The following is a 144,179-nucleotide window of genomic DNA, read 5'->3' as shown; positions in this document are numbered from 1 at the left end:
CATTGGATTTTATTTTATGAATTAGCCCTTATGACCCTCAGAAGGACACATGATGATTTATAATTTGACTGACTTTATTTGTCTCCTGAGATTACATCATGAGGTGAAAAATAGAGTAGGAACTCCCAACAGAAGAAAAGCCAATGTCTTCCTTATATTTATTTACCAGCATATTTCTCAATATAGAGTCAATCAAGGAAGCTTGGATAGATAAACTGCAATGGTTCCAGAAGGCAGCTCACCATTACCTTCTCAAGGGCAACTCGGGACTGGCAATGAATGTTGGCTCAGCCAATGACACCCATGTTCTGTAAGTCAACAAAAAAGATTTCTAAAATGCCTGACCTTCCTTCCTCTCTTCCTTCCTTTCTCCACTGTGAAAGACTTCACCTGACCTAGATTCCTTTGGAGGTTTCCGACCTAAAGATAAATCCGTCTCTTGTCTTCATCATCTGTGGTGAACGTTGAGCTCCATGTTATTAGTTTCCAACCTGAATCAAGTCCATCATCTTGGAATGTTTTTAATCAAAGGCACATTGATCATGTAAACCTATCTCTCCTGGACCTCGTTCAGCTTCTTCAAGTGGCGAGACAGCACTCATCCTCAAACTCCTTACCCCTCAGTGCTTCGGGTACCATCCTAATACCACCTTCCCCAGGGCAATTAGGAATAGGCTATGAGTTCTGACTAATAATATGATATCTCGATGCAGTGAAAGAATAAAAAAAATGAAGACTTCAGTTCCACCTGAAATTTCACTTGTTAACCAAGCAGCAACAAATCCAGTTTAACTGCTGCAACTTGTGTTCAATGAACTGATCCACGGTAAATTCCACTGATTCAACATTCATAGCATAGAGTTACACTTGAAGGAATCAAAGGTCAGAGAATTAGTATTATGACCCACTTGGCCTAGCTTTAATACTAAATTTCTTTTAGGAAAGGCGTACCTAGAATGATAAAGTGTGACCACAAAGTATTTGAGAAACCTAGGAGTAGATCTGTAAAGAAAACACAGACACACTCACAAAAAAAACTCTGAAAAATGTCCAGAAGACATTTTTTTAATGGATTATACGTGAACCAAAAATAATCATACAAGCATGTAGTACAGGAAGAAATTGAAATTTGTATGGTGTTAATAGTCATGACTTGGCACACTTCTGCAGTTTCACTGTTAAACAGGATATTTTCACAATTTTTAAAAATGAAACTCACCAGGAGCTTGTTACAGTAAATTCATCACTCCCTAAGAATATCCTGTTTCACAATCTGTTAGCACATAAGGAAGGCTTGATTAAAAGTGCAAAATTCTACAGGAGATGTTATAAAAACCCCATGGCACTAACCATGGAAAAAAGGAGAGTTCACCCTGTGCCCAATCATCATTCCTCTCTCAGCCAAAGCCTTCAAATTATTCAGTCATTTCTTCTTTGCTCTTTATGGGATTTCACAAAAGTCCTTCTTTCTGGAATTCAACCCCTCCACTGGTCCTCAAACCTCAAAGATCCTCCTAAAGATTTCCTCTTTGGTAAGTCTTTGGAGACTCTTTCAAGATCTCTCTCTTTTTGGTTCTTCTCTTTTGCCTTTGTGAAGCCCTTTTTAAAAATGTATTCTTTCTTTCTTCTGAAGAAGGGTCACTGGACCCGAAACGTATACTCTGCTTTCTTTCCACAAATTCGGCAAACCTAAGGAGATTTTCCAACAATTTCCTTTTTCTTTCTGATTTCCAGCATCCACAGTTCTGTGTTTTTTTTTTGTTCAATGTTTAATTTGCTGCCACATCTCCTCCAGGGTTTCCACCTTGAAAAAATTCTGCTCCTCTCTCTGATTCCTGTTGCAATCTTTTATTCTTGTTCACCATCATTATATTCATTGCCACTCCTGGTACTTGACAATGTATTTGCCAAAACTCACATTCCTCAGTGACTGCCTCCAGCTTAGATGCACTCCACGTGGGTCCCAATTCAAGTTTCATCTTTTGTGTTTGAATCCATCCAGGGAATCTAAATGATGTACCATTCTGAAGAAAGGTTACGGGACCTCAAAGGTTAACTCTGCTTTCTGTCCACAGATGCTGCCAGACCTATTGAGTTTTCCCAGCATTTTTTGCTTTGTTTTTTTCTGATCTCCAGCATCCACAGACCTTTTCTTTTATTTTTTTCTGGGGATTTGGATGTCACCGACTTGGGTTGAGCAACTGGACTTTTTGAAGAACAGCAAGTGTTTGTTTGGAGGTAAATGCAGCAGTAAGGCCCTACCAATAACAACAACTTATATTCATGTAGTATCTTGAACTTCAAAACGTCCAATATTCCTCCAAATTCCCCTCCAAATCACATACGTATTAACTTGGACATAATCCTTTATTGCAACTCAATCAAATCATGGAATTCTAATCAAACAGATGCAGTTTGGGAGAAAGTGTTGGGCTTATGGTGCTGAAGATCACGTCAGAATTGAATTTCCTCACCACTGGCTTCTTTCAAACCGTAACTACGGACTTGTGTGACATCTCCCACAGCGTTATGGTGCAATCATGGATGACCATTATAGGAAGCACATCAATCTGTCAGGTTCACCACGGATTTAGAGAGCCAAGACCTTCAAACCATTAGTTTTGTACCCATGCTGGGTTCCCTCAGGTCCAAGGGGCTGTTAACTGCACATGTGTGGTACTCAGTGCTACACAGCTTCATCTAGCCCGATTCACTCAGCCGATTGCACTCGATCAATCTCTAACTAGTTTGTGATTGCAGGCAGCAATCCTTACAAGCGTGCACCTGCTATCCAGGGACCTTCACAACATTTACAAATGTTGGCAGAACTCCCAGATTCTGTGAGGAATGCACCCCCATATTATGTCCAGCTGAGTTCGTGGATGACAAGGGATACTCCCAGAAGGCATTGCTAATGACCCTCGTGCATAACGATCAGACTGATGCATAACTGTAGCCCATGCATCGTATAGGACAGTCACTGAACTGAACTATTCTAGATGTGCTTCCAATGCCTGCAGTGTTCAGTCCAGTACTTGCCAGAGTGTGTCACCAGGATGCAGGTTATTTGCTGTGCCCTTTTCAATCAAGCTCAACAATGGCATTAAAATTTGGCAAATGAAGCAACTGCGTTTGTCCTCAGACCAGCAAGAAGGGGAGTCTGACAGATGCTCAGCGAAGTGCTGCAGAGGCAACAATGAAGGAGTGAGATGTGGCAGACAGGCCCAAGAGAAACAGGTCATGGCTAGATTTGAGACTGAATGACTTCTTACAAACATATGTGGACACTTAGAGCTATGAGTCAACTGGAGCTGAGATGCATTCCTCGCCCGAAGGGAATGTTTCATTTCTTACGTTTAGACATTATGCTGCTTTGCTTGGCATTCAGTGAAAGTTATTTTTCTTTACCTTTACTCCAATGACCTCAGTGTCTGGGCCAGAAAAGTAATGGGGAATTATGCAGGAACACATGGTACCGCACATCCATTCCTCAAACGTCACTGGGGCAACAGGCACATCTACTGCAGATATTTGAAAGGCTTATACAATGCTGAGTGACTCGTCAAATTCATGCACCTAAGCGAGAGTCATCTTTGTTGAGACCATGCTCCTGTCAGAAGGTAGTAAACAGTAGCAGCCTCTGTGTTCCAGGCACAGTGCCACATGTTATAGTTCAGACCAGACCCCCTCAACACATTTCAAGAAAGTAGCCCATCCCCCAGATTTGTTCATTTTTATAAGCAGATGCAATGCAGATATTCCAGGAGGGATGCAACTGGTCAAACCACATAGTTTTAAACAAAACAGAATTTATTTACAAGATTGCTGAATGAAACACAAACAGAAGCGAACAGAATACTAAATAACTTAACCTCTCCGAAAACCCAATAGGTCATCTCAACTTAATGCTGCTGTTCCAAATACTCACAACCATCCCCATAAACACCCCTTCACACAAAAGGTAAAATCTAACACAAGGTCTCACAGGGGAGATGTCAGAGAGAGAGAGAGAGACGAGGATCAGTATGGACCTGCCTCTTTGGCTCCAGCAGCTTTAAAACTGCCTTCAGCGAATAGCCAGACCAACCCAAACCAGAGAAATGCTGAACTGGGAGAACTGACCACTCCCCTTTCATTGTACAAGTGTCCTTTTTAATCGTAAAAGCCTTTGTCTGATGCATAATCTGTTAGCGATAATCAAACTGGTCCTAAAACCTTTCCAATCCCAGACTTTTGGGAGTCTGTGTGTTTTATGAACTCTCTGAAAAAAAAATGAGAAAGTGAGGACTGCAAATGCTGGAGATCAGTCAAAAACTGTAATGCTGGAAAAGCACAGCAGGTCAGGCAGCATCCAAGGAGCAGAAGAGTTGACATTTTGGGCATAAGCCCTTCATCAGGACTAAGCTCATTCCTGATGAAGAGTTATGTTCGAAACGTCGACTGTCCTGGTCTTAGGATGTTGCCTGACCAGCTGTGCTTTTCCAACACCACACGTTCTGTCTCTTAAAACTAAAGCCAAGGACATCATAACCTTGTTAAAGGAGCATCATCATCACACACATGTGAGTACTTACGATGATCACAGGCATTCAGGGTTGACTAGAGCAGAAATCTAAACATTCAGAAAGCTTGTCTGATATTAAGAAGTCACATTCAAGTGGTACAATGTGCTTTATCTGTGCACAGGGCTCGGTTCCACAAAACTTCGACACCTGATGATTTCAATGTTCTTTCATCTTCCTTCTCCTGTGGTTACATCAACAGTCACAGCTGATCTTAAGAAATCCTGCTAGATTTCTTGCCATCTTGCCTCAGATGACTTTGGCGGCTGGTCCTGGGCATCGGGGCCTCTGCCAGACGGAGTACTCCTGCACAGGCCAGATATAGACACAACCTCCTCGGCCTGACTTGGTAGAGGAAATGAGATCACTGGCAGAGGTGGAGAGCACCTCTGGAGTTACCTGGGTCATAAAGTCACAGAGTCATAGAGTCCAACAGCATAGAGACAGGCCCTTTGGCCCAAACTGGTCCGTGCTAACCAAAATGTCCGGCCACACTAACCCCATTTCCCTGCACTTTCCTATCCATGTATTTGTCCTTTTAAATGTCGTTTAACCACCTCAACCACTTCTGCTGGCAGCTTATTCCATACACATCCACCTTCTGTGTAAAAATGTTGCTCCTCAGGTTCCCTTTTATTCTTTCCCCTCTAACCTTTAACTGATATCCTCTCGTCCCCAATTCCCCAACCCTGGGAAAAAGACTTGAGTGCATTCACCCCATTCATGTCTCTCAGGATCTTATACACCTCTACAAGGTCCCCCTTCAGCCTCCTACAGTCTAAAGAAAAAGGTCCTAGATGGTCCAACCTCTCCCTACAACTCAGGCCATTGAGCCCAAGCAATATCCTTGTAAATTTCTTCTGCTCGCTTTCTATAACATTCTTCCTGTAGCAAGGTGACCAAAACCAAACACAATACTTCAAGTGTGGCCTCAGTAACATCCTGTATGAATGTAACATAACTTCCCAATAACTATACTCAATGCCCTGACTGATGAAGGCCAATGCACCAAAAGTCCATTTGTGACTCCACTTCCAGAGAACTGTGAACCTGAACTCCTGTTCCATTACATTCCTTAAGGCCCAACCATTCACCATGAAACTCCCACCTTGATTTGACTTTCCAAAATGCAAGACCACACACTTATCTATATTGAATTCCATTTGCCATTTCTCAGCCCACTTCCCCAATTGATCAAGATCCTGCTGCAGGTTCTGAGCACATTCCTCACTGTCCACAATGGTACCTACTTTCGAGTCATCTGCAAACTCACTAATCATGCCTTAATCATGCCTCAGCACCAACCCCTGAGGCACTCCACTAGTCACAGGCCTCCAGTCTGACAAGCGTCATTCCACTATTACCCTCTGCCTCCTACCGTCAGGTCAATTTAGTATCCAATTTGCCAGCTCTCCCTGTATTTCATGCAATCTAACCTTCCAGACCAGCCTATCACATGGAACCTTCTCAAAGGCCTTAGTGAAATCCATATGGACTATATCTACCACCCTCGTCAACCGTCCTGGTCACGTCTTCAAAGAACTCTAACAAATTTGTAAGGTATGATCTCCTACTCACAAAGCCATGCTGACTACTCCTAATCAAATCCTGTCTTTCCAAATGCATATATATCTTATCCCTCAGAATCTTCTCAAGTAACTTACCCACCACAGATGTTAGGCTTACTGGTCTATAGTCCCCAGGCTTACTTATGCAGCCCTTCTTGAACAAGGACACAATATTTGCTCCCCTCCACTCTTCCGGAATCTCGCCCATGACTAACGATAATGCAAAAATATCAGCCAGCGTCCCCACAATTTCTTCTCTAGCCTCTTGCAATGGTCTTGGATATATCTGGTCAGGACCAGGAGATTTATCCACCTTCATACATTCCTCCACTGTGATGTGGACTGTCCCCAAGATACCACCACTAACTTGCCCAAGTTCCCAAGTCTTCATGTCTTTCTCCATGGCAAACACATGGGTCCTCCTTCTCTGTACACAGTGGCACAAGCCTCGCCCCTTAATGGCAATGTACAACAGCAAGGAAGTCAATGTGCTTCAGCCCCTTCTTGCTCATCAATTAAATCAGTGTGTGTAGAGTTTAAGTGATGGAGTGAGAACCCAGTAACATCTGGCAAATACTGATTAAACTGTTGGATCTCCACACGCTTCAGGGAGCCAGCCATATTTGCCTCCTTTAGCCATGACCTGAGGCAGGAATCAGACTGCATTCTCCGCCCTTTGTTCCACCCTGCCCATGATCTCCAGCAGCTCTGCCAGCCACTCCCCTCCTTGTCTCGGCATCTCTGTCTGCTCAGTAATGACCTGGTCCGGAAGCACATCGTCTGTGGTAGGCTTGGCAGCAATCCACTGAGTGTCAAAGACCTCATCCATAACTTCCTCTGTTGGTCAGAGACCCCGGGTCAGTGCTGTGTTGACCAGAATATGATGCTAAGCCTATTCTAGATGGGTGGGCCATGGCAGTGAATGCCTCTGCGCTGATGGAGGATGGAGAGGAGGGCCTTAATGGTACATCTCTGAGGGAGGTCACTTCTTCCTTCTCAGAGGGGGTGTCGGATGTGTTGGCAAAGATGGCACTTGGAGGATGAAGCTCTGTTTACACTCCTCGAATGGGAGTGGCAATTAGAAGTCATTTATAAAAAAATGAAGTTTTTTTTCCTGATTTGAACAGCTTGCACCTCGCTGAAGATACTGTGAAGAGTTTGCTGCTTTCCCTGCAGCTAAGAGGAGCAGAGTGGAGGCTTTCTCACTCGATGGCTGAACACATCCAGTCTCCCCCCAGTACCAGCATGTTGGCCTTCCTTCCCTGTCAGCTAGGCAGCCTGCTCTTCAAAGGGAGTAAGTAACCATGGGTCAGGCATTCCTCTCTGCCCTGACCCATCTGCACTGGTCCTGATTATGCACATTACTGCAAAAAGAGACACAGACTGAGATATGAATCCCCAGTACTGTGTGCATATAGGGTGTAGGTTTGCTCGCTGAGCTGTAGGTTTGATATCCAGACGTTTCATTACCTGGCTAGGTAACATAATCAGTGGCGACCTCCAAGTGAAGCGAAGCTGTTGTCTCCTGCTTTCTATTTATATCTTTCTCCTGGATGGGGTTCCTGGGGTTTGTGGTGATATCATTTCCTGTTCGTTTTCTGAGGGGTTGATAGATGGCATCGAGATCTATGTGCTTGTTCATGGCGTTGTGGTTGGAGTGCCAGGCCTCTAGGAATTCTCTGACATGACAGCCCCGTGGCTGAACACTTTAACTCCCCCTCTCACTCCGCCAAGGACATGCAGGTCCTTGGCCTCCTCCATCGCCAGACCATGGCAACACTACGCCTGGAGGAAGAGCGCCTCATCTTCCGCCTAGGAACCCTCCAACCACAAGGGATGAATGCAGATTTCTCCAGCTTTCTCATTTCCCCTCGCCCCACCTTTTCTCAGTCCCAACCCTCAGACTCAGCACCACCTTCTTGACCTGCAATCTTCTTCCCGGCCTCTCCGCCCCCACCCCTCTCCGGCCTATCACCCTCACCTTAACCACATTCCACCTATCGTATTCCCAACGCCCCTCCCCCAACTCCCTCCTGCCTACCTTTTATCTTAGCCTGCTTGGCACACCCTCCTCATTCCTGAAGAAGGGCTCATGCCCGAAATGTCGATTCTCCTGTTCCTTGGATGCTGCCTGACCTGCTGCGCTTTTCCAGCAACACATTTTTAAGCTCTGACCTCCAGATCTGCAGTCCTTACTTTCTCCTCCTTTATAGACTGGGACTGCCATAGTGTTAAGGGTTTAGATGGAGAAGAATTTGTTAAGTGTGTACAAGACAATTTGCTGATTCAGTATGTGGATGTACCTACTAGAGAAGGTGCAAAGCTTGACCTACTCTTGGGAAATAAGGCAGGACAGGTGACTGAGGTGTCAGTGGGGGAGCACTTTGGGGCCAACGGCCATAATTCTATTAGATTTAAAATAATGATGGAAAAGGATAGACCAGATCTAAAAGTTGAAGTTCTAAATTGGAGAAAGGCCAATTGTGACGGTATCAGGCAAGAACTTTTGAAAGCTGATTGGGGGCAGATGTCCGCAGGTAAAGGGGCGGCTGGAAAATGGGAAGCCTTCAGAAATGAGATCACGAGAATCCAGAGAAAGTACATTCCTGTCAGGGTGAAAGGGAAGGCTGGTAGGTATAGGGAATGCTGGATGACTAAAGAAGTTTGAGGGTTTGGTTAAGAAAAAGAAGGCAGCATATGTAAGTATAGACAGGATAGATTGAGTAAATCCTTAGAAGAGTATAAAGGAAGTAGGAGTATATTTAAGAGGGAAATCAGGAGGGCAAAAAGGGGACATGAGATAGCTTTGGCAAATAGAATGAAGGAGAATCCAAAGAGATTCTACAACTACATTAAAGACAAAAGGGTAACTAGGGAGAGAATAGGGCCCCTCAAAGGCTGTCTTTGTGTGGAGCCGCAGAAAATGGGGGAGATACTAAATGAATATTTTGCATCAGTATTTACTGTGAAAAAGGATATGGAAGACATAGACTGTAGGGAATAGATGGTGACAACCTGCAAAATGTCAATATTCCAGAGGAGGAAGTGCTGGATGTCTTAAAATAGGTAAAGGTGGATAGATCCGCAGGACCTGATCAGGTGTACTCTAGACCTCTGTGGGAAGCTAGAGAAGTGATTGCTGGGCCTCTTGCTGAGATATTTGTATCATCGATAGCCACAAGTGAGGGGCCGGAAGACTGGAGGTTGACTAACGTGGTGCCACTGTTTAAGAAGGGTGGTAAGGACAAGCCAGGGAACTATAGACTAGTGAGCCTGACATCGATGGTGGGCAAGTTGTTGGAGGGAATCCTGAGGGACAGGATGTACATGTATTTGGAAAGGCAAGGACTGATTAGGGATAGTCAACATGGCTATATGGGTGGGAAATCATGCCTCACAAACTTGATTGAGTTTTTTGAGGAAGTAACAAAGGTGATTAATGAGGGCAGAGTGGTAGATGTGATCTATATGGACTTCAGTAAGGCGTTCGACAAGGATCCCCATGGGAGACTGATTAGCAAGGTTACATCTCATGGAATACAGGGAGAACTAGCCATTTGGATACAGAACTGGCTCAAAGGTAGAAGACAGAGGGTGGTGGAGGGTTGTTTTTCAGACTGGAGGCCTGTGACCAGTGGAGCGCCACAAGGATCGGTGCTGGGCCCTCTACTTTTTGTCATTTACATAAATGATTTGGATGCGAGCATAAGAGGTACAGTTAGTAATTTTGCAGATGACACCAAAATTGGAGGTGTAGTGGACAGCGAAGAGGGTTACCTCAGATTACAACAGGATCTTGACCAGATGGGCCAATGGGCTGAGAAGTGGCAGATGGAGTTTAATTCAGATAACTGCGAGGTGCTGTATTTTGGGAAAGCAAATCTTAGCAAGGCTTATACACTTCATGGTAAGGTCCTGGGGAGTGTTGCTGAACAAAGACACCAAAGAGTGCAGGTTCATAGCTCCTTGAAAGTGGAGTTGCAGGTAGATAGGATAGTGAAGAAGACGTTTGGTGTGCTTTCCTTTATTGGTCAGAGTATTGAGCACAGGAGTTGGGAGGTCATGTTACAGCTGTAGAGGATATTGGTTAGGCCACTGTTGGAATATTACGTGCAATTCTGGTCTCCTCCCTATCGGAAAGATGTTGTGAAATTTGAAAGGGTTCAGAAAAGATTTACAAGGATGTTGCCAGGGTTGGAGGATTTGAGCTATTGGGAGAGGCTGAACAGGCTGGGGCTGTTTTCCCTGGAGCGTCGGAGGCTGAGGGGTGACCTTATAGAGATTCACAAAATTATGAGGGGCATGGATAGGGTAAATAGGCAAAGTCTTTTGCCTGGCGTCAGGGAGTCCAGAACTAGAGGGCATAGTTTAGGGTGAGAGGGGAAAGATATAAAAGAGACCTACAGGGCAACTTTTTCACGCAGAGGGTGGTACATATCGGGAATGAGCTGCCAGAGGAAGTGGTGGTGGCTGGTACAATTGCAACATTTAAGAGGCATTTGGATGTGTATATGAATAGGAAGGGTTCAGAGGGATATGGGCCGGGTGCTGGCAGGTGGGACTAGATTGGGTTGGGATATCTGGTCGGCATGGATGGGTTGGACCAAAGGGTCAGTTTCCATGCTGTACATCTCTATGACTCTATGACTCTGAGTCTAAGTTGTAATGACCATATAAGTTGAGTCAGTTAAATTAACAGTAATTTCCTTTGGAATAGAATATCCCTTTTCTCCCAGACAGTTTGCAGGAGAGGAGCAGTAATATTGAAACGTGGGTCACTTTCCAATTGGTCCCCGACATCCTCAGGTGTGGAATGAGGGTGACCACCTCATTCAGGGTAATGCTCCTGACTTGCAGAGGGTGAGGTATCAGCCACGTGACTTTTAAATGTAGCATCTGGTATTTGGAGCCTTAATGTCTGTCTGAAGATGAGAGTTTCCATCCACTTGTCCATGACCTTCAGCATTCTACTTACATGGAGAATGAGCTGAATCTCATTTACCAAAATAGAAACTTAACAATTTCATGTACCATATTACAAGACACAAGTACAATATTTTGACGTTTTTTCTCTGCTAAGGAAGTTCTTATGGAACCTAACTCTAGTTTTAATATTAATTCCTATGGGAATCAATACCTGATTTAAAGGTGTTGCTCTTCAAGTTGAAATTGCCAGTAATGTAGCCCCAACTTTAACTGAGGACTTACCTGTATGTGTGACTATTATTACACGAGAGCCAGGATGCATTGAGCAACCCATCGATATTGACCTCTACAGCTATCTTGGTCCGGACTGCTTTTGTCAATTATGATGGTCCCTTGGAGACAAAATATCCCTTCTCTCATAAGAAACCTGTAGGAGAGGAGAGGCATCCCTGAAATGAATAGCCACTTTCTAAATAGTCTCAGATAACTCCGGGGGATGGGGGTGATACTCCTGGCTTGTAGAGAGTGGGTACTGTCCAGCTGCCTTTTAAATATGGCAATTGGTATTTGGTGCCTGTAAGGTCTCCTTGGATGTGGGAACTTTCTGGATTATTGTCGAACCTTTGGCCTTCGACTCAAACGTGTATGTGCAATGAGCTGCAAAACATCTAACCGTATGCAATAATCTGACACACACCCAAGTGGACGGATCTCCCACTTCCATACCTTTTATACACTTAATCTGTAAAATGCGAGATTCTGCCAATTAAATCTTTTGTGCCAATTAAGAGGGCAAATAGAATCCCAGTTAAACATGTTAGACAATGTGGCATGTGCTCAGTACTACATTGAAGTGTTAACATGCAACATCATGGTGGTAGGGTGGCTCAGTGGTTAGCGCTGCTGCCTCACAGCACCTGGGACTCAGATTCGATTCTGGCCTTGGGCAACTGACTGTGTGGAGTTTGCACATTCTCCCTGTGTCTGTGTGGGTTTCCTCCGGGTGCTCCGGTTTCTTCCCACAGTCCAAAGATGTGCAGGTCAGATGAATTGGCCATGCTAAATTGCCCATAGTGTTAGGTGCATTAGTCAGAGGGAAATGGGTCTGGGTGGGTTGCTCTTCGAAGGGTCGGTGTGGATTTGTTGGGCTGAAGGGCCTGTTTCCACACCATAGGGAATCTAAATCCAATCACTGGACTGAGCTTAGAAGGGCAAAATTCCACTCAGGTGCAAAAAGTGCCACCAACTGAACCAAGGCTGACACCAATGAGAAATACACTGTGTCACCCGAATGAACCCCAGGAATTGCAATAGACTAACCAGGATGCAGAAATTGATACTGAAGAAGTAAGCAATTTTAATTCTTTTAATGCTATGTCTGAAACCTGGGTCGAGCACTTCGGAATATTAAAATCTTGTGATTTATTTAGCCCTGGGTCTGAGAATTGTTTCGTCAAATTTAGAAAGCCTGCTTAGTAAACAGTTCAGTACAGTATTTCATTTCAGAAAGCAGACATTCTAGCCTCTGGTCTGGAAATCAGTATTTCCATCAATGCAGAATCAATGCAGGCTATGTAAATACTGCCACTGTTTTCCATGCTGGTATTTACTATATCAACACTTCACTCCACCATGTAAGAATAATTTTGATTTAATATATGTATTTTCAATATTTTGTTCAATGGCTCAGTGGTAGATTCTGAGAAAGGAGGTTATGGATTCATGCCCCTCTATGGACTTACAGACAAAATCCAGATTCAGTCCAGAAAATCAGTTTTATGAGTAGGGTATGCTATAGTTTAAGGTGACAATTTCAAGATGTCAGCCTAGATTCATTGATAATACCTGTGAGGCAGAAAGAATTGAATTAAAATACCACTCCAGGTTCTTGAGCGCAGAACAGATTGACATTCAAATGCAGTACTGAGGGCGTGCCACGCAAACAGAGATGCCACCTTTCAGATTAAATGTTAAAAGCAAACCTGCCCTCTCAGCTGGATGTAAAGGATCTGCAATGGTACAACTCAAAGAAGAGCAGGGAAGTTCACCATATAGTGTTCTGGTCAATATATATCTAGAAATCAACATCAAAAGCAGATAACCGTGTCATTTATTTGATTGCTGTTTGCATCATATTATAATGGCTGCCATGCTTCCTGTATCGCAACATTGACTATCTTTCAATAAATACCTACTGGTCTGCAAAGCACTTTGGGATTTCCTGATGTCATGAAAAGTGCAAGATATGTAAAGGTTACAATCTTTCGACAATCACAAGGCAGACTGAATGTAAACTTTGTTTTTATTTGTGGAACCTAAAGAGCCTACCCTTTATTAATTTGAGACTGTTATTGTCACCTCACAAAGACTGACTGCACAACTTCGCAACAGAACAACAGTGTTTTCGGCAGGATGCATAGCAATGGTCATCATTTTAAAACGATGATTTAAAGCTTATTGATTATAACCAGAGATCAAATGCTATGGAGAACAGTCCTGTGGTAAATGTGAAGGTCTTCACTTCAAAGTAGAATTTCCTTCTAGATTGGCTGCTGAAACCCAAGTTGAAGAGTCTATTGCAGCTTTTCATTGGTGTTGCTGCCTCCCGTTGCTGCTAATAGCTAACTCTGTTTTATTCCATCAAATCATAGTGCAAAGGTAAGGCCTTTGGCCCATCAGGTTAGTGCCTACTCTTTGAATAACATAGGTAAAAACAAGGACTGCAGATGCTGGAAACCAGAGTCTAGATTAGAGTAGTGCTGGAAAAGCACAGCAGTTCAGGCAGCATCTGAGGAGCAGGAAAATCGCAATTCCTGATGAAGGGCTTTTGCCCGAAACATCGATTTTCCTGCTCCTCAGATGCTGCCTGAACTGCTGTGCTTTTCCAGCACCACTCTGATCTAGAATCTTTGAATAGCACACCAATTCATCATATTTCCTCGCCTTTTTCTCATTTTCAAGTCATAGAATTATAGAATCATTATCAACATAGAAGACCATTCAACCCATCAAGGCCATGCTGACTTCCCGAAGTAATGAATCACATTGTGCCACTCCCCTGACACAACCCCACACCTCAGCATATGCATCCACATCAGATATTTTGAAAATGCATTGAAAAGTATGGCCCAATTTGGTTCAATGTGACTGCGCCAGCTGTAAAATAAGCTATCCAGACTATTTTCATTATTCCAAACACTCCAATTTCTGGGACTTCAGATCCAGACACATTTCAAATGAATTGAAGGTTTCTGACTCTTTCAAAGAGTGAGTTCCAGACCCCTCTCTCTCTTTGGGTTAAAAGTAAACTCATCTTTGACTAATCATTGTAAATGTATGCCTGTAGTCACTGACCTCTCTGCGACAAAAATATATCCAGTCTATCCAAGCCTCTCACAACTTTATTCATCCCAAATGAATCTCCCTTTGCCTCTGCTCAGCATACATACATGTAACTCCCTTTTGAAAGTTACAATTTAGGTAAAAGGATTTTTTTTACACATCAAAGCAATAACTTTTAATTATTAGCCTGATTACTGATATAAGTAGAATGGGGACAAGAGCTAATCACTTTCTGAGAGATAAAGAATAATTCTGCTTTGAGATTACAGTTGGTAAACTATCACCTATTTAATTGCTATTGAGTACCTATGTGCCTCTACCACTCAGAATTCATTGGCAACAAAATAGAATTCTCCTCTTATACAATATAAATGTTGATTTCTCTTTATTTTGGTATTCTTGTTAATTGTCCTGATGTGTGCAGAATGAAAAGCTTTGACAAAATGTGTCTTTTTCCAGCAATACTCAAGTTCTGTGCTACCAACCAAAATTATATTGTGGAATAATTGGCATCTTTATAATGTTTTGTTGGAAAAGAACAGCAGGTCAGGCAGCATCCAAGGAGCAGGAAAATCAAAGTTTTGGGCAAAAGCCCTTCATCAGGCTTTTGCCCGAAATCTCGATGTTCCTGCTCCTCGGATGCTGCCTGACCTGCTGTGCTTTTCCTGCACCGCTCCAGATCTGCAGTGCCCACTTTCACCTATCTTCATAGTGCTGTTGATCACTGCAGCCAATTGTTAGTTGACCCGACCAATTTGATTAACTTTCTTAATTAGATTAATATTCTCTTAACAACCTCCTTATTTATTTACAACATGCCAATTAAATGTTAGGATTACAGCAAATCTATCACAATCTGTATAGAAAAGAGACTAATTTATAGATGGAAATGAATCATCAGACATCGCTCCCGGATTTTCACCTATCTTTTCTCTTGATGGGCATTGGCAATTCATTGTGCATTTTTTCTGTGTATTCATTTTCTTTTATTTTTAAAATCTTATATTTTAAAGTTCCTCACTTGTACAGTTCCATCAGTCTTCTGGACCTATCATCCAGTGTGCATCTGTATGAACAAGGATAGGAATTAGTGACTCCTGAGTACATTAACTCGTTATATTTGGCCTTGTTTAAAACATTAGACAAAACATTTAGATCACAGGTGGTGTTTACAGGAAGTAAGGGAGCATCTCAAGGTTGGACTTAAATAGCAGGATGCTTCACAATTTCGGTATCTATTTACAAAATAGATACTATATAATGCAGCAATTAAAACAAGACAATTTTTGTCGAATGTTTTGAAAAGAGGGAGGATGCTCTTCACTATTCCATTCAAAACTCTGCTATCATCCTTTTTATTTTTGTCTCTCTGCTTCTTTAGATCTATGAGTATTTAGTTTATGTAATGATCTCATTGTGGAAATTGCTCGGGGGAGGTTCCCAGTCAGAAACTGTGGCTCATATTTAGATTCAGTCATTGGTTCTTGAAGTGATAATATGTTCAATGCATTGGTCTGGAATTTCTTCGTCGAATGTAACTGAAGAGCTTAGGCAGTCTAGTCAAGTAGGAGAGGAATACTTTTTAAATGTGCAATTTTACACGCTATTACTGTCAGGCCATAACCTTACTTTACGTGTTTAATCAGTTTCCACCAATATTTCACGACTTAAACTGTAAACTAAACTAACAAAAGCTAATGTCATAGGAAATGCAGCATGGAAGGAGCCCATTGTGCTCATGACAATGCCTGCTCTTCAAATGAAACCGCCTGTTATAATCCCACTACCGTGACATTTCCCATATCCTTTAACATTATTTCAGTATTCTTCCGCCCCTTGGTACCAGTTTAACTCAGAGCATGATATTTGAAGGCTGTGATCATGTGAGTAGCTCTGATCCAGGCCCAGCTGTTAACACCCACATTCAGGAGTAGAGCCTCCATTGTTACTGCAGGCATGATGGCCCACTGGTTTGGAACCTTGTTGTTTCTGCACATTAACAGCAATCACAAGAGAAGGACTTTGGATCCAAGGGTGGAATTTCCTAGGTGTCTGACTGGCCAGGGGCACTGATGAAATTTGTAGCAGAATTGGATGAAAAATCCAGTGAGACCCATCTTGACCTGAGTGCATCTCGCTGCATCTTTTATACTTTTAGTGAATGACAAGTCAGGTTTCATGCCAGACAGTGACAAGTTGCCCATTAGCTTGCTGTTACCACCACAACTTGCCTCGCTAATTTTCAGGCTCTGAAAGTATCAACTGCGCCAAACAAGTTAAATATCAAGCATTCTTGACATGGAAATTAGAGTGGGTATCTGGTGACTTCAGTTCACCATAAGCTGTGAACAGAAGTCCATGTGACATAAGGCCATAAGATATAAGACCAAAACTGGCCATTCGACCCATTGAGACTGCGCTGCCATTCAAACAAAGAAGCACAGTGACTCAGTACTCAGCATTACTGTCCCACAGTGCCAGAGACCTGGGTTCAATTCCACCCTTGCCCAACTGCCTATGTGGAGTTTGAAAATTCTCCCTGTGTCTGTATGGATTTCCTTTAGGTATTCCATTTCCTCCCACAGTCCAAATATGTGCAGGTTAGGTGGATTGGCCATGCTAATTTGCCCATAGTGTCCAGGGCTGCAAAGGCTAGATGGATTAGCCATGGGAAATATGTGGTTACAACGATGAGGTAGGGGGATGGGTCTGACTAGTGTGGCCTTTAGAGTGTTCCTGTGGAACCAATGGACCAAATACCCAGCTTCTGCATATAGGAATTCCATAGCTTTATGCTTTGTTATTACTTCAGATCAAGCTGCTATCAAGGGGTTATTTATCTTAGCTTCTCTAAAGCACCCTTGTGTCAAGATGCTAGTGCCTCCTCATGTGAAAATCCGAACCCTACAATAAAACCAGGATTCTGCTTGTTGCTGCTATTTGGGACCTGAACCCAGGTTTCACAGTTCCGCTGGCAATGGAAGAGATGAGGCCCAGTATACTTGGACCTTGAATCACATTTGTCATCACCAAAGAATCAGGATTGAATTCCTGGGGCCCACAAAAATATTCTAGGCCGCTGCCCCCTCCAGACCTGGAGCAGAGATTTGCCAACTTGGAATGCTGATCAGAAAATGATGAACACATTCTACTGGGCAATTTTAATGTACAAATGATAGACAACTTTAATAGAGAGTTTGAGGAGAGTTTAGATTCCAGAATAGCACTCCCAGTCTGTGAAACTCTGCACCAGGAGCACACTCAGAATATTTAGAGTCATAGAGATATACAGCACAGAAATAGACCATTTTGGTCCAACTCATCCATGCTAACCAAATATCCTAAACTGATCTAGTCCCATTTGCCAGCATTTGGCCCATATCCCTCTAAACCCTTTCATACCCTGTCAGAAGCTTTTAACTGGCAGTTCATTCCATATACACACCACCCTCTGAGTGAAAACCTTGCCCCTGAGGTCCCTTTTAAAGCTTTCCCCTCTCACCTTAAACCTATGCCCCCAGGGAAATGACTTTGTCTATTTATCCTATCCATGACCCTCATGATTTTATAAACTTCTATAAGGTCACCCCTCAGCCTTCAACGCTCCAGGGAAAACAGCCCCAGCCTGTTCAGTCTCTCCCTATAACTCAAACCCTCCAACCCTGGCAACATCCTTGTAAATCTTTCTCAACCCTTTCATGTTTCATAATATCTTACTTATAGTAAGGAGACCAGAATTGAGCACAGTATTCCAAGAGTGGTCTAACCAATGTCCTGTACAGTCCTGAATTCCCAACTCCTGTACTCAATACACTAACCAATAAAGGCAAGCATACCAAATGCCTTCTCCACTACCCTGACTTCCTGTTATTCCACTTTTAAAGAACTATGAACATATAACCCAGGTTTCTTCAGCAGCACTCCCCAGGAGTCAGATGTATTACAGACAAGAGGGATGGTGTACTGAATTATGCTATTACTCTTCTCCTCTGGCTGTATGCAGAGGTGGCTTTTTTTTAACAAAATGTTTATCTTATTTATTCTCCATTCTAAAATGGGATGTAATGCATCCCCCATGCCAAATCTCTCTCTGTAATGCAACCTGCAATAAACTCCCTTTAAAGAGTTTGTTCTTTATGGCTTATTCATGCATACAAACCTAGGGGATGATTGTCACAACACACATAAATGCACAAGCATGCAAGGAAGAACATAGGAAAGGAACCAGAGGAGGTTATCATTAAAATTAACTTAAAAATCAGGGATATGGATATTAATTTATCTGATTTTTGTTCAGAAAGTCACTGTCCAATGGAGGTTCTTACAGTTGGAACACAGATGGCAGTAGCAGTTGGCTGAACTTGCAAAATTCCCTGTAACGTTGATGAAGGTCAGAGCAAGGGGACGGTTATATTAACATTTGGTCCAGCTCTTTCAGGAAATATAAGGTTTCTTCCAGAGGTCAGGTTTTGAAGAGTATTTAGCCTAGACAGGTTTAGCTAAGCCTGGGGTGTGGCTATGGTGTCATCACTTAGATTCTTAGAAGATTGACTCAATGTTAACGACAAGCTGTTCGTTAGCAGTCTGAAGCAACGATGTCTAGACTCTGCAGTTAACCTCTCCAGCTGTTGGACATTTTGTCATGTGACGTCCCCATGACGGAGTGAATTTCAATTCAATAATTAGTTACTAAATCTCTCATCAGAGATCCAGTATTTGCATTCGGTGATATATGGGAATATTAGCATCTCCCCAAGACTGAGGGGGTTAAGTTACTGTGCCCTACATCAACACACTGTTCATTATATAAGATAAATAGTGAGCTATTAGTGTCACCTCATGCATAACATATTGAATTTCAGTGATTTCCCTTTGCCTGTATTCTCAATCTCTGCTGAGGAGACACAATGTTTCCCATCCTTTCATGTTAGTTTGAATGCAATGATGTGAAATTCCAGGAGAGTGGTCAAAGCTTTACTGTGGGTCGGAATTTCCTAGAAATTATAGTCAACTCACATCAGGTGATCAATGGTGGCTGCGTTTTAATTCAGAAAAGTTCATTTTAAAATTCACACAAGAAAATATAGCTTTTAAAGCAATTTATATTCCATCTTCATGTCTCATGGACAAGAGAGATTTGTAAAACATTGGCTGTGGTGTGATTTCTTAGAATTTGAAGCATCGGTATCTAGAGATACATGAAGCAGACAAAGCGTATGTTTACGCCTGTTTTCAATATTGCTTTTCTCTGGAATAGATCATTAACGTGAAGCCAGAGGCTATTGTGGAACACCACGCTGCATCAAGCATTGCTCATCTGAATTTCCTTCCTGTCTCTATATCTTCCCCTAGATTTGATGTGCAGACTGACAATCAAACTACTTGGCTGTATTATAACACAGGTGTGACTTCAGGAAGCTGAGTGTTAAATACATATCTATAAAATGAGAGTTGTCCAAAATATGTTCTGCTGCACAGGAAATTGGAAGAAGGGAGTTAGATATTTACATTATGCATCACTGATTTCCTCACAGAACATCTTTGATGTAAATATACAGACCACAGATAGTTTGCATAGAAACTGTGGGGTGCGTTAATACTGCTAACTGTGGAGCCATTCATAAATTAACCCCTTTTTTCATCACCCTCAAGATTATGAGAAAAGCGAATCTTTATTTTTTTTTAACCATGGAGATAATCTGGGGCTGTTAAGGAAGAGGTTTTAGATTGCATATCCATTGTACTGCAATTGACCTGGGAGTACTCAGTACTAAAATGCTAAAAAAAGAAAGAAATTCAACCACTGCTCCCTCACTGATAGACCATGAATGGATGAGAATGACCTTCACAATGAATTAGTAACCATCCATCTGTCTCCATATTGCAACTGGAGACAAATATATACAGCCTCACATTAAATATTCTCTCGTCAACCCTAAATATTGTAGTGGTACCAGACTGCAGCCATTTAACCATCAGACCTCTCTGTTGCTCACATTTCTTAGCCTGTTCTCAAACAGTGATAGTTAAATCGCTGCTACTGCCAGTGGTTATATTTAAGTTGAGGTGAAAGCAAACTTTGTTTGAAAATCCTTGCCAGGTACACCTACTTTTGTCATAGACACTCTACCTAAAACTTGGATGTACATCTGGCATTTTATAAATATGTAACAAGCGTATCTGAAACTTTACATATTTTGTTTAGGAATCAATCAGACTTTACCATTTACCTTTGCATCCTTATATTCACTAACCTAGTCAAGTAATGCCTCAAAGTTTACATTTTCATCCTTCTTTTCAAAGCCATCCGTGGCCTTGCCCCAAAATGAAAGCTTCTCAGTGAAGACCATTCTGTTCAAATTCTATCCCCTTGAGCTTCACACCTGAAGCGTTCCACTACAGTATTGACCACCCCGGTGGAGTGAGCTGGTGGAAGAAGCTAGAAAACATTTGGTTCTTCCCCAACATACGTAGCCTCTGTTGACAGAGGAAAGGCAATCTCCATGACCAAAACAAGTCTTACGTGACCTAAAACTTGAAAACCCTTATATTTGTCAGGAATACGATCGCATGACATTGGATATCACATTGTTTTTAAACAGCATAACAAACCAAAGGTCATGAGGTAAAAGTATCATATTCATCCAACAATTTTATCATCAGTTTGTTATATTCATAAAAAAATTACTGCATTTGCAAGTTAACTACACAATGCACTCTCCCCTCCAAGTGGAAGACTGTGGGTTAAAGCAGCACATCATAAGCTGACACTTCAAGTAGATTTCAATTTTGGGAATGTGGACCATTTCTGGCTGCTGGCCACATCCTGTGGTTGGGCACTTGATCACCAGCACAATGCTCAATGACTTAACCAATGAGTGACCAGATGGTGGCCTGGAAGTTCAGACAGAGAATTCTTCTGAAGGTAATTGTGTATTGTTGTGAGTCCTATTGAAAGATCTGAGCCAATGTAATCCAATTCATCAGGAATGAGGCTGGGAGCCTCGGGGGTGGAGAGATAAATGGGAGGGGGTTGGGGCTAGGGGGAATGTAGCTGAGAGAGCAATAGGTGGATGGAGGTGGGATGAAGGTGATAGGTTGGATAGGTGGAAAGGAAGATCGACAAATGGGACTGTCATGAGGATGGTGCTGAGCTGGAAGGTTGGAACTGGGGGGAGGGGAAATGAGGAAACTGGTGAAACCCACATTGATGCCCTAGGTTTAGAGGGTCCCGAGGCGGAAGATGAGGTGTCGTGTGGTAATGGAGTGGCGATGGAGGCCCAGGACCTGCATGTCCTTGGCAGAATGGGAGGGGGTGTTAAAGTGTTCGGACCCCCCCACCAGAGATATATTTCCTTCCTCACCCCTATCCGCTTTCCGTAAAGACCTTTCCCTCCGTGACTACCTGGTCAGGTCCACGCCCCCTAACAACCCACCCTCCCCTCCCAGCACCTTCCCCTGCCACGGCAGCAGTTGCAAAACCTGCGCCCACACCTCCTCTCTCACCAATAAACCCACCGCCCTGTGGCTGAACATTTCAACTCCCCCTCCCACTCTGCTGAGGACATGCAGGTCCTGGGCCTCCACCGTCGCTGCTCCCTCACCACCCAACACCTGGAGGAAGAATGCCTCATCTTCCCCCTCGGGACCCTCCAACTCCATGGTATCAATGTGGGTTTCACCAGTTTCCTCATTCCCCTTCCCCACCTTACAGTTCCAACCTTCCAGTTGAGCACCGTACTCATGACCTGTCCCATCTGTCCATCTGCCTTTCCATCTATCCGCTCCACCCTCCCCACCTCCATGCATCTATTGCACTCTCAACTACCTACCCCCCCAGCCCTTCCCATTTATTTCTCCATCCCCGAGTCTCCGAGCCTCATTCCTGATGAAGGGCTTTTGCTCGAAACATCGATTCTCCTGCTCCTCGGATGCTGCCTGACCTGCTGTGCTTTTCCAGCACCACACTCTTGACTCTAATCCCCAACATCTGCAGTCTTCACTTTTGCCCAATGTAATCCAATGTCTATCATGTAGGACATCTTTTACCTCCCACATAACTATGTTGGGCAGCAAATTATAAGACAATACTGAGGTCCCATTGAAAGGCTCTCGAGGTTACGGAGATTAGCTTATTTCTTTAGGACTTGTGAGAGAGGAGGTCATGATGTATAACTCTGCTAATACCCACTGAGGTAGGTACATCCTTCAGTGACACTGATACTCTGTCAGATACAGGAATCTCATTTGTTACCAAGACAACCTATGTGGTGGGTACCACTTGTTTCATCCCTGTCCCTCTGTCTACCTCAAGGTCAATGACCGCTCCTCATTTTCAGCTGAAGGAATTTGCACCCAATATCCACAGGTGACCTTCTTTGAAGGACTATCATGGCTGCCAGGAACCCTCTTACCTCTGATGGCACGCTGCCCAATACATGTAGTGCCAACACAGCTTCCTTCACTCTCTATGTACATGAAGCCCTCACTGCGTCTTTCCTCCTTTGTTTCAAAAATAAGTGGGTACATTTGTTATGATTACTTTCCTCCAACAATATTGGCACCTAATCCAAGCCATGGGTGTGATCCTCCATGATGCTTGAGTTCCCAAAATAAAAAGACTTTCTGCTCTTTAATAAACTCTTAAAACATTACGTTTGCATTTTCAGTAGTTGAACAGCCATGTTTAGATGTTTGGCCAGTACACAGGATCCAACACCTCTTCTAAAATCACTATAATTTGGTTGTGCATCAGAAAATAATCTTGAGGACTCGAAATTGTTTTTGTCCTCTTCTTGTCCTGTCAGCTCCAACCAATCAGCTCTCTACTGTAGTACTGAGAGAGTGCTGCAGTGTCAGAGGTGCCCTGTCAAGCTGCTAAACTGAGGCCCTGTTTGAGCTCTCAACAGGATATGAATGATCCCATGGCATTATTTCAAAGAAGAGTATGGGAGTTTCCCATACTGTCTTGGCCAACATTTACCCGTTAGCCACACATTGGGCTGGACCTTATGCTCTTACAGCTGGCATGAAACCGATCCTGACTCTCAGTCAATGTCCACTGGTGGGCCTTCACCTGGAATTCCCAAGGAACAAGTCACTTTCAGAGGAAGCTAATAGCCAGAGGCTGGGAGCTCTTGAACTTGGCAGCTGTACTGAGGAAGCTGTGGCTGCTGCTGGAAGTGAGGTTTCTGGGGTCAGGATTTGAATTGAGGAGGTGGCAATGGCAGTGATGGTGGGAGGGGGAGAGCGGTTGGGGGCTTGGCAGAGGAGGTAGAAGGATGGGTAAACGCATAGCTCTGAGGATTTCCCCATCACCCAGGTCCTCAATCAGGCATCTTCCTCCACCCCACCCAGCTGAGAAATTGTCCACTCCTTGTGGGCATGACGCTTGGCAACAGGCCCTGGCAATGAGGGCTGAGGCCATGACATGATCCGGAAATGGTCACTTAGATGTCCAAATTGTTGGTCGCATAGGAAGTTGATTGTGGTGGCCATAGAAAGGCAGTAATTGAGTTCACTATCAGAATACATTTTATGTCAATCTTTATTCAAGCACAGTGAGAGAAAAAGCTTTGGTTTGCTCCTTTCAGTTGCCTTCAGATGTTAATTCAACAATAAGTAACTTAAAGGAATCACTGACATATGGGATAGCAGGACACCAGATTCAACTGTTTAATATTCGAATATTAGACTCCCCAGCAGTCTGCAGTGTCTCTCCAACTCACCTGCTCTCATTTGGCAAGTTATACCAGCTCTCAGTTGGATCCCAGAAAGAGATCTGTGCTAGAGGAGCAAAGATTGGCAGGATGCCCACCTCTTGCTTGCCAATCGCTGAGAAGCGCTGGCAGCAAGCCTGAAGAAATGTAACCTCCACAACAGGCATAATGCATCCCACCTTACCAGCAGAAGAAAAACGTATGGTACTGGGAAGCCACAAGTTGAGATGTTTAAAAACAGACACCAATTGTCAGTTTGGTTGAAAACTTTGGACATTGACATTTTTGGCTTCTATCTGAAACTCCAAGAAAAACGAGGCTCTGTTTAATTATTTTTCATGCCATTGCTGTGATGAGTTTCGCTCATAGATGACCAGCTTATAAAAACAGCTCATCACAAATTGTGCACTCGCAAATTGTACACTCAAATGGAAGATCACTGTCCCCACCTCCTTCTCATTGACAATGCTTTTACACTGTAGAAAAAAAATTGTAGAGCTAAACCTCCAAGGCTTCCCACAGTTTCATCTTGAAGTGGCGCAAAATGTAACTTGTCACTGTTTAGTCATCAATTGGTTTAGATACAACATCCAAAAAGATTTCTTTTTAAAAGCCTTTGAGGAAGTAATTTCTTACAATCGAGAGCTAAATTGAAGATGCAAACATTAATTTAATTAAGATGTTCCAAAAGCCACCTATTCATCAAGTAGCAAAATTGGCAAAGAAACATGCACTGAGTATTGGAGGGAGTAATTTACTAAGCATACCCTGCAGTCACATAATTACATGTAATTTCACCAGCGTAATTAACTAATTTAATTACCACTGCTCAAGAGCATCAATTATTGACATTATAGGGTATTTAGATTTTACACCCAACGTGAACAGCATTTTGAGAATTCCCAGCCTCTGTTTGTTATGCAAGCTTACAAACGCCTCATTTCTGATTTAAAACATGCTTAAAATCTTAATTTTAGTGGCACAGTTTTAATCAGATGTTACATAAAATTAACTGAATGCACTGTACGTTATCATCTCCTCACAAATCCAAAATCACAAACAGCATTTTATAGAATTGTATACATCTGTAATTTTGTATTGCTCTTGTCTAATTATTTTTACTGTTTAAAACTGGATTTTTATTTCAATGGATGTGTCTCATTAATATCAAACAGCTACCAAGCATTGTGATTCAATTCAGCATCCTTGTTTGTTTCTTTCTTACTGTCAGTTTTCCAAATGTTTTGTTTAAACAGTGAAGTCTGACAGTGATGTACTGTGAAGAATAGTATCGTCATGGAGGAGTTACTGAACCCAATAGAGTGAGAGCACTGAATTAACATAAAAGGCTGAAATGACAAGATTGTTGAAGCATTCAAAATTAATGACTCAATCGCCCTGCCGGTGATAACTTGAGCTCCCTCAAATTGTTGAGTCTGATAGCTTTCAGCCAATTACCTCTGGTAATATTACGAGAATTTGCACCTTAAACAAAATCATCATCGACAATAGACAAGGAAATGAGGCTCGGCATAATCAAATTTCTTTTTGTTTTCATTTTTGATGGGTATATTGCTCCTTTCTACTTTACAGTTCTTCAAGGAGCTGTCATATGAGCAAATTCTTCAGACAGGGATTCCTACATCGCTTTGCGTGCTGAGGACCACAGACTGGGAGAACATGCAATTTTCTGCAGACACTCCTAACAAGCACTTGCAAGGCTAAAGTGGCAAGATTGTTGAAGCTTTTGAAACTAATGATGAAAGCAAGGGGCAAGTGGGAACTCAGTCTTAAACGATTTAATAAAAGGGTGACAATAAATCAGCAATGTATTTTCCACCTTGCGCAAAAAAAAGAGAATGGGTAATGAAATGGGCTATTGATTTGGCCTTGCTCATATTCCAACTTCAATCCTCCTGCACCAGGGAAGAGTGAAACATTTGTCCTAAAGCATGTCTGTAACATGGCACCATAGAACCTTGCCCATTCCATATGCGAGACACATTCTATAGCCCTGAGAACAACAGAGAGCATTCTTCATTTAATATCATGACATTTTACTGGAGCTTCATTACAGAGTAATCAGACAACAATAGACATAGTGCCAGGGAAAGAGACATTAGGATAGATGACCCAATGCTTGGGCAAATAGCTAGACTTTTACAGAATGTATGCTTATAGACTCATGCATTTCAGGACTCTTGGACTTATATCTCTGTATCCCGCAGTGACCCACAACTTAAAAATAGTTGCGTATTTGAGGTAATGATGCAGCTTCCAGAGCCATTTTGAAGACAGTAATTCCACACCAGCGATAAAGATAAATGTTGCCATGGATAAACTAAGCAGGTAAGTCAGTCAAAAGATTTCAGTAAGGCTTGTGTGGACATATACCAGGCATAAAACAGCATGTGGGAGGGGACTTTGGGTTTCGCTACCAGGAAACATCAAGGTTAAAAATCACACAACACCAGGTTATAGTCCAACAGGTTTAATTGGAAGCAAACTAGCTTTCGGAGCACTGCTCCTTCATCAGGTGGTCCACAACCACCTGATGAAGGAGTGACGCTCCGAAAGCTAGTGTGCTTCCAATTAAACCTGTTGGACTATAACCCGGTGTTGTGTGATTTTTAACTTTGTACACCCCAGTCCAACACCGGCGTCTCCAAATCAGGAAACATCAAGGTTAGCTTGGGAAGAATGACAAGGAGATTCAGGAGCTTCTAACGTATAAGTGAAAGACATTCCTGAACTGGATAGATTGGCAGTGGCCTATAGAAAGAAGGTCTACAGACAAATGAAGGCCAAAGAGAGCTAAAGAACAGCACCACATCCATCAAGGTAGTGAAGGTGAGCATTTTTTGGAATGAGTGCTTTAGGAATCTCCTTAACTGAGACTCAGTCCTCAAAGTGAGTGCCATTGACCACATCCTATTACATCCCTTTGAGAAATATCACCAAAGATGCCTTTGCAAATTCCTGCAGATCCATTGGCAGGATCGATGCTCCAATACCAGTGTCCTCTCTCTCTATGGCTGATATCCCCAGTCCTGAGGCACCAGTTGTAGTTAATGAGCTGGGTGGATCCCATTATCACATGCCTGATGTGAGACTTCAAAAGCCTGCTCTTTCCTCTGAGTTAGTGTCTCGGGTCCAGTGACCCTTTCTCAGAACTGATTTTAGCTATCAAAAGACTGGAATAAATGCATATATATGCTAACCCTGCTTTCTCTCTACAGACACTGTCAGACCTGCTGACGTTTACCAGCAACTTGTGTTTTTGCTTCCAGTTTCCAACATGTTTTCGGTTTTTCTTTCTCTCTCTCCTCTGAGCTTCAGTGTAGCTAACAGTTACCAGGAGGGCAGAGAAGATGCTTCAAACATGTCCTCACATCCTCCCTGAAAAAAAAGCAATGGGCCAAATTATACAGCAAGTGGCAGATTACTATTCTGGCCCCTTTTTTTAGTGAAAGAATGATGCTTCACATTTCAGAGAAGAGATTCCTGTCAGATATCCCTCAAATGTATGCAGCCATACTTCCATTCTGACAGTTCTTTCATAACACAAAACTGTCAAAGGAAGACAAACCACATTCCCTTTCCTTTTTGACAGCAGTTAGGTTTCAAGGAGATTTGCCAGGTCAGGGTTTTGAGGGGGTGGGAAGGGGGGGAGGTGTTGGGGGTGGGGGGGGGGGTGCGGGGGGTTGGTGGAGGGGTTGGTAATGGGTCTGGGGGAGGTATGGTTGGCATTGTGTGAGCTAAGTATGGGACCTGAACAGTTACACAGGTGTCACATTATATATTTTATCCTGCACACGCACAATCCTGAAAACACACACACACACACACAATCCTACAGACACTATACTGTACATTCACAATCCCGCACTCATACAATCCTGCACACACACGCAAGCCTGTACATGCACAATCGTGCACACACATTACCCTGTATACCTGTGGAAAGTAGTATAAATACATATATATCAAATGAAAACTCATGTAATAATTATCAATAGATCCCGAAACAGGCATGAGTTTTCCATTTCTTCTGTCAGCACAGTTTAAACAAAGCACTACACTTGCTGGACTTCATTTTGGTTAATATTTTACTTTAGTATTCCTTTGAAATACAGTTCTTTTTTTGGAAAGACACTTTCATATTGAAATTATTAAATCCCAATTGAGTGCACATAATGTACTGTACGGACCAGAAAGCTTCCAGATTCAATCTGCTGTTCCCTGCTGAGACAGTAGTGGTTTCATTACAATAGCAGTGGGTGGTGGAGGGGAATAATGAGCCATAGTGCAACTCCCATTGCTACCATGATTTCTAGGAAATGTATGCTTACATACATCAGGTCAGTGTATCAGATGGTGAAACCTAGTGGCATTCTAAAGATCAGGGTTCATCCTTGAAGGGTGATCATTAGCTCAAGATACTGATATGTCACGGCTCCCACATATTCACAGCCTAGAATGAATCATGAGAGCCAATTCCCTTATTGTGCTCTTCCTAAGGACCAGACCGGCAGAAAGCTGGTGTCAGAAAATCAGTTTTTCTACAAGAAAAAGGAATTGTTCCAATCCCCACAAGGATGTGGGCAGGATTAGAGGGTTTGAGTTAGAAGGAGAGGTTAGATAGACAGGGAAATTTTTCCTTGGAGGATCAGAGGCTAAGGAGTGATCTTATAGAGGTTTATAAAATCATGAGGGGCACAGATAAGTTGAATAAGCAAGGCCTTTTTTTCCAAGGGTAAGGAATTCCAAAACTAGAGGGCATAGGTTTAAGGTCAGAGGGGAAAGATTTAAAAGGAGCCTGAGGGGACAACTTATTCACACAGAGGGGGATGCCAATATGGAATGAGCTATCAGAGGAAGTGATAGAGGTGGGTGCAATTACAACAGTTAAAATACATTTGGACAGTTACGGTGGCACAGTGGTTAGCACTGTTGCCTCACAGAGCCAGAGACCCGGGTTCAATTCCCGCCTCAGGCGACTGACTGTGTGGAGTTTGCACATTCTCCCTGTGTCTGCGTGGGTTTCCTCTGGATGCTCTGGTTTCCTCCCACAATCCAAAAACATGCAGGTTAGGTGGATTAGCCATGCCAAATTGCCCGTAGTGTTAGGTGAAGGGGTAAATGTCAGGGAATGGGTCTGGGTGGGTTGCGCTTTGACAGGTCGGTGTGGACTTGTTGGGCTGAAGGGCCTGTTTCCCCACTGTAAGTAACCTAATCTGAAAAAAAAAAATGAATAGGGAAGGTTTAGAGTATATGGACCAAACACAGGAAAATAGTTAGTTAAGCTTGGGAAGCATGGACGAGTTGGACCAAATGATCTATTACAGTGCTGTATGACCCTATGTCTATGATTCTCTGGTTTGACAGTAATGAAGAAATGCTTGCACTCAACTCATATTTGGGATTTTGCCGAACCACTGATTTCACCAGCTCATCCACTGATGCTGCTAATGGATACTGATGGAAAATGAGGTGAGTTCTCCTTCTACGTAAAGTGTCTTCCATGGAATTTCAGACTCCTTTCTCTTTTCATATCTGACTTGCAAACTATCAGTAGAGACTGAAGCCATTCATCCTTTTGAGCCTCTCTGATTTTAATTAGACTTTGGCTGATCAGTATCACAATTCAATTGCCCCATCTTAGATCCATGTCACTCAATAATTTTAACTCATAAAAATGTTGAAGTGCCTAACTGATTTTTCAGTGGATACTGCAAGCCAGTTACAACAGCCTGATCGGTGCAGTCTGATTACTTCAGTTCCTCCACTGCTTGTCCTAATCAATAAAATGATTGTTAATAAAGTGCAATACATAAATACCACAAAATAATCTTAATGATTTCTGGCAAACATTATTTAATTACTAACAATAAGCAGGTTACAGATTACTGGCTACAAACTTGAATTAAATTCTGGAAGATCTGGCAACGCCATTTCATTAGTCCCAAAAAAACAGCAAAGACTCATTCAAATTGTGTCCAAATTTCCTACCATTACAGTGCATTTATGGGAAAACAACAGACAATTTTCTGTTTCTACACACTGTAACCAACAAAGCTTTTCTTTCTTCCATATTGACATGCAAAAACTGTTTTTTGTCCCAGTCTCCAGACACTCGATCTATTATGATAACAATAAAGAAAGACTTGACTTTGTATCCCATTTCATCAAATCTCTCAGGAACACCCTTAAATCTTTCACATGTAATGAATTACTTTAAGCCAAGTGCCATTCACCGGTCCCTGAACTCTCTGATCTACATTAGCTTCAATTATAGACTTCTCATCATTGTCTTCAAATTCTTCCATGGCCTCACTTCTCCATACCTCTGTGCCAGTTCCAGCCCAGCAACACTTGGAGATTGTTCCTTTACTCCAGTCCTGCTGTCTTCCATCCTCAATTTATTTTACTCCACTATCGGTTATCATTGGGTGCCAAAGCCCTGAACTCTGGAATCCTTGCCCGACATCTCTCCATCTCACTATTTTGCTTTCCTCCTTTAAGACACTCCATGAGACCTACCTCTTTTCTTAAGCTTCTGCCGACCTAGCTTAATACCACTTTTGCTGCATCAATGTCATGTTTACTCGATAGTATCCCTGTGAAGGGTGGCACCTTACACTAACAGTGCAAGCTCTTGTTGAAATACACTGGCAACAAATAAATTTTATCACATATCCATCGTCCAACTTTACTGTTGTCTTGGCAGTAGCAATGGAAGCTTGTAAAGTGGTAAATCTGTGGAAGGCCATACAGGATTGGAAACACTGATGAGCAAATTGTGAACCATTTGAAAGAGCATTCCACGTGTGGAAATATGGTCTTTGGGAAAGAGGTATTTACAACCCCTGAGGTATTTCAATTGTGTTTTGGGATATTTGTAATAAGAACTGGCCAAGATGAGATTCTGGGAGATATCTCTTATGCAAAGATTTCTGGGAAAACCATGTCCAACTCATAAAAACAACGAAACCAGCTCTGCAAGACTACCATGGTGAATATCATTAATCCAAACTAACTTACCAACCTTCTACCATTTCAGATATTTTCCACTTGTAGAAATTCAGCAGACTCCTGTGTGAAGAACTGAAGGAAATCTATACCCATCATACCTGTCTATACCCATTTGGGGCAGCATGGTGGCTCAGTGGTTAGCAATGCTGTCTCACAGTGCCAGAGACCCAGGTTCGACTCCTGCCTCAGGTCACTGTCTGTGTGGAGTTTGTACATTCTCCCCGTGTCTGCGTGGGTTTCCTCCAGGTGCTCCAGTTTCCTCCCACAGTCCAAGGATGTGCAAGTTTGGTGACTTGGCAATGCTAAATTGCCCGTAGTATTCAGGGATGTGTAGGTTAGGTGCATTAGTCAGGGGTAAATGTAGGCTAATAGGGTAGGGGAATGGGTCTGGGTAGGTTACTCTTCAGAGGATCGGTGTGGACTTGTTGGGCCAAATGGCCTGTTTCCTCACTGTAGGGATTCTATGCTGCAGAATGATGACTTTCTGAAAAGAAGCCCTTCCTAGAAATTCACACAAAAATGTCCTCATTCTCCCTAGCCCAAATTTCCACTTAGATGGAATCTAATCTCTTCATTATTTCAAAATCCCAAAGTTTACATTTTCACAGAGCAAAATGTCACAGTTTCTTCACCCTGTCCTGAAAACAGCTGCTTCGAAATCATGTAAAAATTTGGACATTTTCCAAAGTTTCAAACCATACAACTAAACCAAAGATTAGACAGGCCAAGAGTGGAAGGCTTTCAGTCTTCATTTGACTGCTCTGTCTATACGTTCTCTTTGCATTCATGTTGTAAGCCCTCAATGTTTTGTGAACTATAATCACGAGATTCTCTTGCTTTGTGTATGCATGCCGCAAATTAACTCAGCACAAATAAATAAGTGTGTGCACTTTTATTAATAGGAAAATTTGCAAATCAATTGTTCAGTAGCTTCACTTGAAAATGCTTAATTATAACAATGGAATTCTCCTGTGATTCATTCAGCTGACCAGAAAAGCATAGTGATAAAATGGGATAATGTGATCACCACAGACTGCATGCTTGGACTTTATAATTGCATTGGGAAAGGCTCCCATACTGAATATGTGACTTCATAAAATCTACAGCCAGATTCCAATTAACATGTATCAAGTGAGCGTAAGTTTGCTCACTGAGCTGGAAGGTTCATTTCTCCGACGTTTCGTCACCATACTAACATCATCAGTGAGTGTCCAGTGATTATGTCCCACATTCTATTTATGGGTCTTGGCTTCTTAAGGCGGGTGATATCATTTTTGGTTCTTTTTCTCAGAGGGAGGGATCTTCTCAAAAATCTCTAATATATCAAATGAAAACACAGTGAACATTTTGAGCCCAGTGACCCTTCTTCAGGTGTTCTGAACAAAGCTCACTGGACTCAAAATGTTAACTCTGCTTTCTCTTCACAGAAGTTTCCTAACCTGCTGCGTTTCTCCAGCAATTTCTGTGTTTGGTTTGTTTCAGATCTCCAGCATCCACTTTCTTCATTTTGTGCTAATATATAACAAGCTCCTTTCTCAAAGGAGGTGTTAGTATCAACTATTTTAGAATGGTCTCAGAGAGTCTCATTTCATTTATAGCATTAATTATAAACCATTTGCAATGAAATGAAATATTTCTTACGAATTTTAGGACTTGCCTCCCTCCCCCCCGATCATAAATCTTTTGTTCTCCATAGGAATAAGTTTACTTACAGTGTGGAAACAGGCCCTTCGGCCCAACAAGTCCACACCGACCCTCCGAACAGCAACCCACCCAGACCCATTCCCCTACATTTACCCCTTCACCTAACATTATGGGCAATTTAGCATGGCCAATTCACCTAACATGCATATTTTTGGACTGTGGGAGGAAACCGGAGCAAACCCACACAGACACAGGGAGAATGTGAAAGCTCCACACAGTCAGTCGCCTGAGGTGGGAATTGAACATGGGTCTCTGGCGCTGTGAGGCAGCAGTGCTAACCACTGTGCCACCATGCCGCCCAGTTTACTTCTGCAAGCTTTCCCTTCTAACCTAGAGTTTTGAGAGCTAAGTAGAAATTACATGAATTTGTAGTCTTGACTGTAAAGTCCCAGGCTCCTCTGATCCCTGAGTCCAAAGTTCTGCTGAGTTCCCAGTGGATGAATGTTTACCAGTTCAGAGCTTATAGCTGTAGTAGCTAATGTCTGGAATCAGACTTATCACTGCTCAGAATCTCCCCACTGTACCAGCAGCATGTGAATCAGGGAGATGCACGTTAGAGTTCCATTTGATTTATCCTGGCAATGACCCACATCATGAATAAATATAGAAAACAGAAATTTGCAGTGCAGAGGAGGCCAATCTACTCACTGTATCTGCACTAGCTTTATGAAAGAACTTTTCATCTCACGCCCTTGCATTTGCCCCATTTTCCAGTGAATTTTGCTTTTCACGTACATATCCACTTCCCTATTGAAAGTTATTATTAAATTTCCTTCCACCATATTTTCAGGTAGAGTGCAAGGAAAGTCCTCCTCATCTTCCCACTGCTCTTGCACCTATCATTTTAATACTGTTTCCTCCGCTAATGACTCCCCTGATATTGTAAAGAGCTTCTATCAGACTCCTTGTAGTTTTGAAAGTGAATTCTGCACTACATCAAACTATAGTGACTTATATAGTTAAGCACGTTAGCCATTTTTTCGCAGTTAAAATCCTCAGAGCAGCAATGAGACTGGTGAGTAACTAACTTAACATTGGCGGTGTCAGTTAAAAGAGGAATATTGGTCAAGCAGCCATTCTTGTGATGATCTGAATTGTCTCTTTCTTATAAATTGCTGGAACTTTCATGAATTAAGGGTCATCAAATTCCACAGGCTTGCCTGGATTACTATTTGGCTTTCCAGTTTGCTTGTATAGAGGTGGGAAGTTAAGCTTTTGACCAGACTGTACATAAATTTTGAAAAACAAGACTGGGCAACATAAGTCTTCTAAATAAAACACCAGTATGTTCTGCATTCTTGATTAATGTATTGAAAATGTTATTGTTTGAACATTGTAATTATTTTCTTGCAAGCAGACTTCAGAACTCACTTCATGCTTACAAATCCCTTGTCACCTTTGAGTCATGGACTTGCCTGAGTTGAGCAGACTGATTACAGCACCAGAATGATCCAAAAGATAGTATGAAAAGAACTGGGTAACACCCACATTAACCTGTCTTGGCATTTGTTTTGTGTTAAGACAATGTCCTGGGGGAACTGATACTGGAGAGGGCTGCACAGAAAGTTTTTAGTGATATTTATTACATCTCTCTTACGTTCACCAAATCTTAAAACTGTACAAACTGTGTTGTAGCCGAGAACAGTCCAGGTTAATTGATGTCATTGTTGAACATAGATTCTATCTATGTGCACCTATAGTGATGTCTGATGTGAGCTGACTGCCTGAGTAATTGGCCTAGATTTTAGCTGCAGTGACTCAGCAGAAACATCAAAACAGCAAATTAGGCTGAATAAAGGTAACTCACTTCTTACATTCTGTGTCTTTGGAAAAACCTTTGTTCACTCAAGCTTATGTTGACTTGAATCTTCAACAGGCAGAAGAAAAGATTTACAGACTGGCTCAGATTCTGCTCACGGAATAGAGTGATGAAATACATTATACTTTTGCTTTAATGCGTCATGCTTCCACTGCTGGAGTCCAACAATCAGCTTGACCGACTAATTTTGAGTCAAACAAGACTTTAAAGTATAAAAGAGTTACAAGCAGTATCTTTCAGCAAGGATGTGAAATAAGAAATGCTAAATGGGAACATGTCGTTCTTTTTAAGAGCATGAAGGTGTATTACATAGAATATACTAAACTGATGTACTGTACATACACGAGTAAAAGTCAATCTCATGTAAAAGTTGGCCCTTTATGTTTGGTGACAAAATCTGGAATTTTCCATATAAGCTGCATAAAAGTCAACTCTAGTTCTTCACAGATAAGGTGAGGAAATGAATTTTTTATTTGTGCTATTATATGTCTTGATGAACCATTCAAATCAACATTACGCTCCAGATTTCTTTAGTTCATTATCAAATAAGCACTACCATTAGTATAATTAGCATGTTACAAAGTTTATCACACCATAATTTCCTATATAAGATAGGCCTATATGCATTTTCTTCATGTGGAGCTGTTGATGATTTCTCACAGCTTCAATGATCGGTGAAATTGCGTGAGAATCAAACGTCTGATAACGTTTTTTTTATCAGAAGAGAAAGCTTAAAATGTTAGTTTGAGAAACCAAAGCAACAATAAATGAGAGAAAACGAAGGGAAAGGAAAGAATTTTCCGCGAATGTTTAAGATGCATCAGGTCACCATCAGGTAACAACCTCCCGTGTATGCAGCTCAGCTGAGCTCATTTCTCCTGTAACACTCTGGAATTACCATAATTCGCTGTGTTTTTTTTTCTTTAACAGTTTGGGGGTTAATTGGTCTTCGTTAATTATGCGGTATTTTGGACGATAGCATGAATTCCAGCCCCACAAAAGTAGTGTCCATGTAATAGTTGGCCCCTCTTAAAAAATAGTCTACAAAATTTGATTTTTGCACAAGTATGTATGGTAATTGTGTAGTATTTTCTATCTGTGTTATGTTGCACTGAACTGGAGGTTACGTGGTACAGTCAAGTATTGTGTTTTATTGCAGACTGTATCCAACAAAAGACAAAATGGCATTTTGCAAATTTCTTTCTTAAAAGGTTTTGGGAGCAAAACTGAATAGCAAAACTTGAAAATGAGGATCGTGATGCACGGTTAACCCACATCCATTCAAAGTAATGCAGATTTCACCCAGAAGTCATGCTGTCTGTAAACTGGAATGGTTGTGGTGCATAGTCCACTCTGAATGCATTCCTCAGAAGGGGGTCCCAGTTTGTGCAGGGCTAGTGTCACTTTAAACTAACCTGCACCACTTTAGTTATTTAAACAGAAATTACATACCAGCTGCAGAGGGGCTGGAATAGGTTTAAAAGTAAGAATGGATTCTGTGAAAACTATATAAATAGCAGAACAAAGTAGGATCATAGAGTCATACAGCCTGTCGGTCCAACCAGTCAACGTCAACCATAATGCCAAACTAAACTAGTCCCACCTGCCTGTGCTCGGCCCATATCCCTCCAAACATTTCTTATTCATACACTTGTCTAAATGTCTTGTAAATGTTGTAGCCACTTCTATCACTTCCTCTGGAAGTTCATTCCACACACGAACCACTTCCTGTGTAAAGAAATTCCTCCTCATGTCTTCTTTAATTTTTTTCTCTTCTCACCTTAAAAATATGTCCCCTGGACTTGAAATCCCCAATCCCAGGGAAAGGGCACTTGCCATTCACTTTATGATTAGATCCCCTACAGTGTGGAAACAGGCCCTTCAGCCCAACAAGTCCACACCGACCCTCCAAAGAGTAACCCACCCAGACCCATTTCCCTCTGACTAATGCACCTAACACTCTGGACAATTTAGCATGACCAATTCACCTGACCTGCACATATTTGGACTGTGGGGGGGGACCCACACAGACACAGGGAGAACATGCAAATTCCACACAGACAGTTGCCCGAGGCTGGAATCAAACCTGAGACCCTAGTGCTGTGAGGCAGCATTGCTAACCACTGAGCCACCATGCCGCTCTGTATATCAATGCCTCCATTATATTATAAACACCTACAAGGTTACCTCTCAGCATCCCCGCTCCAGTGAAAAAATATCTCACCGTAGCAGACTCTCCTTACAACTTAAACCTAGCTTTCCTGGCATTATCCTGGTAAATCTCTTTTGAACCCTCTCTAGCCTAATATCCTTTCCATAACAGTGCAACAGGAACTGGACACAGAGTGTATGCCCCATGGTTCTCAGATGCTGTACTGGAGACCCTGGTGTTGGAGAGGCACAGGAGAGAAGAATCTTCTTCTTTTGGGAGCCAGTACTCTGTCCAGGCCTAAGGCAGGGTCAGCAGTTTGCTGATACCAATGGTTAGATCCTGAGGACCTAAATATAGAGCCAGAAGAAGTTTTATAAGATGAATGGATGCATCTTTATTTACCATTTCTGATCAATGGCCGCACACTGCTCCATTCTCCACATACCCTTTCCTTCACCTATCAATAATCTTTAACAACCACAATACATGTTTTGTATTCGTAGCCTGAGCCTATCCTTATATAGTTTGTATGGGTGCAACCTCGGCACACACATCTCACAGCTTTGACACATTGTCAGTTGTTTGCTATGAGAGACGCATCAACCAAACACTTTGCCCCATACTCACTGATAACTTCCCTCTTGCAAGACAAGATGGCCGACAGCAGACAGATAACCCTTAAAGGGCAGGAACAGCAGTGCCCTCCTTTCCACCCCCTCCGAGTTTGCACCACAGGACAAGACTGTTCTGGCCATCATTGGAACAGAAGTTTTTGGCTCGGAATATGTGTAGTTCCTGAGGACCAGAGGAAGAGATTTTGCTCGAGGGCTGTCGGTTCGACGCGGCGGACGTGTGCTGGCGGGGGAGAAACCACGGGGATCGTGTTGTGAGTCGTCGGAGCTGCTGGAGACCATCGCTGGATCGTGATTGGACGTTGGAGGATCGTTTGGTTGTGCTGACCTGCTCTTGGTGGATCTTTATGCTGGCTTCGGCCTAACGCCAATTCAGGTACCAGCCAACCTCAGAGCTATGGCCTCAGCAGCCGCTCGCAGCCCTGGCCAGGGCATTCGCATCACAGTCAGGGTGACTGTGAAGAAGGTGGAGGAGCACACACCGGTCAATCGGACAGTGTTCGTGAAGAAGATTTTGCTGGAGTGCTGCGGGTTTGAAGCAGCGGACGTGTACTGCCTGCAGGATTTCCCTGCGGCAGGCTATTTCGATGTGACCTTCAGGAGCTTGAAGAATTGCGAGCAGCTCCTGAAGGTCTTCAAAGAGAAGGAAGGGGAACCTCTGTTCTCCATCTTGTCGGTGGTCCTGTTGTGTGTGCTTCCTGCGCAGAGGAGTCGGGTTGTAACAATCCAGATGTACAACCCTCACGTCCCAGCAGCAGATGTCCTGACCTTCTTGAGGAGATACGTCCAGGTCGAGGGAGAGAGTACCGATGTGGTCGATCCTTTCGGGATCTGGACCAGCAAACAACAGGTCAGGGTAACCCTGAGGGTCGATGCCAGTGGGAACATCCTCCACCCACCCTCCAGCTTTGCCATCGGAGGAAGCAGAGGTTACCTGACGTACGCAGGGCAGCCGAAGGTGTGCCGAACCTGCGGGAGGTCAGGCCACATGGCGGCGGATTGTAAGGTGACCGTCTGCCGAAACTGCAAGCAGGAAGGCCACCCGACCAAGGAATGTAAGGAGGCCAAGAACTGTAATCTGTGCGGAGAGGCGGGCCACATGTACAAGGCCTGCCCAAGACGAGGGGCCGCCACCTACGCACAGATGGCCGGAGGTGGCAACACGAACCGTGGACCGCCTAAGACCAGCAAGGTACCACAAAACAGCACGGGAACGGTGTCTGGAGGCACCCAGAAGGAAGGGCAGGCTGTAGCGGGGCAGACAGCGGGGAGATGCAGCAGCCAATCCAAGCTCCTTCAGGACAGACGGAGGAAAGGGAAGAGAAGGGATCAAAGGAGGCAGAGTATTGGATTACCGTCAAAAGCAGGAAGAGGAAACCTCCCAAAGCCACCCAGCGAGGGGGGAAGCGACACCTACACGGCGAGGATACAGGCAGCTCTTCCGACGGTGAGGACGGGCACAAGGAGGGTCGTCACCAGAGGAAGAGACAGAGCGCCGTGGGGGAAAAGGAGGGCAGCACCGCCCAAGCAGGCAAAGACGATCCCTCTGAGGGGATAGGTAAAGGCCTCCCCCCCACACCCGGTGAGAACCAAGAGGTACCCACCGGCCCACAGCTCCAGGTAACTGGGAGCAGCGGTCCTGTGACAGCCCCGCTGTCAGATGGAGAACTGGACTATGCGGACCCTGGGCCCGACCCAAAAACACCAGAGCAGGGAAATGGCCCCAGCGTGGAGCCGGACAGCTACCTCAGCCCTTGGAGGGTCCAGCAGTTTGCCGTCACTACGGGGATGCACACAGCTACCCCCCCCAGAGGGGCAAGACCAGCAACAAATGGACAGTGTCAACCTTGTAAACTGTTAAAATGGGGATAAAAGTTGCCAGCATCAATGTGCGTAGCATCAAATCGGCTACGCGGTGTTTCTACGCTGGCCTTCCTGGCCAACGTTAAAGCCGACGTCCTGTTTCTGCAGGAGTGTGGGATACCGCACCTCAGCAGCTACAGGAGATGGTCGAGCTTATGGGCCCATGGACCGTCAGTTTGGTCGGGGGGCAACGATAGCGGCGCCTCCGGCCTGGGTATCCTGTTGCGAGGAGGCAACTTCACCATTTCCGAGGTTAAGGAGGTGGTGGGCGGGCGCCTCCTCGTCGCCGACATCATGTACAGGAATGCTCCGCTGAGACTGATTAATGTGTACGTCCCAGTGGGTAAGAGTGAACGGTAGGTCGTCCTGCAGCAGCTTCCACTGTGGCTGGCTACGTCCAGGCCGGTCATTCTGGCCGGAGACTTCAACTGTATCATTGATGCAGATGGACGATCCGGCAGGGGGGACGGTAAACTGGACGCCACGTCCAGAGACCTGATGGACACGGTAAAAGATGCCAAGCTGCACGACGTCTTCAGCTTCCCTGGAGCGCAGCGTAGATTCACCTGGTCACGGGCAGACGGGTCTATCCGCTCAAGGATAGATTACCTGTTTGTGTCCCGAACACTCTCAGTCAGATCCACCGACGTCAAGCCGGTGTTCTTCTCTGACCACTGCCTCCTGCTGGCTGACTATCACCTACAGGACAAGCAGCGGGCTGGTAAGGGAACGTGGAAGCTCAACACAAAGCTGTTGACCCCGGGAAACATTGAGGAGCTCAAGAGGGACTACGCAGGTTGGAGAACCGTGAAGCCCCTCTTTGAGTCCCCAGCGGACTGGTGGGAAACAGTAAAAGGGAACATCAAGAGGTTCTTCATCCTTCAGGAGGCGAGAGAGAGGCGAGGAAAACTGTCCCAGCTCCAGGAAAGTATGCAGAACTTGCTCCTGCTGCAGACGATGGGGGTGGATGTCACGGAGGACCTCAAGGAGGTGAAGGGCCAGCAAGCCTCGCTCTTTGCTTCGGAGGCCTCCAAGATAATCTTCTGGTCCAGGGTCTGCTCGGTGGAGCAGGACGAGACGTGCTCACGTTTCTTCTTCCAGAAGGTGCACAAAGAGAGCTCCGTGCTCAGCAGCCTGAAGGAAGAAGATGGCTCGGTTACGTTATCTCAGGCTGACGTCATGAGGATCAGTAAATCCTTCTTTGCCAGTCTGTATGACGTGAAGCTGACCGACAGCACGGCCTTCCAGTCGTTCCTGTCCTCTATCATGGAGGTCTTAGACGACAGAACACGGGAGAGGCTGGACCAGCCGCTATCTCTGGACGAGCTGACCAAGGCCCTCGAGTCCTTCGAAAAGAATAAAACTCCCGGAAGCGACGGCTTACCGGTCGAGCTCTATTCCGCTCTGTGGGACTTGATTGGCCAGGACCTGCTGGAGGTGTATGTCAGTATGCTTCGGGCAGGTACCATGAGTGAATCCATGAGGAAAGGCATCATCACCCTCATCTACAAGCGGAAGGGGGAGAGGGAGGAACTCAAAAATTGGAGACCAATCTCACTGTTGAATGCGGATTACAAAATTCTGTCAAAGGTAATCGCCAACCGGGTCAGGTCTGCTCTGGAGTCAGTGATTCACCCTGACCAAATCTGTGCTGTGCCAGGCAGGAAGATCGCTGAGAGTCTCGCACTCCTCAGGGATACGATCACCTACGTGCAGGACAGAGGGTTGGACACCTGCCTGATCAGCCTGGACCAGGAGAAAGCCTTTGACAGGATATCACACACGTATATGAGAGATGTTCTCTCCAAAATGGGCTTTGGGGAGGGAATCTGCAATTGGATCAGACTGCTCTACACCAACATTGTCAGTGCAGTCTCAATCAATGGGTGGGAATCAGATAGCTTCCCAGTCAGATCTGGAGTCAGGCAGGGCTGCCCTCTCTCTCCTGCCTTGTTTGTGTGCTGCATAGAACCATTTGCCGAGTCTATCAGGAAGGATGCGAGCCTGAGAGGGGTGACTATTCCTGGCAGCGGGGGCCTGCAGATTAAGGCCTCCCTGTACATGGATGACGTCGCCATTTTCTGCTCGGATCCGCTGTCCGTGCACAGACTCATGTGCATATGTGACCAGATCGAACGGGCCTCGGGGGCCAAGGTAAACCGAGGCAAGAGCGAGGCCATGCTCTTTGGGAACTGGGCTGACCAATCCTCGATCCCCTTCACCGTCAGGACCGACCACCTGAAGGTGCTGGGTATTTGGTTCGTGGGGGCTGGGGCGTGCGCCAAGTCTTGGGGGGAGAGTATCAGCAAAGTGAGGCAGAAACTGGGCAGATGGACGCTACGGTCGCTCTCCATCGCGGGAAAAAACCTGGTCATCAGGTGTGAGGCACTGTCATTGCTGTTATACGTGGCACAGGTCTGGCCTATTCCCAGAACCTGTGTCGCTGCAGTCACCCGGGCCGTCTTCCAGTTCATATGGAGGTCAAAGATGGACCGGGTCCGAAGGGACTCGCTGTACAAAGATCTGGGCAACGGGGGAAAAAATACACCCAATGCCACCCTCACCCTGATGGCCACCTTTGTGTGTGGCTGCAACAAGCTGTGCATGGATCCCCGGTACGCAAACACCAAGTGTCACTACGTACTGAGGTTCTACCTGTCCCCGGTGTTGCGAAGGATGGGTCTGGCCTCGTTGCCGCGGAACGCTCCGAGTAGTTGGACTGTTCCGTATCACCTGTCCTTCGTGGAGAAGTTTATGAAGAAAAACACCTTTGACCACAAGTCCATCAGGAAGTGGTCAGCACGTAGTGTCCTTGAGACCCTTCGGGAAAAGGAGAGGGCGGATCCTATCGAGCGGTTCCCTGAGCAGACTGTCAAAGCCATTTGGCAGAATGCCTCATCGCCAGAACTTTCCAACAAGCACCAAGACATGGCTTGGCTGGTGGTGAGAAGGGCTCTGCCTGTGAGATCCTTTATGCACGCCCGGACTCTCAGCCACACCGCACGCTGCCCTCGAAGCGGCTGCGGGGGGGAAGAGACTGTCACACACCTCCTTCTGGAATGTGCCTACGCAAAGGAAGTCTGGAGAGGAATGCAGTGGTGTTTGTCGAGGTTCGTCCCGAGCAGCGCCGTGACACAGGACTCCGTGCTCTACGGCCTGTTCCCTGGGACGCACACCGAGACAAACATCAACTGTGCCTGGAGGATCATCAACTCGGTGAAGGACGCTCTCTGGGTGGTCCGAAACCTTCCAGCTGAAGGAGTTGACCCCGACGAGTGTTGCAGACTGGCACATTCCAAGGTCCAGGACTACGTGTTGAGGGACGCGCTGAAGCTTGGGGCAGCTGCCGCCAAGGCGCGGTGGGGAAAGACCACTGTGTAAAGTCTGCCTGCCTAACGAAGAACAGGGGGCCCACGCAGTCATTTGGGCTCTGCTGACACCTCAGCTAATTATATGGGCATATGATTGAAAAATGTACAGACCTGTATAAAAATGATAAACTCTGATCTCTGTATGTACATGTTTACATATGTATGGCATGACCAACTGTACAGACCATCAAATTATTTTATGAATAAAGTATATTTTTTAAATAAAAAAAATGAAGGCACAAAGCCCACAGCTGAAACCAACAATGCTTTTGTTACATTCTATTCAGTGTATCTTCCCACATTCTACTTTACCTTTATCATTTGGTATGATCTGCAGCTGGTACCCGTGTAGTTCTACCTTTCCCCCTTCCCTCACCTCCACCCTTTTGTTGCGACTGAATGCTTTCAGATACCTGAGAGCTGCTGCTGGATCAAGCAGCATGGAAGATGTGAGAGAGAGGAGACTGAGGGCGAAGAAATATTTCTCAGTTTGGTCCTTCCAGTGACTAGCTCAAATGTTGGCACTGTGCGAATGTTAGAGGGGAGGAGATAGCTGCAATCTGCACGAGTGCCCTGCAGCCAGAGCAGAGTCAATGGATCATACCAGCAGTCCAGAGGGTGAGGTCAAACATAACTAAGGCTCCTATTAGGGCATTATTGGGGCCACTTATATATAAAAAAGGCTAAGGCATAGACACATAGAAATATTTGATTCTTTATCAAGACTGGGAGAAAGTGCGAACTGCAGATGAGGACTGCTTTAACAGTCTTGCCAGGAAACCTGAGGATCATAGAGGAGGAACAAGCTAGCACCAAGGTTTCCACTTCCTGTCTGCAGTTTGATGAAGTGAGCACTCATGGTGCAAACAAGGGCATGTCACACATTGAGCTGCTTTAGGCTCTTAACTGGTGTAGAAGGTAAAATCGTCATAGTCCCACCAGACCATAGGTCTGCTCTCTCAGAGAAATGCAATGACTGCTTGTGGTTTAAACTGAGAGTCACCGTGCCTCAGATGAGGGGAGAAGTTGAGAAGGAGACTCCTTCATGGCACATGATGGCCAAACAAAACAATTTCTGGACATCTGCTGTTACTTCGCCCAAAGTAGATGGGGAACTTCCATGGAAATTCCAAAAAAGATTTCTACTGGAGATTTTGAAAGTCATTGAATGTGCTCTGAAGATGAACATCTCAGATGAACTTCATTGAGGAACATAGCTTCGGCCTGGGCTAACTGTTGGTACAGTAAATAAACGGTCAACTATCTGATAGTATATTGTTAAATTATATCTTAATAAATAATGACTTATATTAAAAAAGGTGGTTCAGCAATGGAAGCACTGAGAGCTTGCATTTGGAACTTGGATAGGGACAGACTGACAGAAAGATGCAAGTGTTCAGGGCTGCTTGATCCACCATCCATCCATGTGGATGTTTTTTCTGGACATTTAATATTACAATCATCAGTGGCTGATTGATGTTTGAGATGGAACTTGAGAGATTTAGGCTGGCACAGCAGCTCAGTGGTTAGCACTGCTGCCTCACAGCACCAAGGTCCCAGGTTTGATTCTAGCCTTAGGTGACAGTCTGTGTGGAGTTTGCACATTCTCCCAGTGTCTGTGTGGGTTTCCTCCAGGTGCTCTGGTTTCCTCCCACAGTCCCAAGATGTGCAGGTCAGGTGAATTGGCCACGCTAAATTGCCCGTAGTGTTAGGTGCATTAGTCAGAGGGAAATGAGTCTGGGTGGGTTATTGTTCAGAGGATAAGTGTGGATTGGTTGGGCCAAAGGATCTGTTTCTACGCTGTAGGGAATCTAATTTAAGAAGGAAAGACTTTCAATTATGGAATACATTACAGTCAACAAATCATTTTTAAAGTGCAACCATGATTGTAAAGAATCACTGCAATCGAACAGCTGAAGACAATAACGACCTATATGATCCATATTTCACAATATTCGCAGCCATACTGGTTAAAAGCCACAGTTGCACTGACCAGACAATGGTGTCCTGATCCAGAACACTGAGAAGGATCCTATTTGACTCAAACAGAATGAGGGAAGCAACATGAACAGGAAAAATAAATTAGGAAGACAACTCAACACACACATGTAAATAAGATGTATGCTAATTAGGGAATTTATTTCCAGAAAGAGATGTGAAAATACAAGCAAGCAGTGCGGGTCCATGAATTGTGCAGGAAAACATGTCTCTCGTGTACAAAAACATATTACAGAAGCTGGAGATCAGAAAGAAAACTGATAAAGAGCTAAACATACTCAGCAGGGTCTGACAACTCTGTGTATTGTATTTTTTTCAATCGTTCATGGGATTTGAGTACCATTGGTAAGGCCGAAATCGGTTGCCCATCTCCCCTTACCTTTGAAAATGTAGTTGGAGGTTCAAATGTTCAGTCCATCTGGTGCACATACATTCATAGTGCCGATTGGAAGAAAGCAACACAGTGAAAGAACCCCAATATAGTTCCAAATCAGAATGGCATGTGGCTGGAGAGAACGTGTGACTGATAGTGTTCATTACATTTGCTGCCTTGTTCTTCCAAATGATAGAGGTCACTGCTTTGGAAGGTGCAGTCCAAACAGGCTTGGTGACTTGTGCAGTCCATCTTGTAGTTGGTATACACTGCTGGTATTGGTGAAAGTGAAGATTGGTTCATGGAATGCTGTTCATGATTAACATTCCAAGGTCCAGGACCACATGCTGAGGGACATGCTAACATTTGGAGCAGCTACCGCCAAGGCATAGTTCGAAAGACCACTGCTTAAGGGTTTTCAGCCGAAGTTAAATGGGGCTCCGTTCAGTTATTGGACCCTCCAAATGCCTCAAATACATGGAAGCATAATCTTGTACTAGTAAGAAATGCATTTGGTTTGTTCCTGGATACAGTCAAACTCTGTTTGTTTGTTTGTTCCATAAGAACATAAAAACTAGGAGCAGGAGTAGACCGTCCAGCCCATCGAGCCTGTCTTCCATTCAATAAGATCATGGTTGATCTTTTCATGGCCTCAGTTCAACTCTCCCACCCATTCACCATGACCCTTAATTCCTTCCTGTTCAAAAATCTATCCATCTTTGTCTGCTTCACATGCTCCTGTACAAAACTGAACTGCTTCAGTGGCTACGTCTATATATAAAGATATTTTTATGAATAAAATATGTTTTTGAAATTAAAAATTCATGATTTGTCCTGAATGGCTTTTGGTTTCCTATGCATTGTTGAAACTGTACTCATCCAGGCAAATGGAAGACTCTTTGGCTGAATCTTTTTTTTTGGCTAAGTGCAAGTTGTGTCTTGTTATTTGGAGAATTCTTTCTGCAAGACTCAGTGAGATTTCTTGCTGTATCTCATCAAATATACCTCATTGAATACCTACCCCATCGTTGTTCCATCTCCAACTTACCACAGGCCGTTCACATAACCACGCACCACTCAATTACATCCATCGAAAGGCTGGCATTCCTTGCATCCGTACAATTTTTGAATGGTCATTGTACACCTGGACAAGTGTTGACATTGCCTCTCACCAGCGATGCCATAGCATAGCAACCACAGGCCACACAGGTCAATACAGCCAGCATGGTTGACAATCCCTCACACACACATCTCCATTCTCTCACCCTGATCACTTTAGCAGTCCTATTGCCTGTTCCACCAATGCCCTGCTAGAAACATACACAACATCGTGTCTGTGTTCCAAATCAGTCAGAGGGCTATACAATGGTGTTTGCAGTGATGAACATTTGTCCTCCAGTAACCAACTTTATAAGGCATCTGGAATCTCAAACACATCAGGTACATGAGTGCTCCAGGATGTACAAATGGTGGCAGTTGCTAGGATAGTGGGGTCATGCCACTGGGAAGTGATAGTGTTGTGGGTCTCTCAGTACCACTTGTGCACAGTTAATGCTGTCCTGCACCTAGGGGAAGTCAACTGTACTCCCAAACCCTACAGCCCGGGCTGCAGCACTGACCTCATCTTGGGGACTGAAATGAGCCAGTGTGATCTGCCACAGATGGCATTGGTCACTGTCCTGATGCATTGTGGGTGCATGACTGAGAGATGCCACACAGGTTACCCATCACTCCCTGGAAGGAGCCAGTCACAGAATAGCTCAAATCAGCTGTCACCCTCAGAGGCTCAGGGAGAAGATGGCCTTCCATTCCTGCAGCCCTCAGGACCCTCTCGAGCATCCAGCATATTTCCAATACTGTGGCATTCAGAGCCTGCATTGACACTGTATCTTGCTCATATCCAGGGAATGGATGTTTAGCTCTGTTAAACTTACATGACAGATGCTGAAGCAATAGTCTCCACCTCCCACAGCCCCTCTTTACATTGCATGATTAATGGCTAGCCTTTGGCCAGCTCTGGCCTCTTTCTACTGGTAACTTTTGCATCACTTTAAGCGACATTTAACTCCTAGGCACCTTCACTCTATCTGCGTAGCCAATGGACAATGCAATGTTTGTAAATGAAATGTAGTAGGGATTTGCAACTTTTCTGCTTGTTGTATTTGTCCCTTCAAAGTCCTATCTCCCATCAGATGGGAAGACCATGCTTTCATCCATCAAAATGGCGTTTATTCCAGCCAAACTGTCATTTTCCAGATGCATTTCACACCGAGAGAACAGCAAGTGGTGGCAAGGAATGCACCTCCCAGTGGACACTGTCAGCATCAGGTTCAGCCTGGTCATTAGATAACTCCCTCCCACCCCTTCACAGTGAGCCTTTGTTCTGTTTTACCCTCATGCTACCACACCAGTCCATTTCCGACTATTGTCATTACCGGAGACTTGCCATATTGAATGTCAACTCCAATTATCTTCCCTATCCTCAAACCCCCATATTAACACCTTAGTACTGTCCACAGTGCTCTTCTATGCTCCCGTTGACTTCCTGTTGTCTGCCATGCCCTCCACTGTTGTTTCCCATTCTTCCTGGAGTCTACAATGCCTTCCCATATCTGTTCCACATACCCTCTGTGCACCGTGAATTATCCATGTCAGTGTGATCATTTCCACCTCTACAAATGCCTCTGCTTTCCCCCCAGCTGCGGTTTCCCAGTCCTTTTTGGATAGTGACCCCAGCCACTGCCCCTATAGGCCCCCATTGCAGCTTCCTCAATAGTCAACATAAGGACCCTCAGATCTGTATTCACCCCACACCTCTGACTGTCTTGAGATGGCTGACCAGACAGTGTACTGCTTTCTTCACAGCTCCCTGACTGATGAGGCACAATTTACCCTGACTGTTGCTGCTGGCTGTACACGATTGATGCTTGCTCACTCCCCAGACTGTCGTTAGACATATCCTCTGGCCATGAACATCCCAAGCCAAAATCTGACTGTTGGTAACTCCTTGACTTCGTGCGATAGTTCTCCTGATTGATGCTATCAAGATCCCCCAACTGACTGCAGCTTCCCTTTGCCTGGTCTGTTGACTGGCTGTAACCTCCTTTACAGCAAGGGTATTTGGTTGGGTAAGCACGCAGTGTGTTTGCAGTGGAGGCACACTGATGCAGGTTTGAGAATGAAGTCTCAATGCGCTGTACATCACAACAGCCCCCCATGCTTCCCCCCCCCCCCCACCACTACACCCCTCCCCTAACCAATCAATGCAGAGCTTTCCTAAAAAGCTTGACAATCAGCCTGGCTATGTGTCTGGACTGAAAAGGAATCCACATGGCAATACTGATAGCCTTGGGCTCTGACTATAGAGGCAATGTGCTAACATGCAGGGCAAGGCATGGAAGCTGTGAGCATACAGATAGACACGAAGTAGTGAGTTATAAGACAGAGAGCAGGCAGCTTTACGATGCAGCTTGGTCTCTTCCATGAGCTGGATGCCAGTCCCTGAACGCAAACGCCCCCGCTGTACTTTTTCAATGCTAGTGCACCCTGCAACACAAGTTTATACTTCCTAAGTGCATCAAACAGGTGCCATGATGATTGTGAGGGTGTTGACACATGATGGATGCCAATGTCAGTTGATGAAGGGTGTGTATCCTGATGCCCTGAGGTGCTGTTTGACTTTTATCAACAAGGTAACTCCTTACAGACTTTGGCAAGCTGAAATCACTAGGTATCCTTTATGCTTCCCAGGTGGACATCTCGTTTATTCAAAACATCTGATAAGATAGGAAGCTGAATATTAATGAAGTGAGTTGGAGCATTAGATTAGATTCCCTACAGTGCGGAAACAGGCCCTACGGCCACCAAGTCCACACAAACTCTCCGAAGAGTAGCTCACCCAGACCCATTTCCCTAGTGCGCCTAGCACTATGGCCAATTTACCTGACCTGCACATCTTTGGACTGTGGGAGGAAACCAGAGCACCCGCACGCAGACACGGGGAGAATATGCAAACTCCACACAGACAGTCACCCAAGGCTGAGAATCGAACCTGGGACCCTAGTGATGTGAGGCAGCAGCGCTAACCACTGAGCCGCTGTGCCACCCCAAACAGCCCTTTTATTGGCAACTCACCACTGCCTGGTGAGAAATTTGCCTCACACTTGACAAAAGCACAAAAGCGGCAAGATACTCTTAATGTCTCAATGCTCACCTAATTGTGGCACAAATCCTACCAGAACCCTGGGCGTTCAAGTCCCTATAAGATTCCAGTTTTGACTTGTGCCTTGTAGATGGTGGAAAAGGTTTGAGAAGTTTTAATCATCATAATGGTCTCCAATGCAAATACCAAGTCTGATACACCAACAGAAGTCACAAGCATTATGGATGAATGACTCTACCAATTGTATATAAAGACATTCTGTTCTGAGTCTTCAAGGACTAAAGCATCTGTTACTGCATTCTAAATGATGCGAAGAAGTTTACCTCATATTTCAACGGGATCTTGATGGGCCAATGGGCCAAGGAGTGGCAGATGGAGTTTAATTTCGATAAACTTTAGATGCTGCATTTTGGCAAGCAAATCACGGTAGGACTTATACACTCAATGGTAAGGACCTCGGGAGTATTGCTGAGCAAAGAGACCTTGGAGTGCAGGTTCATAGTTCCTTGAAAGTGGAGTCTCAGTTAGATAGGAAAGTGAAGAAAGCGTCTGGTATGTTTTCCTTTATTGGCATACCATTGAGTACAGGAGTTGGGAGGTCATGTTGCAGCTGTGCAGGATATTGGTTAGGCCACTTTTGGAATATCATAAGCAATTCTGGTCTCCCACCTATTGGAAGGATGTTGTGAAAGGGTTCAGAAAAGATTTAAAAGGATGTTGCCAAAGTTGGAAGGTCTACGCTATAGGGAGAGTCTGAATAGGCTGGGGCTGTTTTCCCTGGAGTGCAGAGGCTGAGGGGTGACCTTATAAAGATTTATAAAATCATGAGGGGCATAGATAGGGTAAATTGACAAGGTTTTTTCCCTGGGGTGGGGGAGTCCAGAACTAGATGTCGTAGGTTTACGGTGAGAGGGGAAAGATTTAAAAGGGACCTAAAGGGCAACTTTTTTCTGCAGAGGGTGGTGCATGAATGGAATGAGCTGCCAGAGGAAGTGGTGGAGGCTGGAACAATTACAGATTTAAAAGGCGTCTGGATGGGGATATGAAGAGGAAGGGTTTAGAGGGATTTGGGCCAATTGCTGGCAAATGGGATGAGATTAATTTAGGATATCTGGTCAACATGGATGAGTTGCATCGAAGGGTCTATTTCCATGCTGTACATCCCCATGACTCTATGATGCTAAGTGTCCCAGTCTGTAGCTGTGATTGACTCTGTAAAATGAGAAGAGTTTTGCATTGTTTATATCAGAGAAGCAACAACAACGCTGCATGCAGTGTACAGAAATGGTATTCAAACCTTTTACCTCCTTGATCCTGTCAGACCCACAGAATTAAAAATCCAGGCTCACTGTCAATCAGCCATTGCCCCATGGTTTATCTTCACTCCTGTTTTGTGTGGTTTATAAAATTACTTATTGATTTGGCTGCCCAGTAAAAATAAGAGGTTGTGGAATTTGCTGTCTGCATTTTCTTATGGTGGGGTAACTTACATTTACATCATACAAATAAGGACAAGGCCAGTTAGTGAATTGAACACATTCCATTCCAGCATGGGGGCAGTCAGCACACCTTAACCTCCAACTGCGACCACCTCACAACTATACAATTGCACCAATTACTTAAATGCACAGCAGATGAAAAAGCCATTTGAGCCAATAGACCCAGGTTAGTGCTTATACCCCCACATATGAGCCATCTACCTCCCACATTTATCTAGCCCTAACAGCAGGATACCTTTTTGTTTCTCCCTCATGCATTCATTTAGATTCTTCTTAAAAGCATCTACAAAATTCATTTCAATTACTCCATGTAGACGAGGTCTTGTGAAGCAGTGGCAGAACCCCTATCTCTGGACCAGAAGCGCTGTGTTCAGATTCCATGCTAGGACTTATTGACTATGAAAGGCATGTTTATAATGCAGTCAAACAAGCTGAGAGCCAGTGTATAACTATCCTTCCAATATGCCTGATGGTGAGGGTCAAAGCTGAAGAGGTTTCCTGCAGAGGACAAGGAAAAACCACTGCAGTGCATGATCATTAATAAGGACCAATTCACTGGAGGTCCAACACCCAACTCTCAAAAATGAAAAGGCAACTAGGTTCTATATGGGAGTGAGATCTGTATGCTCAACACTTTTTAACTAAAACTTCTTGAATTAGATATTGGATTTATTAGTATGTTATATGCATGCTTCCTGAATTTAGCTTCCACCTGAAGTGGAAATATCATCCCTATCTCTGTTCATGCGATTCCAGACCAGACAGGGAGTGTATCTTTAAGCGAGATTACATCATGATATGCGATGTTCCACTTCTAAGACACTCGCCTCACCTTCGGTGGCAGATGCAGTTGCTATAGTTTCATTAATGGTAGGTAGCACAGAAGCCAAACTGTGCATAATTCTTAGACTGCAGTGTACATAGCTCATGTTGTTAGTAAACCTCAAGATCGCTATCTCAACAAGAACGTCATGGTAAATGTTACAAGTGCGAACATATAGGGAACACTCAGGCCATATCGTTCTGATAGTGGTGTTTCAGCCAGAAACCATGGCATGGTGACAGCTAATTAGTACTAATGCCTGCCACCAACAATCAGGACCGGAGCGCTCTAACACATTCCACAACACAGTTACCTCAACTGAGAAATGAACATTTATGAGTGCTGCCATTATTCAAAAACTGCAAGGTCACAGTTATCTGAATCAAAAATACAGGAGTTTTGCAAGTGGTGCAAGACTGCAGCAATCCCTTTACCTGCGATTAAAGGGGACAAGAGGGAAAGCCTTTACACCCAGAGGGTGGCGGGTGTCTGGAATTCTCTGCCCAGTTTGCTGGTTCAGATGGAAAGCTTCAACTCTTTCAATAGGAACTTGAAACTTTGTAAACAAACCAGGTGGGATTAAAATGGGCAGCTAGATTTTTCAACCAACTCAGAAATAAAATGGGGTAAATGGCCCTTTTCTGTGCTGTGACACTTCCATGGTTTGATGGTTCTACATGCTGCAAATCTGACTCTGACGTAGCACAGTGCCACCCAATGATATATCTACACCTGGGCTGAGCAGATGATGTAGAGGAGCCAGTGTTGGACTGGGGTGGACAACTCACACAACACCAGTTTATAGTCCAACAGATTTATTTGGAAGAACTGCTCTGAAAGCTAGTGTCTCCAAATAAACCTGGTGTTGTGTGATTTTTAACTTTGTCTGAGCAGAGATCGAGTGAATCCTTACAAGGGTATAAAGGCAGAAAGAGTACACTTAAGAGGGAAATCAGGAGGACAAAAAGAGGACATGAGATAGCTTTGGCAAATAGGTTTAAGGAGAATCCAAAGCGATTTTATAAATACATTAAGGACAAAAGGGTAACTAGGGAGAGAATTATGCCCGAAACGTCGATTCTCCTGTTCCCTGGATGCTGCCTAACCTGCTGCGCTTTTCCAGCAACACATTTTCAGCTCTGATCTCCAGCATCTCTTTCTCACTTTCTCCTCAGAGAATAGGGCCTCTCAAAGATCAGCAAGGTAGCCCATGTGTGGAGCTGCAGCAGATGAGGGAGATATTAAACGAGCATTTTGCATCAGTGTTTACTGTGGAAAACGACATGGAAGATATAGAATGTGGGGAAATAGATGGTAACATCTTGAAAAATGTCCATATTACAGAGGAGGAAGTGCAGGATGTATTGAAATGCATAAAGGTGGATAAATCCTCACGACCTGATCAGGCATACCCGAGAACTTTGTGGGAAACTAGGAAAGTGATTGCTGAGATATTTGGATCATCAATAGTCACAGGTGAGTTGCTGGAAGACTGGAGGTTGCCTAACATAGTGCCATTATTTAAGAAAGGTGGTAAGGACAAGCCAGGGAACTATAGACCAGTGAACCTGACATCGATGGTGTGTAACTTGTTGGAGAGAATCCTGAGAGACAGGATTTACATATATTTGAAAAAGCAAGGACTGATTAGGGATAGTTAACATGGCTTTGTGCGTGGGAAATCATATCTCACTAACTTGATTGAGTTTTTTTGAAGAAGTAACAAAGAGGATTGATGAGGGCAGAGCAGTGGACGTGATCTATGTGGATGTCAGTAAGACATTTGGCAAGGTTCCCCATGAGAGACTGGTTAGCAAAGTTATATCTCACAGAATACAGTGTGAATTAGCCATCTGGATACATAACTGGCTCGAAGGTAGAAGATGGTGATGGAGGGTTGTTTTTCAGACTGGAGGCTTGTGACCAGTGGTGTGCCACAAGGATCACTGCTGGGTCCACTGCTTTTTGTCATTTATATAAATGATTTAGATGTGAACACAGGAGGTATAGTTAGTAAGTTTGTTGATGACACCAAAATTACAGGTAGACGACGAAGAAGGTTACCTCAGAGTTCAACAGGATCTTGATCAGACGGGCCAATGGGCTGAGGAGTGGCAGATGGTGTTTAATTTAGATAAATGCGAGATGCTGCATTTTGGAAAAGCAATTCAGGACAGGACTTACACACTTATGGTAAGATCCTGGGGAGTATTGCTGAACAAGGAGATCGTGGAGTGCAGGTTCATAGTTCCTTGAAAGTAGAAATGCAGGTTGATAGGGTAGTGAAGAAGGCAGTTGGTATTCTTTCCTTTATTAATCAGAGCATTGAGTATATGAGTTGGGAGGTCATGTTGCAGCTGTACAGGATATTGTTAGACCACTTTTGGAATATTATGTGCAATTCTGGTCTCCTTCCTATCGGAAAGATGTTGTGAAACTTGAAAGGGTTCAGAAAGATTTACAAGGATGTTGTCAGGGTTGGAGGGTTTGAGCTATAGAAAGATGATGAATAAGCTGAGGCTGTTTTCCCTGGAGTGCCAGATGCTGAGGGGTGACCTTATAGAGGTTCATAAAATCATGAGGGGCCTGGATAGGATAAATAGACAAAGTCTTTTCCCTGGGGTCGGGGAGTCCAGAACTAGAGGGCATAGGTTTAGAGAGAGGGGAAAGATTTAAAGGGGACCTAAAGGGCAACCTTTTCACACAGAGGGCGGTGTGTGTATGGAATGAGCTGCCAGAGGAAGTGGTGGAGGCTGGTACAATTGCAGCATTTAAAAGGCTTCTGGATGGGTGTATGAAAGGCAGAGTTTGGAGGGAAATGGGCCAAGTGCTGGTAAATGGGACTAGATTAATTTAGGATATCTGGCTGGCATGGATGAGTTGGAATGAAGGGTCTCATCTCTATGACTAGGACTGATTGATTGTTCAGCCAGAACAAGTTTCCTGTGTGTTAAAAGGCAATACAAGCCACTGAGTCTGTAACTGTGCTTGAAAAATTGTGTAGCGCTAAGAAAGCAGTGTGAAGTGAACAGAGCCTGGCAGCCGAGAAGTGCTAAAGTGAGTGAACACTAAGAAGTCAAACTATGATGCATATAGTAGATGGATGAGATATGTGCCTATCCCTGTGCACAAAACAAGCGAGCAGAGGAACGCAAGTCATAAGTGTCTCTGAGCTCCGAAATAAAGTATTAAAGATCTGAAGAGACCATGTGAGTTGGTCCAAGAGTGGACATAGTGGTGTGACAAGGCTAGTGGCTTGTCATTACCACCTTGTATGAATGAAGGGTTAAGACCCATATAGATTGTAGGGATGCCTGAAGAAGTAGTTGGATGAAAGGCAGGACAAACAATCAGTGAGATGTAGCAACTGTGCACATGCTCTGAATTAATGGTTAGGAATTTGTGTTGTCTAGTTTCTTGGTGGAGTAGAAGAAAACTGAAAGTATACAGAAATAGGATGAGTTGGGGGTTTAATGACATGCAGATGCATAGAGATAAGGTGAATGCCCCTCAAGGGAAATTTTCTGAAGTCGCCATTTAAGCCTTGAATGGAAATTTGGGAAAATCTTTCATGAGGTTGAGAAACTGATTCTTTCATTGTCATCCTTACCCACACCATAGCAGGGAGTGGAAAATTCCACCCATTGTTTTGAACTGAAATCCCAAATGTTCAATCAACATTAGAATCACATAGGCTAATCTGCAATTTCTTCCACTATTTTAAATTCCAAAGCTTCTTCAAAGGCCCAACCCATGAAGAGCTGTTACCCCTGGATTTACTGGCATCCTTTGGCAGATGAGACTTCTGTCATTGGTCCCAAGGGAAGAGCCATTATTCCCCATTAAGTGCATGAATGGTTTGGTGGATCTTCCTGGTACGTTGTTCTCCAATCAGCAGGCAACACCTCAGTTGCCTCCATTAAATGCTGCCCAACGAAACAACAGCAAATTTGAATTGAAATAAGGGAAGGATAATAAGGTATGTCAAAGTTCAAGTTCATTAAAACTGGCAATAGCAGATAAGCTGCTTCACAAAAGTGTGCAGCAACCTGGCATTCTGGGGCAGACTTGCATTTAACTTGTTTTTGGCATGAGCCACGAATCAGTGCAAGTGCTGCTACCTGAGTCAGAAAGTTGTGGATTTAAGTCCTAACCTGAGACTTGAACATAAAATCTAGACTGATGTACTGAACTAATACTGCACTGTAGAGATCCGTCTTTCAAACGAAACATGAAATCAACTCACTATCTGTCTACAAAGTGGATGTATAAGATCCCATGACGTTCTTCATTAGAGTAATGGAGTTCACTTGAGTGTTCAAGCCAATATTTATCCCTCAAACAATACCTCTGTAGGAGGTTAACTACTTAACAGATTAATTATCACTTTGCTGTTTGTGGAACCTTCTGGCATCAATATCAGCTGCTTCATTTTCCTGTATTATTATTGTAACTGCTTCAAGCGCGTATTACTGGCTGTGAAGCACTTTGTGTATCCTGTGATTATGTAAGGCACTTTATAAATACAAGTTCAATCTTACCCTTTTAATCTGCTGCCATACTCTCTGCCATCTGCTTGGGCCAGTTCCCGCAGCAGAACTATTCTTAATATCTCAGTCCTGGCCCCTTGCCAAGACCATGTCATCTCTCACCTACATAAAGTGCCTCCCCAGCATTGTGCAGATCAAAACTCTTCAGCTGTGTCATGATTTCCACCATCAGAGGCATTCCTGGGATGTTTATAAATCACGCAGTTGTAGAGTGTTGTAAAACAGCTGCTGGAGCTCAGAATAAATGGGAACAAAATGTCTAAACAGATTTGGTTTGCAGGTTCAGAACTGGTGCTTGGAGGATTAATGTCTCCATCAATACTGTGCTAAAGAGACGGGGCTATAAAAGCCAATATTACAACCAAATGGTCCCTTTGGGCAATAGTTTTTTTTTTCTTTTTCATTCTTGGCATTAAGCTAATAGCTCAACTTCTGTGACTTATGAACAATAATCTCCTGCACTGCTGAGGTCCCTTTCTTGTTCACTTGAAAGCCACTGGTTTTCCATCTTTACATCTCACTCACAGGCACAGTACCTGAACCTTCCACACAAGTTTTCAGAAACCCCACGATGTGAGTTAAAAGTTAAGATGCCATTCCTTTAAAGCATCAACCTTCTCTAACTGATTGCCCAGAATAGTGCCTCAGCAAATCCCAGTGCTCAGTAATCACAGCGTCACTCCTTCTCTGCAAATATACTCAACAGGGTTTCCTTGTGCAGCAGACTCTCCATAATACCATCTCTGGAAACCAGTCTAAAAGTTCATCACATTTATTATTGTGGTTAACAGCAAATGTGCTTTATGATGGGATGCACCGTAATGAGAGATTCATAAACCATGAAGCCTGGTATATAAAGATATCGGCTTCAAATAAATTAACACCTCGAGAGCATTTGGTGAGTGATGTTAAATATACAGTCTATCCTATTTACATGTGTCACCCAATTTTTGATGATGAAAACCTAATTATTAGAATAATTGTGCATGTATTATCACATTCAAAATCCATGATTTATGTGTTAGCCCAGAAAGATTAACTGAGAGTGGTTACCAGCAGATTAATCACTCTCTGTATAGTGTCCATGTATATAGGACCTTATATGTATTTATGTTAGCAGTTGTTAACAGCTGTGTATAACATAGTGTGTAATAATGAAAGTTGATTGATAGATTTTAATAGTTCACTTATTAGTCCATTAAAATGCTAGAACAAAACACTCACTGCATGAAAAAATTGCAATTGTCTGACAGCAGCCAAACAACTTAAAACAACATATTGAGAGTCTTTTATTTGGCAAAACAGCCTAGACACTTCCAAGGCAAGTAATCAGACATTTTTTAAAAATAATGAAGACGATATTGGTCAAGATGTTTTGGTCTCCAGATGGTTGGAGACTGGATTTACTCTCAACAATACCCCTTGGAAGTCAAAATGTACTGACTCTGTGGCAGTTACCTTGGAAGTTTAAACTTGCAATGAACAATTCCCCAGCTCCCTGGGACTCAGTGCAAATGTCACCGACTCTGACTCTGGAGAACTAGAAGAAATCTGATTCATTTACTGAGATATTTACCAATGAATACCTCAGCTGGGGATTCCCCACCATTGTGGCTGACAGGCCCTGAACCATGTCTGATCTATCTCCCACACATTGGCCCTCAGCATCTCTCTTTCATCCCACAACAGTGATAGAGTGCCCCTTGTCCTCACCTACCATCCCACCAGCGTCCACATCTGAAGGATTATTAGCCGGCATTTCCACCATCTCCAACAGGATGCCACCACCTGACACATATTCCCCTCTCTTCCCTTGTCAGCATTCCACAGGTGAGGTTCTTTCTGACATACCCAGGTCCACTTCTCCACTCCCAACATCCCCTCCACAGCCACACTATATCTTGCCCTGTAATCGCAGAAGGTGTAACACCTACCCAATTACTTCCCCTCTCCTCACAAACCAAGGTCCCAAACTCACCTTCACCTTTACCTGAACTTCACTCAATCCAACCTACTCTATTTGCTGCTCACAATGTGGTTTCCTCTCCACTGGGTAAATAAAAGGCAGATTCAGTGATCACTTTGCAGAAAACCTACATTCGGTCCACAGAAAAGGCCCTGAGCCTCTGTTTGCCTGCCACTTCCACACACCACCATATTCCCTGGCTAACATCTCTGCCTTGGCCCTGCTACAGTGCTTCATCAAAGCTCAGTGTCAGCTGGAAGAACAACACCTCATCTTCCGCTTAGGAACTCTGCAGTCTAATAGACTCAATATCAATTTCAATAATTTTAGAGTCTGAACACTCTTCTCCTTACCTCCACCCCCATGCATCATGCCTTGTCATCTCATGGTTTACTACCACAAGCAGGCGAAAGCGAGGACTGCAGATGCTGGATATCAGACTCTAGATTAGAGCGGTGCTGGAAAAGCACAGCAGGTCAGGCAGTATCCGAGGAGCAGGAAAATCGATGTTTCGGGCAAAAACCCTTCGTCAGGAATGAGGCAGGGAGCCTCCGGGGTGGAGAGATAAATGGGAGGGGGTGGGGCTGGGGAGATGGTAGCTAAGAGTGCAATAGGTGGATGGAGATAGGGATGAAGGTGATAGGTCAGAGAGGAGGGTGGAGTGGATAGATGGGAAGGAAGATCGGCAGATAGGACAGGTCATGGGGACGGTGCTGAGCTGGCTGTTTGGAACTGGGGTAAGGTGGGGGAAGGGGAAATGAGGAAACTGGTGAAGTCCACATTGATGCCCTGGGGTTGAAGTGTTCTGAGTTGGAAGATGAGGTGTTCTTCCTCCAGGTGTTGGGTGATGAGGGAGTATTGATGGAGGAGGCCCAGGACCTACATGTCCTCGGCAGAGTGGGAGGGGGAGTTGAAATGTTTAGCCATGGGGCGATGGGGAGTGCTTTAGGGAATGTCTCCAGGACACCTGCACCAATCGACCCCACCTGAGCCTCCTCCACTGCCACTTCCTCACCGCCGGGTGCCTGGAGGAAGAACGCCCCATCTTCCACCTTGGAATACTTCAAGCCCAGGGCATCAATGTGGACTTCACCAGTTTCCTCATTTCCCCTGCCCCCACCTTACCCCAGTCCCAACCTGCCAGCTCAGCATCATCCTCATGCCCTGTCTTACCTGCCAATCTTCCTTCTCACCTACCCAATCCACCCTCCTCTCCAACCTAACACCTTCATCCCTATCTCTATCCACCTATTGTGCTCTTGGCTACCTTCTCCCCAGCCCCACCCCCCTCCCATTTATCTCTCCACCCTGGAGGCTCCTTGCCTCACTCCTGATGAAGGGCTTTTGCCTGAAATGTCAATGTTCCTGCTCATTGGATGCTCCCTGACCTGCTGTGCTTTTCCAGCACCACTCTAATCTTCACTACTATCACAAGCAACCCATTGTCGGGCGCTAATAATCTCCATTTCAGCTCCTGATTCTCCCAGGCTGACCTTTATGTACTCTGCTCAACTGTTTTTCTCTCTCTTTGGACTCATCCCCACTTATTGTTTACTCCTTCCCCATCCTCCCTTCACCCCCTTTCCAGCATATGTCCCACTTTTCCTAACTATGATCAGTTCTGAGAAAGGTTCATTTGACCCGAAATATTAACACTGCTTTCTCTCCAAAAAGGTGTCAGACCTGCTGTGTTATTCAAGCAATTTCAGGTTTAGTTGCTGAAGGTATTCACCAAAGGTCCTTGGATGGCACTTGCCAAACTCATAGCCACTTCCATCAAGAAGGACAAGGGCAGCAGATGCAAGAGAGTACCACCACCTGCACACTCCCTTCCAGGCCACTAACCATCTTGATTTGGAAATATATTGTTGTTCCTCTGCTGTCACTGGATCGAATACTGGAATTCTCTCCCTAAGGGGGCATTGTGGGTAAAACTGCAGCACATAGATTGCAGTAGTTCAAGAACATAGCTCGTCACCACCTTCTCAAAGGCAACTCGGAATGGGCAGCAAATGTTGGACTGTTTACACCCCAGGGATAACTACAGCTGACCACCCCTGACAACTACCCACCTCCCCACCACCACATCCCCACCCCCAGCCTCCTCAGGCATCTCTTTGATTTGCCCAAAACCCCTGAATTTTCCCAATTTTCAAAAGACCCTTTGACACTCATTGCACTTGCCAACTACCCAAAAGCCTGACCTGACCTCACCACCTTACCCACCTAGCCAGCCTACCACCATGTCATCCTGCCACACATGCATCTGCCACCCGATCAACTTGCCATTTGTCACTCTACTTTACCCAATGAAAACCCCACCCACCTATCAGTCTATCACCCTGCCACCTTACCGACTGACTTCAAACATCCTTCCCCTATATACATTAACAGAATCACCCAATCACTTACATCAAACTTACACGCTAAGATATGATATATTTAACCTGGTACTCTCATTCATGGGATATGAGCACCCATATGGCTATATCAGCATTTATTACCCATTCTTATTTGTCCTTCTATAGGTGGTGGTGAGTTGCCTTCATGAACCATTGTAATTCTCGTGGTGTAGGGGCACCCACAGCGCTGTTGACACAGGAGTTCCAGGATTTTGATCTTGTGGCAGTGAGGGGATGGTGATAGAATTCCAAGTCAGGATAGTGTGGGGCTTGAAGGGGAAACTGCAAGTGCTGTTCCTCCCATGCATGGGGAGGGTTGTCGAACAGCGAGACCTAGGGATGCAGGTACGTAGACAGGGTGGTGAAGAAGGTCCCTTTACGGGCGGCACGGTGGTACAGTGGTTAGCACTGCTGCCTCACAGCGCCAGAGACCCGGGTTCAATTCCCGCCTCAGGCGACTGACTGTGTGGAGTTTGCACGTACTCCCCGTGTCTGCGTGGGTTTCCTCCGGGTGCTCCGGTTTCCTCCCACAGTCCAAAGATGTGCAGGATAGGTGAATTGGCCATGCTAAATTGTCCGTAGTGTTAGGTAAGGGGTAAATGTAGGAGTATGGGTGGTTTGCGCTTCGGTGGGTCGGTGTGGACTTGTTGGGCTGAAGGGCCTGTTTCCACACTGTAAAGTAAAGTAAAGTAATCTAATCATTGAGTACAGAAGTTCGAGTGTCATGGCTGAACAAGACATTGGTATGGCCAAAAATGGAGTACAGTATACAATTCTGGTGGTCCTGCTACAGGAAGGATGTTATTAAACTTTAAGGGTGCAAAAAACATTTACAAGGATGATACCAAAACTGTAGGGTTTGAATTATAAGGAGAAGCTGGGAAGCTGGGACCATTTTTCCCTGGTGCATAGGAATCTTAGGAGTGACCTTATAGAGGTTTATAAAATCATGAGCTGCCAGAAGAAGTGTTGGCTGCAGGTACAGTTCAACATCTAAAAGACATTTGGGCAGGCATACGAATAGGAAAGGGCTATGAGCCAATTGCAGGCAAAGTTTAGGAAACCTTTGGATGAGTTGGGCTGAAGAGTCTGTTTCTGTGCTGTCTGATTCTATGACTATCTGCTTCCCTTGCCTTTCCAGTTGGAAGGCGCCTTTGGAGGAGACTTGCTGAGTTCTAATGTGTCTCACAAACTGTACATGCTGCCATTGTGGGTGCCATGGTGGTCCATAGAGTAAACATCAAAGGCGCTGGATGGGATGCTGACTAAGGTTCTGATGAAAGATCACTGACCAGTACCAGTATCTCTGTGTCTTTCTTCAGAAATGCTGCTTGACCTGCTTAAAGTTTCAGCTTTTATAGCACAGATTACATTACATTACAGTGTGGAAACAGGCCCTTCGGCCCAACAAGTCCACACCGCCCCGCCGAAGTGCAACCCACCCATACCCCTACATTAACCCCTTACCTAACACTACGGGCAATTTAGCATGGCCAATTCACTTGACCTGCACATCTTTGGACTGTGGGAGGAAACCGGAGCACCCGGAGGAAACCCACGCAGACATGGGGAGAATGTGCAAACTCCACACAGTCAGTCGCCTGTGGCAGGAATTGAACCCGGGTCTCTGGTGCTGTGAGGCAGCAGTGCTAACCACTGTTCCACCGTGCCGCCCATATATCAGTTGTCCCAGCAATCTCATCAAATATTTCTGTCTATTGGCAATACCTTCTCAGCTACCAAAGCCTTATTAGACTATAAATTCCATTTGGGTTGGGTTGTTGGCATGAGGAGAACATTATGTTTTCTTTGTGCACGATTGCAGTGATGGAGATAATATGCCAGGTTCATTGCTCATGAGAGTGGAATGAAGCCCAGGACTAAATGCACTACTGACAGGGTCCAGGTGTGTGGGAGACTCACAAAGTTAAAGGTAGCCAGCATTTCATAAAGCCAGCCTGCAGTTCTTAAAAAGGAGGTGCATTCTTCCTACTAGAACAGTCTCAAAAAGCTTCCTACACAGCAGCAGAAAAGAGAGATGGTTCCCAGGTTCTCTGATGAGGAATTGAATGCCTTTGTCCAAGAATTGGAAAGGAGAAGAGATGTCAAGTATCTGTGGATGGGCACAAAATTCTTAAGACATAAAGGACATCCAAAAGGAATGGAAGCAGATAGCTGTGGAAGTTTTCAAATAGTGTCACAGCAGTTGAATTGACTTAAAATAGATGGTATCATTGAAAGAATCAACTCATCATTATGGATATCAAACCTGCTCACTGTACACAGCAAAAGTGGCAAACTTAGACAATGCATCAAACTTAACAACAAGGCAATCATTCCAAACAAGCATCGACTTCATAAGATCCAAACACTTTCTGCACCATTTCCTGATTGCACAGTCTTTTTGAAACTTGAAATGGAACAAAGCTTTCTTCAGATACTTCAGAAATTGATATTGTATATAATTTGTTCCTCATGAAGTATTGCAGATTGGCCCATGAATGAAGACCAGCACCTGGTGTTTTGCAAAAGATCATTTCTTGTCGCACGTTGAGGAAATGTCTAACCCATGAGGATGTTATTGTCTATGGAAATGACAGTGGTTATCAACAGTTCTCAAGCAGCTCACACTGCAGCATCTGATGCTCAACAGGGCAAATAAACATTTGTGGATTCAAGTTTGACATTCTAAGGTACAGAGTAACAGAACTGGAGTAAAGGCTACACATGGCAGCATCAAAGTTATTCCTGTGCTTTTGGTCCTGTTAATGCGAAAGAATTAACATGATTCCTCTGACCTCATGGATTTCAAGCTACATGTGGAAATGGGTCTCAAAATGTGATTGGAGCTGTGCTCTGACAAAACATTGAGTTAGTGTTACAGACAAGATGAAGAGGTGAATTGCACTATTATTCCTGTTCTCTCCTGTCCATAAAAGAGCTGTTCTTCAAAAAAAAAGGTTTTCTTATTTACTTACTGCTTTCAAAAAAATGCAGTAGTGTGTTTTCCCAAACCCTATTTGTGAAATCTAACTTAAAAAAAAACCTCTCAGCAAAATTCTTTAGGGCTACAACAAAGTGGAATTTATTGATACATTCTAAACCCTGGGAAATGGGTTTCCAAACACACATTCACACATACACAAAGACATCCATGGAGGAAAGAGAAAAGAAAAGAGAGAACTTACAAATCAAAAATTATTTAAAATCAACATTAGTTCACATGAATTACAGAGTCTAGTAAGTCAAAGTTCAACTGAGTTCAAGGGGAAACTGCAAATGCTTTTGCTCCCATGCATAGGCAGGGTTGTCGAACAGCAAGACCTAGGGATGCAGGTACATAATTCCTTGAAAGTTGCATCACAAGTAGACAGGGTGGTGAAGGAGGTGCTTGGCACACTTCCCTTCATCACTGAGTACAGGATTTCAGGTGTCATGTTATGGCTGTGCACAGAAGTCCCTTTAGTAGGAGATAACTCAGCTGATGAATGGATTCTGATGACCTTTCACAGAAACCATTGCGTTTTGTAGCAGATAAATGTGGAGACACTTGCACCAGTTCAAGCAGAAATCAGGTTGGATAAATTCCATTTGTGCAGAACTGGCTGAGGTAGACACCTCTGAATCCCTTTTATTGGCTTGATTGGAATGATCACACAATGGAAGGAATGACACATTCCATGAGGTGATGTGTTCACATTTGCCCTTTAATTGCTCAAAAGGTTTGGAAGCAGTCAACTAGCTCACTCTGTACATAAAGCCATCAGGAGTCAATTTAGAAAAATATGAATTTTAATTAAAAATAAATGAAACTAAATTTTTTTTTAAATCTTCTAAGGAAGAAAATTAGGATCTCACTCTTCCTTTCCTCTGGACATTACAAAGTGAATAATTCAATAATCTACATATGCCCAGTGGCAGAGGTTCAGAACATCTGGAGAACATCTAGATTTATAAATATTGGCATGTGTCACTATTGTAGTAAGCACACTTCACTTTCTGCACCGATCATCAAACACTGTCTACATTATTAGCCACATCAAGATCTGCATGTTGATTTCTTGTAGTTACAGATGGTACATCATCTTCAACAGAACAATTTTGAGATTGAGCATTTTGCAGATTCATGCAACTCAGTAACTTACATTCTTAAACATACTGCTCTCACTGATAGCTTTACTGAGAGTGAAGCATATTGGAACTTTGAAGACTGCATGATCAAAATTATTTTGTATATAACAAAAATCTTGTTGCTCATGAGGAGTTAAAGGCATATAATATTCTGAACTTCACATTCATTTTATATTTTAAAACCAAATCCAAAATTTCCTCCCAGAATCACCTAAATTATTTTGTGGATTAAGGCCACCCACCCCTTCATGTCAAAAATCATTGAGGCCCATCTCCAAAAGGGGTATTAACTGATTTGAATGAGACGTTCTGAAACAACTGGACTGTCTCAGATCCACAGAGGTGTTAACTGACAACACAGGGTATTGGACTCAACATATACCACCTATTATTTGGAAAAAAGACTTAAACTTCGTAACAGCCACATGGAAGCAACCATGATTTCTTTGCATCCGTGTTGAAGTATACAACCTGTTCCAATATAAAGTACACCTGAGAGCCAATCTCCCCAAAGCTCAGCTACAATACATCTCACAACCTGCTTTAAACCCTTCACTTTGCAAGACCCTCAATTCAAATTTAAGGCATTGAAAATATCCAAACAAAAATCACTAGCCTTCCACATGGAAGGCTGCAGATCATGAATGAGAGACCAAGTCAACTGTCATCAGTGGAAATATATCATCTTTTCCAGCAAATATCTTTGTGTGAATAATTGTGAGCAAAGACAAATGTGTGAGACCATTTTGCTTAATGTGGAATAAATGTGTAAGGATAAATAATCAATTTTATTTTAAAACTCACAAGAGCTTGCTGCTGAAATATTTCACTAGAACACATACTCAAAGCAGGAAGAAAAGGCACTCCAATTTCCATACAAGTTGCTCAGGCTTGGAGGGCCGAAGGGCCTGTTCCTGGGCTGTAAATTTTCTTTGTTTTTTTGTTGTACAAAGCCTAAAGGATGCAGTGACGATGTCACTGGACTAGTAATCCAGATCCCCAGGTTAATGTTCTGAGTAAATGGAGTAGACTCCCTGTGGGAAATTGTAAAATTTAAATTCAATAAAATCTGGGATTAATTGCTAGTCCAGTGATGACAATGCAACAACGAATGATTGTTGTAAAATCCAATCTTATTCACAAATGTCCTTCAAGGAAGGAAATTTAGTGTTCCTTCCCTGGGCTGGCTTACATGTGACTCCAGACCCAAAGCAATGTTATTGATGTTAAAACCTTCTGAAACACAACAGCCTGTTGTATTAAACTGATGTAAAGCCTAAAGAAAGGGATGAAAACAGATAAACCACCCGGCATTGACTGAGGCACCAGAAACAGCAGCACCAGACATAGTCATTTCCAAAGTCTTTGTTACTAACATCGAGGGGCGCTTGTGCCAAAATTTGGAAATAGTTGCCCTACAGATTAGTCAAGTAACATCTGTACATTGATATACTCACTGAATCAGCTTCGTTAACCCTGTCCTCCCAACAGGACAAACAAACCAGACATTACAGCAAAGTGGCATGCAGCAGTTGTCCTGAGAATATTCATCATTGACTCTGGACACTATGAATTCTCTAGCATCAGGTCAAAAATACACAAGGAAACATAAACAGAAAATGTTAGAGAAAATCAGCAGGTCTGACAGTATCCAGGAAAGAAAAAAAGTTTATGTTTTGAGTCTAGTAACCATCGAAACACTGAGGGTGGCAAGAGCACAGAATGTACTCTGAGCAGGGGTATTCAATGTCTGCTCACTAAGAATGGCTTTTACTGACCAAGAAGGCCAAGAATGAAAGGACATAGCTGGTAGACTGGCTTTGTGGCAGCTGGTGAGGGAACCACCAAGAAGAAAACTGCCTTTACTTTGGATGGAGAAGATAGATTAAAAGAGCATGAACAAAAATCAATGTATCAGTAGCCATACATTGAGAAATCATGGCAAACTCACCAGGAGCCCTCTGTCCATGAGCAAATGAACCACACACACAAATGTATAGCCAAAAGATAAGCACCTGTTTGTATAAAGAAAAAAGAATATCCATGGAATTCTCTTGTTTAGTAGGAGGTGGCAGAAGAGAAGGCTTGCTGGAACTGGGGAGAGATGGGTTTGGGGCTTCCTCAGTTGCTCTAGACAATAAATACCAGAGATACCCATTCCTCATGTATGAAAGAAAACAGTGAACACAGAAAATAAGATAACACATACATTGTTTCCATGAAACAAGACACTGCAGAAAGTAATGGCACAACTAAAATTTGAGTGGCCTTGTCAAATTTAGGCATTTCTGGCACCTTTACCACATGTTATGCAGTGAGCTGATGTTATTTAATGACAAAGGCATCATAAGTGAAACTCAAGTGCTTATCGTACATGGATATTGCATCTTTTCTATCAAGGACATCCAGATTATTAAGATGTAACTGTGAAAGAGTTTGGTGGCCAGCAATAGATCACGGTATAGAGGAGTTCATTAGAAACTGTGTAGCATGTCAACCAAGTGAAAAATCTGTTCAATTACGTTACACTTTGTCAACTGACCTTGTGGCCACGAAAACCATAGCAACAACAGCAAGTTGATACTTTGGGACAATTGCCATCACATCCCACAGAATCTGATGTCACGATACAACCCACAATTGTGAAATTAATCGACAGAATAAAACATGACAGAATGGGAGCTTTCATGTTGGAAAGGATAACATTTGAACAAACCAGTCAAATCCTAGTCTGCACATACCAATCCATCCCACACTAACTGACAGGACATGAATCAGCTGAACTTATCATTTACCCTAGCTTTCACATGAAGTTGACCATTTTTAGTTCATTACCACCATCCAATCGATATGAGAGAAGAAGCTGAATAAATCCCAAAGTGACAAGGTCAAGTAAAATCCACAATTCAACATGTAAACCCTCAAAGAAATCCCCGAATTGAACTTGGAGGCTTGGCTCACATCAAATGGCTAAATATGGCAATTTGAATTAGGAACAGTGGCAGGCCATTGGAAAATGATGGACAGAGCCTTCACCATTTCATTCTTGCTTCTCTTGGATTGGATTTCATCTGGATGTGGTGATTTGTCCAACTTTAAATTTAAATACTTGAATCTTCCTCTCCCACCATCTTTATCCCAATCGATGTTTCTCTGTTCCTCCACCTGAACTACAATGTTTACTTCACCCCCCTGCAACAAAAGCCAACTATTCCTGAAGGACAGTGCCCAAATCTTGCATTCTGCATGCCTTTTTAAAATCTCTAATTGATCCTACTCATTCCTTTGATACCTTCTTTCTCTTTATGCATTTATAAAACATCTTTGGATTTTCCTTCATTTTACTAGCCAATAATTAGAACAAGTGTTCATCTGAATAAATAATCTAACCACTCTTCCAATCGGAATGTTTTCAATTTTTTATCATTTATCTCTCTTGGTTCTCCTCAGTAAATGACATGTCTTGATAAAGGTTTAACCAATTTTTAAAACTGATATTTCATTTAACATTATTGCATTTAAACATATTTTTGGCTTTGATGACTTTTAGTTACTGCATGGGATGCTTTCACTAAAAAGTCACAATTTCAAAAATGAAAAAAAGCCACTATTTCTGCCTGGCCTTGGAATTGACTGTTTGGCTGAGAGTTGTGAAACTGTGAGCTGAATTTGCAATGGCTCTGTGATCATGCGCCTTATTCCCCAGAATCTATCAGCAGTCCTACTGAGATGTATCGTTAACTTCCAGCAGCTTTGCTCAAAACTTTCAACTGATGTCAGTAAATTAGAAGATTAATCTTAAAAACTTTGCTGAGGTACAATACATGCCTACTTTCTCTCTTAAAATGAAACAGAAGAGAGAATCTTACAAGGAACAGAGAGACCTGGGCTAGGACGAGATTCGTGCAGAACTGGATGAGAAATCAGGAGCGACTCAGTACATCTCTTATGCGGTTGCCAGGTGGTGAGGCAAGACTCTCTCCAGACAGTGGCAAGTTGTCAATTAAGGGAGATTTTGATTGGTAGATACCTTATTAATGCCACAACATACCTCTTTAATAGCCAGCTCGCTATCAAATCCTGCACAAGGTGCACACCAGCAATTGATCATCACAGAATCACAGAGAAATCGAATTGTAATTTGAGGAAGTACGCTACAGAAGGAGGTCATTGTGCCTACACCAGCTCTTCAAACAAGCACCATTACCCAGTGCCAATATCTTGCTTCAGGGAAGGCAAATGGAAGCTTCGCCTTTATTTCAAAGGAATGCTGTATTAAAGCAGGGAGGTTTTGCCAAAGCTTAAGGCCCTAGTTAACGCATAGTTGGAATACTGCCCTGTGAAAAGTTTTGACTTTTCCTTAGCTAAGCAAACATGTACTGGCTTTGGAGGCAGTCTAGAGAAGGTGAACCAGGCTGAGACCAATTATGGAGAAATTGTCTTACGAGGAGAAATTGAGAAGGATGAACCTGTACTCATTGGAGTTTAGAGGAATGAGAGGTGACCTTGTTGAAACATAAAAGATTCTTAGATAATTTTACAGGTACATGTGGAAAGGTCGTTTTCCCCTTGTGGAAGACTGGAGGACTCGAGGTCATAAACTCAGAACAAAGAGCCACATATTCAGACAGAGATGAGGAAGTTCTTCTGTCAGAGGGTAGGGAGTCCGTTACTGCAGAGGGCTGTTGAGGCTGGGTCATTAAGGACACTCAAGGCTGAGGTAGACAGGTTTTTAATCAATAATGAAATCAAAGGTCATGGGACAAAGGCAGATAAGTGGAGTTGAGGATCATCAGATCATCCATGATCGCACTGAATGGCAGAGCAGACTTCTTGGGCTGAATCACCGACATTGTCTTGCGGAAGGGAGTCAGAGCATAGCAAACACAGCAAACTGCTGCACATACTGAAGCTGAAGCTGAAAGAATGATCGAAGCATAGTCAAGAGTGTGGTATTGGAAAAGCACAGCAGGTCAGGCAACATCCGAGGAGCAGGAGAATCAACGTTGCGGGCATAAACCCTTCTTATGCCTGAAACATCAATTCTCCTGCTCCTCGGATACTTTCTGGCCAGCTGTGCTTTTCCAGCACCACACTCTCGACTCTGATCGCCAGCATCTGCAGTCCTCACTTTCTCCTGATGGAAGCATAACCCTTGTTATCGGTGTGCCCTATGTCTCATTTTATGGAGAACTGGGGGAATGGGAGCAGTCTTTCAAAAAGGAGGATGAGGACACTGGGGAGGTGAAAGCTCTCCTTGAGAGCCCAGCTGTTTTAGTCATGACAAGGCAGATGGAATCTGCCTGACACCCAGTTCCAGTCTATGAGAGCTGGGTGCGACAGATAATTACAGAATGTCAAACAGTTGTTGGAGATGATGCCAGCATTTAGTTTGTATTGTTGGGGCAAACTACAACTTCTATTCATTTTGCTTATGTCCACATTTTAGCTGTTAATAACAGTTCATCTTTGTAAATGGACTGATTACACATCTGTCTGTGATGTTCCTGACTGGACAATGACAGGCTGTAGGTCTCCAGTGAGCATCAGAGACCATATAATGCTGGACTAGTGATGGCACAGCTGCAAGGGATGCCAGTCTTTTGCCAGCTGAATGGCAAGTTGTACTGTGAATGGTACATGGTAAGATGGGGCTAAATGAGGAGTTGGATAAGTAGTTAATAGGATGGGTTTGGTGAGATTAGGCAATAAATCTCCTCAGCCTCATGGTGAGAAATCCTCCTGAAAACGTAAAGTAACTGTCACTGAACCAAAGAATATAAGCTTCAGCCTGAATATATGGGTACACTGAAAGACACAGCTTCAGCAACTAGCATTGCACAAGTGACTAAGGCTGGCATATGGTCTATCCAGCTCACATGAGAAAGTGCATCATTACATCCAGCACGTGCTCAGGCATATCATATTAATATCATGCATAAATACATTACTGTTCTCTTTTTTCAAAAACGTATTCAAAAGGCTATAACTTGTGTATAAAACAGATTTCTTATTTTTTTCATAACATCAATCTTACATGTGTCAAGTTCTGTATTCTCCAGGGCATTTGTGGCACGTGGAATAATGACAACTAGCCTTTTTAAAAAATTCATCTACAAATCAAGTTTTAGTAACTGATTTATGAAGCCTTCCTGGTCCTTACAGCTTTGGCCTTGAGGTAGTTTTGGACAGTATGGATTTGTTTCAGAACTCAAAGAAAATCCCTCTGTTTTATCCTCGGATATTTATAGATCAGATATTGAAATCTGAACTGGTTTAAACTCTGACATGAGCTTGTGATCATACAGATTTTCCCCAGTATGTTGACTGTGTTCATGATTTAGTTCATCATTTGCAAGGGTCACGTGATCGAAATGGAGATTTCACACTTTTCCAGCAATTTCAATCTTTGCTCCATCACATTTTCAGATTCCCAAGAATTGATTCATTTTGTGTTGCCGCACTGAATTACTTACTTTCAATTTTGACAGGCAAGCTTGGCAGAAGCAAACTCAAATGCGTCCTTAGCCATCTCTTCATTAAAAGCTCATCAGTTGTACCCTTTGTATTGGAATGTGAGCTCGTTCTATAGTTCAGCAGAAAATTAGCCATTCATGGTTGCATACTGAAAACTGAAAGCCCACACAATGTTTTATGAACCTGATTGTTCAGCCATTCCACTTGATGGTAAGGAGGAGTAATGGTATGTTTGAGACAGGCTTAGCTCATGATATTTTGGAACACAGCAGTATTAAATTGAGAACAGTTATCTAAGACAAGCAGTAAACTGTGACAAACAGAAGTAACCAGCATTGTTATTTTGACCCATTTATATAATGTCAATCCGACTTATATCTCCAGTATAGTCCACAACATCCTGGCCCGCTGTGCTCTGCTCAGCTGAGGCAAGCAACAAGACAAGGTGCTGAGTATTGACTAACTGGGCAATCTTCTGAGGAGGCGGACTAGGAGATTGGTTGAGGAGGAAGCTATCCTTGCATATGTCAGAACTCTGCTACAATGCAGACAGTACCCACTTCTAGTAACTGAAAGCTGAGTGAAGCAGACCATCTCGGAGTGTGAAATAGTCATTGGTTATCCTACCTGCATTTCATTTACATAGTGGGGGTGAACTGCAGTCTTTGTTCTTTTTGTTTGTGCTCATTTTTTGATGACTGGAAATAAAAACTAATCTTTGGGAATGGTTCAAATGTTTGCCTGCCTGTGATGGTCACCCCCTGGACAATGGGTAGAAGCTGGTCTGCAGTGGACATTAGGGACTCAAAAGTGAGGGGAATTGGATGTTGCTAAGGACAGGGAAGCCACGTATCCTGGTGGATAGCCTGCAAATGGGCAGGAAAATGAGTTGTATGTGTGAGGAGGTGCCAGCCATGTGAGTTATTTGCCATGAGTGCCATGTACTTGGGATTGCTGGACCATTACATGCTGGTGGAGGGTAGCTTTGGCACGCTAATGTTTGACAGTTCGTATGAATTGAAAGATGGTACAGGCACTGGAGGTGCTGGTCTATTCCTAGATATCCATTGAGTGATGATTTCTTCCAGTTTCCATTTCTTCCAGAATTGGGCTAGGATACAAGAGGTATGGTAGGTAGTTAATGAGCCAAGTTTAAGATGGTACAGTTAGGAATCTCCCTAGGCCTCATGGAGAGAAACCAAATGTGAAACTCAATGGAATTGACTCTTAGCTAAAATCTTGTCAGACTTAGCTGTCTCTCCCAACTACTGCTGCTCAACGTTCTAGCTGCTGAATGTTTCTTGTTTTGATTTCACATTTCCAGCATTCATAGTTAAGTTTTTGGAAGATGAGTAGCTTTGTGCTCTTGATCACATTTTGTTAAAAATCAATTCCATCATAGTCTGTTATTGGTGGCACAGTGGCTCAGTGGCCAGCATTACTGCCTCACAGTGCCAGGGACCTAAGTTTGATTCTATCCTTGGGTGACCGACTGTGTGGAGTTTACACATTCTCCCCGTGTCTGCATGGGTTTCCTCCAGATGCTCCAGTTTCCTCCCACAGTCAAACGATGTTCAAGTTAGGTAGATTAACCATGGGAAATGCAGGGTTTTGGGGTGGGTCTGGCTGAGCGGGTCAATGAGGACTTGATGGGCCAAATGGCCTGTTTCCACACTGTCGGGATTTTCTGATCGTACAGATGGATTGCAAAAGATCCCAAAATACTTTTCTGAAAAAAAAATGAAGGGGAGCTCTTCTCATTGTCCTGTCCATATCCTCAACCAAACTGATTATTTACTGATTAACTTGTTGCTGTTCATTGTCTGTTGTGCACAGATTTCCTGCCATATTTGCAACATTACAAATGTTGAATAGCTTTCAAAATGTCTGTAAAATGCTTTGGGATGTATTTAGCTCATGCAAGGTTGTACAGTAATGATGTGTTTCTTGCTGTTTTTCATTCAGATGGCACTGTATAATGTTTTCTGTCAAGGACTTTCTCTGCCAGATACCTCCTTATTTTTGTTTGTGGCTTGTTTCTTGTTGAAATTTATTATACACACTAGAAATCCTTGCCTAAATATTTTGGAGCACATTTAAATGAGAAGACAATGATGGACTAATGGAATAAGTCATATTTGCCCTCATTATCGCCTCAGCAACACTGGATGCTGGGCAAGCCAGAACAGAATATACTTTCAGCATTGCTGAAAGAGTGTCACAGTATAAATTATTTTAAGAGCCAAAGCAGACTTGGCAGTTAACAGAGGGCAGATGGATTGCCAATGTGGATTTCTGTTTCGTACTGTGAGCCACCAGGAAATATGCCAGGGTCAGCCGCCAGAAGGAAATCACCTCACCAACTAGTTGCTGACCCTGTTAAATAAAGCTTCTGTCAGGATTACATTGCTGTATTATGAGCCAACAGGGCCTGTCAGTCTGTAACATCATCTGATGTTACACAGACAACCCCCATCTTCCAATACCAGTGCTGTTGGGATGGTCAACCAAATCTGCATCATATCTGCATCTCCTGTTCCAAGGTGGCAGCGGAGTAGGTGAGCTGAGCCTGGTGCTTATCCTCTCCCATCTGCTTTCTTACTCTTCTCTTTCTGCTTTTTATTTTTTTCTCTTTGTCCTTTCTTGTCTTGTGTCTTCATTTTCTTTTCTTCAAAGTCTGGAGGGTGGCGCATGAAGAAAAACACCTTCAACAGCAGCAGCAGCAGCAATGCCAGGATGAGTTGGACATGGCTCCAATCCAGCCTAGGGTCTCCCATTGAACGAGGAGCAGGTCCCGGACTGACTCCCCTGGCCCAGACTTGCAGGCTGGGCCAAGGCTCTATGTCTCCAGCTAGGCCCGGACACCTAAGGAGCAGAATCATTGGTGAACAGGACAGACATTGGATCAGCCCCAGCATCTAAAGCAGCATCAGATGGGAAACAGAAGGTTTTCTTGGCCCAGCAATGAGGTGGCTTCCAGAGGCTCAGCAAAGCAGCCTTGGCCTAGCATGGTAGTCGTCTTCGGTGGACATGATTTGGAGATGCCGAGAAACTTGATGTCTGTGTCGATATGTGCAATCTTCTTGGAGATCCTCTCCACTATCGACACCACTAACCGCCGGCTTAAAGTGGAGAGGATCTCCAAGAAGATTGCACATATTGACACAGTCTTCGGTGGAGGTTTCTGGAGTGGTATTTCAGCAGCCTTTATTGGTGGTCTCGTCTTGGCTGTGACTTCAAGGTATTCCAATGTTCTTTAATTGGTTTTCACTGAACCAACCGTACTGTGGTGGACTTTGTCTAAATGTTACTTTTTTATTATGACTTCAGTCGTTGATATAGGCGTCGTAGTTGGTGACTTATAAAACTTCTCACTGTATTTTTCATGTAAAAGTACATGTGACAATAAATTTCTATTTTATTCCACTATCCAAATCAATATGTAGATTTTTGTTCAACTTTAGAACAGTCACTTGTTCATAAATGAAACACAGTCACTTTCACACCGGGATAGATGATACACAGCACATATGGAAGTTAATGTGCACGGCCAAGAGGGAAAAGAGATTATTGTGAACATTGAATCACCAGTTTTGTGTTTTTTTAGGCTCATATTAAATAGACGTGTATCTTGAATTAAATGGTAAGTAGAAATTGCTTGCTAGCTAGCTAGTGGGAGCTGCATCTACACCAGTGTTGAAAATACATTGAGGGTTGGGGAAATTCACCCAAACCTCCCTGGAAAGCTTAATGTTGGGGCTATCCAAGCAAAGGAACATGAACCCTGTCAGTTGAAGTGACAGAATCACTGAAAAACCAGGAACAGGCGAGATTAGGGGGAGGCAAGGCCCAGCAGAAACTAGACTAGCAAGGCCGGTGGGAAACAAGGCTAGCAATGGGGATAGATTGTGAAGAGGACAGCAGGCTACAAAGAGTGACAACAGCTTCAAATCTGTCAACAAAGGAATAAGCTGCTAACTGGGACCAAGGAAAGCTCGGAAACACTGAGCTAAAGAATTCCTTGCAAGCGAGTGTGGAGGTTCTAACTTAATGGTGCACAAGTTTAAGGGAAGAAATGTGATGGATGATATGATAATGAACACACTGTTGATTGAACAATTTAACACTGAACATAACATTTGCAACTATGAGGTATTGCATCGCAAGTGTTTCAAATATTGTGATTTACTTGACATGTAGTGATTGTATTACAAAGAAAGATGCAACAGTTGGCATAGACTTGGGTTCTAAGCAGTAATCAATGATCTGCACTTTCATAATACTACTCATGACCATAAAACATCCAAAAATGTTTTATAGTTCATTAAACACTTTGAAATGTAGTGACTCTTGTCACTACATTTACATGAAGAAAATGTAATGAGGTAAATGATCAATTTAGTTCGGAGGGGTCTAGGACCAGGAGACAGAAATATTAGAAGCAGATCTTTTAGACATCCCTATATAAAGCATGATTTGATTTTGGCATTCTCTCCCCCAAACAGCAATTGATGTCAGGTCAATATCGATTTAAATCTAAGCTTGAGGTCTGAGATGCAATATAAAGGTTGTAACAGTCTGGAAAAAAAATTCCAGCTTTGTGACTAGAAGTAGGAACTGCATGATAACTTTTTGTATGTAAAAATATGTCAGTTCGTATTTAAAAAAAAGTTTCTTGCTTATGTTTGTATTAATTTAAATACTGTGGTGTCTGGAAAATTAATGCTTTTCTTATGAGTTGTGGTTTAAGTTTAATCAAGGGGTGATGATTATTGAGTATGTTGATAAATTCTGTCTTGAGTCTAAATATTCCATACATCAACACTAATGCAGACAGCATTCTTATTACCTCACTGCAATAGCTAATAAAGGAGATAGTGAAAAATAAACAAAGAATCCACAAAAGTAAAAAGAAACCACCAAAAGTCCTCAAGAATCAAAGAGTGATAGAATTCCAACAGTGCGGAAGCAGGTCATTCGGCCCATTGATTCCATGCCAACCCTGAAGAGTATCCAGCCCATACTCACTCTCTTACTCTATCCCTGTAACCCTGCATTTCCCATTGCTCACCCACCTAACTCACATATCCCTGATACCACAGACAATTTAGCATGGCTAATCCACCTAAACTGCACAACTTTGGACAAGCTCTTGAATGAAGATCTGTTGAAAATAAATTATTTTGAATCTTGCCCCTAATATTATTTTCTGACATTGTAAGGCTTCCAGCAGTGTCAATAACACCCATTCCCAATGTTTGATATTGTTCATAACCTGTTTCTTAGTGCTGTATATCACTTTTCAATTCCTGAGCTCATTTGACCAAATCCAAATTCTCTGAACAGATTTTCTTCCTGAAAAATTATGCCAGGAGCTGACTCAACACAACTGCCACTGTGTTTTTAACCTGTCATCATCATCCTACTCCAGTTCTCTCTCTCCTGTAGTTACTGTGCCTCAAGGATAGATGAATTTTTTCAGCATGTGTTCCCAGTTTGAATGTTTGCAGAGATTGGAGATCTTGGAGAGGTTGCAATCCAGTTGCCTGATTGTATTTACCACATGAGGTTACACATCAGGATTGTAAAGCTCTTTGATGTAATTATGAAAAAAATGCCTCACTTTCATATCCTTACGATTTACAACACTCATTTATTCTGAAAGGAAAATACTGTAAATTTTGACAATCCCAATAGTCAGGCTTTTTTTTTGTAGAGTAGGAGAGCTCGCATTTCAATTTGAGTATGTACATAGCAAGAAACAGTCAAAAGTTAAGACTTTCATAGACGATTAACTGTGTTTCTCTCTTCACAGATGCTGCTTGAACAGCTGAATGTTTCTATGTCTTTTGGTTTTTATGTTACTTACGCATTCTGAACAGATTTAAGTTGATTCCTAATGCTGATTACTGTGTTCGCTTAGTCAAACTAGTTTTCCTTAATCAGTGCACTGCTAAATATTAATATTTACATGAGCCTAATTACAGACAAAAAGAATAATGTCTAATATTCTGCTTGTATAGCAGATATAGCCTGTGGCAGCTGACTGTTGTCATAGCAGCAGGAACTTATTAGGCCAATTACTTTTGCTCCTTTTCTCGTCTTTACACTTAAGACACTGCATTGCACACTGAGATCGATCACGTGATGTTTGGTCTCAAGGTTCTGGACCATAAGGATTTGGTAGGATTCTCAAAGAGAAAATATTTCTCCTCATGGGAAATCCAGCACAAAGTGGCATAACAGTAAAATTCAAACTTGTTTATTCTGGGGCACTATCTGAAAACACTTCTTCACATGAAAAATACAATATAAACCTGGAACACTTATCCCACATTGTTGCTAATACTAGGTCAATTGAAAATGGCTAAATTGAAGCTTCTATCCTGTTAGGCAAGGTTATAGAACCTCAGTGAGTAGATGCTGTTAGAATGCAGTGAAGATACCTTGTCCAGGGGAGAGTCTGACCTTTGAGGGAGAGAGGGAGAAGCAAGAGAGAGCTTGTTCTCACTAGAGAGAGAGAAAGAAAGAGTGTGTTCTGCCCAGGGCAGAGAGAAAGAAACTTCCAGCACAAGGGAGAGAGAGAGAGAGAAACAGAGTGTCTTCACCAGGTGAACAAAGTTAAAAATCACACAACACCAGGTTATAGTCCAACAGGTTTATTTGGAAGCACTAGCTTTCAGAGCGCTGCTCCTTCATCAGGTGGGTGTGGAACAGGATCATAAGACACAGAACTTTGCAGCCACCTGATGAAGGAGCAGTGCTCTGAAAGCTTGTACTTCCAAATAATCCTGTTGGACTATAACCTGGTGTTGTGTGATTTTTAACTTCGTCCATGCCAGTCCAACACCAGCATCTCCGAATCATGCTCATCAGGTGAGAGAGTTTGTCATCAGGAGAGGGAGAGGTGGAGAGAGACTCTCCTGACCTGGAGAGCGATAGGGAGAGAAAGAGAGAGAGAGAGAGAGAAAGAGAGATGGAGGGAGAGAGAGAGAGAAAAAGAGGAACAGAGAGACCTCACCAGGATAGAGAGAAACAGAGAAACAGAGAGAGAGAGAGATAGAGAGAGACTCTCTTTACCCGGAGAGAGGTAGAAAGAGAAAGAGAGAGATGAAGAGAGAGAGAGACTGTCCTCACCAGGAGAAAGAGAAGGTGGAGGAAAGAGATAGTAATAGAGAATGTGGCTTCCCAGTGAGCTGGTGGGAGAAAGAGGTAATTTCTCCTCATTGGGAACAGAAAGACTAAATGGAGTGAGAGAAGGAACATGTCCTCACAGTGGGAGGGATAGCGAGAGAAACAGAGGGAGAGTGACTTCATCAGGGGGACAAATTGTCCCCCTCACTGGGTGATTAGTCATCCAGAAAACATTTACAGAATTAAACCTGCTCTAAATCCTGGATAACTATAAGACTGATGCCAAAACATTCACTCAGACTGACTCAAACCTTCCCTAAGCAAACCTGCAAAACCCAATTCAGATCTGAGTGAACTCTCATTGGAAGGCTACAGAAAAGACTCTGTGTGCTCAGGGTCACATACCCACCTCATGGTCTGGATCTCCAGGCTGTTCCCTCACTGTCATACACTCCCTAACTCTGAGCTTACCTGTATACCTTGCATTGCTTCACATTCCCTTTTTACACTCCGATCCCTCAGACAGACATACAGCAGGCTGACACAGTGCCATTCAGCACAGACATAAATCCATGAAACCTATCATGATTGTCAGCAGGCCTCAGTCAAGGAGGGATAGCCATTGCTCGGGGGGAGGGGGACTACAAAGCCAGCTTCCAAAACCAGTCCAGAGGCTTGGGCACAGTTGCCAGCCACTTGGAAAATTCAGAGGTAGGATCCTGCCCTAACATATGAAGAACGTTTGAGGATTCTCGGTCCGTACCTGATGGAGTTTAGAGGATGTGGGGGGATCTAAGTGACACATACAGAATACTGAATGGTCTGGACAGAGTGGATGTTGGGAAGATGTTTCCATTGGTAGGAAAGACTAGGACCCGAGGGCACAGCCTTAGAGTAAAGGGAAGACCTTTTAGATCAGAGATAAGGAGAAGCTTCTTCAGCCGGAGTCACTCCCACAGAAGGCTGTGGAGGCCTGGTCACTGAATATATTTAAGACTGAGATAGGTAGATTCTTGATTAACAAGAGGATTAAGGGTCACAGGGAGCAAATGGGAGAATGTGGTTGAGAAACTTATCAGCCATGATCGAATGGCGGAGCAGATTCAATGGGCTGAATGGCCTAATTTTTGCTCCGATGGCTTTTGGTCTGTCCACAATAACGGGCATAAGATGAGTATCAAGCAGCTGATCACCCGTCTTGACTCCTTCAGCCCACGTGCACAATGTTTTCCTCCTGGAATGAGAGGGGCAGAGATTGAGGGAGATGAAAATGAGTGACACAGTGAAGAGGTGACCTGAGTGACAGTGAATGCGCAGCGCAGAGGGCATACAGGGTTAGGCTGGGTGACAGCGAGAGGTGGAAGATGCTGCAGGTAGTATTGAGAGCAGCAGAATGTGAGGCTTGGTGGGAGGTAGCTACAGTAGCAGAGAAGAAGGGTGTGAGTGGTAGCAGACAGAAGGCTGTGGCACTTACACTGGTAGAGTAGAGAATCGACTTTCTTTTATGGTGCTCTGCATTCCTCCAGATGCCTGACACTGTCCTGGCCCAGATGGCAAACTCAGACCAGATTGGCAGGTTCTGCTGTCATGGTTTTCATCGGGTGATTCTGGGCAAAGTGCCTGTTCCACCACATCCAGCAGGCCCTCCAGATCACAGCCTGCAGAGCAAAGTGACATGTTTCCCCTGTCTGTCCTGTCCAGGGTGTATATCAGGAACTGTGCGGGGCAGCTCCACACTTGCACTGCTTCTCTATGTGCACAATTGTCTGTTAAGGATGGCGCGGGTGCCACGGATCCTGGCTAATTCTGGGATATCCATTGGGTGAGCTTAGTAAGATAAGACAAGAAAACTTGTCAGGCCTTGTTGTGAAAGACTCTATCTCCTTCAAAATCCGGAGCTGTTCAAAATCCAAGTCCTCATCATATCTTTATGTTGGGCAGTGCACAATACACTCCTCAGTATTAATCACTTCAAAACCAAATTCCCCATACAAGTCTGTTAGTGAGCATGTGTCTGACCTGGTGCCATGGGTTTTGACCTGAATGATATATTTGGTTCTGGCATTTGGCAACATGATATCTGTGTCTGTTCTTATGATATGATGACAGTGCTGTGGAGAACAGGGAGTTCATATTCTGTGAAGCATTTGGACACATACTTTTTTGAGATTATAAATTAGACTGTTGTTTAATTCTGTATCCAATGACACTGATTAGGTAATGCACTGATAGGTAAGATGAATCTTGTGTGTGGGTTTGTAGATTTTGTGAGTCCGGGCGTTGTATTTTGTTAGGTTAACTCGAATGTCAAGCTGAGTGCATGTCTGATTAAGTGCTTTGTTATTGTCACTGCATTGTTGGACTGATTTCAGTGTTAATATCAGTGGATTGCTTAGATAAGTGTTTTATTAAATTGTGTACAATGTTACAATGAAAGAATTACTGGAGTGCACTCAACATTAAAAATAATCTTGTTTATTTTTCTATAGAAGGGAATTCCCATTCTGTTGTTTTATAATACTGGCCACAGTCTATCTCTGTTTGTTTGACTTAGTTTGTTTTTGAGTTTAGCTTTCAAAATGTCTTGTTGCCAGTAATGATAGGATGAGTACAGTGTCATTTTATGGCCTAAACTCACCGAATAGTTTTGCCTTGTATTCATGATAAAAGGGGGCTTTACCCAAGGATGCTGGCTTATTGTGGTTTCACTCATGCAACCCAATGTATGCCAAACTGTGATTGCAGAGGAAGATTAGCAATTGTTCCCGAAAGACTCTATCAGTTTCTGGGGACCATGTTGGAAGCCGACCACGCGCTTCTGTCTCTTTCAAAGATATAAATCACCATGCCATCATGCATTTTTGCAAGTACAGGCTAAACGCATTTTCATGCACGTTGACAGATCTAATTAAACCTTGAAGCAGTAAAATGAGTCTAGTCGCTGAGAGTAAAATATTTAGATGAAATAAAAAGGGCTGAACCAACTGTTCAATCTTCCACCATCCCCCACCTCTGGCCCACCTATTTTACTACGAAGGAAGATTAGAAGTGTAGTGTTGTAGTGGGATGTTACTGAAGGGTGACTACTGTGAATCTGGGTTTAGAAATGGTTTGGGTGATATTTCTGACCTCTTGCCTCAGACCTCAGACAGAGTCATCAATGACAATCACAAAAGGTAATCCTTGTCTCCCAGTAACCGGCCTTGTTAGGCATTCAGCTTTTGAAATGAAGCAGGAATCTGAAACTTCTCAAGGATATATGCATAATGGCAACTTCCAGGGTATCTAGCACAGGCTTATAAAATATGGTACCAATGATCACAGATGACTTGTACATTGGAATGGAAGCCTTTCTGCTCATAATGTCAGCTGCATTATGATATGGTGCTGCCAATGCAACATATGTGCAGTCTATAGTGGCCTGCACCTGTGTGAAGCCCTCCTGGGTGACAAAGCCTACTATCCAGTCTGGAACATTCACATTTTTTATAATGCATTTATGGGATGAAAGCATTGCTGACTAGGCCAGCATTTATTGCCTATCCCTAATGGCCCAGAGGGCAACTAAGAGGGCATTGCTGTGGGTCTGGAGTCATATATAGGCCAGACCAAGAAAGGATGGTAGTTTTCTTGTTTAAAGGACATTAGTGAAGCAGATAGGCTTTTCCTGCTAATTGACTGCTGTCATCATTAGACTCTTATTTCCAGATTTTTATTGAACTCAAATTCTACTGTATGCCGTGGCAGGATTTAAACCCAGGTCCACAGGGCACTTCCTGGGTCTTGGGATTAATAGTCAAGTGGTAATACTACTAGGCCGTTGTCTCCTTGAACTCATCACGGGGAAATGAGAAGAAGTGGTGTGATCTGATGCAAATTATATCAGTAACAGCCTTGAAGCATTTGTGGGTAGAGGTTTGAGGTTCCCATGGGTTCTCATTATTATAGATCCTTGGAAACAGCCAATTGAATAGAATATTGGCAAGCTGTCACCTTGACAACCACTGGGATAGGATGGTCACTCATTGCTTTATGCCTCACATCCTGTTCCAAGAGATAACATAGTTCTGTGATGGTGCCCCAGGACTTCCTCAGTCAGCACAAACACAGTGCCACACTTAGCTGGAGGAAATGGTATCAAGGACGATAGACTCTGGGTCTCTTTTACCCCCTGCGGCGACTGTGGGGACTTGCAGCCACAATCCCTTTATGTGGAGGCTACTCAGCAGCTGCTGGAGGTTGCTGCTGGTCCAGGGATGGAACAAGCATCCCTTCCCCATTTATCTATGCGCCCATTGCATCACCACAACAGAGACGATAAACTCTGCTGAAGTTGGATCCATTGGTCATGCTCCCACCGATCCCGTGTGAGGGATGTCAGAAACAGAACAAACTCTTAATAATCCGAGCAGTCAGCATTCACATCACTCTCAAATGATAGTTTAGTCTAGTCCTACATTCAGTGGGTCATAGAAGACTCTGTCAAGGAGGGCCGTGGAACACCTTAACATGGACCTTCGAAATAGGGACCTATTTATTCACTCACTTTTATTTTCCATCCCTGGTTACCATTGAGAAGGTGGTGGAGAGCTGATGCTTGAACTGCTGCAGTCCATGTGTTGCAGGTAGACCGGCAATTCTATGAGGGAGAGTGCTCCAGGATGTTGACCAAGCAACAGTGTATGAGCAGTGATGTATTTCACAGTGATAGTGAGTGGCTTGGAGGGGAACTTGCAGCTGGTGGTGTTCCCGTGTATCTGCTCCTGCTGCCCTTCCAGATGGAAGTGGTCGTGAGTTTGGAAGGTCCTATCTAAGGATCTTTGGTGAATTTCTGCAGTGCATCTTGTAGATAGTACACACTGCTGTGACCGAGCGCTGGTGGTTGAGGGAGTGGATGTTAGTGGATACTGTGCTCATCAAGTGGGCTGCTTTGTCCTGGATAGAATCAAGTGTCTTCTGTTCTGTCGGAGCTGCACTAATCCAGGCAATGCAGGATACTTGAATCGACACATTCCCGCACACCCTTTTGAAATACAACTTCATTGGCCAAGGCTGAGAGCTGGCCTGACAGCTTAGTCAAGCCGACTTTCATTGTTGCCCTGCCATAGCCATGACAATTGATGACTGCCCGCTTTCCTGCCCTTCGACCCTCACAGGAACCCATCTCCTCCAATGCACTCCCATCTCTCCCCCTTTTATATTGAGGTTCCCGTCCTTCAGAATTATTGTCCACTCTGCATCCCAACATGCTATAGTCAGACAGAGCCCCTGACCCTGATTGCCTAAGCCCCTGCCTGATCATGTCAAAGCTCCTGGACTAATAATGGACACTGCCCTTGTCTTATTGATGCCAGGTACCCCATGACTGAAGGTGGTCTCTTTTGGCCTTACTGAGAAACACTCCTCTTTGATTTGAGACATGGCCATTTGGTTGAAGCACTTGCTGTGTGTTTGCCAAGTATACTGCTAGCATATAATCAGGTGTAAGATTGATGCAGCACAGTGCTGTCCAGCAATCTTTCCATCCATTGACTGATGACTGTTGACAAATATATCAAGCTGCCTGGCTTTGGATCATGGTTAAAATGCAGAAGTACCGGGAGAACTTAAATTCTGACTGGGCAGGCAAAGTGCAGAAGGGCAAAGCAAGACAAAGGAGAGATGCTGTGTACATCCAAGCAGGCGCAAAGTGAATTTGTGCTGATACAGCAAATGAGAGAATCTGAGGTACATGCTGGTCGAATCAATGAGGTGAGTGACTGTCTCTGCACATGAAGTATTGTGACAGCAATATTACAATGATGGTGCATGCACTCCACAACACAGCACTGATTGGCATTGTAAGTAGATCTGACATGTGCCACGATGGTGTGGTGGGACTCAGATGATGACATGTTCAGTGCTGATGTCTGTGGATGGTGGTGCGGACAGTCACTGGCTGTGGTGTATGATGTGGAATGTGCTACCCAGGGAGAGAATCTAGTGGCACCCTCAAAAGCACCACCCAAGCACCAAGTCAAGAATTGTTACAGCGCAGTTTCCGTCTGACATGTGGTTGGAGAATCAGGCATTTCTCTCAATGTTGAGAATTTAATTTCTGCTGATTTCACACTTTATTTTCCCAACTGACTCACCAATGCACATGTTGTTCAGAGCCTACATTAGAGTGGCCGGTTTCCTCATTTCCCCTCCCCCCACCTTACCCCAGTTCCAACCTTCCAGCTCAGCATCGTCCTCATGACCTATCCTACCTGCCTATCTTCCTTCCCACCTATCCGCTCCACCCTCCTTTCTGACCTATCCCCTTCATCCCCACCTCCATCCACCTATTATACTCTTAGCTGCCTTCTCTCCAGCCCCACTACCCTCCCATTTATCTCTCCACTCCGGAGGCTCCCTGCCCTCATTCCTGATGAAGGGCTTTTGCCCAAAATGTTGATTTTCCTGCTCCTCGGATGCTGCCTGACCTGCTGTGCTTTTCCAGCACCGCTCTAATGTAGACTCTGATTTCCAGCATCTGCAGTACCCACTTCTGCCTTGCTGACCTGTTGTTCAGGTGCTGCCCTATGTATTCAATTCCTTTCCAGTGTTTTCAGCCACATATCATCTTGAGGATTTGGCAAATTAGCTCTAAATAAGCAGGAACTTATTTACAGAAGTCTGAAGTGCAAAGAGATTTGGGAGTTCGAATCCAGGATTCCCTCAAGGTTAACCTGTAGGTTGAGTCAGTAGTTAGGAAGGCAGATGCAATGAGAGGATTATTTCAAGAGGATTTGAATATAAAAGCAGGGATGTATGTCTGAGGTTCTATAAGGCTCCGGTCAGGTCACATCTGGAGAATTGTGTGCAGTTTTGGGTCCCACATCTCAGGAAGGATCTACGTGCCCTGGAGCGGGTTCAGAGGAGACTCATGAGAATGGTCCCAGGAATGAACAGCTTAACATATGAGGAATGTTTGAGGACTCTGGGCCTATACTCGATGGGATTTAGAAGGATTGAACATAGAACATAAGAATTGAACACCATCTACCACTTGTCAGCCTGGTTCTGCAGCCTGTCAATGTCCCATTGCAACCTAGAACAGCCCTCCACACTATTCACCACTCCACCAACCTTTGTGACATCAGCAGACTTACTAACCTACCCTTCCTCATCCAAGTCATTTATAAAAATCACTTTGAGCAGAGATCCCAGAACAGATCCCTATGGAACACCACTGGTCACTAAGCTCCAGGTTGAATACTTCCTATCTACTGCCACCTCTGTCTTCTGTGGGCCAGCCAATTCTGTATGCAGATAGCCAGATTTCCCTGCATCCTGTGCCTCCTTACTTTCTGAATGAACCTCCCTTGGGGAACCTTATCGAATGCCTTGCTAAAATCCATGTACAAGGATGAGGGGGGATCTAATTAAAACATACAGAATACTGAATGGCCTGGGCAGAGTGAATGTTGGGAAGATGTTTCCATTGATAGGAGAGACTAGTACCCGAGGGCACAGCCTTAGAGTAAAGGGAAGACCTTTTAAAACAGAGATAAGGAGAAACTTCTTCAGCCAGAGAGTGGGGAATCGATGGAATTCACTGCCACAGAAGGCTGTGGAGGCCGACCACTGAGTATATTTAAGACAGAGATAGATTGGCTTTTGATTGTAAAGGAAATTAAAGAAAGCGGGACACTGGAGATGAGAAACTTATCAGCCATGATTGAATGGCGAAGCAGAGTCAATGGGCTGAATGGCCTAATTTCTGCTCCTATGTCTAATGGTCTTATGGTCTCATTTATATTACACTGATTGCATGGATATCCTTTGTTGTAGTTGTTATGTATTATAAATAAATACAGATTGTGATAAGCAAACTCTGGAGCAAGACCAACAGCATGGACAGACTGGACAGCTTCTTTAAATTCTTCACTGTCTGTTTTTCCTAGAATACAGTTCATTCATCAAAATAGCTGTCTACGCATTACAATGTATGTGATGGGTCATTGCAAGTCAGATTTTGCTTTACGAATGAAACATTATTTCTTTCGCAAGTTTCATTCTATTGAGCAATATGGGATTTGCAAACACCACCACAGCTATATCTTCAAACATTGCAATAAATTTTAAATGACATCTTTTTCAGTGTAAGCATGACTTATGGAACATCTGTAGGTCAAATGTTTGTGCACATTAACCATGTGAAAGTGAGACATGCATCTAACTCCAACTCAACTGAGGGAGGGAGGAGAAGTGATGGGGGTAGCAGGCGAGTCTGAACCTAAATTTCACAGCAAGGCTACCATTTGTCACATTGAGAAATAATACAAGAGGTTTCCCATCTATAACACAATGAGAGATCACATTTGAAAGCTGGGTAATTTAGACATTGTGCAATTGAGTAAAATGGGTGATTGCACATCCACAGCCCTTTTTATAACTTTCTCGATCTTTATTTCCACTGACTCAATTGGAAATTAAAATCATGAGAGATGTAAAATGGGCAATTGGTTTGCAATCACTCATTTACACCACCAAATAAAATCAAGATCTAATCCCATATGTCATGCTCATTACTGGATAGCTGGTTGTCCCAGCTGCATGATTGCCTCAAAACTGTGGACAGGACAAATGACGAATCAAACTCAGAGAAAAAGTGCTGTGCACAAGTCTATTATATTGAACAGCATTGTCTATAGTTTTCTGTAGCGTTTCTCACTTATTTCTTAGTAAGTGCATGTGAATGCAAACGACAGGATTTAAAAACATAGTTGGCAAGCTCTGTAGAGAGCTATAAAAAATTACAGTTAAGTTGCAGAATTACCCAAACCCCTAGCCCCTATGTTGCATTATATTTCTAATAGGTTTTCTGTTAATCTACCTTCTGTAGTGATTGCAATAAGTGAAGCCAGCTGGAACTCAGAGAACATGAGTTCCCCGATTGGGGCTGTTAACTTGGTCCAATCAGAGAGCCCTGTCCGACAGATAAAAAAGAGCGTATCAGAGATGCTGACACTACTGAAGAGGCAGTACTAGAGTCAAAGACTGTTCACATGTGAATAAAGGGAGACTGGCATCTGGAGTTATTTCACCTTCAAACTCTTTTTCTCTCCAAAGGATTTAAATAGTCCATTGCTTCCTAAATCCATGCCCATCTTCCCTATACCACCACGTATCCATGTGCATCAGTGCTCACAAGCATTCCACATGACCTTTTACCATGATATACTCTACCTGGCAAACCTATCTTCAGCCTTTGATAAATTCAACACACTACACACCCACGACTTTCCTCTACTGTCATGCTGGATGGGCCTCTGCTCACTTTTAAGCCAGTTATAACCAGAAAATGATCTGCCATGCCTTCGTTTCTCTCTCCTATATCAATATCTCTGGAGTCCTCAGGAACAATCACTGGACACTTCCTGTTTCTCCTCAACAACATCATCCAGAGACACAGAGTCAAGTTCCACGTGTAAGCTGACAACATGGAGCTCTATCTCTTCACCCCACCCTCCATCCTTCTGATCTGTTATTCTATCAATCCAATATTCAGTACACGATGAGCAAAAATATCCTCTAATTAGACATTGGGCAGAGAGAAGATTTGTCTTCAGTCGTATCACAAAGTGCTTTCTCCATCCCTTTCACTAGCTACTCTCTGAGGCTGAACCAAACAGTCTGGCATCCTACTTTACCCTGAGTTGAGTTTCTAACTCCATATCCTGTCACTAAGATTATCTACTTCTACATCCCTAATATTCCCCATCTCAACCCCTTTGTAATGTCTTTTTCTGCTTCAGACTTTCATCTATGTCTTTGAAAAATTGCGTTCGTCTCCTGCCCACCTTACACCTTCAATAAGCATGCATTAATACAAACCTCAGCTGTCTGTCGCCTAACCTGCATTAAGCCTTTTTCACACTTCAGCCAAGACCTTACAGACCTACATTGACTTCCAATTTGGCGACACTTGATTTTAAGATTCTGACCATTGTTTTGAAACCCTGTCAGTGGTCTCACTCCTCCTACCACTGTGACACCCTTCAGGATTGCCACCTTCCAAGATCTCTGTGTCCTCCAATTCCAGGCCCTCACACATTCTGCATAAGGAATTGTGAGGCTTCCCAAGCTCCACAATTTGCCCTTGTTAGTGACTGTGCCTTCAACTGTTTACAAGGTCAGCTCTGGACCTCTCTCCTTAAACCTATCTCCTCCTTTAAGTCACTCTTTAAAATCTGCCTCTTCAATTATGCTTTTAGACATCTGTATTAAAATCTTTTTGCATGACTTGGGATGAAGCTTTGCTACATAATGTCAGTGCGGAAAATCTCTACTCACTTGTTCAGATTAAATGCAATATATATAGACATTCTGAAATCCATCTTGCCTCCTTCAAATGAAAACAGAAACTATACAAAATGCCCATGGTGTTGCTATTTGAGGTTGCCCCCTCCCCCCACCACTCTAGATTGTGGTTCCTTCCATGTGTCTATGGTTCCATCGTGTGGGAGACGGGTTTAGTTTCCCAGAGGGATAGGTCTGACTAACACTTTGCCCTTGTTACAAACCCTAACAGGGGTAGAATATCCCATCATATTTATTCAATTCTGCTAATGACGTTGATGGAGAAATAGGAGAATTAATAATTAGATTAGATTAGATTACTTACAGTGTGGAAACAGGCCCTTCGGCCCAACAAGTCCACACCGACCCGCCGAAGCGCAACCCACCCATACCCCTACCTTTACCCCTTTAACCTATCACTACGGGCAATTTAGCATGGCCAATTCACCTGACCCGCACATCTTTGGACTGTGGGAGGAAACCGGAGCACCCGGAGGAAACCCACGCAGACACGGGGAGAATGTGCAAACTCCACACAGTCAGTCGCCTGAGTCGGGAATTGAACCCGGGTCTACAGGCGCTGTGAGGCAGCAGTGCTAACCACTGGGCCACCGTGCCGCCCAGTGAGAAGAAGAAAATGGCAGTGCAATTCAACAACTACTTGAGTTCTGTCTTCACTGAAGAAGATACAAATACTTTCCTTAAAATACTAAAGAATTAATGATCCATTAGAAAAGAGCAATTGAAGGGAATTAGTAATAGTTAAAAAAAAATGCTGGAAGAATTGATAAGACGGAAAGCTGATAAATCTCTTAGGCCTGATAATCTATATCCCAGGGTGCTCGAGATGGCAATGGAAATAATGAATGCAATCATTATCCAAAATTCTTCCAAACATCTTCCAAAATTCTGCCAATTCTGTGGCATGGAGGATAGCAAATGTCATTCCACTATCTTAAAAAAAGGAGGGAAGTAGAATCCGTAAATTACAGACTGGCTAGCCTAACATTTGAAATAGGGAAAATGCTGGAGTTTATTATATAGGTTATGATAACACATCACTTAGAAAATACTGATAGGATTACACAGAGTTAACATGGATTTATGAATGGGAAATTGTGCTTGACAAATCCACTGGAATCTTTTGAAGATGTACCATTAGGAATAGATGAGTGACAACCAATGGATATGGTATCAGAGGATTTTTAGAAAGATTTTGGTAATTAGAATGCAAAATTAAAGCACAGGAGCACACAGTATCAGTAGTAATATTCTGGCATAGATTGAGAATTGGTTATCAACCAGGAAACAGAATGTAGGAAAAAATGGGTGATTTTCAGAGTGAAAAGGTAGCATACCACAGAGATCAGTGTTGGGCCACAGGGATTAGGTTGAGAGAATCAAAAGTTAATATTTCCAAATTTGTTGATAGCACAGAACTAGGAGGAAGATGTGGAGAGGCTTCAGGGTAATGTAGACATATTGTGTGAGTGGAAACACATGTGACAGGTAAGTTGTAAATAAAAGCGAGGTTATCCATTTTGGCAGTAAAAACAGAATGGCATAGTGTTAGTTAGATGGTGATAGATCGAGGAATGTTGATGGATAAAAGGATCTAGATGCCTTTCACACCAGACACTAAAAGCAAGAATTCAGGTACAGCACAGTGATAGGAAGGTGAATGGCATGTTAACCTTCATTGCAAGAAGGTGATTAAGACATTTGACTGCAGCTGCACTTGGCTTTGTTGAAACCATATCTGAAGTATTGCATGCAATCTTGGTTTCCTTCCCTCAGAAAAGCCACACTTTCTATAGAGGGAATACAGCAAATGCTCAACAGACTGATTCCATGTTTGTCATATGAGGAGAGATTGGCTCAAGTGGATTCAATGGAGTTTTGACGAATAAGAGAGGATCTTACTAAAATATATAAAATTCTGACTGCATGCAAGGATAATACTTCACTCGAGGATACAGAACAAAGGGTCATGTTCTCAGGATGCTCTGTAACCCATTTCAGACTGTGATGAAAAGTAATTTCTTCACTCTGATCATGACGGAATTCCATTCCACAGAAAGCTGTGGGGGCCAATTCACTGAAAATACTTAAGAAAGAAATAGATTTCTAGAGGCTAAAAGCATTAGGGGGTTTGAGGAGAATGCAGAATAATGGCATTTCAATAGAAGATCAGCCATGATCATGTGGAGTGGTTGCACCGGCTCACTGGACTGAACGGCCAGCTCCAGATCCTATTTTCTTTGTTTCGACATTTTAATGGCACTACTCTTTATTTGTCAGAGACAGACAAGAAGACAAACACTTTCTGTTGCAGAAGACACAGAGAGGACCTCAATGGGCATTCACACTGAGATGCTTTATGCATTGATTGGCCTGCCAGATAGTCTCCTGTCATTGTCAATGACCAGAGTGGAGGCAGCTCTAACTTCATGTAGTAGTACTATGATTGCCACTATAGGGGGCTCTGCTATAAAGTGACAGCTGCATTCCTCGACAGTCTTGCACTATAGAAAATCACTCTCAAGAAGATCACTATAGAATATCACTATACATGTTCAGTAGAAAGCTTCCGTTTTCCAAACAGAGTCCACAATACATCAATTGCGTTTAACCAATTCACGCTGACGAAACAGATATGAATACCACAACATGGTATTTGCGCCCTCTGCTACTAGATCATTCAGAGAAAAGGTTTTTTGAGCTATTTCATTGCTACCAATTCCACTTCGGTTAGAGACAAATAAAAACTGCAGATGCTGGAATCCAATGTAGACAGGCAGGAGGCTGGAAGAACACAGCAAGCCAGGCAGCATCAGGAGGGATGTTACCCTTCTTCAGGTCTGGTGGTTTAGGACAGAGATGAGGAGAAACTTCTTCACCCAGAGAGTGGTGGGTGTGTGGAATGCTCTGCTCCAGAGGGCAGTGGAGGCCCAGTCTCTGGATTCATTTAAGAAAGAGCTGGATAGAGCTCTCAAGGATTGTGGAATCAAGGGTTATGGAGATAAGGCAGGAACAGGATACTGATTAAGGATGATCAGCCATGATCATATTGAATGGTGGTGCAGGCTCGAAGGGCAGAATGGCCTACTCCTGCACCTATTGTCTATTGTCTATTATCTATTGTGGTGGGTATAGAGGGAGCTGCAGATAAAGGGGCTAACGGAGGCAAGCAGATCACGCCCTCTACCTGCCTTCACCTTTCCCCAATTCACTACCCTGACCCCAGCACCCTCTTTATCTGCAGCTCCCCCAACACCAACCCCGAGGGCCTTAAGAAGAATTACACCCAAAACATTGACTTCTCTCCCTTCTGATGCAGCCTGGCTTGCTGTGTTCTTCCATCCTCTTACTTGTCTACCAATCCCACCTTGTCTATACTTTGCCTGGGGTCAATCTGATGGTCACTGATATGGTATATACCACTGCAGGGTCTTTAGAGGCAAGGCATGTTCTTCATTAACAATAATGTCAATAGTGCAATGGCAATAAGTACAACTAAATCATAAGTCAGACCTAATTACTAGTACTCTTGTGAACTGTGTTGGTTTTGTCTTCTCCATATAATAGTTAGTGTAGAGCTCAATATAACATGGACATTAACTGCTTCAACACCTCATAAAGGAGATTACACAGAACCTGCCTTTTCTGAAGCCTCTGTTGCAGCACCCTGTCTTACTGAAGACTCAGAAATACTGTCACAATTTTCCCCATGCCTTTGCATGGACAGGTCACCTATTGCTCTTACCCACTCTATGGGTGTAACAGCACTTACAAAGCCAGGGTCACATCCAATCTCCTTCAATTTCAAACAAGTCAGAAAAATTTACTTTGCCAACATGCCTGCACAGTCCATTTTGTTGGCTGTTGTTTCTTCTTGAATGAACAATATGGCCCTGCTCAGATATTTACTCTTCAAATTTTGGCTTCTGGCATCACATTGGCCAATTGGAAGCCGAATCTGAGTTTTCAAGGCCACATGATTATGTACTTACGTGCACTTTTTCTCTGGCAGTGTGTCACATGGGCCACAGAGGAGGTCTCCATGTCCCAAGAGACACAGGGAGAGTGACACAATGTCTCCACTGCCAAGCAATCTGTGCATTTAGTGTTTTGAACATATTACCTATTGTAGAAATAATGTTAAGAGAATTAAGAGTTTACATCAAAGCAGTTCCAGGTAAAAGCATAGCTTTTTCTACGACTCTATGACTCTAATTGAAAATGAGAAAAAATTTAGAAAGGCAAAGGGAAATTTACATTGAAGAGGAGTCTGGCATTCAGATTAGATACTTGTTAAACCACCCATTCTTTATTACACTCCTCTGGATCAGGTGGAATTATGAATCTGGGTTTCCTGGCCCAGAGATAAGGACACTATCATTGCATCACAAGACACTCCAGACTTATGGATCTTTTTATATATATCTGGAAATGCTCTAACATGCAGCTGAACGTTCTTTCTCCCCATCACCAATCACCATTCTCTTTACATCTATTAACCATCACAAGTAAATTACACAGTCCTTTCAATTGATTAATGTCCATGCAAAGCCCACTCAGTGCAATGCAGACCACCAGGGGTGAGAGAATTGTGCTTATCTAACATTAGGATTCGGTATGTTAGTTGTTTATAATTGTGTTAACCTGCTACCATTGAAGGCAATGTGTCACAAAATCAAAACTGTGCTATAGAGGTGGAACCTCCCTTCCACTCAGTTTGGTTGGTTTACCTCATTACCTTGGTATTAAGGAATCACATTTAGGTCTCATTTTTCTGAGCTTTCTTATTAGTTTTGTTGATTTCCTTTGGTTCCAAATTACTACTCCCTCTGTGAAATCTACCAGAAATCCATGACAAAACCAAAGTTTGGTCACCACAGGATAGCTTTCTGAGGATGAAGCTTTGTCTACAGTTTGCAATGAGGAGGCTCAGGGATGAAAATTCCAGATGTTGGGAACTCCTGTACCAGGGCTGTTGGTTTGCACTGGCCCAGGTACATCGAGTCTCAATCAAGGTTACCTGGTCAATGCCAATGGAAGTAGAGGTTTCCAAGCATTCATCTTCTCTCACTTGGTGAGCTTTCAGGGGAGAATGTTCCTCAAATATCCTTGTGTGACATCAGTTTGGTCCCTAAATAGGGTACCATCCTTCCTGTTCTTTAATAATTTCTGAGTTTCCCTCAGCCATGTCCCTCTTTTATTGTGTGGTACTTTCAAGGCAAAGTTTGCCTTGAAGGAGCACCCAATAACCTTCTGAGATCTATTTCCATCAATGCTGCAAAACACTCAGGTGAACAGGTCTCTCAACAAGGCCCATGGCATGAGATTTGCATGTGACGCTGTCCATGCTCATGAGCAGTATGTGCAATCACCAAGGAAGATGGGCTGAACAGCCTCCATCTGTGTTGTTCAATTTTAATCACTTTTGAAATAGTTCATTATTATCGAGTACCCTTCAGTATAGAGCAATACATGACACATTTCACATGTATCTGAGGAAGTTAGAAAGCCACAAAGGGATCAGTTCCATGTTTTACTTCTCTTTCAAGGCATACTGGGGACTCAAGGGTTAAACATTCCACTACCAAAGAAACTCACTGCAGTGTCAATTGCATGTCTGTCCTCTTACAGAATAGACAGAACATCTCAGTAGGGAGGAGGCTGACTGAACCTTAGAGAAGAAATCCAATGGAACCACACGTGCGGATCCCTCTGCAGCCTCAGGCAATGGTATTTGTCCTCCCCAGACATGACTGATAGCCTTGGCCACAACCCTGTTAAACTGCCTCCTGTTCCCATTACCTTGGTTCCCCTCCATATTAGCATAGGTATATGAATCCCCCATTGAGAACAGGCAAAACCCTTCTGTTTTACTCTCTTCCCATTAACACATGATCATGAAGAATATAATAATCAGTCCCTGTAATCCATTCACAAGTTATCACAGGACATCAACATTCACCGGGCTTTGTAAGTTTATAATTGCATATCTTAAACTATGTAATGACAATTGACATGTGACGGATAGACATTTTGTTAATTCCTATAAAACGTACTGCCTTTGTGTGTAGAGCAGAGATTCATGGAGAAGTGTCACCACAAGTAGATGTGTCACTACTTTTGGGAACATTAAGAATCTCTCGCTGGCTGTCCGATAATAAAGCATCTACCGTCGTACTGAAACTTGTGTTGTCTGGATTTGTGGAACAAAATGGGCATCAACATATCCACTGGTTATGGTTGCAGTAAAGTACTGCACAGCAATTGAAAGGATGTTCATCCATTTCGGGTTAGCGAGCTGTGGTGGCGGAGAACAACATGTGCCTTTAAAAGCTCTAAGTTTCACAATGGTTTCACATCCGGGTTAATCTTGACTTTGTGCAATATGGTGTAAGACAAGTGAGAGTGAGCCGGCAGCCCTTTTTGCATCTCTAATTAAAAACGGGCTTCCGATTTGCTATCACCATTTTACACTATCACACAAAGTCAAGGTCTACCCATTATACTACAAACCCCCGTACTTGCCAGCTGCAAAAAAACACAGACAGCCTCGGTACAATATAGCTGCCACTTATGATCATCACTAAAAAGTTTGTTTGCTTGACGTCTCTGCAAAAAGTACACATTAATTTGTGCAATTTACATCAAGTGCACTCTACAGCTAATTACATTATTCATGCACTGTTCCTTAACAACACGAAATAACAAGTACATAGCTGATGAATATTTTTGGACTGGGACTTTGAAAGGGAATCAGAAACACAAGATGAATCCATCATCCCGGGAGAATGGCTACACTCTGATGTAAATCATGTTTTGTTCCTTGAAGGTTGACCCCCATCTTTCAGAATGAGTGCACCTGTTCCTCCTTCTGCTATTGTGTCTTTAAGGTAAAGTAGAACAACATCATCTGAGCAAAATGTTCTACAGTGCACTCTTTTTGAGTTAACACTCAGGCAGAAAATTTACAGCAGGCCTTTGATTGGGAGCTTAGTCATTTTGATTTTCCTGCTGAGTTTTTGCTCCAGTGGAAACTCACATAGTGTGTTGCTGAGCTACACAACACAGGAAAATCCAAAGCTAATCCCTGACAGGGATTCAAACACCCAGCATCTCAAAATGGGGATCAGTACGTCAATTGATTTCAAAATTTGCAGTTAGCCCAGTATCTCAGGCATGCACTTGTGTACGTGGGCTTTGGAGAGGGATCCACTAAACAATTAGATCACCACTCATCCTTTGAAACTCGAATGAATATAGGCTTAAATTACCCAATCTCTACTCTTAAGACAAGCCTTTCAACTCTGGAATTAATCTTGAGAATCTTCTCTGAACTACCTCCAATGCAATTGCATATTTTCTCAAGTAAGGGAACCAAAACTGTTCGCAGGGTACCCCGGATACAGATGTTTCTTTCTGTGGAATAAACTACACCAAAGAATCCCTATTTAAAAATATGGGGTCGACTGTTTAAGATAGCGATAAAGAGAATTTTCTTTCTCACAAAGACTCATGAGTCTTTTAATTCTCTTCCCCAAAAGGTGATGGAAGCAGAGTCTTTGAATGTTTTTTTTTTAAGGCAGAGGTGGTAAGACTCTTGATAAGCAAGAACATGAAGAGCTATCTTTGGTAGGCCAGATTGTGAACCCATGATCTGACTGAATGGTGGAACAGGCCCAATGAAAAGAGGGACCTATTCTTGATCCTGTTTCAGATGTTCTTGTGTAATAGATGAACTGCAATCCAGGAACCAATGTAACATGATGTCCACATTGGCACGCTTTCGAAAGTAAATCTTAATGGCTGACAACTTTGATACTTAAATCTCGTTGAAATTATTTTCACATGCAGCCAGGTGTGGCCTTTACATTTTAGAAAACTCACCCTCGGTCATTGGAATATTTAAGTGGGTGTAGCTCAATTTGCAATCGTTCAAAATGCTGGCACAAAACAGGTGGATGTCATCCCTATTGAGGGCACTTACCATCCCCCTTCCAGAGTACCCATCCTGTGGAGAGTCTTGGTCAGCCAAAACATCTGGATTCCATCAGTAGAGACATGCCCAGTTCTTATGAAGTGATCCTTAACTTCTGCTGGAATTTGCCCAAGTCTCTGATTTTTAAAGTTGGCATCTTGCAGTTGTCTTGGCAGTACACACTGGAGCACTCCTACCTTTTCGGTTAGTGAGCTTCAGTACCTCTCAGATAGACAAATTCAAGGCTCCTAGTTTAAAAGTGATGACAGACCATGTGACACAACCTCACAATAGGCAGACTGGTCAAATGCAGGAACGATGGAAAGAGAACAACGCATGAGGAAGATGCATTAAAGAGGTTTGTTTTTGGCCTCAGGTTTTCAATAATGTCGTGTCTGCCAGAAGTGCAGTTCTGGTGCAAATTATTTTCTGACCATTTCATTGGTTGTGGGAAAATCATGACCAATTCACCTGAATTTCTGATAAATATCACTGGTACGATGCTGAATGCAGATAGAACATAGAACACTGCAGCACAGTACAGACTTCAATGTTGTACTGACCTTTTATCCTACTCTCAGATCAAACTAACCCACATACCCTTCATTTTACTATCATCCATGTCTATCCAAGTGTCGCTTAACTGTCCTTTATGTATCTGACTCTACTACCACTGTTGGCAGTACATTCCACACACCCACCACTCTCTGTTAAAGGACTGACCTCTGACATCTCCCTGAAACCTTCCTCGAATCACCTTAAAATTATGCCCCCTTATGATAACCATTTCCACCCTAGGAAAAAACCTCTGGCTATCCACTGGATGCCATTTATCTTATAAGCCTCTATCGAGTCACCTCTCATTCTTCTTCACTCCAATGAGAAAAGCCCGAGCTCCCTCAACCTTTCTTCATAAGACATGCCCTCCAGTGCAGGCAGCATCCTGGTAAATCTCCTCTGCACCCTACCTAGAGCTTCCACATCCTTCTTATAATAAGGCAACCAGACCTGGACACAATATTCCAAGTGTGGTCTAACAGGGGCTTGATAGAGCTGCTGCATAACTTTGCAGTTCTTAAACTCAATCCCCCTACCATTGAAAGTCAACACACCATACTCTCTCTTAACAACCCTATTAACTTGGGTGGCAACTTTGAGGGATCTATGAATGTGGACCCCAAGATCCCTCTCTTCCTCCATACCTCTAAGAATCCTGCCTTTAACCCTGCAATCTTCAGTCAAATTCAACATTCCAAAATGAATCACTGCACACTCTTCCAGATTGAACTCCATCGGTCACTTCACAGCCCAGTTCTATATCCTGTCAATGATCCGTTGCAAACAGTCATCCATATTATCCACCACTCCACCAACTTTCATGTCATCAGCAAACTTACTAACCCATCCTTCCATTTCCTCATCCAAGTCATTTATAAAAATCACAAAGAGCAGAGGCCCCAGAATAGATTCCTACAGAACACAATTGGTCACCGAGCTCCAGGCTGAATACTTTCCATCAACTACCTCCCTCTGTTTTCGATGGGCCAGCCAATTCTGTGTCCAGACAGCCAAATTTTCCTGTATCCCATACCTCCTTACTTTCTGAATGAGCCTCCCTTGTCAAATTCCTTGCTAAAATCCATATACACCACAACCACTGGTCGACCTTCCTCAATGTGTTTTGTCACATCCTCAAAGAATTCGTTAAGGTTTATGAAGCACGATCTGCCCCCATGCTGACTGTCTCTGACCAAGCTATGCTTTTCTAAATAGTCATCAACCCTGTCTCTCAGAATCCTCTCCAAAAATTTACCCACCACCGACATAAGACTGACTGGTCTGTAATTCCCAGGATTATCCTTTTTTCCTTTCTCGAACAAGGGAATAACTTTTGCCACTTTCCAATCATCTGGTAGTACTCCAGTGGACAGCGAGGAAACAAAGATCATTGGCAAAGGCCCTGCAATCGGGCGGCACAGTGGCTCAGTGGTTAGCACTGCTGCCTCACAGCGCCAGAGGCCCAGGTTCAATTCCCACCTCAGGCAATTGTCTGTGTTGAGTTTGCACATTCTTCCCGTGTCTGCGTGGGTTTCCTCCGGGTGCTCCGGTTTCCTCCCACAGTCCGAAAATGTGCAGGCTAGGTGAATTGGCCATGATAAATTGCCCGTAGTGTTAGGTGATGGGGTAAATGTAGGGGAATGGGTCTGAGTGGGTTGCTCTTCGGAGGGTCGGTGTGGACTTGTTGGGCCGAAGGGTCTGTTTCCACACTGTAAGTAATATAATCTAATCACTTCCTGTAGTAACCTTGGATATATCCTGTCTGGCCCAGGGGTTTTATCTATCCTCATATTTTTCAATTTTTCCAGCAATTCTCTTCCTGTTTGAGCATATTAACCTATTTCACGCTGTCCTCACAAACGGCAAGGTCCCTCTCACTAGTGAGTACTGAAGCAAAGTATTCATTAAGGACATCTCCTACCTCCTCTGACTCCAGACAAAAGTTCTCTCCACTATCCTGATCGGCCCTACCCTCACTCTGGCCACCCTTTTGTTCCTCACATAAGTGTCGAACACCTTGGGCTCTTCTTAATCCTATCCTCCATGCCCCCTTCTAGCTCTTCTAAGTCCATTCTTCAGTTCCTTCCTGGCTACTTTGTAATCCTCTAAAGCCCTGATAAACCTTGCTTCCTCAACCTTAAGTACGCTTCCTTCTCCCTCTTGACTAGAGGTTCCGTATCTCTTGTCATCCAAGGTTCCTTCACACTACCATCCCTTCCTTGCCTCAGTGGGCAAAATGTCCAGCTCTATCAGCAAGTGCTCCCTAAACAACCTCCACATTTTTGTTGTGCATTTCCCTGCAAATATCTGATCCCAATTTATGCTCCACAGTTCCTGCCTAATAGCAATGTAATTGCCCATCCCCAATTAAATACTTTTCCATACCGTCTGATCCTATCCCTCTCCATGAGTGTAGTAAAGGCCAGGGAGTTGTGATCACTATCACTGAAATGCTCTCCCATCAAGAGATCTGACACCTGACTTGGTTCGTTGCCAAATACCAAATCCAATATGGCCTCCCCTCTAGTCGGCCTATCTACATATTGAGTCAGGAATCCCTCCTGGACACACCTGACAAAGTCTGCTCCATCCAAACTATTTGCACTAATCAACATTAGGGAAGTTGAAGTCAACCTTATTGCTTCTGCACATTTCCAAAATCCGTCTCCTAATCTGCTCCTCCATGTCTCTGTTGGTATTGGGAGGGTCTATAGAAAACTCTCAATTAAGTGACTGCTCCTTTCCTGTTCCTGATTTCTACCCATACTGACTCTGTGGACAAACCCTCCTCCCTTTCTGCAGCTGTGATACTATCCCTGATTAGCAATGCCACTCCCCTGCCTCTTTTACCTCCCTCTCTATTCCTTTTGAAACATCTAAACCCCAGAACATCCAACAACCATCCTTGCCCCTGTGATATCCAAGTCTCTGTAATGGCCACAACTTTGTAGTTCCAGATACTGCTCTATGCGTGAGCTGATGTTTTTTTCCTTTCGGATAGGTTTTTTTGCCATACATTCTTGATCATTGCCCAACCGGTAAGGAGAAGTGTGGGTAGTTCCTATGCCTAACAAAAACAACTCGTCATGAACATGGCCCATGGAGAAGTGTTGTATGATTCAGTTCCATGATCTAGTCTGGGCCTATATGTTTTTGGAAGAGAAAGATTGTGGTGTCTGCTTGCTGTTTTCTAAAAACAGTGAATATTGTAAGGAATTATGGAACTGAATTATAATTACCCTTAAAAATGACCACAAGAGTCACATTGAAAAATTAACCAGTATCGATTAGATGTAATGCTGATAGCAGTCCATTTTTTTTCTTCTGCCTGTTCATTGACATGATCTGTGTGCAGCCACTGTTGATTGGTTACACTGTCTGAAACAGTCTAAAATCGATAGTTGGCAGAGCTACGCAAAGCTAGACTGTGCTGATTATTAGGAAGATGCATTATTGAGGCTGGGAATCCTATGTCAAACTTGGGAAAAACAGAAGAATGGCTGAACGTGGAAGATTGTGGACACCTAGATATTCTCATACCTGGAAGTCTTGGTGAAGGAGAGATGTACAGTATCTGTAGAGGGGCCGAATGTCCTCCACTACTCCTGAACAAGCAGTGAATGTGGTTATCAATGGAGGTCAATGCCAGAAGTCTATCTCCAAGGAGCTGAGTGCCGAGCTGCAAGACGGTTAATGACCTCACATGAGTGGTCAAGGTCAGCAAGTGCAACCTCAAAAGTCATACCCAACCAGTTGTATCATAACTTCAGCCACTGTTCAAATTGTCACCTCTTGACAAACTCTATCAAAAAGCACTTCACACTGTTACAAATCTCACACCCACACCTCTCAAACTGCATGCACTGCCAGTTATTCTATTGGCGGACATATTACCTGAACATGTTGTAGGCTGCTCACTGACATACTTCCTTCTGTCCTGCAAGAGATGAAGGAAAACAACTGAAGGGCAGCTGGGCTGAAATGGAGGGCAGGGGAGACAGCATTGGCCATTACCAAAGCGCCATTGTTAATGTCATGGTTGTCACTGGGGCTGAAGCCATTGGTAATGACGCTATTCACACCCTTAATGTTCTTTCTCATATTCCATTTCCTTCAGATCTTATAACCTCTTTTGACATCGCCTGATCCATCTGATTATTTCTGAATTCAATGATGTTAGCAATCTTTGCATAGAGAAGCTCTGTGATGTCTCTCCTGCAGGAGTGGAAGGCAAACTATGTGAAGTTACTGATATACACAATCCAAGCCTGGGAAAAGTCAGAAGAAGCTCATCACCACAGTTATGTTCACAGCTTCTGGCACTGTGGTTCCTGGCCTGTTCTGAAGGTGCAATTTTGTTTTCAGTGAGAACTGACTTAGTGAAGCATAGTCACCTTGCACATTGAGCTGAATATGTGCAGCCTTTTGGGCACAGTTAGGTTCGGGAAAATGTTGTAGAATGGCTCAGAGTGGGATGCCTGGTAGTCTTCCAGCTTTCATGCCATCTTGCAGGAAAGATAACAGATAAGCCGAGAGGACTGCGCCCAATTAAGCCACTTACGTGACCTGTTGAAGGTTAGTTTTCCTGCTGTGATTGGCATTTTGTCTATGACAGGAAGGCATACCACCAGATAGGAAACTGCCCAGAGTACCTCATCGTCTTCCAGTAGACTGTGGAATTGAGGTGGACTCATTTCTGGAGCACTTTTTTGTCCATGAGGGTCCCCCAGGATCAAGAGCTGTCTATTGACAACAGTATCATCAGCCTGGGGGCAAGATACCCTTACCACACTGCACCCCTAATCATTAAGACCTGCCTGCTAGGCCCCAAGACCACTCATTTATCAAGCCATCAATGTGCTCTCTTCCGCCAGATGGATTCCACCAATGGCTACAGCGAGTGTTGGCACCATTGAGGTGATGGAGCTGATAGTTCCCTTTGGCTTGGCAGGTCTGAGAGCTTGGCTGCCATTCTTAATAGGTCAGTTAATTGACCACTGCCTCCAAAGCATAGAAGCCCCCATATCATTGAGAACTCTTTACTTATCCATACAATATCAAACTCATCTTGATTATACCCTCAAGTTCTTGGAATATATTTGGCCACAACATACCAGAATCTTCAGTGTGTTGTGATGTTTACGTTACTAACACTGACACCTGCAGAACTGTCATCATTTAAGGTGGCCCACAGAATCCAACTTTACCTGGTTCAGTCTGTGTTGGAGCAGTCTTGCTGCCTGAGTAACAGATCCCTTTACCCTAGTCTTACCCTCAGCCTTAATCTCCATTCACCCCAATGCATAATGTAAGATTGCATCAATAAGTTTCTGGGTGATTCAGCAGGGAAACTCAGACAACTCTGAAGAAATGACTTGTGGGACTATATTGTATGTGAATTAGTGCTTTCATTCCCTATATTACAGCAATAACTACACTTCTGAAGCACTTCATTGATTTGAAAGCCCTTTCAAAGTTCCAAGGTCATGAAATTCAATATAAATAAATGCTCTTCACACTTTCTGCTTTATTAGAGATTGAGTCATTGACTCTAATTAATTAATATTTCTCGTGACCTCCTGTCTCAAAAAGACCAACAATTTCTAGCTACTTCACAATATTTGTTTGCTGCAGAAGTCAATGCCAAATTTGATTGCTTTGTCTAACAAAAGCTTTCCATATCTGTTAACTCCTTCGTGACTTTATACCAAACGTTTCACTTTACAGCCAAGGATGAAGGTACAGCATGATGGTCTCGTTGTTATATTGCTGGCACTGTTAATCCGGAGACCCGGGTAATGTCCTCGGACATGGATTTGAATCCCACCACAGCAGATGACAGAATTTGAATTCAATAAAGATCTGGAATTAAGAGTTTAATGATGACCGTGAATCATTGTCAATGGTGGGGAAAACCCGTCTGGGTCACTAATGTCCTTTAGGGAAGGAAATTACAATCCTTATCCAGTTTGGACTACATATGACTCCAAACTCCCAACAAAGTGGTTGACTCATAACTGCCCTATGGGCAATAAATTCAGGCCTATCTGGTGATGTCCACTTCCTGTGAATGAATTTTCAAAAAGAAAGAGACCTACCTGCCAGACCAAGCAAGCTTAATTGGAAACTGCGGAGCTGAGCAACCACAGAGTTATCTCCCAAATCAGAGACTTCACAGCCTCTGTGCAGCTTCCAGATAATTCTAAAAAGGTGCTAGGTGTTATATTTGCCAAGAATAAGCTACTGCACATATGTGCATGCCACTTTCACCAAGAGTAAAGTGCATTACCAGTTCAAATAATTAATGTTAAATTGTTGTTAGTTTAGCTCTTAGCACATTTAGAGTAGTTCAGCAAGTAATGTTCAAACACAGAACCACATTTAACAGGAGACATTTTGTTTTGGGTTTTGCAAGTATAAGCTGGTTGAGTAAAGCCTGTACGCTGCCTCTTATAAAAAGCCAGAAGAATATATTACATTCAATCAGCCAATAACTAGGATGTATGACCTGAGTACCAAGCATCACTACAGTATTGAAATTCACACATGACATTGGACAGTTGAATTGCCATGAAGCAATGGAAGCTGAAAATGTGTTGCTGGAAAAGCGCAGCAGGTCAGGCAGCATCCAAGGAGCAGGAGAATCGACGTTTCGGGCATGAGCCCTTCTTCAGGAATTACACATTTTCAGCTCTGATCTCCAGCATCTGCAGTCCTCATTTTCTCCATGAAGCAATGGAAGCCTATAACTCCCTACAGTTTTCTCCATAAGCAATGCCTTAGCCAATCAGAATCAGCTTGCCAATCAATCAACACCCATTTCTTCTAGATTAGATTATATTAGATTACTTACAGTGTGGAAACAGGCCCTTCGGCCCAACAAGTCCACACCGCCCCGCCGAAGCGCAACCCACCCATACCCCTACATTTACCCCTTACCTAACACTACGGGCAATTTAGCATGGTCAATTCACCTAACCTGCACATCTTTGGACTGTGGGAGGAAACCGGAGCACCCAGAGGAAACCCACGCAGACACGGGGAGAACGTGCAAACTCCACACAGTCAGTCGTCTGAGGTGGGAATTGAACCCGGGTCTCTGTTGCATAATTGTTGTGATTGTTTGAAAGTTGACTTTTGTCCTGATGAGTGCAAAACCAAAGATTTGGTATCATGACTCCCATTCCAGCAACATGTGTTCTTGTCCATATCCTTCACCATGGAGCTACAGGGGCTAGCCAGGCAATTGGTCCTCGGTTACTGGAAAAAATGAATGCAGAAGGGGAGGATTTGGTTGATGGAAGGGAGAAATCAGTGCAAAATTAAACATGCAAGATCACACTATCTGGCATTTGTACTTGAAGCCAATTAGCAGGATGAGGATGAACTGAAATTTGAGAAGCTAAAGATGACAGTAACAGATACATTTGCCAAAGTCAATTACAACTATTTTAATCATTCCAACCCAATACTTCAGAACCCAATTCTTGTCTCTGACAAGAATCTAGGAGATGCTTCATGTAACCAAAGACAGAGAGATGCCAGTGATTGTTTTGAACAGTGTTTGGGCAATGTTTCTGTGATTTAGCTGCATACCTGAAAATCTATTGGAGTTGCAAGATCGCAGCATTCCTACAGTTATAATAGTGAGAGGTGCATTGTATGAATGCTGATTTCTAACTGGTATTCATGGGATTGTGGTGCATTGAGCAATGTGAGACAATAGTAATGTAGAGGGTAGGAAATTTCAGTTGAAGATCTTGACCACCTATCAGACGTTGTTAAATGTCTTCTGGCACTGCTGCCTTGTTTTGATTACTATGGCTAACTGCTCTGCAGTGTGTTGCTGGAGGGATCCTTGCAGCATCATGACCACTCTCCTCCCTTCTGCTTCTTAAACAAAGGCCTCAAGCATTGCAGAAGAGAATGTGAGATCCCACTTTCTGGTGTTATGGGGAAAATCACCAGTCTCGGAGTCAGAATCAGGGTTCAATGACAGAATTTGTTGTACAAGGAAGTACCAGAGCTCCAGGAGAGAAAAACACCAACAGCACAGTGGTCAGCTATGGTTTTTCTCTCAAACCAGAGCACATGTCAAGATACTTTTATCCTTCTTGTGATATAATAGGTCAGTGACGAAGTTATTATCTCTGTAACATGATTTGTTTATGGCAATAATTGCAGAATCATTGATAGTTTTGATACAATCATTGTCAGTTTCAGCGCAGCCTTTGTTAATTTCAGTGCGATTGTTGTCAGTTTCAGTGTCTGCTCGTAAGTCCATTGCTGTAGTAATGGGCGTTAATCGCTCTTCCTGAGGATGATCATTGCAGCCCTGGCTATTAGCACTTGGTATTGAGTTCATACCAAGCTGTTAACATTTCTATCAAAGGTATTATCTGGACCCAGACACTTCAGTGAGCAGTGTACATTACTCATGTGTATTCTCTCCCCCACCCACCTTAAACTAATCAACGAGGTTGGGAGTGCATTGTGCTGGCATTCTGAAGGCCCCAGGCAGTGCCTGTATATGCTCTGCTGTCTCTCTCCATATTGTGGTCTGGCGGCCATCTTATGTGTCAAGTGGCCAACTGATGGCTCAGCGCTCATCTTGTGTGTCCGTGTGCCTAGTGTCATCCTGCCTCTTGCCATCTCCCACTTCACAGACATAATCCTCCTCTTCTGAAATGCTTGAAAACAATTCACAAGCTGCTGAGGTGGAGCTCCCTTGATGGCTCCCCTCCTGTGTATGCAACTACTTAACAGCACATTCAGACCTGGGCTGAACCCCACAATCATTCAGAATAGTAGGTAGCACAGAGTCTGGATGCCTCACTTTAGCTGTGCAAAGGTTTGTCAGAAACTGCACCCCCAAAAAAGAAGCATGTTACAGGAAGGATGAGGCAACCATGGCTGACTGGGGAAGTCAGGGTGAAGGTAAAGCATAAAGGTAAAAGTGAAAGCATATAATGTGGTGAAGGACAGTGGGAAATCAGAGGCTTGGGAAGCTTACAAAGACCATCAGAGGGCAACAAAAAAAGGAGGGAGAAGATTAATTATGAGGATAAGCTAATCAGTAATAAGTTTCTTTAGATGTGTAAAGGGAAAAAGAAAGGCAAAAGTGGACATTGGGCTGCTGCAAAATGATGCTGGAGAGATAGTAGTAGGGATCACCTGGACCAAATAGCCTACCCCAGAGTTCTAAGGGAGATAGCTGGAGAGATAGTGGAGATGTTAGTGGTGATCTTTCAGGAATTACTATAATCAGGGAGAGTCCCAGAGGACTGGAAAGCCACTAATGTGACACCCTGTTTAAAAAGGGAGAAAGGCCAAAGATGAAAAATTACAGACTGGTTATCTATGAGTAAGATCCATTGTGAAGGATGAGATTTCTGAATACATGGAAGTGTATGGTAAAATAGGGCAGAGTCAGCATGGTTTCATCAAGGGAAGGTCATGCCTGACAAATCTGCTAGAATTCTTTAAGGGAGTAATGAGCAGGTTAGACTAAGGAGAGCCAATGGATGTTGTCTACCTGGAATTAAAGAGGGCCTTTGACAAGATGCTTCAGAGGAGATTCTGAGTAAGATAAAAGTCCATAGTGTTAGAGGCAAGGTGCTAGCATGGATAGAAGCTTGGCTGTCTGGCAGAAAGCAGACAGTGGGGATAGAAGGGCCCTTCTCAGGATGGCAGCTGGTGACTAGTGATGTTCTGCAAGACTCAGTGTTGGGATCACAACTTTTCACTTTTATACATTAACAATCTATATCTTAGCATTCTGGCTAAGAGTGCAGACGATAAACGTTAGGTCGAAGGACAGGTCGCATTGAGGAGGCAGGGAGGCTGCAGAAGGATTTGGACAGGTTAAGGGAGTGGGTAAAGAAGTGGCAGATAGAGTACAATGTGGGAAGGTGTGAGGTCAAACACTTTGGTAGGAAAAATATAGGCATGGACTATTTCCTAAATGGGGAGAAAATTCCAAAATCTGAAGTGCAAAAAGACTTGGGAGCTCTAGTCCAGGATTCTCTCAAGGTAAACTTTGCAGGTTGAGTCAGTAGTTATGAAAGCAAATACAATGATGGCATTTAGTTAGAGAGGACTTGAATATAAAATCAGGGATGTACTTCTGAGGCTCTGTAAGACACTGGTCAGTGCACATCTGGAGTATTGTGCGCAGTTTTAGGCCCCATTTCTCAGGAAGGATGTACTGGCCCTGGAGCATGTCCAAAGAAGGTTCAAAAGAATGGTCCCAGAAATGAAAAGGTTAACATATGAGAAACACTTGAGGACTCTGGGTTTATACTAAGCGGAGTTTAGAAGGATGAGGGGGGATCTAATTGAAACATACAGAATACTGAATGGCCTGGGCAGAGTGGATGTTGAGAAGATGTTTTCATTGGGAGGAGAGATTAGGACCCGAGGGCATAGCTTTAGAGTAAAGGGAAGACGTTTTGGAACGGAGATAAGGAGCAACTTTGTCAACCAGAGAGTGGTGAATCGATGGAATGCATTGCCACAGAAGGCTGTGGAGGCCAGGTCATTGAGTACACGTAAGACTGAGATGGATAGGTTCTTGAGTATCAAGGGGATCAAGGGTTACACGGTGAAAACAGGAGAATGGTGTTGAGAAACTTATCAGCCATGATTGAATGGCAGAGCAGACTCAATGGGCTGATTGGCTAATTTCTGCTCCCATGCCATATGGTCTTATCGTTTTATGAATATAAACATCTTTCCCCTATTTGCTGTGGTAAAGATTTCTTGCAAGATCAACTTCATTTAAATCTGAAAACATGCCCCATTACCAAGGCAGCTAATGATTAGTTTACCAATAGCTGAATGTAATGTGTTCAATCCCTCATTCTTGTTGATTCTGCTATGTCTTACTGCAGTCAACTTCACAAAAGATGTAGACCAAATCAATGTGAATTTATGTACTAAAATATGTTTGTAAAGTCTTCTTTAATGTCTTCATCTTCATTGGACTCTTAATCTGTCAATCTAGGTTAATTTGTGTCAATAAATAAAAGATGTAATGGAATCTCTTGCTGTCCCAAAAGACGAATTAAAATGTCCAGGCAGACTTCAATAATGTGCTGTACAGGCTAAAGATGAAAATGAAGTCATTTATTGATATTAGCTTGAACTTAGACACATCCCTGATTATGTTCACCAGAACGGATCTATTTGTGCAAATTGCACACCATTTGTAGAATAGTTAGACCTACTAATGTACAAACAATGATGGACAATTGTGATACTCACGGGTACTTTGAGGAACATCAACTTAGGAGTGATCTGATTGAAGGTCACTTAAGAGTCTTGTTCTGCCATTGCTGACACATAACTGGGTGTGGGAGAGGCCCATGTCAAGTGACTAATCTGCCAGGGGCTGGTAGTGGGTGGCAGGGGACAGAGGTGAAGTGCCTTATCTGACCCGCTGAGTCAATTAGTAGGACACCCCTTAAATGTTCCCTACCCACAGTCCTCTCAAAACCCAGATCCTCGATCAGAGGGTGGAATGAGTGTGTATGGAATGAGCTGCCAGAGGAAGTGGCGGAGGTTATTACAATTACAGCATTAAAAAGGCAAATGGATGAGTTTATCAATAGGAAGGATTTAGATGGATATGGACCAAATGCTGGCAAATGGTACTATATTATTTTGGGATATCTGGTTGGCATGGACGAGTTGGACCAAAGAGTCTGCTTCCGTGCTGTACATCTCTGTGACTCTATGATTCTAACCAGCTTGTTCAATGCAGGAGTTCAGTTCCATCCATAGCCACCACTCTGACTGACTCTGATGGGACTGGCAGCTCTCTGGGACATGGTGTCCTAGACCTGAGGGGCAGAAATTCCACTTCCAGCCCGTTAATGATCATTATTACTGTAGGACAGGGTTTCCCTCCTGGGCCTAACGCCCACCTGACATTTTAGCCAGGGTGTGGGATGGGATCTAAGGTGTCAGGGAGAGAGTTGGGACCAGCCCTGTGTGATAATGCAATATGGGTGACAGTGAATCTGCCACCCATTCACACCTTACTCTCATGCTACGGTCATTGCACTAAACACTGTGTAGAAACATTTGAGATTGTGAGTTTCTCCAAGGTGACACCACAACTAGGAGGATACGCCAAGATCATGTCTTCGATCTGTAAAACTTTCACATTATTATCTAATTTTAAAGCACTTTTTCTTAATAAGAAGATACATGGAACCAGAAATTTTAATAAAGCTTATTAGTTTTCAGATTCAGGAATTGGACTTTTAAAAGGAATCTCTGTAGACCAGGCTTGGATAAGGTGAAAAATTGAAGATTCATTCACAACTGTCCCACCAACAGACAATAATCAAACTGCAGTAATAGTGGAAATATAATGTTTGTTGCAGCAGCAATGCAACTGACCAAGGTAATCCAGGAACACTGACTACTGCCCTAGGGACACAGGTTCAATTCCACCATGGCAGCTGGTGGAATTTAAATTGAATTAATTAATCTGAAATAAAGCTAGTCCCAGTAATGGTGTCATGAAACTACCATCAATGGTTGCAAAAACCCATCTGGTGCCCTTCAGTGGTGTCAGTGGAGATTCCTGATGCATTCCTATTACTGGGGACATTATCCAGGGTCAGGCTAGTAACATAATCAGCTGCCATCTCCACTCCTTTAGGCCTACACATGATACCAGATCTACAGTAATGCGATTGACTCTCAACTGCTTTCTGAAATAGCCCAGCAAGCCACTCAGTCACTCACGCTCAATTAGGAACGAGCAACAAATGTTGACCTTTCCAGAGATGCCACATCCCATGAAAGAATAAAGGAATTTAAAATGCATCTGAATGAGCTGCTAACTAAGACAAAAAGAACATCAGGGTCCATTAGACGATGAAAGCAAAAGTAGACCATTTAGACCATCGGTTCTGCTCTGCTATTCAATAAGGTCGTGAGTGATCTAATAATCCTCAACTCCACTTTCCAGCTTTATTCCCATAATCTTGCTGATTAAAAATGTATCTGTCACTATAGCCCTCTAAGGTAAAGACCTCCATCAATAACAAAGACAAGAAATTCCTCCTCAACTCTATTCTAACTGGGTGACCCTTCTTCTGAAATATGCCCTCAGCACAAGGGGAAACTATGTCTCCACATTTACCCTGTCAAGCCTTTTGCAAATCTTGTATACTTCAATGAAGTTTCTTCTCATCCTTACAAACTCCAATGAGGACAGGCCCAAATACTCAACCTCTCCTCATAAGACATTCCTTCCTACCTGGGATCACCTTATTGAACCTTCTCTGGACTGCCTCCATTGTCATTATAAATTTTCTTAGATGAGGTGACCAAAACTCTGCACAGGTTTAATCGAGCCAGAGCTTTGTATAGTTTTAGCAAGACATGCCTGTGTTTATTCTCCATTCCCTTTGAAATAAAGGTCAATATTCCATTTGCCTTGCCTATTACCTGCTGAATATGTACACTTGTTTTTGTAATTTATTTAAAACAGCTCTCGAATCCCTCTGTACTGCAGCTTTCTGCAGTTATTCTCATTGAAATAATTTTCAGCTCCTTTATTCTTTCTGACATACGTATAACCTCACATTTCCCCTATATCTATCCCTCTAGTTATACTGGCTCCTACCACAGCACTGTGGTCAGTTGTCTCATTCTCCCTGTAGACCCCACTCTCTTCATTATTGCTTGCAAGAACCTTATAACTATTGGATAAATACAGGGGTAGAGTGTCCTCAATTGCAACTCCCTGGGAGCCCATAGCTGTCTCACCTGCAGTCACACCCTCCCGTCGCTGATCACAGGCCATTACCTAATCTGAAAGGTGTGATTGCCTTTGGAGCAAAGTGTCCAGGTAGCTTTCCCCTTCCCAGATGTGAGCAATGTCTGCTGCTTGAACTCTAGTTTCCCAAATCAAATCCAAGGTTCCTCAAGCTGCAACCATTTGCTCCAGGTGTATTCACTCTAGACCACCTTAGCCTCCAGCAGCTTCCACATGCTGTAGGAGCAACACGTCATCCATCCTGTCTTCCCAATTTTATTTGACTTAATGCATTAAATAGTAACGCTAGATTCCCTGCTCTTTACGTTTTCTGTAACTAAAAAGTTCCCAGAATCATTTTTATACTTAACCAGTCATTGCTTTTAAGGTAAGTAAGAAGAAAAATACTGGCAATGAAACACACCTTACTTTTAATTTAAAGACCAGAAATATTCACCAATCCTGCTCACCATTTAGCTGCTTTCCCTGCGTTCATGTCACGCTATGATTTGCAACTGAAATCTGCCAGTGGTCTCATTGCAGGTCAGCCATTCAATCCTCACCTTTTATCCTCTCCTACTCACTTCTCATAGGAGTTCACTTCTTCCAGTACACCGTAATTAAAGGACATCTTCTACCTCTTTGCATCGAATTCCCTCTTTGAACCAAATTTCCAGTTTCATTCACTCAGCCTTTGTCGCACTTATCTGAGGAGTCCTTCCCACTGATTATATGCCTTACTGACAATCTCTGACTGACTGATAAATATGAAGAGGTTTACAATAATGGTTGCAGGAATGAGAAATTACAGTGTTGTGGATAGATTGAAGAAGTTGGGACTGTTCTGTTTGAAGAGATTCAAGTTAAAGAGACAATCTAACAAAAGTTCTCAAAATGATGAAAGGCTGGGATCGAGTAAATGGAGAGAAATTGTTCCCACTCAGAAAGGAATCAAAAATGGAGGGCACAAGTTTAAATTGTTTGCAAAAGTAGCAAATGTGATGAGAGAAAGTGTTTTTCACACAAGGAAAAGTTTAGGTCTGGGAGACATGGCCTAGAAGTGTGGTGGATGCAGGCCCATTTGAGCCTTTTTAAGATGGCATGAGATGATTATTTGAACAGAAACAATGTGCAGAGTAATGGGGAAAAGGCACTAAATCATAATGCTCATTTGGAGAGCTGGTACAGACATGTTGGGCCAAATGGACTCTGGCTGCAGCATAATAATTCTGTGAAATAAACCCACAGGATAAAAATACCTCAACCAGTTACTAAACGCACTCAAATAAAATTCACTTCACACCAGGCACTAAAAATACTTAGACAAGTTGATGAAGTGCCCACACAAGTTGCTAAATATACCCAGACTCATTGATAAATATACTCAAACCAGTTGATGACCGCAGTCAGAGCAGAAGTGCAACTTTTAACAGCATCTTTTTCAGTTGGTGCATTGAGCCCAGTGTTGAGTTGGAGAGATTTCTGCAGGATAAGGGAGAGCCTGGAAGTCACGAGTCCACCAGAGCAGCTGTTATTAGTCCTTGAACCTCCTGAGCTGACCGTATTGAATTTGGTATTTCATTCATGCCATGTCTTCTGTGAGCTGATTCTCTTTTCTAATCTCTTTCATATTTCATTGTGTTTTTTTTCATTAACCTGTGCACTGCAGTCCATATACCGCTGTGCTGAATTACTTGTTCATTATTGCTAATGCCATTCTTTCTGTACGCTATTTATGGTTTTCCTCATCTTGACCTTTTGAGTGAAACACACTTGTGCTTTGTTCATGCATGCAGCGCCTATGTTTGAAAAGGCCATAGTAGTCAATTTCAAGGCCTTTCAAGCATAATGTATGAATTAGAGCTCTTCCAAATGTCAGGTGGATTGTACACACTGCACTGGGCAAAGGTTCAAATATTTCATTCAGGCAGCTGTATTTTAGGCTATGACCTGACTAATATCTTGATCACTTCCACAATTTAAAAATAAACTTTTATTAGCACGCATAATCTTTTTATGAATCTCAGAATCAGAAGCTGGATGACATCTGGAAAATGGCTTGATTTGGTGGAAGTTTCTCAATTCAAAATTAGAATTTATAGGATTGGGTGTAACAGGAATTTTCAGTTAACAAACAGGAAACAAAGATTTGGAATAAATGATTCATTCCCAGGTTGGCAGGCCATAACTAAAGGGTAATGGAAGGATCAGGTCTCAACATTCACTCTTTCCAAAACCTGTGTAGTGGCAGCAGTGTGTACCACCTACAAGATGCACCACAAATAATCACCGGTGTTTATTAGCACTTGAAATTCGCAGAATCTCTACCACTTAGAAGGACCAGGGGCAGCAGGCACATGAGAACAGCGCTACTTGCAAGTTTCTCTCCAAAACACATACCATCTTCACTTAGAACTATATTGCCATTCCTTCACAGTTGCTGGAGCAAATTCATGGGGCTTGTGTGAAGCAGTGGTAGGGTTACTATCTCTAAGCCAGAAGGATTGGGTTCAAGTCCAGCCTCTTCCAAAGGTATGTCACAACACAGATTGATTAAAAACATTGCCAATTTCTCTCATTGACTCCTGCAATTGCTTAAATGGGAAAATCAAACTTTACAGGGACCATAATTCAGTCAGCTTTCAGGAAATTATGGATAAGGACAAAAATGCACTGGAAATAAAGTTTTGTGAATTTGGGGGAGAATGATTTTACAAGTTAAGACAGGTTCTGGCCAAAGTGGACTGGAAGCAGCTGCTTGCAGGAAAATCCCATCAATATTCAAAAGGGAAAGAGTGAGATTGCAGAGCTGAAGTGATCCCATAAAGGTGAAGAGTGGGACCAACTCGTGCAAGAATCCTGGTTGTCAAAGGATATACACAAATATACAGTATATGGAAATAAAGGAAGCTTATGGTAGATACTGAAGGCTCAAGACAAGTATCGAAAGTGCAGAGAGTTATTTGAAAAAGAAATTAGGGTGGCAAAGAGAGGACATGGAATAACACTGGCAGGTAACATTTTGATTTAATGAAAATCAAAAGGCATTTTATAAATATATTAGGGACAAGAGAATAACCAGGGAAAGAGTGGGGCCCATTATGAAGAAAAGTGCAATCTGTGTATGGAGCCAGAAGCTGTAGCTTAGGTTTTAAGTGAGTACTGTGATAGGGTAGATGGGGAGAAACTGTTTCCCTTAGTAGAATGGTCAATAACCAGGGCACAGAACTTTAAGGTAAGGAGCAGGAGGTTTAGAGGGATTTAAGGAGGGTTAAATAACCCTCCTTAATAACCTTTATAACCTTCTCCCTCACCACCATCCCCACACCCCACCCCTAACAGCAGTATGTGTGTACTTATATTGCATGCGAAGTAACAGTTCAAGAGGGAATTGTTTCCAGAGCAATTAAGTATGGGTAATAAACGCTAGCCTAGTCAGTGATGCCAACATGCTGTGAATGAATTAAAATAAAGTTGTCCTTATGGTCATCTCATGAATGTCCATCACAGCAGATAGCTGCTGTATTGAAACAAGTACTTTGTTGCACTATCCTGGATTTTCAGACCAAACTTTTTTTTTTGACTGTGCCCTGAATCCGTGAGTGTTGGTCTGGTTTCCAACGAGTCACATGTAGCTCATTCAATTCAATCAAATATTTATTCCCAATCATTTGATGCATCTATTATGAAGTATATAAATACTGAGTACTGTGTCCAGTTCTGGTAGCCCTGTTATAGGAAGGATATTATTAAGCTACTGTAGGTTCAGATGAGATTACCAGGATGTTGCCAGGTATGGAAAATTTGTGTTATAAAGCAAGGCTGAATAGGCTGGGACATTTTTAACTGGAGCGTAGGAAGTTGAGAGGTTATGAGGTTTATGAAATCATGAGGGGTATAAATAATGGTAGGAGTCTTTTCCCTATGATGGGGGATTTAAAGTCGAGGCAGCACATTTTTAAGGTGAGAGGAGAGAGATTTAAAAAAAGACGAGGAGCAAATTCTTTTACACAAAGGGTGGTTTGCAGGTGGAATGAACGTCCTGAGGAAGTGGTGGATGTGGGCACAGTTACAACATTTAAAAGACATTTAGGTAAATACATGAAAAGGAAAGGTTTGGAGGGATTTGCTGGACCGGGCAGGTGGAACTAGTCTAGTTTGGAATTAAGTTCAACATGGATTGGTTGGACTGTAGGATCTGTTTCCATGCTCTATGTCTCTATGACTCTGTGACTCTATGCCTATGTTTTTGCTGTAACCTGTTAATTTGTCCTCTGATGAACTAAACGTTTTCATACCCTCCAAATATGTCATTGGAGGACTGCTGCTTTTTATTATTTTTGCTACCAAGTCCAATAACTCTTGTTTGAAAGACAAAGAAATGAAATGTTGCTCTTAAACTTGTGTTGTCTTATCAATCAGCATCAAAGTCAAGTTTGCTACATCAGTTCATTCCTTGGGCTATTTTACTGTCTGAACAAATTCAAATTGAGGCAATTATCAATTAAATTGTTTGAAAATTTGAAACCCATGAGATTACAGGGGCAGTGCCTCTATACAACCAAGAGATGCTTCCATTAGTTCAGGGACAGAAAGCTGAGAATAATAGTAAATGATTGTTTTTCAGAGTGGAGGGAACTATACAATGGTATCACCTGGGGACCAGCAGTTAGAGTCAGAGTAATACAGCATGGGAACAGACCCTTTGGTCTAAGCTGGTCCATGCTAACCATAGTGCTCAACTAGTTACAGTTGCCTGTATTTGGTCCATCCCTCTAAACCCTTCCTATCCATGTACCTATCCAAATATTTTTTAAATGTTGCTATTGTATCTGCCTCAACCATTTTCTCTGGCAGCCCATTCCATATACGCACCGCCCTCTACATGAAGAAATTGCTCCTCAGGTCCTTCTTAAATCTTTCCCCCTTACTCTAAACTCTAGTTTTCAATTCCCCATCCCTGGGGAAAAGACAATATGCATTTGTCCTATCTATGTCCCTAATGATTTTATACACTTCAAGAAAGTCACTCCTCATTCTCCTACATTCCAAGGAATAAAGTCGTATCCTGGCCAACCTCTCCCTATTCCTCAGGCCTACTAGTCCTGGCAACAATTGAGTCAATCACTTACTATTTTTGATGAGTGTTAATAATTTGAACTTATGTAGTGGCAGCAGTGTGTACCATCTACAAAGTTTACATGTGAAAAGAAACTCAGATATTTAGTAATCAATGAAGAAATTAATTTGAGACTTCACAAACACATTGACAGAAAGTTCAAATGGCTAGGAAGTAAGTGAAATTTAACACAGGGAAGTCCAAACTAATGCATTTTGGAAGAAAATATGTGAAAAAGGGATATACCTGAATAGCAAAGCATATAGTAAACATTGCTGCGATTGTAATGAGGACTTCAGAGAATATGAGTTATCTGACTGAATCTATTAATCTGGTCCGAACAATTGAGTGGCATGGTGGCTCAGTGGTCAGCACTGCTGCCTCACAGAGCCAGGAACTCAGGTTCGATTCCAGCCTAGGACAGCTGTCTGTTTGGAGCTTGCACATTCTCCCCGTGTCTGTTTGGGTTTTCTCCGGGTGTTCCAGTATCCTCCCACAGTCCAAAGATGTGCAGTTTAGATGAATTAGCCATGCTAATAGTATTCAGCAATGTGTTGGTTAGGTGTATTATTCAGGGTAAATGTAGAGCAATTGGGTCTGGGTGGGTTACTCTTCAGAGGGTTGGTGTGGACTTGTTGGGCCAAAGGGCCTGTTTCCACACTATAGGGATTCTATGATTCTAAGGAGCTCTGGCTGACATTATAAACAGGAGTGTCAGAGGTCAGTTCACTCTGAAAGCTTGCTCTGAGGGAGCTGGATCAGTGTCAAGGATTTTCAACACGTAAACAAAGGGTGACTAGGTAATGGGATACCAGCCTCTGTGAAGTTATTTCACATTAGAAGCTATAATTTTAAAACAGTGTCAGGAACACAGTAATTTGTATATGCACAAATCCCTGAAAGTCAGATGATAAGGATACATAAAAAACATTAAAGCAGCAGCTTTCAAATAGAGAAGTTGGGCAGCATTGGACTTCAGAAGTAGAACCAGGTGTGATCATCGCTTCTGCTCCTGAGTTTACACTTCACCCAATATTCAGTTTCTTTGACTTCAATAGAACTGAGTGTGAGGCAACATGAACAACAGGCAGACAATGCAAAAGCTCTCATTTGGCACTAGTGCTCATGCTGAATCTCTGCCCGACAGAGTGGAAATGTAAATCATACTAAACCTTTATGAATCACTAGAGGCCACAGCTGGACCGTATTGTCTAATCCCATGCAACACTCTTTCGGAAAGATGTTAATACTTTTGAGAAGATGAAGAAGAGATTTGCGGGAATGCAAGCGAGAATTAGGGAATTCGGTTATGTGAAAAGCTTAGAGAAGTGAGATTTTCTCTTTAGAGAAGGTGAGCAGAGATTTTAATAGAAGTGCTCAACATTTTGTTACAGTGCACTGTGCAAAATTGTTTCCGTTGGTGGGAGGGCCTCTAACCAGAGGGCACAGGAGGAGAGCTAGAATGTTTTTAAGCAGAGAGCTGTGAATTGGAATGATGGGGAAACATTCAATAGGACATTCAAAAAAAACTGCATAAATACCTGGAAAGAAAGTAAAAGCAGGTATGGGAAATTGTGGCATTGGGATTACTTGATGAGCTCTTTCAAACAGCTGGCACAGGCATAATGGGTCAAATAGCTTCTTTAATTGCTCTATTATTCAATGTTGAACCATTGCTTGCTTCCAAACAAATTCTTTTTTTTTATTATTTGTCTTAATCAATGATCATTCTGAATCTCTTAACTAGTGTTTCTCATCTGCCCTGCAGTTTAGTTGCCTTGTCAAAGTTGCAAGTCTGCAGCATGGTAGTCCCGAAGTTAATACTCCTCTAACATGCCAGTTATAGTATTAACGTAACACAAGATTTGAATGTGACAATGGCCAAAAGATCATTAAGCAGGGATTCTTTATTTCACTGGCAGGTTATTGCAAATGTAAAGAGAAATTGAGGTTAAACATGGGGGACACAATATACACATGTAATTAGGTTTATGGTTTGCATCTAGTTGAGGAAATTCTTTGTCTGTCTAATCCTTCCGTGTATGAGACCTCCTTTCAGCAAAGGTACCTTTCCCTTCAGACAAGTTCTGTTTGACAGCTCCAGCTGCGCTGTTCAGCACACTCCCTCACTGCTGCCACCAGCTGCTGGAGGTTCTATTACATTACAGGAGGCTTCGGAAATTCAGGTGCTCCTTTGCCCCACCTGCACATTGCTCAAATTACCAACAAGAATTAGGGTGACTAATTGACATTAAAAACATCCATACAGTGGTTAGTGGATGTGAAGAGTTTAATCCCGCGAGGCAGCCTTGAGGAGGTTAGTCCACCTATTACATTGGCCATAAAATGAGTGGCCATTTCACAGAGCTGTTAAGAGTCAGCCATACTCATGTGGGTCTGAAATTTCATGTGAGTAAGAATGGCAGAAAGGAGTATCACGGGCAGCTGATTGTGTTAGATAACTTGATAACTTCCCCAGCAGTGGGAATGCATCATGGACCTCTTCTGACAGCACTAAAAGAAACAAGCTTGACTTTTATAACAAGCAAAGGTAGTTTCATGACAGCATTACTGATGGTGATGCCATGGTAACCTGAACCAGTGTCTCAGAGCATTAATCTGGGCCTCTGGAACAGTACTCCAGTAACATAGACTCAGAGTTGGATAGCACAGAAACAAACCCTTCAGTCCAACCTGTCCATGCCAACCAGATGTTTTACATGAGTTTTGTCCCATTTGGCCCATATCACTCTAAACCCTTCCTATTCCTCCTCCCTCAGCTGATGATTTGGTATTCCCTTACATTAAACAGCACCTTAAAGAAGTCCTGAGAATAGCAAAGTCCAATGATATGCCAGGAAATTTCAAAGACCATCACCAAAACTGGCTGAATCCTAAGGGTAAACCGAGCAGATTAGTCTTGCTCCAGATGGTGAGAGAATCAACCCAAGTGAAAAACTTAACCTCATTCACAACAGTCCAATTGTCATAGATGCAACTGTCCATGACAGTATTGGCAGGAGTGACCACTGTATAGTCCTTGTGGAGACAAAGACCCATCTTTAGATTGAGCTTAATCTCTTGTGTTGTGCATCACTACTATCGTGCTGGAGAAGATAGATTTACAACAGGCCTAGCAGCTCAAAATCAGACATCCAGGAGTTACAATGGGTCACCAACAGCAGCAGAACTGTATTCAAACTCAATCTATAATCTCATAATTCAGGGTATTCCTCACTTGGATTCAGCATCTCCCTCATTCTTATCAAAATGTGAGGAAACTGACCCTGACATAATACACAAAGGACAGGACTCTAGCAGCAGGACTAGAAATACCTAAGAATGAGGTCAAAACCTGAAGAACCTATACAACAAAGGTCTAAACGTATGCCAAACAATAGGCAGAGCTAAGCATCCCCACAACTGACAGATCAGACCATAGCTCTGTTGTCTTGCTGCATCCGCTCATGGATGTCAGTGGAAAAATAAGCAACTAATGAAAGAGGAGGATATATCAACAAACCCATCTGCAATGACATTGGAGACCAACATTTCAGTGAATAAGATAAGTCAGAGTCAATGATATGTCCTGGTGTTGTCTGAGGCCTTCCCCACACCCCTATTGACTAGATCATTATAGAAGCCAGTTTTTAGCTAATTCAGTTCTATCTTAGTGATATCAAAAAAATGATTCCATGCACTAGATATATTAAAGTTTATAAGGCCTTGAAAATATCCTATATGTAGTGCTGAATACCTGTGCTCAGAACTACTTATGCTTCTAGCCAAGCTGTTCTATCACAGCTACAATTCAAATATTTATTTGAGAAGGTGGAAAACTGTGCACAAAACCAAGCAAAATCCTATCAGTCAATTATTATCCCCTAAGTCGACCACCAATCATTGGTAAATTAACGTATGGTATTGTCGACAGTGTTATCAAACTGCACTTACTCACAACTGTTTTTGTTCGAAGTTACAGATCACACAACACCAGGTTACAGTCCAACAGGTTTACTTGGAAGCACTAGCTTTGAGAGCACTGCTCCTTCATCAGGTGGGTGTGAAGCAGGACCACAAGACATAGAATTTAGAGCAAAAGGTGACAGTGTTATGCAACTGAAATGATATATTGAACAGACCTACGGTAGGTCCTTCACCTTTTAGCATAGGTTTGCTGGTTTCGGCTTTTTAATATGTAAATCCCAGAATTTCTTTTAAGTGGCATTCTCAAGATAACTTAATGTTTTATAACAAGAGGTACTATCTCAGCTCAGGTAACAAATTAAAGGCGTGAGGTTAAAATCTGTCTGTATCCCAACTTTGAGTCACACTGGTTCTATTTCTAAAGTGGAATTTATAAAGCTTGCACACACGCAAACACACACTCACACACACTCACACGCACACACTCACTCTATCTCCCTCTCCTGCATGCACACACACATGTAGGTTTATGAGGTGAATTTGTATTTGCACATGCATTCTACAGAACAACCTCGATAATCCAAACGAGACGGGTGGGGAGTATTTTGTTCGGATAACTGATTGTGCTGCAAAGGTAGCGATAGAGGACAGAGAAAGGTTGAGAAGAGAGGTCCACGCTGCCCACAGATCAGGATAATTAATGCCAGGAAACAAAACAAAAAGCAGGCACCAGGCAGGATTCACACACAAGGCCTCCTTAAATCGTGTGAAGATCAAAAGGTGATCAGAGAGTGGCGTGCAGCCGCAGTGCTGCGTGAGATGACGCTGACGGCCCGCTTACTGCCATTAAGCGGTTGGAGGGCTCACGGAAGGAGTGCAGGAAGGAGGATGTTCGCAACAGGACGGACGACAGCGGCTTCAGTTATATCAACTGTTGCCTTGTGAATAAAGCACTGTAGCCCTGGCAACTGTTACCCACCAACAACTGCTCACAACAACAGCAACCGAGGTGACTATTATTAGTATCATTATATATCTGTCGTTCCTCTCAGTCCCAAATTGCTCTTACTGCCTGCTTCATACCACTCCACGAGAAGTCACAAACTGTCGATAGCTTCTTTGATGTACGTTTTTACAAGACCTTGAGATCTTGTTCGGAAATCCAAATTTGGATAATTGATGTTCAGATAACTGAGGTTGTTCTGTATTTTACTCAAAAAATACTCTATAGGCGGTCAATGCGGGCAGTCAATCCATGTAATATTTTGTAAATTCCACTTTAGAAATAGAACCAGTGTGACTCAAGATTGGGATATAGACAGACTTTAACCTCACACCATTAATTCATTGTCTGAGCAGAGATGGCAACTTTTGTGATTTAACTTTAAGTTATCTGGATAATGTGTGTTAAAAGAAGTTCTGGGATTTACATATTAAAGAACTGAAACCAGCAAATCCATCCTAAAAGATGAAAGACTTAATCGAGGTTTGTTCAATATAGCATTTCAGTCACATGACACTGTAATCTATTGCTCTAAATTCTGTGCCTTATGGCCCTCCTTCACAACCACCTGATGAAGGAGCAGCGCTCTGAAAGCTAGTGCTTCCAAATAAACCTGTTGGACTATAACCTAGTGTTGTGTGAGTTTTAACTTTGCCCACTCCAATCCAAGGAGAAAGTGAGGACTGCAGATGCTGGAGATCAGAGCTGAAAATGTGTTGTTGGAAAAGCGCAGCAGGTCAGGCAGCATCCAAGGAGCAGGAGAATCGACGTTTTGGGCATGAGCCCTTCTTCAGGATTTTCCTGAAGAAGGGCTCATGCCCAAAACGTCGATTCTCCTGCTCCTTGGATGCTGCCTGACCTGCTGCACTTTTCCAGCAACACATTTTCAGCCCCCACCCCAATCCAACACCGGCTCCTCTACATCATGTCTTTGTTCACTAATTCTCAGCTCATGTTCCATCAGAATAACTCAGCTCCAAACCTCAATGCAACATTGGTCAAAATAAGATCAAAAGAGCTAAATTCTAGAAGTGAGCTTAGGATGATTGCCTTTTGCATCAAGACAATATTTGACCAAGAATGGTATCAACTATCACCAGTAAAAATGAATCAGGGAGTAAAGTCTTCATCAGCTGCAGTCATACCTAACACAAAGAAAGATGATTGTGGCTATTCGAGTCTCACTGTTTCAGGACATTGTTGCAGGACCTCCTCAGTGCAGCATTGTTGATTGTCTACTAATTGTTCGAGGAGAAAGTGAGGACTGCAGATGCTGGAGATCAGAGCTGAAAACGTGTTGCTGGAAAAGCGCAGCAGGTCAGGCAACATTCAAGGAACAGGAGAATCGACATTTCGGGAATAAGCCCTTCTTCAGGAATGAGGAAAGTGTGCCCAGCAGGCTAAGATAAAAGGTAGGGAGGAGGGACTTGGGGGAGGGGCGTTGGAAATGCGATAGGTGGAAGGAGGTCAAGGTGAGGGTGATAGGCCGGAGTGGGGGTGGGGACGGAGAGGTCAGGAAGAAGATTGCAGGTTAGGAAGGCGGTGCTGAGTTCGAGGGATTTGACTGAGACAAGGTGGGGGGAGGGGAAATGAGGAAACTGGAGAAATCTGAGTTCATCCCTTGTGGTTGGAGGGTTCCTAGGTGGAAGATGAGGCGCTCTTCGTCCAACCATTGTGTTGCTATGGTCTGGCGATGGAGGAGTCCAAGGACCTGCATGTCCTTGGTGGAGTGGGAGGGGGATTTGAAGTGTTGAGCCACGGGGTGGTTGGGTTGGTTGGTCCGGGTGTCCCAGAGGTGTTCTCTGAACCGTTCCGCAAGTAGGCGGCCTGTCTCCCCAATATAGAGGAGGCCACATCGGGTGCAGCGGATGCAATAGATGATGTGTGTGGAGGTGCAGGTGAATTTGTAGCAGATATGGAAGTATCCCTTGGTGCCTTGGAGGGAAGTAAGTGGGGGAGGTGTGGGCGCAAGTTTTGCATTACTTGCGCCCACACCTCCCCCCTTACTACCCTCCAAGGGATACTTCCATATCCGCCACAAATTCACCTGCACCTCCACACACACCATCTATTGCATCCGCTGCACCCGATGTGGCCTCCTCTATATTGGGGAGACAGGCCGCCTACTTGCGGAACGGTTCAGAGAACACCTCTGGGACACCCGGACCAACCAACCCAACCACCCCGTGGCTCAACACTTCAAATCCCCCTCCAACTCCACCAAGGTCCTTGGACTCCTCCATCGCCAGATCATAGCAACACGACGGTTGGACGAAGAGCACCTCATCTTCCGCCTAGGAACCCTCCAACCACAAGGGATGAACTCAGATTTCTCCAGTTTCCTCATTTCCCCTCCCCCCACCTTGTCTCAGTCAAATCCCTCGAACTCAGCACCGCCTTCCTAACCTGCAATCTTCTTCCTGACATCTCCGCCCCCATCCCACTCTGGCCTATCACCCTCACCTTGACCTCCTTCTACCTATCGCATTTCCAACGCCCCTCCCCTAAGTCCCTCCTCCCTACCTTTTATCTTAGCCTGTTGGGCACACTTTCCTCATTCCTGAAGAAGGGCTTATGCCCGAAACGTCGATTCTCCTGTTCCCTGGATGCTGCCTGACCTGCTGCGCTTTTCCAGCAACACATTTTCAGGCTGTCTACTAATTGTGTCCAGTTGTATGCAAATTGCGCACATTAACTGGGGATTCTCTTCAGCCCTTATAAAATAGACACTGAAAATTGTGGTTGTTGATTTGGAAGTTGCATAGTTGTATTGGTAAATCTGAAAATAAATATTAAAGTGTTTAAAGACTGAGTCCAATTCTGGGGTGGACAAAGTTAAAACTCACACAACACTAGGTTATGGTCCAACAGGTTTATTTGGAAGCACTAACTTTCAAAGCGCTGCTCTTTCATCAGGTGGTTGTGAAGCAGGGCCATAAGACACAGAATTTAAAGCAATAGACTAACAGTGTCATGCAACTGGAATTATATATTGAACAAAGCAATTTCACTTCTGGAATAGAACACCCTGGTCTCAAACATCTTAAGTTGTTTCATCAATCACCTTCTCTCCAACACAGGGTCAGAAGTAGAGATGTTTATTAATAATTGCACAATGTTTACATCTATTGCCAACTCCTCAACTAATTTAGCAGTCTGTACCTGAAAGATCTAGACAACACTAAGTTTGAGTTGATAACTGTAAAGTAAAACTTGCAGTATACAAGTGTCAGGCAATGACTATCTAAAGCTGAAGATGATTTAAACATCAGTCAATGGCATTACCATCTTTCAATCCTGCACCATCAACATTATGGGGTTTACCAATAACAAAACTTAATTGGACTACGTACATGCTTATTGTGGCGACAGGTATTGGTTAGAGTTTAAGTATTCTGTGGAGAATAATACAGCTTCCAACTTCCCAGAGCCTTTTCACAATCAAAAAGGCAATTCCGGAGTATAAGGCAGTGCTTTCTACTTGTTGGCATGATTGCAGCTACAGCTACAGCTACAGCATGACTAGTTGACATCTAATCCCAAATACACCCAATGCCACCCTCACCCTGATGGTCACCTTTGTGTATGGCTGCATAAAGCTGTGCATGGATCCCTGGTACACAAACACCAAGTGTCACTACGTACTGAGGTTCTACCTGTCCCCGGTGTTGTGAAGGATGGGCCTGGCCTCGCTGCCGCGGAACGCTCCAAGTAGTTGGACCGTTCCGTATCACCTGTCCTTCGTGGAGCAGTTTATGAAGAAAAACACCTTTGACCACAAGTCCATCAGGAAGTGGTCAGCACATAGTGTCCTTGAGACCCTTCGGGAAAAGGAGAGGGTGGATCCTATTGAGTGGTTCCCTCAGCAGACTGTCAAAGTCATTTGGCAGAATGCCTCATCGCCAGAACTTTCCAACAAGCACCAAGACATGGCTTGGCTGGTGGTGAGAAGGGCTCTGCCTGTGAGATCCTTTATGCACGCCCGGACTCTCAGCCGCACCACACACTGCCCTCGAAGTGGCTGCGGGGGGGACGAGACTGTCACACACCTCCTTCTGGAATGTGCCTACGCAGAAGAAGTCTGGAGAGGAATGCAGTGGTGTTTGTCGAGGTTCGTCCCGAGCAGCGCCGTGACACAGGACTCCGTGCTCTACGGCCTGTTCCCTGGGACGCACACCGAGACAAACATCAACTGTGCCTGGAGGATCATCAACTCGGTGAAGGACGCTCTCTGGGCGGTCCGAAACCTGCTGATCTTCCAGCTGAAGGAGTTGACCCCGACTGAGTGTTGCAGACTGGCACATTCCAAGGTCCAGCACTACGTGTTGAGGGACGTGCTGAAGCTTGGGGCAGCTGCCGCCAAGGTGCGGTGGGGAAAGACCACTGTGTAACATCTGCCTGACTAAAGAAGAACAGGGGGCTCGCACAGTCATTTGGGCTCTGCTGATGCCTCAGCTAATTATATGGACGTAGGATTGATAAACGTACAGACCTGTATATAAAAATGATAAATTCTGATCTCTGTATGTAAATGTTTACGTATGTATGGCGTGACCAAATGTACAGACCATCAAATTATTTTATGAATAAAGTATATTTTTGAAATTAATAAAAATCAACAATCTTAAACATTCACTCCCTTCATCACTGGCAAACGGCTACATGGTATATTATCTACAAGATGCATGATAACTTGCTGAGGCTTCTCCAACAGTCCCTCCCAAGTCCATGACCTCATGCAGCTCAAAGAACAAAAGCAGCAGATGCATGAGAGCTCCACGTCTTCAAACCCGTCTCCGTGTCATACATCACCCTCACTTGAAAATAAATCAGCATTTCTTTAATGTCGCTGGATCAAAAGACTGAGACTCCCTGTCAAACAACATTGTGGGTGCACCTAGAATTGTGTTTTAAGTCATGGTGATGTGCAGATATGTCACACCAGTTTTATGTTTGAACTGAAATATTATTTCAGTTTTAAAATGTCTGGTCCATCAGATTTCTGTCTGCTTTTGTCAGATTAGTTTCTGTTTTACTGCATTGTCACACCCAGGTTTGACAAGAGCACACAGTCACTAAACAGTGGACAAAAATTAACTTACAACAGCACTTACAATGCACAGGCTGTTGAGGTTCTGATAAGCAGATTGGTGTGAGCTGCTCAAGGGCGATGGGGAATAACCTTGCCAACAGAATTCATCCTGAAAAGAGATGTAAAATAATGACTTCTCTGTAAATTATAAGATTAGGGATAGCATACACTTAAAATGCACAATTCCTAAGGACAGGGGATATAGGGTAAGTTTAGTGGGTGGTTCAGTATGGCAAGATCTGTGAAAAGTAAGCTTGAATGTTTCTTATGTACCTAATAAATCACTTAAAGTCAAACAACCTGCGAAACCAGCTTTGCAGCACTGAATAAAAACTGCAGATGCTGGAAATTAGAAACAGAAACAGAAATTGCTGGAAAACTTCAGCTGGTCTGGCAGTATCTATGGAGAGAAATCAGAAGTAACATTTCGGATACAGTGACCCTTCCTCAGAACTTAGAACACAGAATTTTGGAAAAGATTTTTCACAATAAATGAGCAAAATCCACTTTGACGCCTGAGTTATTTTGCTTTGAAGCATTGGAGCACTGTGGCCAGAAAGCAAAAGAGATCAAGGCCAATACCAGGGGGTTAGGAGGAGAGTCCCAAACAGATCAGGCATGGAGGCTGTGAGCTCTCTGCACATGAGCCAATCACACCTGTCATAGATTCCTTACAGTGTGGAAAGAGGCCATTTGGCCCAAAACGTCCACACCGCCCCTCTGAAGAGTAACCCACCCAGACACGTTCCCCTACCCAATACTCGACATTTTCTGATGAAGAGCTTATGCTTGAAACGTTGACTCTCCTGATCCTCAGATGCTGCCTGATCGGCTGTGACTTTCCAGGACCACATTCTTCAACTCTGTTCTCCAGCATCTGCAGTGCTCACTTTCTAACTTCTACATTTCCCCTGACTTATGCACCAAACTTACACTTCCCTGAACACTCTGAGCAATTTAGCATGGCCAATTCACCTAATCTGCACATCTTTGGACTGTGGGAGGAAACCGGAGCACCCGGAGACAACCCTCACAGACATAGATAGAGTGTGCAAACTCCTCACACATGAGGCTGGAATGGAACCCGGATCCCTGGCACTGTGAGGCAGCAGTGCTAACCACTGAGCCACCATGCCACCCACCATATTGTCCAAAGCTCTATGGAGGAAGGGGACAAGCCTCCAGCACTTGGTTATGTACCTGCAATAGCTCAACCACCAAGCCTCTTACATCAGAGGGTTACTGGCACGAGACATATTCCAGAGGTTTGAGCATGAAACCTTGGATGACTTTCATGTAACCTGACAGAATCTTGTGCTGTCTTTCAGATAGATCTTGATCTGATACACTGTCTCCCCCTTGGGGAGAACATGAAAGACCCCATGTCAAGTATATTTATCACAGGGAGTTTCCCCTGACAAACATTTACCCTTCAACTTACATCAATGGAACAGATTATCTAACTGCCATCACTTGCTATTTGTGGAAGTTTGCCATGTACAAATTAACTTCTGCCTTTCCACAATCTAACTGTTACTGTACCTTCAGAAGTTCTTCATTGGCTGGAAATCCTCAGGTTGTGGAAAGCATGTGATAAACACAGACTTTACTTCCAATTAAAATAACATAACTAGTTACATTTACTGAAAGTTTACTATATTTGCATTTTTTTTGTGCTGTTATTGAATGTTAGGCTTCTTTATTAGGGATTTAAAGAGATTCTTAGATCTTCATGTCCTGGAGAGATGGACTCTTATAAGCAAGGGCTACCAACTGGCATTTTTTCTGCCACCGTTCAGTGTCCAGTAACTTTCAGTTGGCTACACTGTGTGACGATGTATGCCTGCCCTTTACCATGGTTCTTCACTACTTAATCTCCCAGTCACACTCATTTCTACTCAATGTGCAAATTGACTGCAACATTTCCTAATTACAATGAATTCAGTAAGTATTTCATTGGTTGGCCTAAGGCCTTGAAGAGTTATATAAATATATGTCTTTCATTTCTATTCCCTGCTCCTCCCCATGGAAGGTCACAAATTGCCTTTTTGATTCGAACACAAATCAGATGACATGTAACATACCCACAAAGGATTTAATGTGCCACCATCAAGTATCTCAATACTAAATCACTTTGCTTTCATTAAATGATTGTATTGTTTGTTTTTTTATCAGTCCAGCAGTCAGCATAAATGTCATTAACAGAAGTTTTTGACCTAACAAATCTTTCATTTGTGATTTACTTCATGCTTTATTCAGTTAAAAATACAAGCGTGCAGTTAATCTGTTACTTTTGGACAGCACTGAGAATTATGGATAGCATGGAGTAAGTAATGAAACTGTAATTTAATCCAGGCTTTCAGATGACATCATAAACCACAAGAGCAAAGCTTGAATGCTTTATTTGAATACCATCAAACAGCCCCTGCACCAATCCGAGAATGAATTAGACACTTTCTGTATTGTTTTACAATATATTTTATACAGTCATGAAAAAGTCACAATATTAAGGCACAGTTGAAGTGATAGTGACAGAAACACATGAGATATTTGTTGTGATCAATGCTGAGCATTGCCACATGACTCACAGGCAACTGCAGTGGATCAAATATTCAGCAATTCAGTCGCACAGTGACAAAAGTAATAAGGTCCTGTTATACATTATACCGCAACCACAGTAACACTGTCTTTCAAAGAAGGTGAAAGAGGCTTTTAACAAGCACTGCACATCGCAGAGCAACACCACTGGACCAAATTTCATTGCCAGAAGAATTATACATGTTTAGACTTCCCACTCAGAGAAAAGCTTCATGCACTGGAAGCTCATGTGAGGAATTTTAATATGGGGTCGACTTCAATAGTCTTTCCCTAATGTAACCATAAATCTGAACCTGATATATCTATGATTACTATGTGCCAAAATATTTGGAATAATGTGTAATAAATAGTGCTACTTTGAAGTCTAAGCCTGAAGATAGTTCTTGATCTTACCTTTTCATCGAGCTGTCTGTCTTAAATCCAAACAGCAAACTACCCATGAAAAGATTAAGAGAAGAATTCAAAAAGTACTTTTTTTTACAAAAAGCTGTCAATGTAGATTTAAAACCAGACCAAAAACCAGATCAACTCCAATCTCATAGTGTGGCATCAAACTGCACGGGGAAAGAATCTTATCTCTGCAGTTGGGTTTCCAATGTACTCCAGGTTTGTTAGTTTCTTACCACACATGATTATTTCATTCGATGGGGAGGAGTTCAGTTGTTCTAGTTTAGAAGCATGGCGACAATTATTCCATAAATCAGCCCAAGAATAGGTCATAGCTGTCTGATGATGTGGGTTTGATGCACGTCTGTGTCATAGTTCAGATATCAATATTCAGAGTGAGCTGCTTTCAATACACAGTTTTCCTATTAGGCAGATGGGAAGTTCAGTTGGAGGGTTCAATAGCAGTATGTGTCTTCTGAAGAGGTGATGCCACTTTTTTATATGGTGGATACCAGAGGTTGTTTCCACAGTCAATGATAGATGGTTTCAATGAGACCCTTTGCTCTTGACCATCCTCCTCCTAACCACCTGCTCCAATTCACCTCATCCTTTCTCCCTTCCTCCTAAGTTTTGAATGGTGTCATACAGTAACAACGGGTAGGAAGCCTTCTTCCTTGGTGATGAGTTTTGGGGCGTCCAGGTAAATACCTGAGCAGTGGAGAGAGGTGATCTGACTGTTTGATGGCCCACAAGCATTACAGAACAACCTCGGTTATCCGAACATCAATAATCCAAATTTTGGATTATCCAAAGTTTGAGATCAGAAATTGGACTCTGTCACTACTTGCAGAAGCTCTCTTTCCAACACAGACTGCCCACCAGTGAACTCAGCAACCTCTCTCTCCTTCTGCCTCTGTTATTTATTTTTGTTCTTTCTTTCTGCTTCCTGTTTTAAAATATAAAATAATTGAGATAAATTTAACACTAGAGGATCTGGTTGTCTAGCTCCTGCGACAGGTTTCCAGAAGGTGGTGGAACTGTTGTGTGTGGACCCAGCGTTGCACCCGCTTTATACCTCAGCCCTGGGACCATTTGTACGAGGCCATGGTTTCCAACTGGCGGCCGTGGAGGAAGCGCAGGGCTGGTGGTTGCTAAGGGGAGAGACCCGAAGGAGAAGAAGCAAAGGAGAGGAGAGGAGAAGTTGGCCTCAGAGTCCGGCTGAAAAGGTTGGAGATGGCGGCCCGGTGTATACCTGAGGGTGGTATTCCCACCGGCTGAATTGTCTGTGTCTGGTGCAAGTGTTTAAATATTAAACTAATTCAACCTTCTATTCATGTTAACTTTATTTAAGATATTTACCCCGATTCTGATCAGTTAACCAAATAATCAGTTACCCGAACAAAATGTTCCCTGCCCGTCTTGTTCGGATAATCAAGGTTGTTTGGTATTCCAATCATCTGGTTTTAAAGACGATAATGATCTCATTTAAACTGTCCAGATATGACTCCCGGTGTAATCACTGAGCATCAAGTTTACATTGTAGGTTTTGATGGACGGGACAGTGGTATTAGCTCCAACAAATGACAACTGTATCCAAAGATGATGTAATATTGACATCGGAATCAGGAGCGGGAGTAAGCCATATAATCTTTCCAGGTGCTCTACCAGTCAATTAAACCATGGCTGATGTGTTTATTCCACTTTCTTGGTAATTGATCATTCCTTGTTTATCAAGGATCTATCTACTTCTGCTTGGAAGACTCTGCTTCCACTTTTGAGGAAAAACATTCTAAAGACTCACAATCCTCTCTGAGAAAAAGTTCTCTTCACATCTGTCTTAAATCGGCAGCCTACTATTTTTAAACAGCGATCCCTAGTTCTAGAATTATCCAAAGGAGGAAGCATCCTTTCCACATTGGCCCTATCAAGATCTCTGGCTTCTGTAAGTTTAATCAAGTCACCTTTTACTTGTCTAAACTGCAGCAGATATAAGCTTCATCTGTCCAATTCTTTCTGAAGACAGCCTGCCTTTTCCAGGTATTGCTGTAGTAAATATTCTCTGACCTGCTTCAACACATTTACATCCTCCCTTAAATAAGGGACAAACATTAGTGAAAGAGAAGACAAATGTAAAGCACAGCTGACTGTTGACTAAGACAAATGGGACCAGTTGTTAAACTTGAGTCATGCAAAAGCTGCAAAGTACAAATTTCAAAGATGAGGTGCTGTTCATCAAGCATCCATCGAGCATCATTAGAACATGGTTGGAGGCTGAGAACACAGAGATCAGAGTGGGAATGGGAGGATAAATAATGTTGTGAGTAGAAGTGACCAAAAGCTCAGGCACCCTTTGCAGACAAAATGGAGATGTTTATAGAATTCCTGCAGTGTGGAAACAGGCCCTTTGGCCCAACAAGTCCACACTGAAGTATATCCCACCCAAACTCATCCCCCTACCCTGCACACCCCTGAACACTATGGGCAATATAACATGATCAATTCGCCTCACCTTTGGGGGGAAGCCAGTGCACCTATACAGGCACAGGGAGAATGTTCAAACTCCACACAAGGCTGGAGTTGAACCTGGGTCCCTGGCACTGCAAGTGCTAACCACTGAGCTGCCATGTCACATTCAGAAAAATGAGTAATTAAAATGGTAAGCAAAGCTCTTCTTTTGCTGTTTGTTTACCTCCCTGTTTCTGCACTTCAAAACCCATTTCATTGGTAATGTCTTCAAGTTTGGATGATAGGGCATCAGTATGAATCGTGAACCCTTCAGAGATGCTGCCTAGTAGCTACACATATCCAGCATTTTTTATTTCTTTATAAAGACTATATATTAAGTACAAATATATGGGACTGTGGTTCAGCCATGATTGTTGACAACTATATATGCAGACTGTCATTGATGAGCATTTGATGATTAGACTATTATCATTAACATGACATGGTGAAGAGCAATGGAAAACATCATGCTGCTGAGGTCAATCCTTCTTGAACAGTCGGCAAGCAAGTTAATCATCAGGTGGATCACATGGTCAACAGTCTTAAATCACACAAAAGGACATGAGACAGCCCTCAATGTCTTTGTTTGTCACAGTGTTGGAGTGTCAACTGATAGCTGATCAGCAGATAAATCCTTATTGAGAGGTCAGTTTAATTCACTTAAGAAAAGCAAATGATTAGGCTGTGTCTTGGATTGATAACAAGCAAGAGGAGGGCAAAGACACATTGCGAGAATGTCCACAAAATTCCTTCATTAAAACTGAGACAATATATGTCATCAAACAGAATTTAATATGTTTACTTGTTTAATTCATCTGGAAAGGAGTGGGATGTTGTGGATGTACCTTACCTTTACACATATTCAGCTTTAAGTTTTCCATGTGCTATGTGTACACAATGTTGTGACTCCTCCAGTCAGTTAATCTTCTCTGGGTTTGCCAGCTGCACACACTGAAATCAGGTGGTCACTGTCATGTCTGCTTGATAACCTATTATGTATTTTATAATTTTAATTAAACTAATACATGGAAAATACATGATAAGTGATTGACTATTTGACTGGTATCATTTACGTGAAGGTAGGTATAACAAATACATTTTTTCAAAACTTATTTTTATTAATAACAAAATCAAACTCTTGAATTCTATTTGCCATCTTACAGAGAACATAACACTGAGAATAATACAGATAATATTTTCACATTAACTGTTCCAGTGAATAGCTTTGGGCTCATTAATTAGTATTCTATTAATACTGCAGTGCAGCGAACAGAACAAAGTCTCCATGCATGGACAGATAATAAAAGCAGTGATATACTGCCACAAATTTTTAATAGCCTTTTTCACTCAGTTAAGTATGACCATAAAGTGTTCTGGTGCTGTCTTGCAAAGATCCATAAATAGAACTGTTGTGCTCTTTTAGTTAAGTTAGACATTGATTGGCCAGATTTTGACCAACTTTATTTTTTTGTTTTCCATCACATACAGTCATTACATCAGATTCTGGATGTAAGTTCAGTCCAGCCTGCCAGCTCCCAGAACCAAAGTCGTATCCATAATTGAGCAGGCTCATGAATAGTAAACTTCAGTTCAAAGGGATTTGTGATGTGATTCGACAGGGCTTCCTCTCAGTCTGCCTGAGGTCACACAGGTCATTGGTCGTCTTGCTAAAAGCAATGCGCCTTGTGAGCAGCACAAATATTTTTAAGAAGGTCAAGATGATGTGAAATATGTATATTCCCACTTATTAACATAGATTGCTCAGACAGAAATTTGTAGCAAACAGATGCTTTTATAGCTCAATAACCATCAAACTTTAACATGGCACTAAGTAAACACACTGAGTGGAATCTTTTCGGGGCCTGAATAATGTGAGCTATGGTAGGAAATGTGGCAGATTCCGACAAGCAATCCGTCGAATCCTAACTCAATGTTGGGAGCAACTCACTGTATCTTTTAACTAAGTTCTAGGTGTTCAGGCAAGATTCTCACTTGGCAGTGGCATATTACTTATTCAGTGAGCTTAATGCTTATTAATAACCTTATTAACTGCACTTCTGTCCTTATGAATATGCAGCTTCCTATCCTATCATCAAACTAGCCGCCAAAAAAATTCTCAAGGCAAAAGTGAGGACTGCAGATGTTAGAAACCAGAGTTTAGATTAGAGTGGTGCTGGAAAAGCACAGCAGGTCAGGCAGCATCCGAGGAGCAGGAAAATCGACATTTCGGGCAAAAGCCCTTCATCAGGAATAGGCTGCCTACCTTGAAGAAGTTCTCCTCCTCTCTCCACAGGCTCTTCCTGATGAAGGGCTTTTGCCCAAAATGTCGATTTTCCTGCTCCTCGGATGCTGCCTGACCTGCTGTGTTTTTCCAGCACCACTCTGATCTAAATGCCAAAAATTCTCAACCTTGACGTCAGGATGGATACCTGATAACTTTAGCTCACTGATTGCACCAAAGGAACTCCAAGGCAGAAACGTAAGACCCTGAGACGGAGGAGCAGATATAAGCCATTCAGTCCATCTAGTATCGCACAGATCACTCCATGGGCATTGACCACACGTACCCCACATTCACGAATATTGGCATCTGACATGTGCCAGCCTCAAAGAATCCTCATGGCACATCTCTGATCCACTTACACTATGCTTCTGCACTTCACTGGTGCACCTTGGGCTGCAGAGGCAACCAACTGTTATTGTAATGCTACAATTAGTACACGGCGTGCTCAGGTTGAACACACGACTCATGGATTGGGCCAGGCTGACTCTCAAGATTGCTGGCTTGCTCTCATCGTGCTCACTCATTGTGCTTTCCCAGATGCTCTCAGTAGCCCTGCCTTGGCTTGCCTTCCCTTTTTGCACCTTGCCCTTTAGCAAGAGATACTCGGGTCACAATATCGCTGTAAAAATGTGCCAGGTTTTTGCCAACGCAAAGCTTTCATTGTCATTCAAGAGGCTTCAATCAAGTCAAGGGAGATAGCTTTTGGTCAGGGGTCCCAGCACGGTACGTCAAGGGCAGATTCCAGTCCTAGTCCAGGGACTTGGATATGGTTAGTCAGTCTCTCAAGGCAGTTAGAGAAAGGTTCCTCTCCACATTATGGATGAGGTCTGAATGTTTGGCAGCCCAGAAGTTGGGCATTTAACTCCCTCCCTGTTGGTTTCCTCCTGGAATGAGAGAGGGGCAGGTATTAAGGGAGATAAAAATGATGGGGGGGGGGGGGGCAGCTAGAACCTTTGGTGCAGGTGAGGAGATGTCCCAAGTGAGTAGTGAGGGCAGCCAGGGTTAGTAGAGTGGGGTTGGGTTGAGAGAGAGAGTCAGAGGAATTAATGTGCCTTGGTGGGAGATGGGTATAGTAGCAGAGATTGAATTGAATTGAATCAAATTGAATTGAATTGAATTGAATTAACTCTATTGTCACATACTCAAATGAAGACAATAAAAAGTTTACAAGTCTCCTCTTACTGCGCCTCTTAGGTACAAGTTAGCGAGGTAAAGATTCTTCAACATAAGTTCTTAGGAGAAATAAATTTGAAAAATAAAGGAATAAGGAAGTAGTCATTACAAATCAGAGGAATAAATCAGAAAACAGAGAAATAAGTAGTCCATCCAACCCAGTCCACTCTGGCACCTAACCTTCAGTTCGCACTGAGCGCTGACTCCAGACAGCGTTGGGCTTCACCTTGCGGTTCTCAAGGCCAGGAGATCACTCTGGAATCACCTTGAGGCAGGAGGTCCACACTGGGCCATAGGGCCGCCATGGGTCACCGAGAGACCACCCTATCGGGCCAGGACATCACCATGTCGGACGAGGGGACCACCACACCAGGCCAGGAGATTGCCACGCCAGGCCAAGAGGACACTACACCAGGTCCATGCTAAGGCCAAGAGCTTGAGTCCGCACTGAGGCCAGGAATTCAGGACGTTGCCAAGAAGAAAGAAGACAGAAAGAAACATGAAAGAGAAAAAAAAAAGAGAATAAAACAAGTAAAAGAAATGGATTGAGTGGACGAGCTCCAGTTGAAATGTCCTAATCTGTCGCCATCTTGAGACAGTAAGAGTGAGGGTGAGGTATTGGAGAGGAGATGGTGGTACTTACTCTGGTAGAGAGAAGAAGGTCATTGATCTTCTTCCTATCCTGCTGGGCCAGGTAGTAGAGATCTCACTGACCCAGGTAGAAACCTCAGATCCAGATGGCATGATCTGGCTTTGCGGCATCCTCTGCTGCTCCTGAGACAAGAGGGATTTCACCTGGGCACCACCCCATCCAGCAGGACCTCCTGGAGCCTGACCAGGAGCAGGTGGAAATGCTATTTCCTTCCTTTTTTGTTAGAATTTGTGGCAAAGCACTATCTCCATGTCATGTTGTGAAATTAACACAGCAAATGTTGGAGAAATTCAGCAGGTCTGGCAGCATCTGTGCAGAGAAAAACAGAGTTAACACTCCAAGTCCAGTGATTCTTCCTCGGACCGGAGAGAGTTTTGTTTAGACAGAGGTGGAGGAGGGGTGGAGGGAACAGATAGTGCGGAGGGATAATGTGAAAAGCAAAGGAGTCATAACTGGTAGTGAAAGAGAAAAACAGAGACGTAAAATGGGTATAAATTAAGATGAAAAAGGAAGAGAATGGATCCTCTCGACTGAGAGCAAAATAAACAAGTCAAAGGTGGGTAGGCAGGGTGGAGAATGTACAAAAAAAGGAGAGGAATCATGTGGTTAGTTATGCAATTCGATATCGAGTCCTAGAGGCTATCAGATGCCTCAGCACAAAATGAATAGTTTTTTTTGAGCCTGCAATGTGCTGGATTGGAACATTGCAGCAAACCCAAGTCAAAAAGGTTAGCATGAGAACAAGGTGATTTACTGAAATTGTAAGCAACTGGCAGGTTGGAGTGATAGAGTCATGGAGTCAAAGAGACATACAACGTGGAGACAGACCCTTCGGTGCAATGGTCTATGCTGACCAGATATCCTAACCTAATCTCGTCCCATTTGCCAGCATTGGTCCATATCCCTTTAGACTCTTCCTATTCATAGAGCCATCCAGATGCCTTTTAATTGTTGTAATCGTACCAGCCTCCACCACTTCTAAAAACAGAGCAAATGCATTCTGCAAAGCGGTTACCCAGTCATGCTGGATTTGAAACATCAAATTTGATTCTCTCTCCACAGATTCTGTCAAACATTTTGAGTTTCACCAGCATTTTCCATGTTTGTTTCAGATTTCAGCATCTGCAGTATTATGATTTTATTCATTTTTAAAGAAGTGGAAGGTATGATGTCAGGTGTATGTAAGTACATTAATTTCATTTATTCTAGAATTTGGATTTTGAACTAGTGGCATGTGCATTTTGCTCTATGTGTTTAATAATTAACTTGTTGGTATTTCTGGAGACATGAGTTATAATTAGAATATGTCAGAGATCATGTATTAGGTTGTCTTGGAGTGATAATGGGAGTTGTTTGTCTTGTGATAGTTTTACAATCAGTGAGAGCAGACATTCAAAGGTATTAACTTGCTTTGATTGTTTGATTAGGGAAACACAGAAACTGGAAATCTTTAGGTAATTCATGGAAGATTAGGCTTGAGTAAGTTTCTCCTGGAGAAAGGAGTTAGTTCAGAACTGTTAGACACAATAGGTTACCTCGATGTAAAAGTTTTAGTTTAAAAATTCCAAAACATATTTGGTTGCAGCCCTAAAGGGACTATTTGAAGCTAAGAAAATTTAAAGTTAAAAATCACACAACACCAAGTTATAGTCCAACAAGTTTATTTGGAAGCACTAGCTTTTGAAACACTGCTTATTCATCACAATCATGTGATGAAGGAGCAGCGCTCCAAAAGCTAGTGCTTCCAAATAAACCTGTTGGACTATAACCTGGTGTTGTGTGATTTTTAACTTTGTCCACCCCAGTCCAACACCGGCTCCTCCAAATCAAGAAAATTTAAGCTCACTTATGTGAATAATCGAGGAAGAGATTATTAAGCTCTCAAGATGGGATATTGTAAGAAACAGTTAAGTCAAACTTATAGATAGGATAGAGAAAGAAAATCTCACTCTATGGCATAAGGATAGATGGGAGTTTTTTCTCCCATGTTTTTCAAAATCTTTCAAATTGTGTTATATATTAATAGTTTGGTATGTTCTATTTTATTTTCATTTTTAATGCAATAAATGCCTCATTTATTGTTAAAATCAATTTTGCAATATTCTGTGCTTATGTTTCAGAGAAAGAGCACCTCACTAAATAAAACAAAAACGACCTTTCAAGTCAGATTTCAGTCTGAGATTTGACTTTTCCAATGCTAATATCAACTGGGATCATAACAATGCAGATCCTCTAAATTTCTTGATAATATTATTTCTTTAATCCAATTTGTAACATAAAGCACCAAGAACAGACTTGTGACTCTTCCTTTGAGTCCATCAGTTAGATATAGTAATAACTGTAAATTATGCTATCATCAAATTATTTCCTGAAAATGCTTCACTGACACATACAGCAGTCTGAAATCATCCACAAAACCTAGATTCTCTGTAGTAGCATAATTCTTTCAGTTACCTGGATCTTTTAGATTCATTTTATGCAGGATTCAATGATAGAACATCGAAAATCCAGTATCTTCAGGAGTCAGTCCATTCCAGATTTCAAATTTTCCCAGAACTTGGACAATAAAATCAAATGGTATACCTGACCAGTCAATGGCATCCTCTCACATCCTCCCTGTCACATCCTCCTTTCCTGAAGAAGGGCTTATGCCCGAAACGTCGATTCTCCTGTTCCCTGGATGCCGCCTGACCTGCTGCGCTTTTCCAGCAACACATTTCCAGCATCCTCCCTGTCACACCTGTCTGTTTAAATCATCACTTTTAAGTTTAGGCATGACTTTTCAGTTGTTAATTTATTTCTGAATGCTACTTTTGGCATAAAACTACATGACATGACCTTTGCATTTCTTCAAATTTTAAAAGATAGCGGTATCCAATCCCACACCCCTCACTCAGCCATCAGACTAACACACCTCTAACTCATTTCACATTAATTCCATTTTCTTGGCTATGGACAACAAGTTGTGCTTCTGTTTTGCAGAGTTACTCATAGGGGTATCTGCCGGCCTTTGTGACATGACTGTGATGGCAACAAAGACTGCAATTTACAATATAAAGCAGAACTATTGCATGATGTGGATACAATAACAGCATTAACTGTGCATGGGCAAAGGTCAGGTGATTCAGGCCAGGCTGGGTGGATTGGGGCCAAGGGTCCTTCGGGTCCTTTCGGAGTGTGGGAACTAGACCAACACGTCCTGTGAACCAAGTGGCAAAGTCATCAATCAGTCCAACACGTCAACAAGAACTCATACCTAACTGATCTCTCCCAATATTTTGACAATATTTCCAAATTTTATTTCACTGAATATTACTTTATTTCTAAGTATGTAAGCTTTCAGACAATTCTGGCTTCAAGTCAGTCAGATTTTGTATAATTAAATCTAATTCTGGAGTAGAGCGGTGCTGGAAAAACACAGCAGTTCAGGCAGCATCCGAGGAGCAGTAAAATCAACATTTCGGGCAAAAGCCCTTCATCAGGAATACAGGCAGAGAGCCTGAAGGGTGGAGAGATAAATGAGAGGAGGGTGGGTGTGGGGAGAAAGTAGCATAGAGTACAATAGGTGAGTGGGGGTGGGGATGAAGGTGATAGGTCAGAGAGGAGGGTGGGGGAAGGTAGCAAAGAGTACAATGGGTGGATGGGGGTGGGATGAAGGTGATAGGTCATGGAGGAAGGAGGAGTGGATAGGTGGAAAAGAAGATAGACCGGTAGGACAAGTCATGGGGACAATGCTGAGCTGGAAGTTTGGAACTGGGGCGAGGTGGGGGAAGGGGAAATGAGGAAACTGGTGAAGTCCACATTGATGCCCTGAGGTTGAAGTGTTCCGAGCGATGCCCTGGGATTCCTGTTGAAGGGCTTTTGCCCGAAACGTCAATTTTCCTGCTCCTCGGATGCTGCCTGAACTGCTGTGCTTTTCCAGCACCACTCTACTCCAGAATCTGATTTCCGGCATCTGCAGTCATTGTTTTTACCCTATAATTAAATCTAACACTGGAAGAGTCCATTGTGTCTTCCTCTTCTGACCCTTCTTGCAACTGATATACTTTCAAATGTCATATTAAACTGAGACGACATCTATTCTCTGAGGTAGATATAAAACATCTCATTTCACTGCTGTGAAGTAAAGCAAGGGGGTGCTCCCTCATGTGCGAGCCTGTGATTGTCCACCAGCCAAGATCACTTAAAACTTAAGTGGCCAAGTTTTTCTCTTTTTCCTACTTGTTATTCCAGTTAAATGTCCAACTTGAATTACATTAAACTTTTCCTGATACAAATTCTTATGCATTTTCTCCTCCCTGATAAAAACCTCCAATTTGCTTGTTCACATATTCTACTGGTGGAAAAGTTCAGAAGCTAATTGCATTGGCCTGGTCTGTATTCTTATTAAAACACTAGCTGATTCCCTATGGCTTTGCTTGTCAGCAATATAGAATGTGAGGCCTGGCTCTGATTTTTTCATGATAACCTGGTCTTTCCCTTTAAGGCCACCAGTGAGTTGCTCTCTGTGGAAAAGTGCTCTAAATAGGCACTGAGTTCAAACAGATGCTAAGTACTGCAGTTGCAGTAGCCAGAACAAATAGAATTCTGAGTTAAGTAACCAAAAGAGTTCAAGTCTAAAGAAGTCATGCTTAGACCATTTGGTGTTATGACTCATTGTGTCTTTAGAATGACACATGGTTCTGGCCTTTAAGATATGGTTAAGATATAGTACCCTGGAGGCAGATCAAATAAAATCCATGAAATTGATCCTGACAATTAAAGGATTGAATGCGGGTTGGAAAATGCTAGATGTTGAAGGAAAAACTAACTTTACAGAGATATACAAGGCATTATGTAAAATGATTAGGAGAAAGTGAGGAGTGCAGATGCTGGAAATCAGAGTCAAAAAGTGTGGTGCTGGAAAAGCACAGCTGATCAGACAGCATCAAGAGAAACAGGAGAGTCGATCTTTCGAGTATAAGCTCTTCATCAGGAAAGTGAGGGTGGGGGGAGTGGTCCCAAGGGGGCTGAGAGGTAAATGGGAGGGGGGTGGGGCTGGGGGAAGGTCACTGGAAATGCAATAAGAAGATGAAGATTGGGTGTGATGGTGATAGGTTGGGTGGGAGGGTGGAGCAGTTAGGTGGGAAGGAAGATGGGCAGGTAGAACAGTTTAAGAGAGCGGTGCCGAGTTGGACGGTTGGATCTGGGATAAGGTGGAGAGAGGGCAGACAAGGAAACTGGTGAAATTGACATTGATTCTGTGTGGTTGGAGGGTCACAAGGCGGAAGATGAGGTGATCTTCCTCCAGGTATCAGGTGGCTAGAATTTGGAGGTGGAGGAGACACAGGACTTGCATGTCCTTGGCAGAGTGGGAGAGGGAGTTGAACTGTTCAACCACAGGGTGGTGGGGTTGTTTAGTGTGTGTGTGTGTGTCCTAGAAATGTTCTCTGAAACGTTCTGCAATGTGGTGTTCTGTCTTCCCAAAGTAGATGACCTCCTCTACAATGGGGAGACAACTCCCCCTGCCCTGTCCCTACCTTGTCCCAGCTCCAACACTCCAACTCGGCACCACTTTCCTGAATTGTCCTAACTGTTCATCTTCCTTCCCAACCATCCACCCCACCTCCCACTCCGAATTATCACCATCACCCTCGCACCATAATCTACCTATCGCATTCCCAGCTACTTCCCCCCCCCCCCCGCCCCCCAGCCCAACCCCTTCCCTCCCATTTATCTCTCAGCGCCCTTCCCCCTTCCATGGTGGATGAAGAACTCATACCCGAAACATCGACTCTCCTGCTCCTCAGATGCTGCCTGACTGGCTGTGCTTTTCCAGCACCACACGTTTTGACTCTGATTATGTAAAACAATGTCAGATTTGCAAAGGTAAATCCCCAACAGCACATCAAAACTAAACAATGATTTTAGGGCAAGCAATAGGAGTTCAAACTAGTAAAAGACAAACTTAAAACAGATGGCAGTAAAATTTTCATACATGCTTATTAACATATAGGATGGATTAGTGGGAATTTCACTAATATGTAAGGATCATACAGGTGAAAAAATTTAAAGTGTTTTGAAATAGTTAGGTCTGAAAGAATTTAGAATCTTTTTAGGTTGACCAGTCAGATCGGTTTGAATGGACTACTCATTCTCCCCTATATCCATCTTGCAACTGTGGTGGAAGTTACTCCAAAATTGCAGCCCTGAACCTTGAGGAGCCATCAGACAATTCCCTCCGGAGGAACAAGCTCGAGGAAATCTCTGGATGCCCCATTCCCTCATTCTTTCTTTTCCTGCTGATAAGTTTGATGTTTTGGAGTTGACTTTGACTTTTGATGTACGTTTGGTAGGAAACTTGGACCAACTATGAGGTCTTGACCATCTTGAAATTTTCGACCACTTCATGTGTATCCTACTGCACATTGGCACGTCAATAAGTTTTGGCTATTCCAGATATTAAACTAGCCTACAAGCTGGTACTTCAGGGGTCAATGGTTCATTGTGGAATCAGGCAATTCAGGATGGCAGTGGCTCAGAGTGTAATTGTGAAGCCCTGGAGTGCTCTCCTGCATCAATGAATAATTTGAGGATCATTCTTTCCTAAGTTACTGATTAAAGCCATAGGCAGAGCATGCTGATGCGCATGGTCCACCTAGCGATCAAAATTGCAGCTGGTGCATAATTAATCAGCCCTAATACTCCAACCAGCCTTACTGTACACCGATGTAACTGGAGTGGCAAGTGAACCTATACACATTTTGGTCGACTAGCCTATGTTTAGCATCAGCCGTGGCTCAGAGAAAGCACTTTTACATGGCTTTTGGTCTCCTACTCAATCTCCATTCCATAACCACCAACCCCATCACTTTATTTTACATCTGTCTGAGGCTGAAGCATATTGTTCACAACCTTGGCATTCTCGTTGATCCTGAGTTGAGCTGCCAACCCCATATCCTTTCCACCATAAAGACCACATGCTTCCACTTCCATAATGTCCCTTGTTTCCCGCCTATCCCATCCCATTCACTGTAAAAACTGTCATTCATTTCTTGTTACCTGCAGACGCAACAGTACTAACATTTTACAGGGAAGAATCACACACATCACACTCAATAAACTGAGCTCATTTCATGTTGCCAGTAACCTTACTTGTACTCATTACTCCTGTGCTTACTGACCAACATTGGCATCAAGTACAGCAATGATCCCTCAATTAAAACTTCTCAAACGTGTTCAAATCTCTTTAGAACTTAGCACCCTGTTTACCTCCTACAAACCTTCAAGGTGTCTACTTTAGTTCCAGTTCAGGCCAGATTCATTCACCCCAACATTAGCAGGTTTTGTCTTCAAATCTGACATTCCCTCCATACACCTTTCCACCTCCCATCACTTTCCTCCTTTACTGTACACTTAAAAACCTTCCACTTTGGCTGATTATCTTGCTAATTGTCCCACTACCTTCTCATGTGGCTGCGTGTTAACTTTTATTTACTAATGCTCCTGAATGCATTTCCATGTTCAGATTCAAGATTTTGTCGAGTTAACAAGCTGTTGATTTAACGAGTGGCCCCTGTGATCGGGTTCTGATCGCCACTATTGATTTTAGATGTGTTTCTCATTGACAGTGTGGGATTTTATTTTTGCCAGCAGTAAAGAGTGATCGATCCAAGATGGGCCCTCTTCCTTGTGGTGGCTCCATGTGGGTTGCAAGGTGCCCAAATGAAGGCATCTCCAGCAATGCCAAGCCCATAATCAGATTATCAGAGTACACCTGGTAATGGCATGGACAAGTCCTCATCACTACCAATAAGTTACTACCAGTATTAGGAAAAGGTCCTTATATAGCCACTAGTCTGCCTTTTAATGGCCTTTATAAAACTTCATTGCAAGATATGGATGACACTAGCTAAGCCAGCATTTATTGCATTTATTGATCAGGTGCTGATGAGCGGGAAATTGGTCCAAGGGTAAGTGGGCAGCCTACCCCAGCTCTAGTAAAGTCCCACTCAATTCAAGCGCAAGGGTAAAGAGGAGGCAATGATTTGCATTTCTAAGACATTTTTCATGACCTCAGGAAGCCCAAAACTATTTTACATCACATGATGTGTTTTTTAAAAAATATAACCATTGTTGCAGTGCAATGAATTCCTGCAGCCAGTTCACAAATAGCAAGATTCAAAATGGCCGACTGTTCGGGTTTTTTTCAGATATTTGAGGGATAAATATAAATACAAGAGAACATCCGCATTCTTCTTTGAATAATAATGCAGTCAAACCCAATCAGGATTGACTCAGATATCCAAAAGCAAGCTCCTCTGTCAGGACAGAACTCCCACAGTATCTACCTGGAATGGGGCTTGAACCCATAATTTTTCAATACTGGGTCAAGTCTGAAACTGAGAAATGAATGACCGTACTTAAAAAATATACACAAACAATTTATGTGGAATAATGTAGAATTGACAGCACTGAAGCAGACCATTTGATCCAACTGATCTGAGTTAGTATTCATGATCCACAGAAACCTCTTCTCACACATCTTTTATGGAGTCAGAGAGTTACAGTGTGGAAACAGACCCTTTTGTC

This window comes from Chiloscyllium plagiosum, unplaced genomic scaffold (genome assembly GCF_037043375.1).
Source record: "Chiloscyllium plagiosum isolate Xiang-an unplaced genomic scaffold, Cpla_swu_hap1 HiC_scaffold_34, whole genome shotgun sequence".
Lineage (NCBI taxonomy): Eukaryota > Metazoa > Chordata > Chondrichthyes > Orectolobiformes > Hemiscylliidae > Chiloscyllium > Chiloscyllium plagiosum.
The sequence above is the reverse complement of the archived record's forward strand: the minus strand, read 5'-3'. Positions refer to the sequence as shown.